This window comes from Solanum verrucosum, unplaced genomic scaffold (assembly GCF_900185275.1).
Source record: "Solanum verrucosum unplaced genomic scaffold, falcon-dt-bn FXZP01000009.1, whole genome shotgun sequence".
In the NCBI taxonomy this organism is placed as follows: Eukaryota; Viridiplantae; Streptophyta; class Magnoliopsida; order Solanales; family Solanaceae; genus Solanum; species Solanum verrucosum.
Genome location: NW_026020231.1, coordinates 2,294,246 through 2,415,707, shown reverse-complemented (window position 1 = coordinate 2,415,707; position 121,462 = coordinate 2,294,246). Strand labels below are relative to the sequence as shown.

At 33.1% G+C, this 121,462-nt stretch overlaps 19 protein-coding genes and 1 non-coding gene across 23 annotated transcripts; 6 read left to right on the top strand and 14 right to left on the bottom strand.

Annotated features, from left to right (window-relative positions):
- The first annotated feature begins 7,091 nt into the window (after window positions 1-7,091).
- LOC125832301 (glyoxylase I 4-like) lies at window positions 7,092-8,390 on the top strand. The gene is made up of 3 exons (XM_049511441.1): window positions 7,092-7,363; window positions 7,515-7,620; window positions 7,913-8,390. The coding sequence occupies exons 1-3, from the start codon at window positions 7,209-7,211 to the stop codon at window positions 8,186-8,188; spliced, it is 537 nt and encodes a 178-aa protein (XP_049367398.1). The 5' UTR covers window positions 7,092-7,208; the 3' UTR covers window positions 8,189-8,390.
- Window positions 8,391-13,670: 5,280 nt separating this feature from the next.
- Window positions 13,671-13,940, bottom strand: LOC125832557 (uncharacterized). The gene has a single exon (XM_049511738.1). The coding sequence runs from the start codon at window positions 13,938-13,940 to the stop codon at window positions 13,671-13,673; it is 270 nt and encodes an 89-aa protein (XP_049367695.1).
- Window positions 13,941-20,195: 6,255 nt separating this feature from the next.
- On the bottom strand, window positions 20,196-20,683 carry LOC125832416 (pathogen-associated molecular patterns-induced protein A70-like). The gene has a single exon (XM_049511564.1). It carries the CDS (start codon window positions 20,629-20,631, stop codon window positions 20,350-20,352), a length of 282 nt encoding a protein of 93 aa, XP_049367521.1. The 5' UTR covers window positions 20,632-20,683; the 3' UTR covers window positions 20,196-20,349.
- Window positions 20,684-23,072: 2,389 nt separating this feature from the next.
- LOC125832546 (probable polygalacturonase At1g80170) lies at window positions 23,073-27,252 on the bottom strand. The gene is made up of 9 exons (XM_049511720.1): window positions 26,937-27,252; window positions 25,925-26,056; window positions 25,669-25,839; window positions 25,566-25,586; window positions 25,229-25,436; window positions 24,633-24,714; window positions 24,453-24,561; window positions 24,178-24,294; window positions 23,073-23,548 (listed from the first exon to the last, which is right to left on the bottom strand). The coding sequence occupies exons 1-9, from the start codon at window positions 27,162-27,164 to the stop codon at window positions 23,270-23,272; spliced, it is 1,347 nt and encodes a 448-aa protein (XP_049367677.1). The 5' UTR covers window positions 27,165-27,252; the 3' UTR covers window positions 23,073-23,269.
- Window positions 27,253-33,154: 5,902 nt separating this feature from the next.
- LOC125832560 (MAPK kinase substrate protein At1g80180) lies at window positions 33,155-34,088 on the bottom strand. The gene has a single exon (XM_049511741.1). The coding sequence runs from the start codon at window positions 33,846-33,848 to the stop codon at window positions 33,474-33,476; it is 375 nt and encodes a 124-aa protein (XP_049367698.1). The 5' UTR covers window positions 33,849-34,088; the 3' UTR covers window positions 33,155-33,473.
- Window positions 34,089-41,133: 7,045 nt separating this feature from the next.
- LOC125832683 (F-box protein At5g49610-like) lies at window positions 41,134-42,665 on the bottom strand. The gene has a single exon (XM_049511886.1). It carries the CDS (start codon window positions 42,553-42,555, stop codon window positions 41,560-41,562), a length of 996 nt encoding a protein of 331 aa, XP_049367843.1. The 5' UTR covers window positions 42,556-42,665; the 3' UTR covers window positions 41,134-41,559.
- Window positions 42,666-45,855: 3,190 nt separating this feature from the next.
- LOC125832332 (uncharacterized) lies at window positions 45,856-47,875 on the top strand. Its single transcript, XM_049511472.1, has 3 exons — window positions 45,856-46,036; window positions 46,286-46,517; window positions 46,615-47,875. The coding sequence occupies exons 1-3, from the start codon at window positions 45,942-45,944 to the stop codon at window positions 46,900-46,902; spliced, it is 615 nt and encodes a 204-aa protein (XP_049367429.1). The 5' UTR covers window positions 45,856-45,941; the 3' UTR covers window positions 46,903-47,875.
- Window positions 47,610-51,019, top strand: LOC125832330 (uncharacterized). Of its 2 annotated transcripts, none has more exons than XM_049511471.1 (3): window positions 47,610-48,057; window positions 48,166-48,908; window positions 50,372-51,019. In XM_049511471.1, the coding sequence occupies exons 2-3, from the start codon at window positions 48,201-48,203 to the stop codon at window positions 50,651-50,653; spliced, it is 990 nt and encodes a 329-aa protein (XP_049367428.1). In that variant the 5' UTR covers window positions 47,610-48,057; window positions 48,166-48,200; the 3' UTR covers window positions 50,654-51,019. The 2 variants fall into 2 exon arrangements, with proteins under 2 accessions (XP_049367428.1, XP_049367427.1); XM_049511470.1 differs by having other exon boundaries at window positions 47,727-48,057; window positions 48,152-48,908.
- Window positions 51,020-52,558: 1,539 nt separating this feature from the next.
- LOC125832443 (PHD finger protein At2g01810-like) lies at window positions 52,559-55,145 on the bottom strand. Its single transcript, XM_049511595.1, has 3 exons — window positions 54,777-55,145; window positions 54,420-54,663; window positions 52,559-54,224 (listed from the first exon to the last, which is right to left on the bottom strand). The coding sequence occupies exons 1-3, from the start codon at window positions 55,072-55,074 to the stop codon at window positions 52,559-52,561; spliced, it is 2,208 nt and encodes a 735-aa protein (XP_049367552.1). The 5' UTR covers window positions 55,075-55,145.
- A 1,528-nt stretch (window positions 55,146-56,673) lies between these two features.
- LOC125832254 (zinc finger CCCH domain-containing protein 39-like) lies at window positions 56,674-58,136 on the bottom strand. Its single transcript, XM_049511399.1, has 3 exons — window positions 57,731-58,136; window positions 56,802-57,007; window positions 56,674-56,697 (listed from the first exon to the last, which is right to left on the bottom strand). Exons 1-3 carry the CDS (start codon window positions 58,134-58,136, stop codon window positions 56,674-56,676), a joined length of 636 nt encoding a protein of 211 aa, XP_049367356.1.
- Window positions 58,137-64,856: 6,720 nt separating this feature from the next.
- Window positions 64,857-70,809, bottom strand: LOC125832250 (zinc finger CCCH domain-containing protein 28-like). Its single transcript, XM_049511396.1, has 3 exons — window positions 70,795-70,809; window positions 66,515-66,989; window positions 64,857-65,079 (listed from the first exon to the last, which is right to left on the bottom strand). The coding sequence occupies exons 1-3, from the start codon at window positions 70,807-70,809 to the stop codon at window positions 64,904-64,906; spliced, it is 666 nt and encodes a 221-aa protein (XP_049367353.1). The 3' UTR covers window positions 64,857-64,903.
- A 412-nt stretch (window positions 70,810-71,221) lies between these two features.
- Window positions 71,222-71,970, bottom strand: LOC125832463 (uncharacterized). The gene is made up of 3 exons (XM_049511613.1): window positions 71,886-71,970; window positions 71,597-71,671; window positions 71,222-71,533 (listed from the first exon to the last, which is right to left on the bottom strand). The coding sequence occupies exons 1-3, from the start codon at window positions 71,943-71,945 to the stop codon at window positions 71,255-71,257; spliced, it is 414 nt and encodes a 137-aa protein (XP_049367570.1). The 5' UTR covers window positions 71,946-71,970; the 3' UTR covers window positions 71,222-71,254.
- A 608-nt stretch (window positions 71,971-72,578) lies between these two features.
- LOC125832412 (late embryogenesis abundant protein 2-like) lies at window positions 72,579-73,463 on the top strand. Its single transcript, XM_049511558.1, has 2 exons — window positions 72,579-72,746; window positions 72,831-73,463. Exons 1-2 carry the CDS (start codon window positions 72,696-72,698, stop codon window positions 73,293-73,295), a joined length of 516 nt encoding a protein of 171 aa, XP_049367515.1. The 5' UTR covers window positions 72,579-72,695; the 3' UTR covers window positions 73,296-73,463.
- A 584-nt stretch (window positions 73,464-74,047) lies between these two features.
- LOC125832539 (uncharacterized) lies at window positions 74,048-81,893 on the bottom strand. Of its 2 annotated transcripts, none has more exons than XM_049511711.1 (12): window positions 81,660-81,893; window positions 78,776-78,874; window positions 78,401-78,513; window positions 78,082-78,236; window positions 77,917-78,005; window positions 77,294-77,831; window positions 76,764-76,874; window positions 75,395-75,633; window positions 75,224-75,306; window positions 74,816-74,927; window positions 74,652-74,726; window positions 74,048-74,557 (listed from the first exon to the last, which is right to left on the bottom strand). In XM_049511711.1, the coding sequence occupies exons 1-12, from the start codon at window positions 81,747-81,749 to the stop codon at window positions 74,375-74,377; spliced, it is 1,887 nt and encodes a 628-aa protein (XP_049367668.1). In that variant the 5' UTR covers window positions 81,750-81,893; the 3' UTR covers window positions 74,048-74,374. The 2 variants fall into 2 exon arrangements, with proteins under 2 accessions (XP_049367668.1, XP_049367669.1); XM_049511712.1 differs by having other exon boundaries at window positions 78,401-78,508; window positions 81,660-81,872.
- Window positions 81,894-84,188: 2,295 nt separating this feature from the next.
- Window positions 84,189-88,762, top strand: LOC125832351 (microtubule-associated protein RP/EB family member 1B). Its single transcript, XM_049511496.1, has 8 exons — window positions 84,189-84,336; window positions 85,768-85,836; window positions 85,924-86,010; window positions 86,560-86,666; window positions 86,769-86,905; window positions 86,978-87,054; window positions 87,662-87,775; window positions 88,388-88,762. Exons 1-8 carry the CDS (start codon window positions 84,232-84,234, stop codon window positions 88,493-88,495), a joined length of 804 nt encoding a protein of 267 aa, XP_049367453.1. The 5' UTR covers window positions 84,189-84,231; the 3' UTR covers window positions 88,496-88,762.
- Window positions 88,763-89,563: 801 nt separating this feature from the next.
- On the bottom strand, window positions 89,564-100,090 carry LOC125832349 (PH, RCC1 and FYVE domains-containing protein 1-like). 2 transcript variants are annotated; one of them, XM_049511494.1, is made up of 10 exons: window positions 100,044-100,090; window positions 99,278-99,421; window positions 97,995-98,081; window positions 97,394-97,483; window positions 97,222-97,302; window positions 95,978-96,172; window positions 93,790-95,904; window positions 91,758-91,904; window positions 90,771-90,940; window positions 89,564-90,019 (listed from the first exon to the last, which is right to left on the bottom strand). In XM_049511494.1, exons 2-9 carry the CDS (start codon window positions 99,323-99,325, stop codon window positions 90,863-90,865), a joined length of 2,841 nt encoding a protein of 946 aa, XP_049367451.1. In that variant the 5' UTR covers window positions 99,326-99,421; window positions 100,044-100,090; the 3' UTR covers window positions 89,564-90,019; window positions 90,771-90,862. The 2 variants fall into 2 exon arrangements, with proteins under 2 accessions (XP_049367451.1, XP_049367452.1); XM_049511495.1 differs by having other exon boundaries at window positions 99,278-99,418; window positions 100,044-100,076.
- Window positions 100,091-101,669: 1,579 nt separating this feature from the next.
- TRNAP-AGG (transfer RNA proline (anticodon AGG)) lies at window positions 101,670-101,741 on the top strand. The gene has a single exon. It is a non-coding gene; the product is annotated as a tRNA-Pro (tRNA).
- Window positions 101,742-102,322: 581 nt separating this feature from the next.
- LOC125832558 (HVA22-like protein a) lies at window positions 102,323-104,967 on the bottom strand. Its single transcript, XM_049511739.1, has 5 exons — window positions 104,716-104,967; window positions 104,537-104,563; window positions 104,315-104,437; window positions 102,728-102,971; window positions 102,323-102,596 (listed from the first exon to the last, which is right to left on the bottom strand). Exons 1-5 carry the CDS (start codon window positions 104,784-104,786, stop codon window positions 102,531-102,533), a joined length of 531 nt encoding a protein of 176 aa, XP_049367696.1. The 5' UTR covers window positions 104,787-104,967; the 3' UTR covers window positions 102,323-102,530.
- A 2,944-nt stretch (window positions 104,968-107,911) lies between these two features.
- LOC125832568 (transcription factor bHLH47) lies at window positions 107,912-111,664 on the bottom strand. The gene is made up of 5 exons (XM_049511748.1): window positions 111,392-111,664; window positions 110,692-110,811; window positions 109,188-109,306; window positions 108,929-109,056; window positions 107,912-108,507 (listed from the first exon to the last, which is right to left on the bottom strand). The coding sequence occupies exons 2-5, from the start codon at window positions 110,757-110,759 to the stop codon at window positions 108,097-108,099; spliced, it is 726 nt and encodes a 241-aa protein (XP_049367705.1). The 5' UTR covers window positions 110,760-110,811; window positions 111,392-111,664; the 3' UTR covers window positions 107,912-108,096.
- Window positions 111,665-112,355: 691 nt separating this feature from the next.
- LOC125832466 (uncharacterized) lies at window positions 112,356-118,083 on the bottom strand. The gene is made up of 10 exons (XM_049511617.1): window positions 117,699-118,083; window positions 116,465-116,631; window positions 116,314-116,378; window positions 116,045-116,085; window positions 115,853-115,941; window positions 115,640-115,753; window positions 114,638-114,715; window positions 114,259-114,324; window positions 113,519-113,596; window positions 112,356-112,674 (listed from the first exon to the last, which is right to left on the bottom strand). Exons 1-10 carry the CDS (start codon window positions 117,808-117,810, stop codon window positions 112,567-112,569), a joined length of 918 nt encoding a protein of 305 aa, XP_049367574.1. The 5' UTR covers window positions 117,811-118,083; the 3' UTR covers window positions 112,356-112,566.
- Window positions 118,084-121,462: the final 3,379 nt, after the last annotated feature.

The following is a 121,462-nucleotide window of genomic DNA, read 5'->3' as shown; positions in this document are numbered from 1 at the left end:
AATAATTATTTTCTTAATAGGTATGTCAATTAAAAAATGGAAAGGAATTAGGGATAGAGAGAGTACTGATTATTTGCTCACCTCCCTCCTATATTTCAAACTATAGAAGAATTAGTAAATAAAATAGAAATATTTGTATAATTAAGTAGTTTTTTTCTAAAACAAAGTGTTTATAAACAATTTTAAAATTAGTCAAACATTCTAAAACTACTTAAAAGTTGTTTTGGCCTTACCTAGCTTAAAATAAGTCAATTCAAACATGCTCTTAACCTTTTCCTCCCTTCATTTCAAATTAATTGAATTGTCGAGACATTTTTTCATTTTTTCAAATCAACTTAATTGTTCAATTTTCAAAACTACTTTTAAAATATTCTTCCAATTTTACTCTTCATTAGTTACTGTTGAAATTAGTTATTATAATTAATGTTTAGTTATTTTAACCATAAATTTGACAATAGTTAATAAAGGTAAAAATAGAAAGGTATACATAATTTATATCTTCATTTTCTTTTTTTTTAAATATGTGAAACACCTCAACAATTCGATTAATTTGAAATGAAAGAAGTATCATTTTTCTAAAATCATTTAATGGTAATCAATATTTGGTAATTTCATATAAAAAGCGGATTTCGCTACTGCTGCGGCTGCTTCACTCATCTAGAATTTGAGCTTATCATATATTCCTCTATTTCAATTTATGTGACACTTTTAATTTTTTGAGGGTTAAATAATTTAAGATTGATCTGAAATTTGTGCATGAAATCTTTGATTTTTTTAAATGAAATTTATATATTTTCAACTACGTAAAAAGTACTATAAGCTACAATAATTGATAATTCAAAATGTTTTAAAAATGTATAAAAACTTACGATCAAAACTTGTTTGAATCTCAAAATCGGAAAAGTCTCATATAAAATGAGAGGGAGGGAGTATTTTCTATTCATCGATAGATTCCATCCATCCCACGGCAGTCATACAACAATGACATTCTCAGCAACAGTGACGTGTTAATTTTTTTTCACGCAAGTATAAGAAGTTGATTTCAAACCTAGAAAATCAAATTAATCTCAATGGAATTTTGAGCTTGATCCCAAAACTTCAAATTTTGAATTCGTTCCTGGCGATTCCTTTCAGCCTTCTAATCCAAACGTATCCGTCGACCGTCATCACATGAAAATCAAGACCAGATCAGCTCGCTGCTAATAATGACTATTTCATAAAATTAAAATGATTATCTGTTTTGACATATGCTTGAGATTTCACTAATTATAATATTTGGCATTAGAGCTGATAAAAAGGGCCGGCTCAGCCCCATCCGGCCCAAGCCTCGGGGGTTAAGGAATTTAAAGGGTTAGGGCGGGTCGGCCCTTCATTGCTGAAAATGCATAACCCAACCCAACCCAACTCTAGAAGGGCCGAGGGATAAGGCGGTCTAGCCCTTCAGTTTTTCATTTTTTCCTTTTCAAACTTATAATTCTATAACATCAAGAAAATGAGAAGATTTTCAAATCAAATATGGCTAACAATGGTGTTGTTTCAATAACACTAGCAAAAAAATCTAGTGTAATTAGCATGTATCTCGCTTACCATATACAAGAGTGAGATAAGAGAGTGAAAAGCAAGATGGGAGGGAGGCGAGGGCGCGAGATTTGTCTATGTATCCTAGATACATGCGAATCTACTTAGATAGAGTGTATCTAGAACAAATTAACCTAATTTTGAGTCCATATATTCTGAGATACATGTATCTGGACGTACCAAAATCTGGTAAGATTCATAATATTACAACTTAACGTGTATTTAAGTAATTAGATGATATACTAGTGAGATTATTGTAAGTTACCCTTAAGTAAAAAGTTTTGGCCCATGGGCCGACTCCGACCCGTCCCCGATTAAGCCTCAAGGTCAAAGGCTTATATGGGCTGGACTTATAAGCTCTAGTTTTAAATGGGCTTAAAAAATCTTATCTCAATCCTACCTTAATAACGGATTGAATTGAGTCGGCCTCATGGGATAAGCCCGTTTTGACGACTCTATTTGTCACCATAAGATCCCGTTAAGTAAGCTTAACGTGTATAGATCTAAAATACCATACTTAGTTACATAATGCGCATGCAAAAGAAAATGTATTTGGTATTTATAGATTGGGACGTGTATAGATCTAAAATACCAAATAAATGGGACAAAACATGAGTAAAATATTCATTGTGTCATTAAATATTTATCAAATAAGAAAATGTATAATTCTTTTTCGCACAAATTAAAAAAGATATAACTAAATTGGGATAGAAGCAATAGGAGATATCAGTTATAAAAATATACTTTCTCCATTCATATTAACTGAATTTTAGGTTTTTCTTATATTGTTCAAAATAATTGACTAGTTCAAAGTTTAAGATAAATATTTGAATTTATATTTTATTTGACTTTTCTTTTAATAAATTTAAAATTTTCTAAAAGATAAATTATACTAATTACAAAATTATATTTATGATTTGACAGTTGTTTCATAAATTCAATTAATATAGAATACATCGAGTAGAATATAAAGGGACATAGGACATGAAAAGTTAGCTGGATTGCATTATAACTTTTGAGTTGTGAATTGTGATACATACACATGACATGAATCAACTGAGCAAATTTGTCACTTCCAACATTTTCATGATGCAGATAGTCTGTAAAAATTAACTTATAGTGCAAAGTCGACAAGGACAAAACCTGAGAAAGCACTCACATAATTTATCCTACCTACTTTCTAAATTAACACATTCTGTTCGAGAAGTTCTCACTTATGGAGTACTAGATATAAGTGCCCGTGCTAGTACGAGTTCAATATGTTATTTGTTTTATCTCATTTTATGTGATATGGATAAAATTTAAAGAGTGAATTAAATTTTGATATGATTTTAAAATATTTTAAGTTGTTAATTATTGTAATTTTTACGTGATTTTTAAATAATATAAATTACTTTCATTGTCCCAATATATGTAGCACAAATAGAATTTCAAGAGTCAATATGTTGTTAATTATTGAGATTTACAATATTTTTTACATAGTTTTCAAATTAAATAATACATGTTACTTCTCTTGTCCCATTTTATGTGACACAAATATATTAATTTTAGTTGTCAATTATCATGATTTATAATATTTTTTATGCAAATTTTAAATATATAAAAAAAATTTAAAAAAAACAAACAAATTAAAACGGAGAAAAAGTAGACAAATATATATGTAAGTGTGGAACCACACATGTGAAGCAGTCAGACCGCCACATGTGTGGTTATCCACGCTTATATATAAGCAGTAGATTTTTTTGTCTCACTTTATGTGGCATGAATAAAATTTAGAGAGTCAATTAAATTTTGATATAATTTATAAATATTTTAAGTTGTTAATTATTGTAATTTTAAAATAATATATGTTATCTTCCTTGTGCCAATAAATATAGCACAAGTAGAATTTCAAGAGTCAATATGTTGTTAATTATTGAGATTTACAATACTTTTTACGTAGTTTTCAAATTAAATAATACATGTTACTTCTTTTGTCCCATTTTATGTGACACAGATATATTAATTTTAGTTGTCAATTATCATGATTTATAGTATTTTTTATGCGATTTTTAAATATATTAAAAATTAAAAAAATAAAACAAACAAATTAAAACGGAGGAAAAAATAGACAAATATATATGTAAGTGTGGAACCACACAGGTGAAGCAGGCATGTTGATCTCCACCTGTGTGGTTATCCACACTTATATATAAGTAGTAGATATGAATTACGACCCGTTTGGCCGTAAAAATATTTGGGAAAAATTTAGGGGGAAATTTGAGAAGTGGTGTTTGGTCATATTATATCTTGACAAATATAGTTGCCAAGTATCCCAAGTTCCCAAATACTAGAAAAAAAATAATATTTGGGTCAAGTTATAATATTTGAGAATTTTAAAAAATTCAAAAATTACTCCAAACTTTTATATTTTATAAAAAATATTCATTATTTATTAAATCCAATTAATATTTGTTATTACCTCCTCCGGAAAAGTTTGAGTTGTAATTTGAGTGATAAAATTGAGAAAAAAGAACAATTTGTTAATGTATTGATTGCCTATATTGTTATTTTGTTATTGTTGATTGTTATCAATTATATTATAAGGTTATTTTTTAATAAAACATATTCATTATAAAATGATAATATAAATTTATGGGTATTTTAAATATTTTTTAGAACTTATGGGTATAAATCATATTTTTTGGAATAGATAAATATTTTTGAGAAAATTTGAGGCCAAACACTTGGTAAAACTTCACTCAAAGGTCAAACACTAGCTTAATTTGAGCTAGCTATCAAAGCAAATTTTGATGGATTAAAATAAGCTGAGTTATGGACAAGTCAATAATGAGCCTAAACTTAGAAAGATTAAACGAATTATGATTTCACGAATCAATATAATTTTATCATCATGTTACTCAACTCATAAGTTAAAAGAACCACCTTTTTCAAAGCTAATTTCGAAATTATTGAGCATGTGAATAAATAATTAATCAAGAATATGAATGGCTCATTTTTAAAGGTTACCATCAGTTCCAGATCTTTAAATATATGGAATATAATGTTAAACTCAAAATAAAGACAAGAAAGCTCATGTATTTGTCCGTGAATGCGCTATAAAACAATCTTAACCTATTTTCTACTTTAAACAACCCAATCTTTCTTAGTCAGAATTGTCTTATAATACTTACATTTGTTTGGTGAGTTTTTTTAGTTATTGAAGTGGGCAATCTACGTTTCCATGACGTTGACATCAAACTTTTCTAGTACATGTTACTTCTACTATTTTGCTTTCTCAACTAATTGAATATAAATGCTTTTGTATATATATATTTTTAAAAATATTTTAATCTATGAGAAGATAATTATAAATATTTTGGATATTTTCATGCTGTAAAAAAACTATTTATTACACTTATAATGAATTAAATTTTAATTCATTATACTAGGATATGTGATTCAAAATACAAAATTGAATGATCTTTTCGGTTATCAACTAATAACTTGCGGACATATTAGTCTCTCCCAAAGTACCTCCGATGATATTGATATATGTAAATTAAAGTTTGATTATAGTTATCGAGGGGTTGAATTTGAAAAAAACACGTGAAATTTATGATGACCAAGAACAAAAAGTTTGGGAAATTAGGGGGGGAAGCTGCCATCCTGTTCCACTAACTAGAGAAGGGTAACAGTTAACCCCCTTTCATATGATAATGTCATAAATATCTAAAATTAGGAAAAATTAAAAAGTTAACTAGAAACTTAACGTTACACGTTAATCATGGTAAATGGGAAAGGAAGATCTAGATTCTTCATTTATTTTTTAAAATTACAAAATAAATTTGGGATAGGAAAAAAAAGAGCATGATAAATTAATATACTCTTTAATTCAATTGGTATGTATATTCTTCGATTTTGTTTGTGCACAAATAGATAGTTAAATTTGTATAAAATTAAATAATTATACACAAGCATTCTACGTGGTATAATACACCTAGGACGCCATTTAAGACATAGAATTGTTATGTAGGACGTCATATAAGACAAATATGTCTATTTATCAGTTTTATACAAATTGAAGTGTATATTTGTTCATAAAAATTGAAAGACATAGATGACAGTTAAAACTAAATTGAAGGACATATTTATGTATCATGCCAAAAGAAAATTAGGGTGCAAGATTATATGGTGAAAAATAAAAAATTGCTCATGTAAATAATAAAAGTTTAAATAGTCAAAAAATATTAAAAAGAAAATACATCGTGGACTAAACAAATAAAAGTATAATGTTAAGTATTATAAATTTCAATTTTTGCATATCAATATTATGAAAAAATACATTGTATAATGTTAGTCAAAATTATTATTGTTTGACTCTATAAAGGGAAATTATGACAATCAGAAGTGGACCCTAAAAAATGTTAGTCAAACTGACTCTAAAATTTTTTGTTCTTTATTGATTTGTCAAAATAGACAAATAAAAAAGGAAAATTAGACAAGTAATATTTTCTCAGTCCACTTTTAATTGTCATAATTTTCTTTTTAGAGTCAAACTATAAAAATTTTGACCAATATTTAAGATGTATTTTTTTATCATATCGATATGAAAAAAATTGCAATTCATAGTACTATTCGTATAGTTTTTGAATATTTAAATTTTTTTGTTTAAAACATCGAATTAATGTAATCTAATTAAACTTTGAAAATCAGTCAAATTGACTTTTGAAAAGCACAACATGACAATTAAAAGTGGACAGAGACAATATCTATTATACCCTCAATTAATTACTTTGAAAAATGTAAAATTTCTTCAAAATCTTAAATTTTTAATTCATCTACTTTATAATTAATAGGGGTAAAATAGTAAACTACTATGTCAATCATTATTTTCTTTATAGGTGTGTCAATTCAAAAGTAAAAAAGTAATTAGCACATATTAATAAAGTTTAAATAAATATAATTTATGCATATATTATTTGTATCTTTATTTTTGTGGACTAAAAAGGTCATTCCATCGCCACATCATTTCCTCTTTGTTAACTATATTAGAAGAAAAACTCAACTAGGAACAAATATGAAATTGTACTTCAATTTCTTCGTTCTCTCGTATATCCAAATCGAAATAATTTTTCTATATTTATCGCCTGTTCGGTGGACACTACATGAATATGCAGCGCCACGGTTGAGTATATCTCTAATTATAATTATCCTTTAATAACTTAAAAATTACTCTTAAAGACTTTTTAAGAAAAAGAAATTTACTTTTCAAAGATGAGAAAATAGTGAGAATTGCCGGGTCAAATATACAGAAATCGTCCGTATTACTATATTTACGTAAATGAATGGAGCAAGAAAACGAAACAGCTTACGTGTAAGAAGCCAAATAAAGTAACTTCATAAAGTCGTCCACGTCAGCAACTTGTACCTACGTGTCAATCAGATCCATAGTGGGCCAGAGGTATCACAGCTGTCAAACTAAAACAGAGCGAGCCTTTTCTATAAATAAGCCTCCTTAGTTCATCTTTTTTTCATCATTACCATTACAAATTTCCGTGACCTAACCTACTCCTAGTTTCTCCTTTAATCCTCTTTCAGGTCTCTAATCCATTTGCTAATTCTTCGATTTGAGAAGAAAAAAACGAAAGATGAAGGGGAATACTGGAAATCCACTTGCTTTGACATCCCTGAATCATATCTCCCTTGTTTGCAGATCAGTTGAAAAATCCATTGAATTTTACAAGAATGTTCTTGGTTTTGTGCCTGTAAGGAGGCCTGGATCATTCAATTTCAATGGCGCTTGGTAATTTCATGTTTACTTTTTCATCTGTTATTAATAAATTACGAAGAAAAGGATGCATAATCCAAAATTTTACTATTGATTAACATCCTTTCTGAATCTTTAGTTTATCAGATTTTTGTATTGAGATTCCATGTATTTCTTGCTGTTTCAGGCTGTTTAGCTACGGAATTGGGATTCATCTTCTTCAATCGGAAGATCCTGAGGAAATGCAAAAGAAAACTGAAATCAATCCCAAAGACAACCATATCTCTTTCCAGGTAATTTGTTCTGTTTCCCAAACAAAGGCCGATTTTAGCGTATCTGCAATGGATTTAACTAAATTCAGTACTTTTGACATGAAGCCATGGATATATAAGTATGAAATTTAGTAAGTACGGTCAGAGGCGAAGATTTTGAATGCCTTTATATGAGCATAAGCTAGAGTTTAGGTTAGAGTAGAATGGAATCGAATACATCTTGTAGAATTGAACACTCTGCCAAATTTCAATGTGTGCAACAACTTATTTTGAAAATTAGTTTTAATTGAATTTTTTGTTGGTTGATGAGCAGTGTGAGAGCATAGATGCAGTGGAGAAGAAGCTGACAGAAATGGGGATAAAATACGCGAGGCATCTGGTTGAAGAAGGAGGAATATATGTTGATCAATTGTTTTTCCATGATCCAGATGGATTCATGGTTGAGATTTGTAACTGCGACAACTTGCCAGTGATTCCCCTGGCTGGCGAAATGGCTCGATCATGCTCAAGGGCTAATATTCAATTGCTTCAACCTCAGCAAACACAGAAACAATCCGCTGTAGTACAAGTCCCAGTGATCAAGCCTTAAAAAGGAGTGTAATGCATGTTTCAGTGTTCAAATACTTTGTTATCTTGTTCATGTTTAGGAGAATCAAGAATGATTGATTGATTACCTGAAAGATGTTTGTTACTAGTACTATTTGTTATTTAGTGAGTGTTCTATGTATTTGGGTCTCTTCTTTTCTTAGGTTGTTGGTAATAAGACAAATTGCCAATTGTCCAGATTTGAAGTTGTGTATGAGCTTGTTTGAATCCTTAAATGGTCATCCTTTCTTCTGAGATTCAAAGTCTTTACTGAGTTATCTTCTTCTTTAGTGTTTTGAATTATTGGGATGGAACTTAATGGATTATAAAAGACTTTGATATAATATATAAACATTTTCTTTAGCTTGTGCTCGACTTGGCTCAAATGATATTTATGATTTTTTAAAACTTTTTTTGGTTTCGCACTTGGTGTCTGTACCTACATTATTTCTACTAAATTTGAATTCGTGTAGGGAAGTCTGTTCCAACAATTTGGATTTGTTTCAATTAAATTTGGATTCGTGTGGGGGAGTCTCATATCGAGGGTAAAACGCTTCTTAACAAAAGCTACTCCATTGCCAATGGGGTGCAAATTTGAAACTTGTCTAGTTAAGGATGAAGAACCTCTCTAATTAAGGATGATGGAGTACTTACAGCCTGTTTGGATTGGCCTGAAAGTTGGTCAAACTTACTAAGTCATTTTTAGCTTTTAGAAGTGTTTGACAGTGCTAAAAATAATTTAAATAACTTACAAAAAGTTAAAAACCAAAAGTAAGACCTCTCTATTTTTTATTTTTTGACTTAAAAGTCATTTTAGTTTAACTTTTATTTTTTTACTTAAGAGTTATTCCCTCCGTCTAATTTTATGTGAAGTAGTTTGACTCGACACAGAGTTTAAGAAAGAAATAAAAACTTTTAAAACTTGTGGTTCAAAATGAATGATAAAATTTTGTGTGACTGTAAATTATTGCATTAAGGGTAAAATAGACATTTTAAAGTTAAATTGTTACTTCTTTTTTTGACTGATTAAAAAGGAAAGTAAGTCGCATAAATTGGGACAGAGGGAGTACTAAACCAATTCTTATAGGGAAAATTGTATGAAATAACAAACTATTAATTCAAATTAAATGCTATAACCATAGTTTCTTTTATTTGTAATTCGCAGCAAACATTCCATGTTTTTTGCCATTCCATTTGTATACCGAAATATACAAATGCAGGATCCATTTGTATACCGAAATATACAAATGCAAGACTCATTTGTATACCGAAATATACAAATAGACCGAAATATACAAATGCAAGACTCATTTGTATATCGAAATATACAAATGTAGGGCCCATTTGTATATCGAAATATACAAATAGACCCAAATACATACTTTTTATGTATATGTATACCGAAATATACAGATTAATAGTGATAGCAAACATAAAGTTTGTTATGAAGCGCAATTATACAAACTATAGCTATAACATACAAATATGATTTTTATGTTTGCTGAACCTAAAATTTAATGACTTTTTTAAAAATAAAAAAAACTTTGGAGTGTGTACGATTTCAACTTTGGTTGTGGTAAATTTAAACTGCAAATAGATATAGCAAATTTGTATCCATGTAATGCCGTATGTGTATTATGGGGTATCAACTAGATATGGAATGAAAGCTTGTTTTATTATTAAAATAAAAGGAAAAAGAATTAAGTTAAAAAATTTAAATAGAATGACTAAAAAGGACAACGTTTCAGATTGAAAGAATGGAGTGTCAAATAAAGAATTGGTTACTACTCATATGAAACTGAATCTTTGGTGTCAACTGTCAACAAATGTACGACAACAGCGCCAAAACCTAATCAGAGACAAAAGAACTTTGAGCATATAAAAAAATGAAGAGAAATACTGGCTGTCATGTTCAAGTTTAAGTAGATATGTGAGGACGGCAATCTCATGTTGCATACTACTAATTAGTAATTTGATTAATCAAATAAGACCAAACAAGCAGGTTAATCATGTACCCTTTATCACCATGTCTAGTCATCACTTGAAAAAAGACAAATCATCAATACCAACTAATTACTGATTATTTAGATTTAAACACTTCTTGCTTACCTAATTATGCAAACAATAAACCAGAGCCACAAAGATACTTTTAATTTATAATGAGTGTCTGATTAGTTTGAGTATTAATTGTCTTGAGTTTCTTATCATAAATAGGTTTTCCTTTTAGGAAAAAGTTTAGGATTAACTAGTCATTCTCTCGTAGGAAAAAATTTAGAACTCTATAAATAGAAGCTTGTTTCTTCTAACTTAATTAACATTCACAATGTAGTCCTAGGGACTTTAAGAGTTATGGTTAGGGGGAGAATTTGTGGGACAGTACAAGTGATACGTTATCACTTGTGTGAACCTCCTTGTATTCCGAGTGAATTGGTTGGAGTTATTTCTCTCAATATTTTGTATTTTCATATTTATATAGCAGTAAATTGTTCATCTCCTTTGTGGATGTAGATCGGTTGACTGAACCACATTAAATCTTTGTGTCTTTTGGTATATTTCTCGTTTGTTTTCTTACTCATAATCTTTCGAGATTTGCTTTGTTAGCTCCGCATGACACCTAATTTTTTCAAACCTAACAATTAGAGTAGGTCCATTTTCCTAATTCTGTAAGAGTTCAAATAATTTGTAGTAGTACGTATCAGTTCATATTAGGTAAAAAGTGAGGTGGAAAATACAAAGTTTTTGTTGATTCGGCCAACTGTTGAATCACATGATAAAATTGGATGCGTAGGTACGAATATGCGTATCAAAATTCACATTAAGATCAATATCTTTGTAAAATAATTGACGGATCCACTCAATTTAACCACGCTTGAGGATATATGCAAATGGATTATTCGTATAAATGTCTCTTTTTTGGGGTGATCTTTAATTCATGTCCTTAAATATCAGTGTTTGCAAAGGCTTTTCAGGATGGGTGTACCAAAAACACTCTGGAGGGCGTAGATCTATGGGATGTACATCTTTGTCATCTCACATTAACTACCAAATACTTTTTCTCTAAAACGGATAAAGAATATATGCCTCAAAAAACATAACTCTACATTTCGAACACTACAACAAAATTTGAAATATACTACACAATTTATGATGCATAACTTAATCTCTATAAAATTATATTGAGCGAGACAATTGTTCAATTTCAAATGATAAAGAAATTCTTAGATCGAATTATGTCAAGAATAAATAAAGATATTTTAGTAGGGGTATGCAAAAACTGAACCGATCAATAAACCAAATCGAAAAAATGTTATTGGATTATTGGGTTTTTAATGGGTTTATAAAAAAAAGTTATTGGGTTATTGGTTCGGTTTCGATTTTTATTACCCAATAACCCAATAAGACGGTAATAATTTACTACTTTACCCTTGCTAAATATTAAATATTAATAATTTAATATATAACTAGACACTATAACTATATCAAATTATTAGTACTCTACCCACTTCACACCAGACCGCGTTACTAGTCTTTATTGTTTAGTCAAAACCTAAAGACTAAAGTAAGGGTTCACAATTGTAACTATTTGATTTTAGTTTTAGTTTTAGTTTTGATGGATTATTTGATTTTACTTTTCGTTTGTAATTGTAGGTTGTAGCTTTTGCAAGTTTGTAAAGGTCTGTAATTTGATTAACATTAGAAATTTCATACTATGTTTTGGCAATGACATGTAATTATAGCCTTTGTACTATATTTTCTCTTATTGATGCAATTTCTCGTTATTTTCTTGTTTCACTATTTCAAAGCATTTAGAGAAGTGAGAAGTCATATAATATTTTATGGACATTTTCTTATTGGGTAAACCGAAAACCAAACCGATAATGATAAAAAATCGATAAAAAAATATCTTATTGGTTTGTTATTGGGTTAGTATATTTAAAAACTGAAAACCAATAAACTGAACCGATAATATATAAAATCGAACCGAACTGATGCACACCCCTATATTTTGGCTCACAAATTTTCATTAAATGAGGAGAGGCAAAATTAAGTACCTGAAATATGAGAAGTAAAAATTAAACACCAATCCATTTGAGGTGTAATGCAAGCAAGAACTTGTTTTGAAATGTGTCACACTTAAATGGATTAAATTTTGATTTTTAAGCCCAATCCAAAAAACTTTGAATAAATTGAGTGAATCAATTGTTTATGGGCTCATCTTCAACTCAATTTATCATCACTACAACAAGGCCCTTCAGCGAGATTCAAAGTCCAAAGAGATCCCACTTCTTTATAGCCTCACATGCGAGTTTGATTTTTTTTCAACAAGTTCCTCACATGCGATTTTGATTTTTTTTTATGAGTCAAGGACGTGAAAATGACTTCAACCTGCTTTGAATAATTGGTATTCCCTCCGATCCGTCCCAAATTTGCTACCAAGGCTGCCTGGCCGAAAGCCAGAACTTGGAAATGATTAGTAGTTGCTACGGTATCCTTTTTAAGAACATCTTCTGGGACAATTTAACACCTTTCCAAAAAGCTTTTAAGAAATTTGTTTACAAATTACAACTTAAACAAACACCAATTAGGGTACTGGCTAGCTTTTGATACAACCTCAAAAAGTTTGTTCAAAGTTACAGAATAACCTCTTTTATTCCTTGATTTCCAATATCATATTTTCAAAAAGGACTAGACAAGATAAAGATACCCTGCTCTCCTTTAATATGAATAAAAGGGATCATCTTTTTTGGCCAACAAGATCATTAAAGAAAGATATATCCTATATTTTCTCCTTTCGTGATACTCGTATTGAAGTCCGACTAAATCTGAATTCATATAAAAAAATAATCTCAAATTGGGGTTAAAGTAACAAATGTGACTCCATATCCCAGGCGTAAACCCGAAATGCCTCGTTAACAATAAAGAAATACTTACCACTTAACCGCAATTCTAACTTTGAAGAATACATATAAGAAATACTTTTTGTATACATATAAATTCTCCTTCATTTGTTTCAATTTATATGATGTAATTTAACTGGAAATAAAATTTAAGAAATAAGACTTGATATGATTCAAAATTATACTTACAAACAAAGTAAGTGAATTATTAAATCAGAGAGTACACCTTATGGACTTTTGAAATGTGTTCTTTCTAGGATTCCAGAAAGAAAAATGTGTCGCATAAATTATTGAAAGAACTAAGGAGTACCTCTTTTAGAAAGACCTTTCACTTTTAGTACCAAACTACCAATGCTAGTGAATTATGGTGAAAAATATGCATGTCTGAAGCAGTACTACAAAAATTAAACATGCATTAAAGCACAGCAACAAGAAGGCAAATTTCAAAAATCCCAATAATAGTTTTCCATTTATTTATAATTATGACTTACTGATTGACATAGATGACATGAGACACCTATAGCAATACAATGAAACAATTCATATACATAACACACGCGAAAAATTTAGGAAAAAAAAACAGAGCCCTTATGTTCCCCTCTTAAGCATTTGCTCATAGTTCTCCATGGACTCAAGCCTCTGGAGAAGCAACTGTTGCTTAAACTTCTTTATGAAATTCTCCGCACTTTCATTGATATCTTCCGATGGCTTCTTTGGTGCTGCTGCTGGCTTCCACATATTCGTAGAATTAGGCCTCTGTATCTCTCTGGTGAAATACTCCATCTGCCTTTCTGTTTTTTTCTCAATTTCTTCCACTTTGGTTGTGCGGTAGTAAAGGGAATTCAAGGAACTACTCATTTTTTAGCTTAATTTCTCCTCTGTTCTAAAAAAAAAACACTTAAGTTGATAATGCTCTACTCCTATCGGCATTTTGGATAGCCATATTTATAGGTAGACGCCAATATAAGAGATCCAACTTTTCCTGTTCTATGATTCGTAATTAATAATTATGATTGTGTAAGTGGGGAATATGATTCCCATCTACTTAATTTTTAAGGAAAAAATCATAGTTAAATTAGGATCGTCTGTTGCATGTGAAAGTTATGCGAATATGCGTAATATATAAATTAGTGATGAGAAAATTTATGATTTATTCTGTCATTTTGTGTATGAATTAGTTATGTAGAAGTTATTTTATCTCCTTTTTTTGGTATAAAATAGTACATAAAATTTTTCTCATAATTTATACGTATATTAGTTATGTCGATTCTTATTTATAAATCAAACATAATATTATTTTATACTTGAATAACTAATCTTCTGACCAGTTACCAATCATAATATTACTTAGGCAGTAGGCACAATATAATATTTTCATAACTCAAACTCTGAGCCAGATACCAAGTGACCCTGAGTATTTTAGGGGAACAAAAACGTGTCATGAAATTAGGTAAGCTCTATAATTACGCGTTTGATTATCATTTATCACGTGATAGGAACAAACCAAAAAAATAAGGTAATTATAATTAAAGGGGTCCTTTCTGCCCACTTTGTTAACAGTAGATGATAAAATGTCCAACTAGATGTATAGTGTCAAATTGTCACTAATGATATGTTTGATCTTATCAATCTATATAGGACAAAATGAATTTTTAATCAGGTAATGACGTGGGAAAAATAATTATCAGTTCTTTAAAAAGATAAAGAACATACTATGCCTCAAAAAATTTAATTCCAATTTCTAAATATTACGATAAATTTTAAAAAAATACTATACAACTTATGTTGTATAACTTAATTCTTATAGTACTTACATCGAGCGATGTAAAAATTTAGTTTCAAAAAAATTTAAAAAAATTTAAACTTGTGCCGAACAAATTAGGTCCGGATAGATAATAGTATCCATTCGAGGGGTAATCCGTATAAAAACTTAGTTTAGAATGTATCATGCGTATAAAAACTTAGTTTAGAATGTATCATGCTTAATGAAATGAAATTTAGCTTTTATTAAAGTTTAGCCCAATTCCTCCATTAAAATGGGAAAATTTTTAAAATGTCAATATTTTTGTTTGTTATGTATCTTATTTATGTATTCTTTTATTTGTTTGATTTAAAGAATACAATTATTTAATAACAAAAAAGAGAAAAAAATTATTATGTTTTCTTCGTGATTGCATACCAATAATTTTTACATTTTATGTACTTACTTTACCATTCAAATTAAAATTAGTATATTACTTTCATAATGAAAACTAAAATTGTATTCCAGTGAAATTGTATTACATGATTGTATCCCAATATAATCCAATCATTACATATGAATATGATTTACGAAAGGATACAAGATTCTGGAAAAAAATAGCATACATGGTGAAAATCATACAATCTGTTGAGGAAGGATACCGTATTTTTTTAAAAAAAAAACGCAAATTAACTATGAAAGAAATAGGGATACAAGATTCTGGTAAAAAAAATAGCATACATTGCGAAAATAATACAATCTGTTGAGGAAGGATACAATATTCTAAAAAAATAAATACAAATTAACTATGAAATAAATAGGATACATGCTTAAGAAATACAAATCCATTTGGCATACCTATTAGAATGACTACAAACTTAAAAAGAAATACAATGTTCTTAATACAAATACAAATCTAAGTAAAAGAAAAATAATTGACAAACAAATTAAAATTAATATGAATACAATTTTTGCAACCTTCTTCTCTGACTCTCTCTTTCTTCTTCTTCTTCTTCGTCTGTCATGTTCCTTTTTTTTTTATTTTTTGTTCACCAAATTCAAATCTAAAAATCCGTATTCACTTGTGCATAAATAACCCTATAAGCAAAATTCGAAATTATTAAATATGAATGTATAAAATATTAAACAATATATGATGTATGAAATGCCAATGTAGATTTCTACAATCTACAAAATCTCAAATATGAAAATAAAATTACAAAAAAATCGAACAATATTGCTTAAAAGACGAAAAATCTTAAATACATAAAAGAGGAAAATCTCACAAAATACTTGGTGAATATTAAAACAAACTCACAAAAAAATCAAACAATACGGATTAAAAGACGAAAAATTTGAAATACAAAATACTTGGTGAATATGAAAACAAAATCACAAGAAACTTCACAAAATACTTGTTGACTTCGAATTTACTTTATCAATGGGTGAAATATCTTTGAATTAAGCGTGAGATTTTTTAAACAAAGTGTAAGAAATTCGAAGAATTGATTTTTTTAACAGAGAAAGAAGATAATAATGGTGAAAAAGAGGAGAGAGAAAAGAGTGATTTGGGGTAAAACCTAGAAAAATGGGTAAGAGTGATGATTTTTTATTTTTTTTACAGGATAGTGAAATAAATAATGGCTAATTTGAGAAATAAAAGGAAAGAAGATTAATTATATTAGGATTCAATTTATTTTCTAAAATATTGGCATATTGACATTTTTAATAATTATTTGGCGAAATGGTCTGGTGGACCCTTATACTTGTATCAGTTTGTATTTTGAACCCTTCTACTTACACATTTGTCATCTGGGCCCTTAAACTCAATAAAACACAATTTAACAAACCCCTCTGAACGTTGACCAGGCTTATGTGGCAGTAAGATGTCTGAGTTGGCAAAAGTGTGTAACTACACGCCTATTAAGGCGAGTGAGGAGCATTTTTACTTAAAAAATATTTAAAATTATAAAAAAATAATTTTTTTAAACCATTAATTAAAAAACTCCTTCTTCTTCACCCATTACACCTCATTTTCAGCCATATTCAGCCCTTGCCCAACCCTTTTTTTCTTTTTTTCCAAAATCTATTTTTCGACTAGATCTGGTGTGTTGGATGTTGGTTTTGTGAGGTTGGAGAATGAAAGGAAAATGGTCGTAATGTGTGGCGGAGATGAAGGCAGGTAAAGGAAGGAATATGAGTGGTTTCGCCGGCAACAATGACGACGGCGGCGATGGTTTGGACCATGAAACAATGGAAAGGGGAGAAACTATAATGGGTAGATTTCGACGAGTTTCACGCCATAGGTTGGTGTGAAATTGTATTTGTAAGCAATTTGAGGTGTGAGGATTACGAAAAGCTTGGCCAGATCTGGTTGTGCGGTGGCCAGATCTGATTTTGCGGTGGTTTAAGTTGTTGTTACTGTGGAGGTTGGAGGAGGAAAGAAAAGTAGTGATGGTGTGCGGCGGAGATTAAGATGGGTGAGGGAGAAAGTATATGTGATTTCGCCGGCAAAAATGGCGACGACGCCGGCGATGTTTGGTCGTGAAATAGGGAGAATTAGAAATGCCAATAATAAATTAAAATGTTATTATTTTACATTTTATTAAATAATTTTGGTTAATAATTTTAAAAAATAGTTATGAAATAATTATGATGTGGCATTAATATATTTGACGTGAATATGACATGTCAATTATATAAAGGAGAGTGAGCTACACATATGGTTGGAGGGGCTTAAAAGTCTCATTTTAATTGAGTTTAAGGGTTCAGATGACAAAGGTGTAAGTAGAAGGGTTTAGAATACAAACTGATACAAATATAAGGGTTCACCAGACCATTTCGCCTAATTATTTTAAAGTATAGATGTTTTTAATAATTATGTTAAAGATTGTGACTAGTTTGCTAATTTTTTCTAAAATATAAATGGATTAGACGAATCATTTTAATTTTTTTGGGCTCATTTTGACAGCCTAGTTTCAACTCAATACATCATCACTGCAACAGGCCCTCCCGGAAGGTTTGAGTCCAAACTCCAAAGAGATTTTATTATTGTGTTCTTATATGATACTCTCCTCTTTGTCTACCTTAAGGGTGTGTTTGGTATGAAGGAAAACATTTTTGTTTTTCAATTTTCTCATGTTTGGTTGGGCTAAATATTTTCCAAATCAACTTATTTTCCTCAAATTTAAGGAAAATGACTTCCCTTCTAAACTTAAGGAAAACATTTTCCAAAACTCTCTTCCAACTTCAAATTACAATTATTTTTTTGTTGAAAAAATCAATTTATTTTGTCCCTACCCTCAAACCACCTCCAACCAACCCCCCCCCCCCCTCCCCCCCCACCCCCCAAAAAAAATAAAAATAAATTTAAAGCTTGTTTTTAAATTCAATTTTTTTACCCCACCCCCTCCCAAAAAAAATATTAAAAATTGTTTTTAAAAGATATTTCTGATTTCAATTTTTTATTTTTTTACCCCCCACCCACTACCCTTGCCCCCCATCAACCCCCTATCAGCCCCCAACCCCCTTAAAAAAGAAAAAAATTAAGTTTGTTTTTAAAAAATATTTTCAACTTCAAATTTTTATTTTTTCATCCCGATCCTCGATCACCCACCCCAAAAAAAAAATTGAGTTTGTTTTTAAAAAATATTTACAAATTCAAAATTTCATTTTTTTCACCCTATCCTCGACCCCCGACCCACCTCCTACCCAGCCCCCACCCACCCACTCCTAACCCCCCTCCCCCCCCCCAAAAAAAAATAATTTAAGTTTGTTTTTAAAAAATATTCTCAACTTCAAAATTTCATTTTTTCATCCTACCCTTGATCCCTCCCGCCCACCTCCTACCCAGCCCCCCCCCCCCCCCACCCTCAAAAAATAATTTTAAGTTTGTTTTTCAAAAATATTTTCAACTTCAAAATTTCAATTTTTCACCCCTACCCTCGACCCCCCCTTCACCCATCCTCTACCACCCCCCACTCCCCAAAAAAAATTTAAGTTTGTTTTTAAAAACTATTTTCAATTTCAAAAATTATTTTCTACTCTAGTAAAAATAAAAGATATTTCTCAAAATTATTTTTCATTCATAAATCAAACACTAAATTTTTTTTCCGAAAAATATTTTCTACTCACCAACCAAACATGAGAAAATAAGTCAAAAATCAACTTATTTTCCAAGAAAACATGTTCTAGGAAAACATTTTCCTTCATACCAAACACACCCTAAATGGGAGGCTGAGCAATCTCCGTAAAAGCCCAATGGGGTCTATGCCATCATCAAGATCTTCTATCATAAGTAAACGTTAGGAATGTATAGATAAAAGTAGATTTTTTTTATTTAATTATATCTTCAACAAGTCTCTCACATACGATATTTTTTAAGTTATATAAATAAAAGTAATTTTTTTTTATTTAATTATATCTTCAACAAGTCTCTCACATACGATATTTTTTAATGAGTCAAGCACATGAAAATGTGCTCGACCTGCTTTAAATATCTTTTTTTTATTTTTTATTGCTACTCCATCCGTCCCAAATTTGCTACCAAGGCTGCCTAGCCGAAAGCCAAAATTGGAAATGGTTAGTAGCTAGTACAGACAGTACCCTTCATAAATAAAATCTTGTGGGACAATTTAACATCTTTCCAAAAAGCTTTTAAAGAATTTTGTTAACAATTTACAACTTAAACAAACACCAATTAGGGTACTGGCTAGCTTTCGATACGACCTTCAAAAGTTGTTCAAAGTTACAGAATAACCTCTTTTATTCCTTTGATTTCCAACTCCACATTTTCAAAAAGGACAAGACAAGATAAAGATACCCTAGTCTCCTTTAATATACATAAAAGGGATCATCTTATTTGCACAACAGGATCATTCAAGAAAGACATATCCTATATTTTTTGCTTTTAAGTTCGACTAAATCTGAATTTGCAAAAAAAAAAATAATCCCAAATTGGGGTTAAAGTAACAAATGTTACTCCATATCGTGTGCTTAAACTCAGATCTCTCATTAACAAAATAGAAATACATACCGCTCAAACCCGATCCTGTTCTCTTGAGAAGAAGGATATATCTATCATATGCATATAATTTGATTGGATACGAAGTTTAAGAATTCATGATTACCTTTTTAAAATAAATAAATTTTCAAAAAGAAGAATACACTTTTTGAAATGAGTCTTTTTATGTATGAATAAATCCAACAAATGCACCGAGGGGATACCTCTTTTAGAAAGATCTTTCACTTTTAGTACCAAGAAAACTAGCAATGCAAGTAAATTATGTTGAAAAATATGCATCTCTGAAGCAGCACAACAAAAATTAAAGACGCAGTAAAGCACGGCAGCAAGAAGGCAAATCTCAACATACCCAGTAATAATAATTTTTTTTATATATTACTACAAGTTATTTATAATTCTGACTTACTAATTGACCGCACACACAATACACATATAGCAATACAATGAAACAATTCATACATAACACGCGAAAAATTGAGAAAATAATTTTGAAAGAGAGGTCGTTATGTTCCCCTCTTAAGCATTTGCTCGTAGTTCTCTATGGACTCAAGCCTCTGCAGAAGCAGCTGTTGTTTAAACTTGTTTATGAAATTCTCCGCACTTTCATTGATATCTTCCGATGGCTTGCTCTCCAGCTTCTTTGGCGCTGCCGCCGGCTTCCTCATATTCGTAGAATTAGGCCTCTGTATCTCTCTGGTGAAGTACTCCATCGGCCTTTCTGTTTTTTTCTCAATTTCTTCCACTTTGGCTGTGCGGTAGTAACGGGGATTCAAGGAACTACTCATTTTTTAGCTTAATTTTTGCTCTGCTCTGAAAGAAAAACACTTGAGTTGATAATGTTCTGCTTCTATAGGCTATTACCCATATTTATAGGTAGACGCCAATATAGGAGATACGACTTTTCCTCTTCTATGATTCGTAATTAATAATTATGTGATAAAGTGGGGAATATGATTCCCATCTACTTTTTTGGCCCTTTATCCACGCCGGAAAGCTGCCTAATTATTTTTGTTTTGCAGGAAAAAATCATAGTTAAATCAAGGTGTTTGTAATCTGTATAAATTAGTTATGTAGGATTAAGTTATTGATATATTAGTATAAAGTTAAAGTAGATTGAATTGTCTCATGATTTATGTATTTAATATTTAAACTATAAACCAAATATAATATTAATTTATATATTAATAACGCACCTACTAACCAACTATCATAGTATTACACTATTACTATTACTATTACTTGTGTAGAATTTAGTATTTACATAAGTCACCACTAAACCAGATACTAAATGACCCCTTGGTGTTTTAGGAAAAAGAAAATGTGTCATGGAATTAGGTAAGCTCTGTAATTATGCGCTTGATAATCATTTATCACGTGACAGAAACAAGCCAAAAAAATAAGGTAATTATAATTGAAGGGATCCTTTTTCTTCCCCCACTTGGTTAACAGTAGATGATAAAATGTCCAACTAGATGTATAGTGTCAAATTGTCACTAATGATATGTTTAATGTTATCAAACTACTTAATATGACAAAATGAAATTTTAATCAGATAACTACGTGAGAAAAATAGTAATAATAATAAAAGTAGGCAAGATATAACAGATAGACATAAAATTGGTAAATACTTAGATGGAGCCTGAAGGAGAGCCGCCTATTAAAATGGTTGTAACTTGTAAGTAGTTGAAATTCCCCACACGAATGCGTTTCTTAAGCCGCGAAGTTTGAAAAAATTGCGGCATAAGCGATGGACTAAAACCGAAAGGTCCCATGTTTGGTCGCCATTTCTGGCGATTCAAGGTTGTCACTTTCATGTGCGATGCTAATTATTCTGATTTTTATTCTATTTCGAATTCATATATTATCATTAAAAATGCAATTAAATAATGAAAGTGTGTTCTCTCTAATAATTTAAGCTTTTAAATAACATGATTATACACTTCAATGAAGTATCATAATTTCCACGTGCTGTTGTGACCATTAACAGATTTGAAGGAATCTAAGAAGAAAGAAAGGGGGATAGAGTGTATTGAATATCGGCATGGCATCTTTTTAGTTTATTACTATACCTAAATAAATGCCTGACTGTTGCTTTGTAGGTAGCAAATTATTACTCAAATCATGTGGCATGGGCAAGTTTCTAGCAAGTAGCGTGTCAGCACATGTGATTTTGACTTTGATATTCAATAGAGCCTGCATGGGCAGGCTCTATGCCGGTGCCCCTCTCATTTTTCAACTTTCAACTTAAATCTGCCTAATTTTGGGATTCCATTTTATCACTTGCGGTGTTCTACCAATTTTCTTTCAGCAACCTTCATGTTTTTCAAACTCTAAAAAGGGTAGGTTTGGCCATATTCCAAATGAAGTTTCTAGAGCCCAATTTGAGATTCAATTTTTTTTCTCCAGAAAGTCGTGATTCTAATATTTTGTGGTAATTCTTACACAATGATATTTAGCATTACTGAAAGGAACGCATAGTAACAGAGCCAAGATTTTTGGTATAGCGATTCAAAATATAAAGAAGTGAACACATAAAGAAACACGAGATTCATAGAGTATACTACATTGTAATATAGTTTTCCAGCGGAGATGTTTAAGAAAAAAACCCGAAACAAGAATCTACAAACGGATGTAATTTTTCTGCAGGCAGGCTATAGCTATACTTCATAAGTCTCACAGCGTTTATCGTTTCAAGGACATTACTAATAACATCACTTATCTGATCTAGCAATATCAGTAAATCGAGATGCAATAGAAGATTCAACTTCACAGTTTCCTTCTGAACCTCAGTACAGAAGATTGCATCGATGGCAGGTGTTGCTATCCTTTTATTCATTTAAAATTGAATATATTAAAGGCAGTGACAATTTTCTTGCAGATTTTTTTTTTGAGAAAGATTAAAAAAAATTTGAGAAAGTAATTTTCTTGCAGATTTTATCTGCAGAAACGTCCAATATGGACAATCGGACGCAAATTTTTACTCTTTTCTTGTTACATTCATAACTTTTATGTCCTTCTATTTACATTTTTCTGTTGGTTTTGTTTTCTTGAAATTGTTTTTCTTTTTATAATACCTTCTTTTAGGTATATAATTTTGTTTAGAAACATTTTTTGCATTTCTTGTTTCGTCATCCGATTTGTTAGATATCATACTCTCTTTTTTCATGAAGATTCATGAAAAGGAATAAGCACTTTATTTACAGATGAATGAAGTAATAAAGATCCATTAATCAACATTCAAATTTTCTTCAATAAACATCACTACTTGGACAAGCTACTCATCAGTATGTTGTGGACCAAACTGTTCCACTTGCTTGATAAGTTAACTAGCTTTGCTCAGGATAACGAATATCAATGACAATTAATTTAGCAGTTTTCAACTGATATATGGTCCAGGCATTTGTACAATTAGAATAGAAGACATCAAATCGATTGACTCCAGTTAGATAAAAATTTTGGCTGAAGAATGCCGTCATTACAGGGAAAGCAAGGAGGGGGATAATTTAAACCTGAGGTTGTGCCATATGCCTGCCAGCAAAAAAATGTTGTAGGATCCCCAGAAGATGAAGTAAGTTGAATATCTTCCAAGTACAACTTTCTGCAGGGGAAGCTATCGCTGCAGGCAAGTGTTACTGCCCTTTCTGTAGCTGAAGTTCCTTTAATACCCATAAAGGATATGCTGTCAATGCGAATATTTGAAGTCTGCGCAAGTCCACAGTTACACTTAGTTTTAGCCCACACATTCACACACAAACATGGAATACTGTTGATGGTCTATTTCTTCTACCTAGATGCTGAGCAGTGAATTACTAATTTCATTTAGTCCAGAAGTAACAAGTAATTATCAAAGAAGAGTTTAATACAGAGCTAATCAGATCCATTCCAATTTCTTTGTTTGGTTTTTACTTGGTACATAGTTTAAGAAAACAAATAGGACTTTTGAAACTTCTCGTCTTCAAACTTAAGATATGTAGAATGTACCAACATGTTCTTTAATCTGGTGGTCCATGTCATGCAGAAAGTTCAATTTAAAACAGACAAATTGAAACGGAGGGGTATTAAATATTCACTTAGTTCTCAAGCAATAACTCCATCATGGATGTAGCTACCTTCACTAATTCACTAGTAGGCCAACAATTTACTATGTCAACAGACCTTTGTCATAAGCTCAATACAGAAATGGCCTTGGCTAAGAAAGGCTCACCTAAATACCTAGCTAAAATGCAGAACGGACATGCAAGAGAGAACTCTTTTTCTACGCAACCAATTTATAGAACAGACAAAGAAGCTGAATTTGAACTGAGAATCAAGAAATGGAGTAGAAAACATACCTTGTTTGAACAGGGTTTCGTAGAATCACAATAATATTGGTCGATTATGATAGGATTTGAGACATTTTCCATCCAAACATTCTCGAAAGAAACCTTTTTGACAAACCCAGAACCACCCTGAAGAAGCATTAAGGGGAAACCAACAACACGATTAGGATATGCAACCGTAGGTCAGCAAATTTATATTCTAGAGATGAAACATAGTGCAGAATGATCACCAAAAATGGTGTCGAGGTTTTGAAGATTCATCTCATGCGCATATGGAAACAAATTACCTGCCAAGTCTTTATTCTAACCCCGTTCTCAGTGTTGGAAATAGATGCTCCGTTAACATGAACATTGTAAACCTGAGAAAATGAATTTGACTTTCCCAAGCTTCCAATGCTAAAAGAACAGGGAACTAATTAGAAACTTCATCTTATACATAACTTCAACAAAATAGAAAAGTGTTCTACCTTATACCATGGCCTGGCCCACACACAATGTTTTTGACTTTGATCCGTGATGAATTGCCGACAATAGATATGCAGTCATCTCCTGTATTCAGTTTCTTCGTTAGTCAAAAGATAATGAAATATACGATAGAGGATCGAATGTGAATACGATATCCTTGATCATACAAAATCAATGCATTGTTGATGATGAAATTGCCTCAACTGGAGTATCCGGCAATAGAGAGAAAAACTTAAAACGAAGAAACTGAGTATCAATCGATCTGGCGTAAAGAAGAGTTGGCTTTATATATTTTACCTGCTTATTGTATCCAAAGACTTCACATTTTACTAACAATAATTGAACTACAACTACTGGTCCACTATTGCAGATCCCCTAGACAATGCCTTATATTTGACCTCCGCAAACACATAGCTATGTCCCATAAAATGCATTATTCGAACCATAAATCCGAATTTTATCATCCAAAACATTCATTGTATTCGTTAGATTGTAATCCAAGCCATGTCGAGCAAAGTTACAACTAGAAACAACGATAATGCCAAATAGTGATCAGATGATCTGTCTCTCCAATTGCAATGACTAAAGATCAACTAACCTGTGCCAATAGTGCAATCCTTGACATTGACCTGTGTAGATGAACTTATGTGGATTGCATCGGTGTTGGGGCTATCACCTGGGGCTTTGACTACGAGTTGTGATACTGTAACATGTTTGCAACCAGTAAATGCTAAATGCATTTGTTGACTATTAAAGATCTTTATGTTCTTGACTTTCAGGTTGTTGCATTTGTGGAAAGTTAAAGCCTGCACTCCCATTAATTAATGAACCACAACGAAAATAAGCATCAGATAAAATTCTTTTTCCTAAAAGAAAGTCGATATCTAATGTATAAGTCAAAATTAAAATCACATAGAGGGAAAGGCAGAACTGACCGTTGGAGCATGATGACAAGGCTAGCAAAATAAAAGAAACATCAAATTCATTATGTGAAAGAGAACCATAAAGCACGATGTAAACAATGGCGAAGAGAATTACATTTGTTCTGTTGACCTTGCATGACCGAGCCCACCACTCCTGGCCCATACCATTTATAATTCCTCCTCCTTCTACTGTCAGGTGTTTTACTCTAAAGAAATAGAGCCATTTTCGTGGATTCAAGTCATCCCAGACTTCAGGATCCTTTGGTGCTAAAATAGTACCTGCAATCTTGTGTATATCGAAAAAGACACCTGAATACCATTTAGTGAAATAAAGAGTTAGACAAGATGTAATATCTCAATTAGGCACTCACCCGTATAGACACCTTTGACCGGCAAGGACCAGCAAAATTAATATGTCGAACTAAGAAAGAATAACCAGCAGGGATGACAATCTTTGCATGTGATGGTGAAGAGCAGGCCATATCCCAAACATCTTTAAAAGACTGAAAGCACAAAATGAACTTCTTAACTGAAGCTAAGTATTTCTCATTCTGGTGATCCATCTTCATAAAAAAGTCTCAAAAACTTTTAGCTCACCAAACAATAAGGACCTAAAATTTTCAATACCTCCACGAGGTAATGGTAAAGTCTGCGTACACTCTACCCTTCCCACCCTTCCCAGACCCCACTTAGTGGGATTTCACTGGTTATGTTGTTGTTGTACTAAGACAAGCAAATCAAGCAGTTTTTTGCTTAGTTTTCTCATTACAATAAAAAAAATATATATGCTCTATTCTTCTTCAAAACCTTTTCTAATTTTTTTAATTTAATGTATCAATCTTAATACAGTACAAAAGGAATGAGTAAATCATCCTTTCAATAAAAACCTTATTGTTACATTTGTGGGCCTAATTGCAGGGGTTGCACATCCTTAACATTCTAAGATTAGTTTTTTCACCAACCTATATATATATAAAAAAGGATTTATTGGTGTATCATCTTTCATTGAGAAATAATAAGAGTTGGTGATTGGCCATTGGTTCTCTTCCCTTTGAAGATTTCACATGAAAAATAGTGTGTTGCTTTCATTAGTCATTGTCTTGTAACACCTAATATCCATGAAAAATACAACTATTTTGACCAATTAATGATCCACAATGAACAACAACACCAACAACATACCCAGCATAATCCAACAAGTGCGGTATAGGGAGGGTAATGTATATGTAGAGGGTTTATTTCTGATATACTCTCGGCTCGAGAATGATCCACAATGAACAAATAAGAGAATAAAATATTTTTCACCGGCTCTTAAATGAAGCACATAATCATAGTGAATGCAGATAAAATTAAGGGACCTTTAGCTGAATGAAGGGGATTTACATTAGTGTCATCGGTAATCCCATCTCCGGCAGCTCCAAAATCGTTGACTTGAAAAAGAGATTCCGATTTGCTCCTCAAAGAAGCAGATGCTGGAAGGAGCTGTAAGAGTGACTCAAATCCACTCACATTTGCAGAAATCAAGAGGAAATAAAGACTGTAGAGTGATGCAAACAGAGCAACAGATTTGGAATAGGAAGAGAAATTAAAGGAAGATGCCATCTTCCCCATTTTCCATTAATGGGAAGCACTTCGTAACTAAACAGCGTAGTACTTGACACTTGACAGGGTCAAAATCGCTGTCGGCACGATTTTTTCCCAAAAAAATGGCCTTACAAGTCACAAGCCTCTTTAATGTGAGAAAATTAATAGATACATGTGTGAATGGACTTTTTGGCTTCAAGTTTCAGCTCAAAATTAAATGTTCACACTTTTTCTTAAATTTATTTATTGACTTTTGACTTTTGACTTTTAAGTTTTAGCTTAAAATTATATATTTACACATTTTTGGGTTTATATAAATATTTAAAAATACTTAAAATAAGCTTATGCAAACACAAGAATATTTTCGAAAAGCATATAATCAGATGTCATTTTTTTCACATGGGAGTCAATATAAAATTATACAGTATTTAATTTTTGATTGGCCCTTAGGTATTAGTAATAACTTTTTATTTTGATCCCTATAATATAAGATTGAGCGCATTAAATTTTTAAAGGTGGTTAGATAATTAGTTAGAATTATGTAAATATTAGTAATATATGCATTATTTATGAGAATTTATGTATTGTTTTTATTCAAGGATATTGATATATACTCTAGAAAGCAGAATATAGATTATTTTATGCGGAATTATTCTATCATGATTTATGCATAAAATACTATATGAATTTCCTCAAAACTTATACTATTATGTTGATTTTTTCAATTATGAATCAAAACTAGTATTAATATTTATGCATTAGTAACTGAACTTCTAATCAATTACCAAATATGATATTACTTGTGCAAAATTTAATATATGCATAATTCAACTCTAAATCAGCTACAAAACAACCCCTTAATCAATCAAATTTTGCATTTTTAATCTCTCCGGTATCCATAAATTTACCATATTTAGAAATTATTTCACTATTTAATTATTCATTTGATATGTTAAAATCTGCCTTGTTAATTCATATTTGATGATAATATAATTCGATAAAAAATAAAATACAATATATTTTTCTAGCTAAAGGAATAGAAAAATTTATAATTTGATTTATTAAAAAATGAAATATGCTGAGTCATGTATTAAAAGGACCAAAAAGAAGTTACTTAATACTTTAGGGATCAGAGGTATATAATCCCTTTAATTATAATTAAGCCGTTTCGCATTATTGGCAAATGGACCAAAAAAAATGATCATTATATCGGGGCCATCTCATAATTAATCAGTCCCCGTGAACTTGCTTAAGATAGAATCAGCTCTAACTTGTCCTAGCTCTTCGTGATTTTTGAAGCTAATATTTTTCTTAATTGGAAGGGAGGGTTAACCTAATTAGTAAAGTTACTATCACATGACGATGTGACAATTTTATTTATATATAGAGAGAAATATGCTTTCTTATTTGATTCCATATGTTTAGATTCAATTTTACTGAACGCTGAATTTTTATGTTAATTGAATATCATTTTTAACAATATCGTGTATGATTAGGAAGCTTGATGTCTTACACCCCCATGGATCTACAATACAAGGATTTTATTCACGAAGTCGCTAGCTTTAAGATAATTGAGATTCATTAATTTGTACAACCTTACTTTTATGATTGCGATTCCTCATTACTACTGGTACTAGAAAGTCAAAATGTTGCATCTCCAATCTCCTTGACCTCGGATAAAATTAATCTCACCCATACAGAAAATATTTCTGTTGTAAATTGAAAAAAGTGACCACTGCGCTATGTTTTCATCAAGTCAATGTGTTAATTTTAATCATTTGATCACAGCTTAGTTAAATTCTTATATTATGTCCCAGTTTCTAACATAATGGATTTCTCTATGTATTTGGATGTTGTGCAATTCATGCATGTGTTGTTCGGAATTCAGAGACACGCCCTAGCCTTCTAGCCGCACTTAAATCTCAGCTGATTGAAGACCAACTGAAAACATTCAAATTCAAATGCAACAATGGTGATTAATTAAGATGACCAAGTTAACTGGTGAATATGCAAACCAGATTTGGATGTCAAACAAATGAAGGACAGTGAATAACGATGGATCGATATGATGAGATCAGGTAAGGTCTTCAATGGGGGAACATACTGCATGATCTGGAAATGTCTTTAGGGCCCCAATATATATATATATGCATGTCAGCCATCAGTCCTACATGTTAGATCTTGGAGGAATATGTGAAGTTGAGATATTCACAGCACTTTCATGTTCACGAATTGTCAATGAATGACAAGAGCTCCACTCCAAGTTTGTATGTTTTTATACAGAAGGTACACATAAGGCAAAAAAAGTATTAAAGAGGTACGCATTCCCATGCTTGTGATTGAAACATGCTATCTACTTAGAAAACAGGATGTTTCTTTGCTATGAAATGTTCTCAGCACCCAATGGTTCTTCTAAGAACATAGATAATAAATATATAGGAAACGAGAGGGCTGCGTGCAATTTTGTTTGTGTAGCATGTGATGACACAGATTGGGTACAGGAATTTAATGTTTCATACTTGCAGCACTCTTTGGTCTCCCCTGTCTTTTACAAACAAATGTGGGTCATAAAATTCTCTCTTTACCCCACACACCACAGGTACATACCTAGTGTTATCACATAAATGGAGTCTAGGGTTGGTTAGTAAGTATCCAGACTCACCCTTAATTACTTTTGTAAGGTAGAGAGGTTTGTTTTGAATTCTGATACACTCTCGACTCAAAAAAAGAAATCAAAGCAGGGCTGAGAGAATAATAGAGCAGTGATTGTATGCTATATATTGATGAAGTCTTCCTTTCTTACTGATCTTGACTTTTTTTTTTCTTATGCTAACTTCACTTCTTGAGATTAATCCTGGCAACTGCCAGCCTCGAGAGGAATGTACTTATAGGTTTGGTGAAATATAATTCACCTAAGGATACACCCAAAAAGTATTCTTTCTAGTGTCTAAATTTGGTCTCAACTTGTTGTAGTCACACATTCATGATTCAAAGGTCCTTGGTCACCTTATATGGTTTAGAGCAATCTTTCCCTCATAAGGTAGCTTTTGAAGTTTAGTTAGACACAATATTCACTTTATTATCATGGTATCACAAGTCAGGCCCACCCAATTTTTTATTGTTTTTTATTTTGGGGCCCATCTTATATTGCTCAAGTTCTAGATGTCTGATCCAGGGCGTGCGGTGTTGGGGTTCCATCAATGGATTCAAAGGTTCTTGGTCTACTTATATGGTATTTGACAATTCTTCTCTCACGAGCTAACTAATTCAATTTTCAACAAGTCACTTTAATGAAAATCAAACCAAAAATGTGCCCACGAAATGGAAAAGTGTGCAAATTGGGTTGGGGGAAACAAATTAAACATAACATATATAATAAGATAAAGCAAAAATATTCTAAAATTCAGATTCGATCTTCGCACATTGAAAATTGATTCTAAGCAGCTCAAAAAGATCTTTTCTTTAAAAAAATAAATTAATATAGTTCGTACATAAGGATTACCCAGCGTCCAAGAAAAGCAAGAGACCTAAATAAACTATCCCCTCTAGAACCGAAGGAACAAAATCTGACAGAACAAAGCAAAGCAAATATAATACATTTTGTCTTGTCAAAAAAATTCTTACACCTCTCTGAGCCTATGGATCAAAAAGATGCTTATTAGCTTATTGCTTAAGTTGGTTGACATTGCTAAACAAGAATTATATGAAATTCATACTTTACACTTTTGTTGAATGCTTATTGTATTTGGCATGATTTTCTTTCTGTTGCAGAATGACGTCCTACTTGACTATTCATCTTTTCACCAATTTATTGACCACAGAAATTAAAAGAATTGTTAATTATTCTTCATTAAAATTGTTATATCCAATTAATTAGTATCCGTCAATGGAATTTTCCTAGTAGTTGTAACAAAAATTGCATGCCAAACAGATGGAAAATAAATTATGATGAGACCAGGAGTAGGACTTCAACTGCAGGACCAATAGGTCCACTAAAAAACAATAATGTGTGGGTCAAATTCATGAATGTTAGCCATCTATTTTGTGGCTGCTATATTTAAAATCCCAATGATGAGGATGTTTTGAGACTTTCTCTGCAGTTTCATGTTCGTGAATTGGTCAGGTCCGTCCACCTCCATTCCGAGTTATCGGCTGAAGGAAATGTTTCTCTCAAGGCATATATATGCAATGATGATTTATTAATTAAATACTTCCTCTGTCCCTAATTATTTGTTCACTTTTTTTTTATAGTTGTTTCTAATTACTTATCCATTCTGACAAATTAAGAAAGGACAAAATTTTTTTTCCTATTATACCCTCGATTAAATGACTAATTACTTTTAAAAATGTAGAACTTTTCATCCACTTCATAATTAATAGGGGTAAAATGGTAAACTCACTATATCATTAATTGTTTTCTTAATATATGTGTCAATTCAAAAGTAGATAAGTAATTAGGGACAGAGGGAGTAGAGATAAAGTGTCCCATGCGTGAGTTCGACACATGCTCCTGTTTTTTTTTATCAAGCAAGGATATGATAGATACTCTTTAAAGAAAAAAGGAAAAAAGAGTTCTAAAATTATTACTAGTATTTTTTAATAAAATTATTCTCCTATGTTCATTCGTATATCTCTTTATTTATTACTCCTTCTCTCCTATTTTATAGGCATTGTTTGACTTAACACAAATTTTAAGAAAAAATTTTGTTTTGAAATATGCGGTCTAACATAATATTTAGATATTTGTGTGTTTGTCATTTCATTAAGAGTAAAAGTAAAATTTTAAAATTAATTATTTCTAATTATTATAAGATAATATTTTTTATGAGACGGATCAAAAGAAAAAGAAAAAGAAAGTCATATATAATGAGACGGAGGAAGAACTTGTTGGAGGTAGGAATTGTTCTAATCATTATTCACGGTTCTGTTGGAACACTCTGTCGGGCCAAGTGTCCTACGCAACATGTGAGAAATGTTGAGCTTAACATAGGAGGACGTAATAATAGATTGATTAGTGAATCATACATTAACACGACGAGGTTAACGAGAGGATAGCATAGAGTTGTACTTAATTTCTCAAATCCGTAACGTGTATCAAATCATGCTAATTAGCAATAATTAAGTTATAAATTGATGTAAACATACAAATTAAATTAAAATATACTATGATTAAGAAAGTATAAACCTATATAACAGACACACATTGGTGTACTGTTTTCATGCAATCAAGTGTTTTTTTTTTGGTTCTTTTTTAGTTGGTGTAGCATCAGCATGTGGCATGTGATTTTGCCGCAAAGGGGTAGGAAAACGTCTTTCACAATTGCGGCATCTTCGGGAAAAAGCTCTAGTGTTTTTATGACAGTAAAATTCTAGTTAGCTTGAACATATTTTAATTAACTGTATAGGATAATTGCTACCTAACCATCAACTTCAATACAGAGGAAGAAATTATTTAGTTTTTTCTTTGCCTCTGAAAAAAATTAAATTGAAGACCTCGTGATTTTCAATTTCCGTTACTAACCTTGAACGGGTTGTGGTTCTGTTACCTTTCTTCTCCCCAATATAGGTGCACTAACAACTAGTCAACAACAATAATATATTCAGTGTAATAGTAATCGATCAACAAAGGCAGAGTAGAGTAGTGATTGTATGCTAGTAATGGCAAGTTCCTCTTTAATTTCTTACCAGTTTTCGACTATTTTCTTCACCTCACGGAATTGATCATATTAGGAATGTGTATTGATTTGGTAAAATTTGGTCTACCTAATGAGGAGTTCAAACTGAATATCATCTAAATTCGGTGTCAAATCTTCAAAAACAAATACAGTAATTTTTTTATTCAACTTTCAGCAAGACAGAATCAACAAGCTCCCAAAAATGAAAATCAGAACTCAATGAAGGGAGGAGTAACGTATACATAGTATAATATATGGGGAGAGAGAAATAGTGTATACAATAAGCATACTTGTATACAGAAGATAAAACATGAGATATACTCAATTCACATAACCAGAAGATAAAGCAAGAGATGGCCCCAATTTCAGATTCAACTTTGTACAACGAGAAATGATTCATTGCGGCTTAACGAAAAAGGAAAAAGCTAAAGCTTATGCACATCGATTATCCAGGCAATAAGAAAAAGTAAGACACTGGAAGAAATTGTCCCCTGCGAACCTAAAGAAGAACAAATCTGGCAGAGAAAAAGCCAAAAATGCATAAAACAAGTAGTACAGTTGTCATCTAGCACCAAAATTATCACACCTCATCCTTATCGAGATGAACGTTACTTGCGCCATCCAATTCTGACCTAATCCCTTTTTCACCGGAATAATAATATTACATCTTACGCTTGCCGGATTTAGGTCGACGGTTAGATTTATCATTCTTTGCAAAAGCGCTACAGAATCCACATGCAGATACTTTAGGAGACGGCGGTTCAATTGCCGGCGACACCTTACCAGTTCGGAAACCGCGATTAGATCGGCTCCTCTCCATGGATCCAGCCGTTTTTGATGAAGCCTTATCAGGCACCGACACTTCCAATTTAGGCTTTTCTTCTCCTTCTCTATCAGTTTTAATAGTAGTTTCTCCTCGTGGATTTCCAAGCTGAATCAATTCACCTGATGCTGTCACTAATTTGTCATCCCATACTAATCCTGATGAGCCTTGTCGCCGGAACGACGTCGCAGATCTCTGTAATCCAGCCATCATATACAGAAAATGATCAAAATTGAAGAGGTACCAGAATTTTGCTTGTTGTTTTATAGTGGTGCAGTGTAGATCTTTCTTGGGATGAGGAGTGTGAGAACAAGTATGGAGGCTCTGGCTATTGTGGATGGACTTTTCCTCACATGTTTGTGTACCAGTGCCGTATTTATAGAATGGACGAGATGGGAATGGGACCAGTGTTATTAAAGTAGTAAATGGTTAGCTAATTAAGATTTTTTCATTCACTATAATTTGGTTTATGGAATATCAGATAAGATAAGAATAAATTTATACATTCCATCACAAATAAAGTATAAATATATTTTTGGAATAACTTAAATCGCTAATCAAATCATTTCTATAGATAAGTTAAGTACACAATTAGTATAGATATATTTATTTTTAATAAAATAATTTATAGTTATACAAATATTTATTATCACAAATTTCAAAAGTCTTTATTATTTTTCTTAAATTTCATGTCAAATTAAATTATCTCACATAAATTGAAATTTGAAACGAATGAAGTATAAGATTAGTGTACTTTTTTCTTAATCAAATAATCTTTAAGTTTTATTTGTTTCAGACTCGCGATAAGGTAACCTTATTTACAAGATTCATAAATACTTCTAGGTGATATAATATAATACTAATTTTTTATATAGATATTGGAATTTATGTATAGTCCTAGGCGAAGTCAATATTAGAATTTTGGAGGTTCTAAATTTCCTTCTCCTTCCTTAACATTGAGTTGTCAATCAATTTTGTTAGGGGTTCACAAGTTATTACTTAAGTTTCTAGTAAAAATATAGGATCTACGAAAAAATTACTGGATTCGTTTGAACCCACGAACTCACCTAGCTCCGCCCTTGTGTATAGCTAGAATTTTTTATACTAGTCATCCATCGTAACAATATTTTACAATAATGGCCAAGTTATCTTTGAAATAATTTGCATAATATGTTATATTATAAATAATAAAAGTTTTCCATGATAACAAAAATGTATCTAAATAATTGTCTTTACCATTAGAATTAATATATTTTTATTTGTTGTTACTCACTTTATTTATTTTTTTTGTTTTTTATCCATACTTACTAGTATAAGATAATTTTTTTAAGTGATTTACCAAGTGTAATTTTTTTTTTATTTCTTTTTTCAGATGTAAATTATTTATTCATGTTTCAAAATTAAACTTTATGATTAGCTCACGGGCGGTTGAAGGTAGTCGGCCGTTCGGCAACTCCCCGCGTAATGAATTTATTAGATGTAATTTTTTATTTAGCATTATTTCTTTTACCTAATTAATGATACTTAATAAGGCATGTTGATCAATTTTTTTATTTTTTTTTACATTAAATTATGAATTCAAGCTTTGTTTAATACTTCAATTTACAATTTTTTTTTTCTGACTCACTGGTTTCGTTTTGACCGTAACACTGTGACTATTTGTTATCAATAAATTATTAAATGAAAATAAAAGTCTGTGATTATAGGAATCTGAAAAATAATATACCTCTGCGCTTCTGCTAAATTGTCTGTTTCTTCGTTTGTTTAATGATTTTTTTTTGTTGTCCTTATTTATTTTTCTTCATGGCCTAAATGATTTTGGTCAAATTGTAGAAATTTGCAAAATACGGCTACGTTTGGGTAAAAGTGTAATAATTCCTTCGATTGTTTCCATTATCGACATGGTTGTTGTTTTCTATTGGTTACATTTGTGGCTAATAATTTGTAAAATCAGCCTATTCTTAAATGTACTCAAGAAATAAATTTCAATCTATTTGATTATATTCCAAATATGTTTTATGGGTGTGCTGAAAATAATCTTTCAACTTTTATAATATAGGAATAAGATTGTGTATTTACCATCATTTTCTATCCTAATAAGAACCTATTTGTGGGAAGGTATTTATTATTGTTGTTGTTGATTATAATCCGGAGTTATTATCGAAAAGATCTAATCTTTAGCAATTCAATTATAGTGTCATTTATTTATTACTCATTTTTCAATTCGGTCAATATTTATCTGAAATAGTTTAATTATTTTAAGAAAAAATTGAGGGTTAGAGGAAAAAATTACTAAATGAAAAATCAAACTGACAGTTAAAATGAAAGTTTAAATGATCTACAACAAAGAGGAAAAAATATTGGGAAAGTCAACACACTTAATTGTACTTAAAACAGAATGACTATGAGACCATAGGCCATAGGGTTTGGTAAATTAGCTATGTAAGGCACAGCATATTAATTTCCCGTCTATCCAATTTATGGGTTCTAGCCACTTCACCATTTAATAGTGTTATTGAAACAAAATTCTTAGAATCCCAACTTTATTAATTGGCAAAATATACAAAAATGTGTCATTTAATTTGGTTTCGATTGACATTATGTCCTTTAATTTTCTATGTATATAAATAGATACTTAAACTTATATAAAATGGAATAAATAGACACGCACATCCTGTTTGATTGCTAAATGTTAATTAAGCAGAAAACTATGTTAATTTGGTTTCAATTTAACAAGATAATGATTCTATCTTTTGTATTTTTAATCCTTTCCGATTATTCACATGTCCACATCACCAGATTTTAAAAAAATGCCAATTAAGAGGTGGCCTACAACATTTGTTGGGAGGAGTATTCAAATGCATGTGGACTTTTTCATTAATCAAAAGTCACTAAAGCCATAGCCAATTGGGCCTCGTCACCATCAACGTTACGTAGAAATTTGCGTGTTCCTTTCAATCATGGCAACTTAATTTATTTTCATCTTTCTAATGTTTATTTATGTCAAAGTATAGAAGAAGTCAATTGGTGAAAAATTCAAGCCTACCATCCCACTCAGCTCAATTATTACTTCTTCCGTCTCAAATATTTGTTACAATTGTCATGTTTCGCGTCATATGATAAGTATTTGAAAATGGAAAAAAAAGTAAACTAAGCAAGCTTTATTTTTCTCATTTGTTAATTGATGTATGATTAGGATTTTGAATTCGGTGAGAGAGATTCAAAGTCTATAAACACTCATAGCACCCCACACCACGCATCAATGTCAAAGCATTTAATCATCACATCATCAACATTCATTATCATTAGCCATTTGTTGTGAAGATTCAAGTTGCTTTTTTGGCTTCTTGCCTTATTTAATTGATGGCCAAAAATTGTTGTCTTCTCCTTATGAAGTGCCTAGTAAATGCCAAACCCCTAAAAGATACCCATGGCAAGGAAGTAGGAATTCAATTTGGATTGAAGTACTGAAACTGATTCTCCCTCCGCCCTAATTACTTGTCCACTTTTCCTTTTTAGTTGTCACTAATCACTTGTCCATTTTGACAAATCAAGAAATGACAAATTCTTTTTACCTATTATACCCTCAATTAATCGCTTTGAAAAAGGTAGAATTTCTTGAAACTCTTAGGGGTCGTTTGGTGTGAGAGTTAAAAATAAATAGTGATGGGATAAGAAAATAATGATGAGATAAAATTTGTGTATCTTGTTTGGTTGCCATGTTTGGGATAACTTATCCCACAATTTGTATCATAGTGACGGGATAAGTTATCCCATATACATGGCGGGATAAGTTATCACAAGATAGCTAACCCCAAGATACTAATTCATCCACTTCATAATTAATAGGGATAAATGATAAACTCACTATGTCAATTATTGTTTTCTTAATAGATGCGTCAATTCAAAAGTGACCAAATAATTAGGGACAGAGGGGGTAATAAAAGATTGATATGTTTAGTATAAAATATTGATAAGTTATTTCTATCAAAATTTCTTATATATTGTTAAAGCTATTTACAAAATAATATATGCATATTAGGAGAATAACGTGTTAGGATCGAAATAATTAGGTGCATGTGGAAGCTAACAACGCAAACCACAAAAGACCATGAGTAAGAAGACAAACGAGAGGGGTTACCAACCAACCTAACGAATGATGAAAATGAAATAAACATGGAGTTATCATAATCATGAGGGTTACCAACTTGTGCTATTTATAACTTATACATCACCCGGTTCTTAAAATATTTGTTATGCTTAATTTTGAGAATCAATTTGATTAATTTTAAAATTATATTGAATTAGATTAATTTAATATTTTAAAATTAAAATTTAGATATTGAAAACTGTATAAAAAAATATAAGATACATTTTTTTTCATATTAATATGGTGAAAAAAATATAAATTTTTGATTAAAAACTTATCTAATTTGACTCAAAAAGAAAAAAATTGTGACAAATAATTTGAGGTAATTTGCATGTTTACCAAATATATAAATATTATATATAATTTCTAAGTGCTTATAAATTAATTCCCCTAACTTAGCCAAACATCCCTTACGTCAACTAGTGGGATTAAATCAACAATTATCATTATTTTTAAACGTTATTCCCCTCTCAATTTGCTAGAAAACCCACGCTCTATTCCCTTTATAACATGGCTAGTAAGGATGGTAAGCACCTCACTTCCAACTCGAAGATTGTGAATTTAAGTCAGAGTGCAAAAAATAAAAAAAAAGTAAGGTTTTGGTATTCCCATGTATCATTATTAGCCTTTCACCTTCTTCTATAGAAAAATACCATTTACTAATCACTTTTCAACCAAATCTAAAAAAAACGTCAAGATCAAATTTGAGGGGAGAAATCCTGGGACATTAGTTGGATGAATAACAGATAGTGGGTTATTCCTGAGTGGGCCTTTGGGGTAAGGCCTGGTGCGCTTTCTTTACAAGGTGGTCAATGGTCATTAGAAGAAGGAAACATTTGGTTAAATTACGTAATTACACTATTTAAGATAACAAATTTTTTTAAAATTCTTATCATTTGAATTTAATTACAAAAATCTTCTTTTTACTTCTCTCTCTTAACATTACAGATATATCACTCTACTTCTATCAGATACATACATAACTCATATATTGTCTGTTGTGTATTGGGCGAAGGAGCAATGTATCCACGAATTCTAACAAATCTGAGATTATTATAATTTGAGAAATTTTCGAATAAAATATAATTAACACCAATTATTGGAATTTTTATACTTTATACGGTAAATATCTTTAGTATAACTACTCAATCACATGATAGTAAAATTTCCTCTTAAAAGAACTAGGTTTTGCCTGTCTTATCTTTTTCTTTTGCCTTTTTGTTTTAACTTTTAAAGATAAATCGTTATAAATACAATCAGCTAACGCAAAGATGTTAAATTATACGAGTGATATACAATGATGAAAAGTAATTTAATTAAATTTAATAAAACGAGAAACAGAAGGTGCAATTTAAGATGCTCGCAACAAAACATCTATATTTTACATCTTTGGTTATTCTAGGAAGAATAAAATAAGATCGAGGATATTAAATATTTGACCATGCGATATGGTATCATGATATGAAATCATGAGATGAAATTGAAGGTTTGTTTGGACATGATTTATGGAATTTTTGTGTTGTATATTTTCTCATAAATATAAAAATCTCATAAGTTGTAGAACTATTAAAATAACCCCAATTATTTATTCAATCTTATCAAATAAACAAAAAATTATAAAATCGCATAATAAATTATTACAAAGTTATTTGTTCTCCACTTAAGTAATTGTTTCATCTAACATTAATTTAATTAAAAAAAGGAACATAAATTGTAGTGTACTAGTATTTAATATAATCCTCCCACATAGTACGGACAATTTCCTCACGTTGAACTTGCATTTCTTGATCATGTGACCGAGAAGACGAACCAACATTGTTACTTTGAGCCATTGTTGGTCAATATCCTCCGCAACTATATCTTCATGTTCATAGACCATAAATATTTCATCACTACTTTGGTATTCTCGCAAATAATTATGTAACACTGCACAAGCTATGACAATTTTCACTTGTGTATCAATATCATAGTGGTTCATGCCTTGTTTTAGTATTCTAAATCTATTTTTCCAAGCTCCAAAAGTCCGTTCAATCACATTACACAGAGATAAATGTCTATAATTAAATAGTTCTTTGGCATTTTGAGGCTCTCTTTCACTTCCTCGGTAATCTTGCAAATGATAGCGTAGTCCTTTGTATGGAGCTAAAAATCCTTTTGTGTTTCGAAAACCAGCATCAACAACATAATATTTATCTACCAAAAAACATTTTATAAAGAATTACTAAAAGCATATGTGACGTAAATGAGACAGCTTTGTGTAAATAAATAATATTTATTCTAAGGATGTAGTTTAAAGTTATCATGTGGCGGAAATGGAAATGGTGAAGTTGGTTCAACAGGTACATTCTCAAGTACTGTACTATCATGTGCAGTACCTTCCCAACCAGCATCAACAAATGTAAATCGCATATTAAAATCACAAACACATAAGACATTTTGTGATGTTCTTCCTTTGCGATTATGATATGCTTGTTGCACCACTTTAGGAACCTCCCCTTCTATATATGTTCCATCAATCGCACCAACACAATCCTACCAAATAAAAAATACATCAATATTAGTTTAGTGAACATAAAATAAATTGGAAGCATTATAGAATGCACTTCATAAAAATAATGTTTGTAAGAGTAATAAAAATAGTGCTTCCAAGACAATGCAAAGTCATAAAATAAATATTATCTCTTTAAACAAAGTTGATAGAAAATATGTAACTAAATACTAATAACTTACACATAAAATATAAATGTTCACTTATTAAGGCCATAAAATAAATTTATTAATGTAATCGAAATTTTACCTTAAACCAAGGCCAAAATCGAGTATTATGTCGAATTTTGGAATGTACACCAGTCATATTTTTTTGTTGTGTAAATGTTGGTGCCATCTTGCTAATTGCCTCGGCAACTATTTTAACATGCCGGTTAATTGTTTCAAGTGAATGTTGAAAAGTTTCACAATCGTGAGGTGTGAGTTAAAGTGACTATATGTTGGTGAGAATAATAAATTTTATGTCGGTGAGAATAATAAATTTTAAAAAGTAATGATGTGATTATAAATTTTATTTACATATGAAACAAATGGTTAGTAGATATAAATATGGGGTTGTTTTAACAAAATATAAACTCATGGATCAATTATTGTATTAAAATATCTCAAATCATAATATGAAATCACCATATAATTCCATATCATGGTTTTTGGAGAATATGGTATCACCTCTCATGATATGGAATCATGAGATGAAATCAGCGTAAAATCGCATATCCAAACGCTGATTCCATCTCGCGATACCATATCGTGATATGATATCACATGGCCAAACGCCTATTTAGTATAAGATTAAATCAGTAAAATGTCCAAGCATCAAATGCAAGACATTTAAGAAATTCCATTTAGTATATATTGGAGTAAATATTTATTTCCATTTAGTATTTACGCCAAGTTAACAAATTAATGTTATAAAACACTAGCTGAAAAGTCGGTATTTTTCTTTTTACATAGGTAAACAACCTCTCTATCAGTATGAAATAATGATAAAATTTGCGTACAATCTATCCTCTCAAATGACCAGATATCACTTAATGGGATTTCATTGTTGTTGGTGTAGTATATAGAGTATGTTTTTGGAACTGGGAAGAGAAAAGAATTTGGAGCTCATTCATTCAGCAAGAAGTTGGAGGATGCAAGATAGGGATGTAGCAACAGTCCTTTAATGGGGAAATTCTGCAAGTGCACCCCTTTAATTGTACCACACCCTTCAATCCAATGCCATTCCTATTTAGTACCATTTTCTGCACATTCTCTCCATACCAACATTCCTGATCCAAGATCTCTGTACAAGCACATTGTCCCACCAATGCACACACATCTGGTGTTAATACTACCCCATCTTCCTTTACCTCCAAACAATTTTGCCCACAATTCTTGTGGCACCTTCTCAATCATTCTCCAATTATTTGATTCCTCAAGCTGCCATATACATGCCCCTGTATCACTAGTTCCACCAACAAGACATAATTTCCCATTTCTTTCTACCAGTGCTGCAAATTCAAGCCTGTCAGCCATCGGCACTCCTAATTCTCTCCAATTTTTGTTCCTAATTTCGAATCCCATTACAGTATAAGCCCGGGCTGAGGTGATCCAATACAGGATGCCGTTGCAGTAAACACTCTCGTTTGGGGTCCAAACTGTTAGCCTTACTGCAAATTCCATCGGCATTGATCCGATTGTTTTCCAGTTTTCGTGAACAGAGTCATACACTTCTAAGCTGGGCTCGTACGAAGCACCTCCTCCGACGCTGCTTGCCTCTGACATTCCTCCGGCAACATAGACCTGGAAGTTTGCTGAATCCAGTGATATTACCCCAACAGCTGGATTAGTCCTCGTGACATTTAGCTTTGGGAGGTGCCTGAACTGGCGAGTGAAAGGGTTGCATATGGCTAATTGAAGGCTAGTAGTTGTAGTTTCTCTCAGTAGTATTAGGCCATTAACTGCAGCAATTGGGCGAATTGGGTTGGGAATGAAGTCAAGAGGCAATAGATGCCAAGAATCATTAATTGGGTTGCGAGCACAAATAAAATGCCCATGGTTGCGTGTGGGCAATGCTAGAAACCACGGCGGATATTGCCGCCATGGCAGCGTTGCCCATGAAGGTGAATTGTTAGCACATGTGTGCCAACTCTTGCAGGCGGATTTAGCCCTGGCTAATGAATCAGGAGAAAGATAAGAGAAAATGTTGGCTAGGAGTTCAAAAGGAAGGTTGCTCCACATATCGTCAGACGTCCTAAATGCTTTTGCTACATGGAGATATGGAAGACTATATATGTGGCACAAACTGCAAGTGATTGTGGCTCAGCAATGATTGAAGGAGAAATAAATTATTCCCTCCGTTTCAATTTATTTGTTTTGCTTTTCTTTTGTATCTGTTCCGACTTTACACAAATCCCAAGATTAAAACTATACTTTTCAAAAAAATAATTTATTTTTATAAACTTCATATCAAGTTAAAATCAGATAAATAAATTGAAACAAAAGGAGTAGTAGAAGGCTTTTGATTTAGCATAGAGATGCGTGACCATCATGTGAATGTCAAAGGTCTGTTATTTTTTTGGTACTGTTTTTGTTGTTTTCTGGATATTTTAATGCTTAGACGTAGTTCTTGGAAGTGCCCAAGAGCCATCAAAGTTCAAATAGAAAGATGGAGTAGAAAAAAGAAGTGCAATTTGTAGCCATCCTTTTAATTCTGGATAATGAAAGTAGCAGATGCTAAAGTGATCTCATCATAACGTATCCAAAAAGATATGAGCAGCCACTCTGCCCTCAGCCCTTGCAGCAGTACGGGCAGCCATCAACTTGACATTAGTTACTGTCCTAATATATAAACGTATTTTTTAATCTATCCTCAAATATATAAATAAATATATATTCAAAAAATTTAAAATATATATATCAGCTAAGGTTAAATTAAATATATATTAATATATTATGCCTCACCTATATGACCAAACTTATTGATTGATGATGATTATCTACCTCATATGTTTGACATAATCAGGGGCGGCTCAACGTAATCGGAGGCCTAAAGCGAAATCTTAATTAGAGGCCTAAAATCTAAATAAATTTCACATGCATTTATTTTTCTTACATTTTTAAATGCAAAGTATTACTTAATATTTTTTTTTATATATAAATGATTTATTTGATTTCTTTTTCAATTATTAGTTTTAAATAAGATTTTATTAATTTAACGTTGAAAAATAGTATCTTACTCGGGCAATCATTATATGAATTGTTAACATAGTTCTACAAGTAATAAGTTGACAAATTTCAAATAAATATAAGAGTTAGAACCATAGCTTTGATGAAGTTGATAATTTGGTTACCCCACATTTTACTATGGTTGTTGTAATGCTTGAAAATCTAAGAAGAAATGGAAAAAGAATTTACAATTGAATTTGTTCAATACTTTTCGACTATTAATTGACATTTTTGACAGAATATTACTCTAACTTATCAACAATTTAAAGAAGAGAGTGTAAAAGGAGTTAAAAAGAAAATAATGTGAGTATTAGTAGAGAGAGTGTAAGAAAATAAAATAATATTTTCTTGATTTCTTCTATTTGAATGGGGTTGAAGAGAATAAAATAATAATTTTAAATATATACTTTTTTATGATAAATAATCAATATTTTTTCTATAAAAAATTAACACATAATTTATTTTTGGTAAAAAATTAAGGCCCCCTAAAATTGGGGGCCTAAGGCCAATGCCTTATTAAAGTATACATAGAGCCGGCCCTGGACACAATCATACATGAGTGAGTTTCCCGTCTTTGACTTATTAAATTATAATGATAATGACCCCAATCCCTTTCGCATTTTCAGGGACATTTTATTATAAATTATTAACTTACAAGTTGATAATACGGAGAAGTTTTAGAACACTTATTTACCATATGGTCACTCAACTAATAATTATTATTTTATAAAGTTAATTGAAGAAAAATTGAAATTCAATAAAAATGTGATTTTTTTAGATGATATTAGATTGATTGAGTCATCATCTTAAAAATCAACCTATAATTTAAGATATTAATTAAGTATTGAATATTTCGAACTATGATTATTTTTTAGAGATAATCTTTAAGTTTTAAGACTTATCCTTTTGTAAGAAATTAAGAAAACGTCTTAGTCCCTTGTAATTTACGTAATTTGCTAGAAAAAAATTTCCGTGCACACCTAGTTCTTCTGAGAATTTGGTTGTCATTATAACCTTAAATTCCTCTTTCCCAGTTAAATCATAGTATTATTATTGGTTTAATATACCGTAAATCCAAATTAAACTTGAAATGGTACTGCAACTGGACTCTAAATTAATCCGTATAAAATGTACTATTTATAGGATTTTCTATGTAAACCCCTTTACTATGATATTGTGAAAAGAGGGCCAACAGGAGGTATAATTACGTTTAGGGGTATGACATAAAAAAAATTAGTTTGGTAATTTTGATTTTCAAATATTATCTTATTATCGGATCAAATCGGTATGGTTCGGATCGTCATTTATGGTACATTAATTTTGTAATCATAATTTGATCTTTAATTTACAAATACTTATATGATTTCAAATTTTCAAGAAACGTTTTAACTATATCATTCTAACACCTTACACACGTATACATATTCAAAATAAAGTACAAATAATTTCCTTTGTTAATCAATTACCAAAAATAATATTTCAATCAAGATAGAGTAGTCAAAGATCAAGCGTCTAAATAATTAATTTTGTACTAATATTATCTTATATATTTGCTAGTATTTATAATATATATATATAAATTTTATATAAAGTAAATGCTCAAATATGCCATTGAATTTTGAGATAAGGCTCATCTATGTCATTCATTAAAAATTTGCTCATCTATGCCATTTTCGTTTGAGAAAAGGTTCATCCATGCCATTATTTGTTAACTAAAAATATTTTTGAATTTGCAAAATCATTTTTTATACGTGGTAAATTATGATTCGGTCACGTCATTGATTATATCATCTTTTAAATGAAAAAATATTCAAATATGCCATCAAAACTTTGAGAAAATGCTCATCTATGTCATCCGTTAAACGTTTAACTCATTTATGTCATTTCAGTTAACAAATAATGGCATGAATGAGCATTTTCTCAAACAAAAATAGAATAATATGAGCCAAACTTTTGTGAATGACATAGATGAGCATTTTTCAAAGTTCGATGACATATTTAAGTTTTTTCCATTTTACATATATAGTTACTATAATATATGAAATCAAAATTTAAAAAACGCATACCAAATATCATGTGTGATATCAAAATATTTAGTTTTGATATGATATTCAATATCAACCGTAATTAAGATTTTTTTCCTTTTTGAAAAGTAAACTTCCTTTTGGATGTCGATTTCTATGCTTTTTTTCCAAGGCTACAATGACAAAATAAAATTTGTATACATTTGTGTCATTTTTGCCAAATAAAAAAAAAACCCGGAAAATGATGGAAGCAAGTGATGGGTACCGTTCAGGGTCTCCGTGGCCCAATAAAAAAGCGGTCTGTATTTTCTTTCCTTATTTGAAAAAGGGTTTATGGCCCTTTTCAGCAACACTTAGTAGCTTTTGACAATTGGCATGGCGTCTACATCAAAGAAATGGGCACGGGACCTCTATTTCGTCTCGTCCAGGCTATACTTTCTTCTAATACTTTTCCAACTCCCACTTTTCAGGTTCTAATTTACTTCTCAATCAATTCTCCATTCCAACAAATGTTAGGTTTTTGTTAATGGAATATTGAACGCCCTTACAAAATTGACCTTGATTGGGAATACTTATTAATACTCGCAATGCAATGCAGTGTATTCACATTGATTGGTTATTGGTTTAATTAATGTTGTTAATGGCACGAATCAAGCTAGTAGACTATCATTGTGCCTTTTGCATTTTTGAAAATTCAGAGTTTAAGGCTTTGATTGCAGATTCCCTTGTAGAATTGGTACATGTACCACACCAATTGAAGTGTCACTGTCTCTATTGTACGCAAATGGAGTTGTTCCAGGGGGTATGGTAAAAGCCCTGATTTACCCAGGAGCAGTAGCAAAAGCCATTTATAAGAACAACGCCATCCCAAGCTATGGGAAGCTTCTAGAAGCCTACAAATTCACCAACATGAAGGAATCTTATATAACTCATGATCTCCAGAACTTAGAGGTTAATTATCAATTTATAATTCTGCTTGAATTTGGGGGTTCTTCTTTTTCAGTACCTGTGTTTAATTTTATAATTTTTTTGGTTTTGGGTGACACAGGTTATAGTAGGAAGTTACTTGTCGGTGGCAGGAGCACTATTGGGTCTAATGAAATCAGGGAGACTTAGTCTTATTGGGATTCTTCTCATCACATGGGGTCTTGACAAGCAAGTACTTTTTAGGAATTCCGCAAGTGTAGTCATATACCCAACTATGCTAATTGCTTTGCTTTCTGCCTTCTTTTCTATCAGAGCAGATGTCACAAAGATGATACGTTTCTCCAAACAACAGGCCTCTATTAGAAATGAACAAAAGCAAAAGATAACTAGAGTTAGATATGCTAGCTAATTGATTGCCACTTTTTTTTTTTTTTTTTTTGTCATACATTTAGGTTGCAATACTTTCTTATCAATATTTCTTCATAAAGTGATTACTATATTGCAGTAATTTTGATGCTGACAAGTACCAAGCACTGAGTCACAGTGGCAAACAGCCATTGGGGCATTTATTTTCATACCTCAATCATGGTGACAAAATATTATGTTTCCTATAGAAGTCTTTTCTTTGTTGTGGTGTCATTAGTCATTACTTATAGAGAAAATGAAGTAAATATAGTAGGTCCCATCGTGTTTGTGCAATTAGAAGTTGGTTTTCTTTAAAAATTATTAACACCTGCAATTTATATACAGAAGAAAGATTGATATCAATAAAGATTGTGGTTGAGTGATCATTACTCCTTTTATATTTTAACAAGATGTAACTTGATCGAATTCATGGTATAAAGTACAGCAGATGATATGTTAGAAACCAAAGACCCAAAAAGCAGATGATTTTTTCATTTTCCAATAGAGAATCTAATGTGGGCCTAGCCCTCACTGATGATGAATCATATGGTGGGACCCAGCAGCAGCAAGACAAAGCACCATCCTACACTAGGTAACAAGGATTTCTGTCTTTTTGTTTTTTGGTTCAATGGGTTAATTATTTGTTTAGCAAATAGGAAAATGTGATGGAGAAAGATAAAACATAAAAGAGATTCCTTCTATAATGAGCAGTAGAAATCGGTGGAGTAACTGATTGGAGAATAATGGAGCTGTCCCACTGCAATTAACAATAAGATCTCCTTCCTACTAGGGATTCTTCTCAATTACAAAGAAAAATATTTGAGTTTTCACTTCATACAAGGTTTTGCTTTTCTCAAATTCTTTTTGGGTAAAGCTTGTTGGTGACTTGGAAAAGTTACTACCTTTAGCTTCAGATTCTTTTCTAGTACAAAGAATCTTGTACTGAGAGTTCAGTGACCCCCAACTAGAGAGTCGGCTGCATCATGGAAGCTGAGAATATTCTCAGAATCATAAGAAAATTTGCACTTGCAGAGGTGTTTTTATGCTTCTAATGGCTAGCTGCTGTTGGAGGGTTTTCACATTTGCTGCAAATTTCTTGCTATTCCTCTGTTTTCCTTCTCTAGGATAAAGCAAGAGAAGTTCAAGAATTCTGTTTCAGGTAAAAATGGGTACTGTTTTTTATTGAATCAGATCTAAGAGGACTACCCCTGCTGCACTTTTGTAATTTTGACATCTTTTTTACCCAATAAGAGATTCTTTCTCTCAGGTTTAGAAAAGTTGGCCTGAACTTTGTAGAGAAGAATGATGATGTCTTACAGTTCATTGAACTATTCAACATGTACATTAGCTCGTATGAACAGCCACCATAGCCATAACAGAACAAGAAAAAGTTCAGCTTTTGCGACACCTCCTTCATCCATCATCTCACAAACTGAAGAAAGCAGAAATCTAGCCAACTCAATGGAGAATTCTCCTTTAGATGCGGCTTCAAAGCGCCCAGATTCTTCTGTTTTGCTCACCCATAAAAATGCAATAGGGATCATTGGGGGGTTATCCATTGGAACCACTCTTAATTTTGTGAGCAAGCTTGTCACATGGAGTTCCAAAAATGGTGGAAATGACATTCCCTTTGTTCTTTGTTCCGATCCTGTTCTTAACAAAGAGCTTTCATTCCATGAAAGAGGTTCTAGTTCTTACCTCACTGGTAAAAATAAAAACTTACTAAAAGATCATGCTCCAGTTGTTGAAAATCTTAGGCACAAAAGGATCTTTCTTGAGAAATCTGGAGCTAGATGCATTGTCATGCCTTGTTACATATCACATTCTTGGCATGATGAGGTTGCACTAGGGTCTTCAGTTCCTGTCCTTCATATGGGAGAGTGTGTGGCCAAGGAGCTCAAAGACGCGAATTTGCGACCACTAGAAGCTGGGAGTACTCTGCGCATTGGAGTTCTGGCTTCGGATGCAACTTTGTCTGCTGGATTTTATCAGGAGAAACTTCAAAATGAGGTATCCACAGTTGTTCTTGTAACTTTTTATGCCATACCTTTATGTGATTGTTTCAACCATCTATTTATGTGTATCAGTTTCAGTATATGACTAGTTCAAGAAACAACCATCTTTCCTTTATTTATCCTGTTCTAACAACCTTGTAACTTGTGAATTCATAATGGTTCAAGAACTTATATTGGATAATATTGATCATGGGAGGATGGTATGCTAATAGGATAAGCTGTATGTCCAGTCTTGTGCTTTGAGTGCCACGAGATAGGAAATATCTAAATAGCACTTATATATCTGGCTGTTCAATGATATAGTAATCCCACTTGTAAGATGATCTTCATGTGATCATTCCCTCTGAGAAGAAAAAACAGTTTATAATGAAACTAGTCAGTTACCGTTCTGACATGGGTCTTAGGCTCCTCTTCATGCGATAATTTGTTGGAAACTAACTGCTCAGCAGTCTTTTAATTTATTTCATTCAGTGCTATATTGAGCATTGATTTTGCAACTTTATACGATGCATATACTGATAATTTTCAAGTCCCACAGTTTGTATTCTCATAGGTTGCAAATCTTGTAGATTGCCGGCCCTGCATGATTCCAAGTATGTTTATTGCCACTCAGAAAGGAGAATTGTGTAAAGTTAGTTTTCAATGATCAGCCGGCTCCCTCTTTTCCCCCTTGAAGTAATTGCAGCAAAAAAACTGCCCATTTTTCTCATATTCTTTCTTTATGCCACAACACCTTTGCCTTTATACTTTTGAACCTCTCCGAGCTGTTGCATAGAAGGACCTAGCCAGTTTGCAGTTTAGACGTACCAAAGTAACTTGAAATTTTTTCTTCAGAAGCAACTTAAGAACAAACAGAGCAGGGATATTTCATCTTTGCCCAGCAAAGCTTCGATATGATGGTGAAGGGAAGACATGTTTTTCTTCAGCCGGATTTGATATGCATTGTCAGGCAATTCAATTAGAAGTAGCAATAAATAGGGAGTTGAGCATTAAAGTCGTGGAAACCTTCAATGGTAAAGATCTGTCTTATGTAGACATGTAGGTTAATCAATTTTGAATATTGTGACTATTCACGGAATGCTATCAAAGGCATATCCAGAGAAAAACAAGATAGCCCCCTGTTCTAAGCGTCACAGTGATAGATGCTGTAGGTATTTGGACGACAGTGCTTCAATCTTCTTATCATTTCCATTTCTTAAAAAAAGTTCTTATCATTTCCCTAATTAGGGATGCCTGTCAATTTTCTTGTCTCAAAGGAAGCTATATATATATATATTCTTTGTGTGAAAGTCTCTGTGTGTGTAAGCCTCTAAGTACTACTACCAACTAGCAGGCATGTGAAACATCAAGTTTTGGATATGTTCAATGGCACAGTAATACTATAGTTAGGTGATTTATTCATCAACAGTTGAAGTTATCACTGATGGTCATTTTTTATTCGGCTTTTACTGAGTATAGGGTTTTGAAGTTGTGCTGCCAGATAAGGCAACTATGGAACACACAGTAATCCCTTCGCTAGAAGCCTTGAACAGGAAGGACATTGAAGGGGCACAAAATTTGTTCAGAATCGCGCTACAAGTTCTTGTGGTAAGGGCAGTTAACACTATCATAATTGCCTCAGATGACATGCGTGATCTGTTACCTCCAGACGATCCTCTTCTGAAGAAATGTGTCGACCCAATGGATGCGTTGGCCAGGTCAACTGTGAAATTTCTTCAATCAGTTGAAGGGAATGCATAAATACACCCACAAAGAGGCGGAGCTACAGGTCTGTTTACGAGTTCAGTAGAACCCAATCCCAAACCGCGTATTTCTGTTTAAAAGTTCCTTTAGTTTGAATTAATAATTTATTCAGTAGAGTCAGAACCCAATAAGCTGCCTTTTCTAAATCCAGAACCCATAAATTCAAAATCGTGCCTCCGCACCCACAAATATATATATACATATTATATTTTGTCGAATCTTGATAGCGTTTGTAATTCTTTATAAGTCATTGATTTTTATCGTGAAAGAATATGGGCTCTATCGCCCTCAAATATGTAATATACCAAAGGGAGGTGTATCTTTATGGAATGTTGAATGAAAAAGAATTGATTAATCATGCAAGTGAAATTGTGAACTGGCTTCTTTTATAATGAATCATGTTCTTTTAAGATTACTTTCGGATTCCAAAATGGCTATGAATACCAGTAGAAAGTGTGAAAAAAAAGCCTCTATTTCAGTAGAAAGTGCAAACCCAGCAGCACTCCTCGTCTCTCCACTTAAATCACGTAAATTATAACTTACACCATCCTGTGCCGACCTCTGTCTAAACATGAATCACCTGAAGTATTGAACCCTTGTAAGAAAAACATGATAAAGTCAGTAACTTTTTACATTCTTGCATGAAAATAACCATATCCCCTCCAACTATTTAATACTTTATTCACTCCATCAAAATAACCAATATCCAAACGAAGAAGCTAACCATCTCTCTGCTTCACTAATCCAACTTTGCAAGTTCTTTGCTACAAATGCATTTCTAAGGTACTTGATTTTACATAATGCAGCTAATTATTCGGTTGATCTCATTTTTGCTACTTTTACAAGTAGAAATAGTTGGAGGGTTTCAAGAAAATATCACTAATGGCTCGTCCAAATCTTCTTCATTATGGCCTAAAAGAGTGGTGAAGAATCCACGAGCCATTGGGTGCGGGAATAGGCCCTGGATTTGCGATGAAGGGGACTTTCCTCCAAGAATAAAGAAGCGTTGTTGCAGGAATCGCTGTATTGATGTCACATCTGATGTGAATAACTGTGGATTTTGTGAAATAAAATGTCCGTTCACATGGCAATGCTGCCGAGGAATTTGCATCAATACTAACATGAGCCCTTTTCATTGCGGAAGCTGTGTGCATAGATGCCAGCCTCCAAGCCTTTGTTTTAATGGAATGTGTGGCTATGCTCAACCAATGCCTCCCTGGCCGTTCCCGCCTCGGCCACCATATCCGTTCCCACCAAAGCAGCCTTTGCCACCATATCCGTTCCCACCCAAACCGCCCTTTCCTTGGCCACCACATCCGTACCCGCCAAGGATGCCTCGGCCACCGTGCTCACCCCCTCCGTGGCTTTAATGTTGACAATGAAGCCTTTTCTATAAATGGAAAACATCAGTTGAACTCTCAAACGTCATCGCCATTTCTTAAGTTCATTCTTGACTTCTTTCTCCAGAGTTTGATTCTTTGTTCTATTGTTCGTAGAAGAAGATTACACTATGGTATCTCTGTGAATTCTTCATCTAAATGTATAACTTTCCTCGATCATTGTAATTGTGATTTCATTTTCAAGTTTTTCGATCGTTTGGCAATCAGAATTAACTTCTATGATGTATGGAACTATGAAAATTATACTACAACTTGAAGGATAAATTAAAGTAGTTAACACTATGGACACTGCTGAATAACAAAGACACCCACATTGAACTGTTGTGAGAGAGTACTTATAACTTGCATCTCATCAAATACAAGCCTTTTATGATTAGTGAAGCTATACATTCATTCCAGTCAGCATAAATCATGAATATGCAGAGCAATTTATATTCTTGATAAATCTATACTACAACTAGATTTGATAAATTCAGATTGTACTACTTAATATCTTATCAAATTAAAAATTTCTGCAGCTCTCACACAAGAAAATTTCTGGTATCACCTCCTCCTCATGATCATCAATGCCAGTGCACATTGTGTGGAACCACACTTGGCAAGCATCACAATTTACCATTCTCTCCCCATCATCATCCCTGGCCCCACAAATACAATTGACCTTTAACTTTATGGGCCCACCTTCATACCTCAGTTCAGTATCCAAGTCCAGCCCACAACCTCTCACCCAAACGTGTGCATCTCTGCCCACTGCGCATGATAGCAGCCTCTCATCCTCTATTCCCCTCAAACCACCAATTTGTGTTACTACAAAGTTTTGCATTATGCAATAAGTGTCTCTTAGTGCAAACTGTGTCACTCCTTTAAGCTCACCTATTGTAATCCAAGGAGGAACAAACACAACCACACCAGGTGACAATGGACGAGTCAATTCACTCTCTAACTCGTCGAAACTCGGCAAGACTTTACATGTTAATGCCATTATTTGATGTTCTTGATCCTTAAGCTTCCACTCTTTAACAAATCTCTTGCTGTCCAAGACAACCCCAGTAGCCAAACTCACTGAGTCTGACCCTGGGTAACTTAAAAGCACTGTTTCATACAAGTACACAAGATCTTGATCTATATTCATGTGTAACTCAATGTTCTCAACTCTGTTTGCATCAACAACATCTTCAAAGGCAAATTCAATCCTTTTAGTAGAGGGGTTCTTCGATCGAAAAATGATCTTGTTTCCCATTATGGATTTGTTAATGGATTTCAGTACATAATCAATCAGGCCGGTGTCGCGGATGGTTGTCCTAGCCTTGTCACGTAGCTCCTGCCTAGACATGGCACCATCCCCATTATGTGCTCTCAAGATTTTCACAATGAACTCAGCAGCTTCTTTCACTGTTCTCTCAGTCCAGCTGCAATCAGAATCCATGTCCAAAAATGGAAACCTTATTGATTCTTCTTCCTTAGCAAATTCATGAATAGTGAATTCCAATAACTTAGTAGTTGGGTTGATGGATCGACGAACAATTTGGCTTCCCAATGCAAAACATCTGATAGATTTCAGCACAAAATCAATCAAACCAGTGTCACCAATGAATTTTCTTGCCTCATTTCTCAAGTCCTGCCTGGTCATCCTACAATTTCTGCCTACATTTGCTTGATTTTCTTTCAGAAAATTCACAATAACTATTACCACAAATTCTAGCCGCCTAGCAGGCCATCTACAATCACTGTTAGCCATCATATTCACAAATGTCTCCATACTAATTGGCCTGTTTTTCTCTTCTATATCAGGATCACACCAATAATCATCACCATTTGCAAGTTTCATCTTGCTATGAAACGGAGCTTTAAACTTAAAAGCAAGCATGAATTGCAATAACTCGCTAATTGTGATCAATGGAACTTCACTCAATTCCCTGTAGGTACCAATAATCTGCTTGATTTTCCGTCTTTCCGTAAAATCTTTCCTGAAATCATTCAAAATTTTGTCAAGCCCCAATGAGCTTAGAAATTGAACAGCAATTTCATATTTCTTCTCTGTCGCTCCATAGCTTCCACGGCAAAATCTGTAACCCCATTTCCCAAACCAAGATTGTCCATATGCAACACCATGAAGCAACCTCAAATGCACACCTCCCTTCTTCGACACATCATTCAATGAAATTTTCCTGGCCAAATAACAATAATAAGATAAATAATTCTTCAATTGCAGCTTAAAAATTCCATACAACAATACTACTTCGTTTATTTACCTAATCAAACAATAATACTACTTACTCAGATCACGAAACTTTAGAATAACTTTTACTGAGTTAGGATGACAATTTTTCACACAAAAACGTAATCACTATGATCTTCAGTACCTGGTTTTGAAAATTGTACAAAGACGATCCCAGAGATCCATGAAATCACTTCCAGAGAGCAAATTTGAATCCTCATTAACGCCATTAATGGACAGCAAATGACCATAACCATTGCAATGAATCAAACCATGCAAAACATGAGTACCAATTTCAAGAGAATCGCTTCCCAATGGCTTTTCCCAGTTCTCATTGGCCGGTATTAGCAAATGATACCTTCGTTTCGACACATAATGATGACCCCATCCTTCAACAACACAAAAATAACACTCCATAACAATAAACAAACAAAATTACCCACGAAAATTCATAACTAATTTGCAGAAGAAAAGAAAAAATTGAGTGTTCATTTTATTTTACCAGATAATTTACAGTGATCGCAGAAAGGATGAAGAGAAAGTTGAGTGGTTTCTTCAATGGTGTAGAGTGGGAAAACGGAACCGGTAGAGTTGGAAATCAACCAAGTAGACCAAATTGGAAAACCACAGAGCGTATAATCTTCAATGGTAGCAAATTCTTGAAGAAACATTCGAATGTTGTCTCTAAAGGGTCCTGAAAAACCGTCAATGGAGTCTCCAATTGCGAATGTTTCGAAGATAAATGGCTTTCGGTTTCTCTTTCTACTGTTACAGGCTTCAATAATGGTGGAAGAAGCCATGGCAAAAACTACACTGAATCGTTTTTTTTTCTGGCCAAATTGTTGAGAAAATCAGTTTGAATTTTCGTGAGTGTTTCAGACTATGGTTATGTTTTCTTTTACGTTTTGGCGCTCTATAATGATGGTGACACTTGCTGATTTTACATATTTAGCCCTGTGTAAATGCAGAATGAATGAATTTTGAATGTGGATTTTTGAAGTTTTTAACAAGGGTATTCTGGTAAATGATGTTCTACAAGTTTAAAGTTTCTGATTTGGTTTTAACTTTTTGGTTCACGTGGTTCAAGGAGCAATGCTTGTTGAGTTGTTTTGTTAGGATCTTCCCACCAAAGAAGGGGGTGGGGTGGAGTGGGTGTGGGGTGCGTGGGGGTGGGGATGCAAAGGTGAAATTGTAAAAATGCCCAAGTTTTTTGAATTGAAAAAAAGAAGAGTAGTAATTTGAAATTGAATTGAAAACAAGTTGGTGGTCGATTATATTTGAAATGGGATAAATTTGTTTACATAATTTACAACAATAATATATTCAACACAATTCTACAAGTGCGGGAATGGGGTGATGGTACGCAATATTATTTTTGCCTTGAAAAAATTAAAAAATTATTTACGATAGACAATTAGCTCAAATAAAGCATCACAAAAATTAAATATATAAAGCAAAGTTCAATACTCCTAATAAAGAATCCTTGGGTTAAAATTGTGAAATTTAATGATATAAAATATCGAATTCTCACCGAAAATTAAAATTTATATAACCAACGAATTTAGCTACTAAATTTACCACAATAAACACTTGTAATCCAAATAAATAAAACAGTCATGCAGGTGAAATTGTGAAATTTGAAAGGATACATTCCCCAATCTATCTGAGGGTCTATTAAGTATGTATTAACTCCTTTGAATGCCAATTGAAATAGCTTTGTAATTGCAATCTTGGACAGCTCTTTACAGAGGAAAAAGAAAGAAATTAGAGGTACGTTCCGTAGTAGGGAGGAAAACATTTTTCTTTTAAATATTTCAATATTCGATTGGTCAATTTTTTGAATTTTTTTTTTCTGAAAAAAAACAAGTATCTTATAAATTGGAATTATTTTTTTTCCGCTGAAAATGGAAAAAGCAAGTTTCAGTGGTATTTCATATTAAATGTGTCTTGGGACCCAATGCACCTCAACTTTACCCCCACCCAGTAGCTCCATCCCCCACCTCACACTTCTAACTTCTACCTTCGTCTTCCATAATATTTGCCTAGATTATATACAAATGTACGAAACATTAAACAAAAAACATATCTTTCAAAGAAAACATTTTTCCATCATACCACCGGACACACCCATAGTCTTACCACCAACTGTATAGCTTTCAAAATCCAAAAAAAGACCAATAGGATTGGAGAAATTGGAAAACATAGAAGGATAAAAACAGAGAGCTCCATAGACATGGCAAAATAACAAAAAGTCTTCTTCTATAAGATGTGTATAAATGGTGAAACTAGTGTTGTATAGACTGTAGTTTTTACTTGCATCATCAGATATGAAACTATTCTAATTTGTAAAACTATGTAGTATGTGTAGTCACTTCACAATAACAAGGCAGCATTTTAAACTACAGAGCTACCATAATATCTCCCTGCATATGTAAAAAATCACCCAATTAACCACTTCAAAAATTGATCAAAAAGCCAATGCGATAAAGTTCAGGCTCTTCAGTTCTCCTTAGTGTTCTGGTGATACCGGTGAAGGCTGCAGCGATTCAATCCAGTCAGCATAGATCCGGCTGTTCCTTTTTATGTCATTCAACTTGGATCTACACACAGCTTGAGCAATGGTTCGTATTTCATTGGATTCTACATTCGTGGCGGGTACATTCCTGGCTAGAGAAGAAATGTCAACACTGCTCCGCGATTCCGGTGGATTGGAGGAATCAAGACTCCTCATTTCTGTCATTATTGAGAAGTATAACAAATCAGAAATGGTATTGAATCTTACCCTTAATAAGAAATCAAGTATCAGCAGCTGAGGCCAAAATTATAGACAACTTAATGTGGTGATCTTTTCAGATCAATAGATAGCAGCGCCAAATCATATAAGACAGGACTGTCCATGGCCTGTATGAATAGATTTGTTATGTATTTCCATCTTTATAGTTGAAATCCAATTGAAAAGTATATTTATCCAAGTTAGAAAACAGGAAATTGCACATTAACCATGTTTGTTAAGCTTCTTGTTATCAACAAAGTCTTGAACAATAATCTTCATACGAGTTCAAGATGTGCAACAGGCCACATGACACTCAATCAACTAATGCACATTGACTACGAGGATGGTCTCCCTGGCTCAATGAAAAGACAACTCCATTCTACATTTCCTCAAGACGAAAATCATGATTAGTCTCCAAATATCAAAGACTCACATAATATGCTTTAAACATCTCATTTTGTACAGTGCCAAATGGTTCAAACAAAAAAATCCAACACATTATTATTATTATTATCTAATAGACATGATAAAGAAGTATCACAGGTTTGCGCATATAAAAATATTTTCACAATGAGCTTATGAAAGAAGACAAAAACTATAAAGTAATTCAAAATGAAAATCAACTCAACAAATTAATCAAGAATTGAACAATATAACTGAAGTAATAATGGTTGTGGAAATACCTGCTTCCCCATGAGCAAATTTACAGTTTGCACCATAAAAACATGTATTCTTCCTTTCCCACTGGTAGCAAAACTTGGTCTTCAGCTTTGTACAATCGACAGGCGTCTTGGGTTGCCCAATGCCCTGCGAATCATTCACAATTATTGTTGCAGAGCTCTCCCTGGGTTCACCTTCGTCTCTAGAATGAAGGTGACAACACTTTTCACCATAAGGGCAGGTACCCCACCTTTTGAATTGTCCGCATATGTCTGGACGATCACGAATCGTAGGCACAATTGGAATGTTACCTTCTTGGGCGATTCTTGAATTTTCCTCCATGGGTTTCTTCAAAGATTCACATTCAGCTTTGGCAGAATACTCATTACGTTTACCAGAAATTTCAAGATTATTATCAGGCCTACTCATTTTCCGACTGTTTGGGGTTTTGTAAAAATCAGTTAAAAATAACTGCACATATCATATGCAAGAAACTTCATCAATGACTGTTAAAGTGGACGAACTAAGGAAATTCGGTTTTAGAAATCAAAGAGTATTTGCAAGAAAATCAAGAAAGTAAGTTGACTCAGTCACTCAACAGGGGATGATTTTCTTTTCTTATTAAATGACAAAACGACGTTGAAGAGGGATGGGTAATCATTATTTTAGAATAAATTCTTGGAATTTAAAAATAAAATTATATCATGTGTGCGCAATTGTGATTTTTAAATATGTTTTTGTATAGTTGGTTGTTTTAATTTTATTTTCTTTTTCTTAAAATCAAAATGAAATGAAATTTTATCGGTTTAAAAATCAAATCAAAATTTAACGGTCTTTTAAAATTAAAAACTAATCAAACCAAACCGAAATCAAGAACTTATCTAGCCCATGCTCCAGTCTTTTATTGTTCTTTTATGCTCCTCATGCATGAATTATTGACTAAAGTCATCTTTCTATCAAGATTAAAGAGTTTGAGCATTTCAACGTTAGGATTGGATATTTAAATCGAATTAAAGTTTACATTTTCAAAGGTGTCGATTTTTCTCTACTGTGGTTCAGTTTGGTTTTTTAATTCTATTTTTTTTTATAAAAATTCTTAATTGGCAGGATAAAAGAAAGTATAAAACGCAACACACAATATAGAATTGTATTAGATTGTGCATTTTTAAATTTAGAGCTAAATGTTGACGATTATATTTGAAAAGGGGGATACATTTGTTTACCTAATTTACTATAATATAGCGGTGTAATTCTACTAGGGGTATAGGGAAGATAATATGTAGACAATTCATGTGTTGAGAAAGTAGAGGTTGTTTTTGATAAACCTCAGTTTAAGTGAGTATCACAAAAATCAAATATATAAAGCAAACACAATAGTGAAAAATCGTGAAATTCAATGATATAGTATTGATCGAAAAAGAATTTGATTAATCAGACAGGTGAAATACGATCACCGCTGGCTTCTTTTGGGATTGAAATAGCTTGTGATTGCTATCTTGGGCAACTCTATCAAGAGGAAAAGGAAAGAATTTAGGGGTCTCAATTTTTTTGAAAAATATTTTATTTTAAAAAATAAGTGTATTAAAAATGAGAGAAATTATTTCAAATAAATTCTACAAGTGACATTACTTATTATTTATTTTTGGTGCTCCCTAACAAAGGTGAGTCCATACCTAAGAGGACTCAAACCCAAGATCTCTGATTAAGAATGTAAGAGACTTACCACTTCAGCACAACCCTAATTGAAAGTTACATTACATATTTGATTGTGTCTTCCTACCCTCCAACACACCTCATCTTTACCCCACCTCAGTAGCCGCCATCCCCACTACCCAAGACTTCTATCCCCCCAACCCCCCACCTCCTATATATTGGTCTATATTATATACAAATGCATTTAAGTTAATGGAAAAAATTTACTCACCTTCCAAATCCAAGAAAATAAGTAAAAGATCAACTTCATTTCCCAGAAAACATTTTCTTCATTCCGAACACACCCTAGGAGTATTACAACAAACTGTTTAGCTTTCGGAATCCGAAGAGAAGCAGTAGGACTTTGAAAATTTTGGAAAGCATAGTAGGATAAAAACAGAGAGCTCCATGGACATTGTTGTGCCGTAATTTAACTATTTCTAGAAAAATTACTTTTTGAAATGTTCTAAGTATAAAACAATTTGAGAAAAATACTTAGAAAAGAGTTGCCACTTAATTTTTAAAGAAATTAAGAAAACTTATAATTTTCAAAGATTTAAACAGAAAAAATCATTTGAAAATACCAAAGAAGGTTCGGGGTTCAATTTACACTTCGATAAGGGTTTAAGCATTCGAAGTGCCCGCTAACATGCGGTTGACCTGCGACTTGACTAAAATATATTTTTTGACTATTTTTAGGAAAATGGTTTAACATAAAAGAAAATATGATAATTTACAATATTCATTTAACTCTGAAGAATAGTTAGATAACGAACATTTTATTTCATTTTTTTTTACTTTTTAGAGAATGAGATCCAAAATGAAATATTTGACTTAAAATATAAGCGATTAGAATAGTGATAAAACTAGATTAATTAGAATTTATTTAATTCATTTTAAACCAATTTAATAAATTAAAACATGAAAATCATTTCTTATTAATTGACTAACCTTTTTTGAGAAAACGACTTAAGTATACACTTTTTATTTTTTTATTTTTTATTATTATTATTATTAATCAATGAAAAAGGTTATGACTAACATTTTTTAAAGTTTATTAAGAAAAAGAAAAAGAATTTTTTTTTTTTTTTAACTTAGAACAATTTTGCAATGAGTAAAAAAATGATTTAAATGAAGAAGATCCTTAAAGAACGCGTCTTTAAAAATTTACGAAAATGATTTAACCTAAACAATATATAATATTTTACGATATTCTATTAACTTTGATAAAAATAGTTCAATAAAGAATAATTTTTAATTTTTTAGAAAATAGGATCTTAATTGAAACAACTTGGTCAATTAGGATTTTAACAAAATTAGATTAATTAAGATTATTTACGTCATTTTTTTATTTATTTTTTTTGGAAATAATAATTCGAATCAACTTGGTAGATAAACCAAGAAATTATTTTAATCTAAATAAAGATATGTGAAAGTTTTGACTAAAATAAATAAATAAAATATTTGAATAAGTATAAGAGTTGATAAAATGAATTATTTTAAAGAAACTAACATAAAGAATATGGTTCATCTTTTGGGGAATTCAACTAAGTTAATTAAAAATTCTAAAGTTAGAGTTAAACAACAAATAATAAGTAATCGCAATTAAATAATTAAAGCGTAAGGGAGAAATTGAATTTGGGCCTTTCTTGGGCCAAATTCGCTACTGTTTTTGGGAATTTTACTCAATCCCGTTTTTGTATACACTTGATGTATATCAGTGTATATCGGCATGTATATCAGCCCTTTTCGTGTATTTCTTGCTTCCAAACACCTGTATTTCACTCCAACCCTGTGTCCTCGTGTTTTCGACCTGTATATCAGTGCATACAGCTGTATACAACCTCTTTTTGGGCTTTTTGAGATCTGTTTCAGCTCCTTTTATAACATAGATTTCCTCTTCGAATTCCATATGCTCCCAATGACGAAGTTGACTCGATAAGAGGGAGTTTTAGGCCTCCGAGGCCCATTTGAAATGCGAGGTGTAGACATGAATACATAGGACTCACTCGGACATACATAAAGTGGACAAATAAATACAAATTAGCAAATGGAATAAGAAGATTGATTGATGTACCATTTTAAACTAAAGGAAACTTTGGCATTTTCATTGCAAATTCAATTGCAGCTAACCTTACACACCAAGAATGGGAAGAGACCACATGTGAGCATTATTAATTTCCAATCACATTGCATTATCATCTAGGGAAATCAATCACAGCACATGGTATTATTCCAAAACACATTGAACACTTCTAAATTTTTGAGCTTATTTGAAGATTATGTACTAGCTATGTGATGAACAAATGGGAGAAGTTGAAACCTTGGCAAATCAAGCATGACGGATTCATCTACATCCAAACATCAAACTATGCCAACTAAGAAGACATAACACAACCGAATATGCTTAAGTTAACAAGAAAATGTAAAACAAATGCACTTAGTTTAAAATCAACTCATTTAACAAGATGACATTTCCCAAATGCTAAAAAGAAACCAAACTTCCTGGGATAAACCACACTTGTTCGTTCCGCTCGGAAATATTACGTTGGTATTAATAATCAACCAAATGGGGGGCAACACTATGATCTTGCATGCTTGAATATGGTTAAATATATTAAATTCCTAGATCACACAATCACAATAACAATCAAAGGAGGCATTCTTGACAATAGCCACTGAAATAAAACATGCAATTATTATTAGCTTTTAATCAATGAATGACTATGTATGTTGACAATAGATTGCTTGCAATAAAATCTTCACTTTTAGGACAAAAAGATAGTAAAATTTGATAACACAATGTGGCACAGAGGCTCTTATAAACTCTTTTTTTTTTTTTTTTTTTTTACACGTTATTGGAAAACAAATGAGGCATAATCTGATCTTTTCCTTTGCTTTAAAAAAAAAGAGGCCATAAACATGACATAACAGAGCTACAGGGATTAACATGGGGGCTTAAATAATTAGCAAGCCATATAATGAGCGATTAATACTAAAAAAATTCATGCTTCCAAATAATTTCAAGGATGAAACTTTAACAAATTAAAACCCAAGAAATAATAAGAAACTCTATTCTATACTAACTTTATGGCAAACAACTATTCACTTATACAAAATTACTAAGTAAAGGAGGTAAAGATTTGAGCAAATCTTAGGCATCAATGCAACGGAACTCGAACAATAATGGAGAAAGGAGGAAGAGGACGACTAAACATTAATTGAATTCAAGCTAACTTAGCTACAAACAATGCAATTTCGTTTTAGCTCATTTTAAGGGTGTAGAAAATAAGGACATGTATGTAAAATTAACATGGTAAAACACTTTACATGGAGGATTTAATAGAAGAACATATGCTCCAACAGAGTGTAAACGACCAGTTTATTGATTCACTTTTACTCGGCCTTAGTTAGTAAGAAAGTCGAAATACATCAACTCGCAAATGCAAAATAACATAGCCTACGCAACAAACGTTTATTAGAACAGAGATTCTATAAATACAACGGCTAATATTAATCCCTAAAGAACAAATGCCATGAAGAAAGAATAAAATAAAAAAAATAAAAAAAATAAGACAGTGAGCACTCAATTTATATTATTTACATTAACGGAAGTAATAAGTAAGTTACGAACATCATATATCAGATTAGAGATGAACTATCTATGGAAGATGGTTTCGAACTAGAAAAAAAAAATCTGAATTGCTAATCACAGCTAACAAGACAAGCTAATAGTAACAAAACAGAACGCACATCGTCTGAAAGGAAAGGACGAGAATATTACCTTTTCCGGAGCAGCGATACTAGGACGACGAGCTGAAACAAGCGATATTAACACCACAAGTGAGATTTCGATAAACTCCGACAAAGTTTCCGATGAATTTCAGTTAAGCGGCGAACGAAAATAAATAGAAACCTATACTTCTATATTCAGTCCGTAATCCCCTCCTCCATAATGAAGGCAGTGGGGGTTTATATATAGGGGAATTTGGGGTCGATTTAGAGGGGAAATCGGGTTGAAAAGATGGATCCGAATCCAATTTGAAAAATCAAAATCTCGAAGAGATCAGAAATAAATTTTCCATTGTACCAATTTTCAACGGAAAAGAGGGGAGAGGGGAAGTAGAGGACGCGATTTGCTGTGGGATTTCCGGTCTGAGCGACTGTCGATGTTGACGTTTACTAGCCTTCTGGGTTTCGTTTGGAAGAAGAAAACGAGCATGGGCAGTGGGGTCGGGGTGTTGTTGGAATCGCTGATTTGCAGCGAGGAAGATAAATTTGGGCGGTGGGATACTGTGTATATACGTATGGGATGATGTATTGTATGGTGGATGTTTGGAAAAAGTCACAGTAATGTTCATCTGCTGGGTCTCTTTGTTGATGACAAAGAGTTGGGCCGGGTCGGAGCTAAGGGTGTGGGCTGGAGGGATTAGTTTAGGAAATGGAATTAGGCCCATTTCTTGGCTGAAAATAGGGTCAAAATGTGGATAGGTTTTGCAAATTAGGAAATAGTCACAAGAATTGCAATTATGGCCTATGAAAATTGACAAGTTAGCCAAATTGAGTTTAATTGGTGATTCGACTAAAAAGCCAAATAAGACGAATTAATATAAATTAATTAATGAGTTTCTTAATCTCAACAAAATAAAAATAAGAACTTAATTATAAACTAATTAATTCTATTACAAAACTAATTAACTCGAAAATATAGCTATAACTTAAAGCAAATTAATAAGATATTTAACTAAAATGTAAAATCTTTTGTGATAATTTTCAAATATTTATAAAATAGCGTGATTGCAAAAATATACATACTTATAATTAAAAAGTGATAAAATTATTTTTAAAAAAAATAACTTGAAAGTATTTTGAATTTCATAAAATTTATTAAATCAAAACTATAACCATTCCTAATATTTAAAATATAATAATTATTATTATTTATTTTTTTTTTGACGATTTTCGAATAATCATAAAATATACTAATTATATACATAATTATGTAAAACATGTACATCATCTAAAATTTATGAAAAGTGACAAAACTATTACAAAAAATCTTGCAAACTATATTATTATTTTTTGGAAACTTTATAAAACTAATTATTTTAAATCGTTTGAAATTGGAGAAGCTCGAAATGATTAATTTATATTGTGGAGGGTCAAAAGTGGGTGTCAACAGACATGTCTAAATAACAAGACACCCAACATTAAACAAAAAGTTTTCTTCCATAAGATGTGTTTAAATGCTGAAACTGTAGTTTTTACTTGCATCATCAGATATAAACCTATCTGATTTGTAAAACTATGTAATCACTTCACAAAATCATGACAAGGCAGTTTTTGTCAAACTAAATCCGAAATGATATAACTAAGCAAGCAGCATTTTAAACTTAAACTACAGAGAACCAAAATAACCACTTCAAAAGTTGACCAAAGAGCCAATGCAACAAAGTACAGGCTCTTTAGTTCTCCACAGTGCCTGATGATTATGGGGAAGGCAGCTACTCAATCCAGTCACCATAGACCTGGCTGATCTTGCGTACATCATTCCACTTGAACCTACGCTCAGCTGGAGCACTGGACCTTATTTCATTGGGTGCAACATTCTTGGTAGGAGCAGAAATGCCAGCATTGCTCGACGATACCAGAGGATTGGAGGAACCATAACCCTGCAGTTCTGTCAATATTGAGAATATCATAAATTAGAAATGGTATAAGGAAAAACACAAGTATATATAGAAGAAAAAATCAAATGTTGCATAGCTCTACAATAGCATCTTCGAGAAATCTGAGATATAGGTTTTTTTACCAAGGTCTAAACACAGGGCCTTGCATAATCAACTAACATAAAAACTAGTATCACAAACACCATTCTGATTCTCTACACTGAAGACTAAAATTTAAGACTCCCACCTCCAAATCATACATAGCAATTTACAATGTCAGCGACCCCGTAAATTTAGACAGGAAAAGTCGCCATTTTCTTATAGAAACATCCAAGAAAAAACTTCAACCATGAGTTAATAACTAAGATCATGAAAAAGAGAAGATTCACTAGCCATTAAATGCAATAATTGAATCTTACCCTCTATAAGAAATCAAGTAGCAGCAGAATGTCACAGCTGAGGCCAAAAACTATAGATAACACTTGATGATCTTTTCAGATCAATCAATAGCAGGGCGAAACCATAAATGACAGGACTGTCCATGACATGTATGAAAAAGATTTGTAATATATTTCCATCTTTATTCTTGAAATCCAATAGAAAGTATATCTACCAACATATAGACTTGCAGGTACTTTGGTAATAACATTGATGCCTGGCACAAAAACATGCCTAACACAAACGGGAAGGGGAAAATGGTCCGGAAGAAACAGAGAATTACCAGCTAAGAGCAGAAAATATGTAAAACTTTGTATGATCAGATCAATAGATAGCAGGTAAAGTGATTATGAGTAATATAGACAGGAGTGTCCATGACCTGTTTGGACATTGATTCGTAAAACATTCCCATCCTATAGTTGACATACAATGAAAAGTACATCTACTAAGATATAAACAGGTAGATACTTGGGTAGTAGCATGTTTGTCGATAAAATGACAAAAACCAACCTAACAGAAAGAACAACAGATAAAAGAGTGGTTGAAATCAGAGAATAGAAGTTGAGAACAGGAACTTGCACATAAACCATGTTCACTAAGCTTCTTGTTTTCAACTAGGCGTGCAACAAGCCACCGCGGCGTTCATTCAAACAATGGACATTAACTTCAATTTGGATTATCTTGCTAACTCAATGAAAAGACAACCCCATTTTTTACATTTCATCGTGATGAAAATCATGTCATTCTATTCCTCCAAATATCAAGACTCAGACAAATATGCTTTATGCATGTTTGCCCGTGCCAAAAAAGGTTCAAACAAAAAAAACCAACACCGTATCTAATACAAGTAGACATAATTAAAAACCGTCACAAGTTGAACATAATTAACAATATTTCACAATCAGCTTATGAAAGAAAACAAAAGATTTCAAGTTATCAACATGAACAATATAACAGGGGAGTAACGTAACGATTCAATATTGAACTAACCAATGAAGGCGAAAATACCTGCTCTCCCATGAGCAAATTGACATCTTGCACCAAAAAAACAGCTCCCGTCCCTTTCCCAGCGGTTGCAAAGCCTGGTCTTCATCCTTGTACGAAAATCCACAAACCTCTTGGGTTCCACATTATCAGAATAACTCTTATTTCTCACTTCATCCCCACCAGTCACAATGGTTATCGCAGCACTCTCTCTGTATTCACTTTTCCCTTCCTCAACATAACTTTGGTCATACCCACCCCCCTGCAAAGGGGGATATGCAGACCCACCAGTAGTATGAACGTAACGACACCTTTCACCATAAGTGCAGTAACCCCACTTTTGGAATCGTGTGCATATTGACCTGTTACCTTCCTGGGCCATTCTTGAATTCGTCTCTGTGGGTTTCTTCAATACACATTCAACATTAAAATTAGACCCACATTTTTTATCACTATACTCATCACATTTACTAGAAATTTCACTATTATTATCATCTTCCTACTGTTTGGGGTTTCAAGGGTTTTGTAAAAATCACTAAAAAAAATTCTGTATTTTTTGAAGAAAACTCAGATGATCATCATGTGTTAAACAACTCTACTGCTAAATTCTATCTGAATTATTTTTGGAGAATGTTCATAATATCTTTTCAAGTGGAATCTCAAAGATTTAAAAACCACAAAAGATTAAAAAGTTTCAATTTTTCAAAATGAGGCGATTCAGTTTTTAGAAATCAAAAGAGTGTAGTGAAGAATCATTTGCCAGTAACTCAGAATTCAGAAACCAAATGACTGAACAAGTAATTTTCTCTTTCTTTAGATGATTAAAACGACGTCGAATTGGTTAATCATTATTGGAACAAGTAAAACAATTAATCAACACTAATATAATAAATTGGAATTCTTTTGAAATAAAATAAACCTATTTTTGAGTAATGTTTTACAAGGTATTTAACTAAAAAAATCTAACAAGCAAAAGTTAATGTATGATGGTAAGATATTTCCTGGTTTGATTTGGTATCAATTTTCTTTCAATATTTAATCAAATCAACTAAATAAATTTTTTAAATGTTGAACCTAATTAAATTGTTTTTTTTCGATTTTATTAACTTAAAAAAATGAAAAAATGATTTAATTACATCAATCACTCGATAACATTATATGTTTTGTCCAAAAAATTATCCATTTCCAAAGAACACAATGAAATTTCTTACCATTAATATTTTTAGTGAAAAAAAGAGAGCAAGATCTAGTAATAATAGATCAAGATATCTTGATGATAATTGAATTAAACAATAACGAGTGATTGAGTACCCAGAAAAACAAATTATTTTGAACATAAAATAAATTCATGACATTTTAAAAATAAAACTTACAAATCAAATCAAACAAGAAAATAAAGGCAAAAAATTACATGTGCAGTGTATGTGCAATTATTATTTTTAAATAGGTATATATATATAGTCGATTTGGTTCAACTTTTTAAGGTTTTTTTCCCCTTAAAATAAAATCAAATCCAATTTATCAATTTTTTAAATTTAAAAACAAAACAAAATCAAAGTATTTCTTGTTTCAAAATTGAAAACAAACCAAAAAAAATGTTGATTTATTTATTAGGTTCGATTTGATTTTTTAATTTTTTATGAACATCTTAGATGGCCGGATAAATGAAAAAAACTAATAATAGATATCAATAGTTGTCCAATCTGACCGAAACAAGTAGAGTGAAGTCCATCCAAGAACAAATATTTCGAGTCGATAAATACATCTACCGATTAATCAAATTTCTAAAGGTTGGAGTAGATCCTAAAGAGCCAACGCTTTCTCATAAATTAATCTTGAATTGAGATCTTTCGATGTTTTCTAGAATGACGCTTTTGATAAAATAAAATCGGCATACAATCATGATTAAAATGACAGTAATGATAAAAGAAAAAATGATATAAAGAGCAAAACAAGAATTGCTTCAACTAGATCTTTAATGTACTTCATAAGTTATCATAACTAAATCTCAGCTTCAATTGGAAAAAAATAATAAAAGGAATTAATTTCCCATCACATACCTGATTTTGCCAAGAAAAAAGAACTGTTGCTCTCTACTTTTCTGCTAAGTTACACTAGTTCTGCCCTTATATATATAGTGCAAGAGCATAGATTATCATAATACTTGTTAATGAAAAAATTGTGTGGTGTCCGGGTCAAATATTTGTTCACAAATTTATTTTTTAAGCGATGCTAATAAATATTATTAAATGAAATTTCATTAAGTGTTAAGTAAGTACGTGATTAAATAATTTTAATTTTTTCTCTAAAATAAATTATAATATATATTTATGTGGTACTAGTTTTGACGCACGTGCGTTGCACGTGAAATCAAACCATGTACCACACTATTTTAAAAAATAATATGAATATTGCTAAATAAAAAAGGCATAATACATAAATGTACCATTTAACTTGGTTTTATTTCACATTTATGCCCTCAAACTTTGGGTATGCACAAGTTAGGGGGTATTATAGTAATTTAACATTCAAGTTAGGGAGTTCATGCTTTTAAGGTAGTATAGTCAGATATAGATTATTTTTATTTTTTTCTCGCAAATCTAACGTGAAGAGTCTCATTGGGATGTTCATAATTAAACTATTTTTTTTCATCAACCGTTGATTTTTACTCAAAATAGTTACAAAATTTACATAAATACTACCGATATTCAAAGTAATAAAATTATAACTAAAGGATATGAATTAAAAAATAAAGGGCATAGCTAAAATGAGTCCCATAATTTTGAAAAAAAATGTACATTAATTAAATTAAAGCAAAACAAAAAAAAATTAAAAAATCCAAAATACTCTTGCTTAAGCAGAACGTCGACGGAGAGAGGCCTACTTCAATCTCAAACTCTCTCTTATATAATAAGAGAATTTCAAAATACCTCTGCTGAAGCAAACACGTCAATGGAGAGGTGTCTATTACAGCCTCAAACTCTCTTTTATATAATAAGAGAAAATACATTATTATAAAATAATTATCAAGAAACTAAATGGACGAAATTCAGATCATATTGACCATGAATATATCACTTAAAAATCAATGTTCTATTATATTATATTATATTTTATTTATTTATAGTACATTGTAAAGTAATATCTAACACGTTTGATTTCATTATAACTATTAAATCGAGTTAAAGTAATTTATAGATGATTGAAGAGATAATTTATGAATTAGTTGACAAGAGGAAGTTGCTCGGATAGTAAGCAGTAGCACCCCTCACTTCCAATTCGAAGGTTGTGAGTTCGAGTCACCAAGAGAGCAAAAGGGTGGGAGAGGGTTAAGAAAAATAAATAAATAATTTATGAATTAGTTGAAAGAACATGAACCTCTCATGCGTGTTTAGTTGATTAACTTTTCAAATCTTTAATTTTACTTGAAAATGAAACTCAAAAAAGACAAAATAAACAAGAAAAGGGGAATGGAGATTGGTATTCACAGTATTAATTAGGATATTTGTTATCGTGCTTATTATTCTTTTCAACTACTAAATGTAAATTGAAATTTTATAGTCACTCTTATGTTAAATGTTTTGATTAAGAGATCAACCTTTTAGATGTCACATTATTTAATATCATAATTATTATACTTGTAATTTAATTATGACTCGGTATTTTATTGATAATTGAGGAAGGAGGTGCTAACAATGAGAGTATTTTAAAAGTGTTGTATAATAGTGGGTAAATAAAATCTTTTTGTATAATATAAAAGAATAAATTTGACCTCTTTCCCCGTGGTATAATAGAATTTCAATTTGCTCTGGAAGAAAAAAAAATTTTTGACCACATTATCATTAGGATTAGTGAAGATTGAAGTAAAACCTAACTTTCTTTACTCATCTTTATTTTTGTTGAAATTTTTAATTTTTATAATTAATACAAGAGATCTTTAGACACGTTATCTAGGAATATAAATTCATCAAAAATAAAATCGAACACAAAATTGAAATGATCTATTTTTGTTGCTATTATTTTCTGAAATGGTTTTCCTCAACTAACTATGATTTAGTAGTAATAGCAGTTGATGTTGTTTGTAATTGTGTTCGATCAAAGTCCCTCCATCACTGAGTAATACATACTTCAATAGAAAGAATTTCTCCAATCATCAAAGATTTTGAGTTAGTGCTATATGAACAAAAAAAAATTATGGTATAAAGTTAGATTAGTTCGTCAGTAAATTTTGAACAAAAGATAATTTGAAAAAAGGATCAAATATATCTTCCAAACTATTCAAAATTTGTATAGGTCCCATTTACTTTAAGCTTCGACATGTTTTTGGTTCAAAAATGCCTTTAAAATATCAAAAATACCCTTCTTACCAATTATTACTCAAATTTTTTACCTTTAAACTATTCGTAATTGATAATTAAATATTCTTAATAATGTTTAGGGCGGAGGATCCAATTAAGTTTAATGAGTCAGAGCAAAACAACCTTTTAAAAAATTTCACCATCAAGGTATATATATAATGAGAACAAAATACTGTTAATGCATAATCTAAGCACAAAATGAATTAAACAAAATCCGCAGATGAATCAACATCATGTATCAATAAACTCGGTCCATCTATTGAACCTTATTTTATAGCAGGGAAAGAAGGGAGATGACACCTCCTCTACAAATTCCCCAACCAAAAAAACAACAAATTACAAAATATGGATTATGGATTATGAAACGAATGAATAAAAAATATGGTATGAATTCTGGAAACAGAATTTAAATGCCGGTATTAGGATTGTGTGGGTTGATTGGATAATTTGTATTGCCTGGGAGGGTTGTGGTACTGGTTGGGAAGTCATCATCGAAGTTGATAGTGCCTGGCTGGTTAAGATAGTTGTCACTAGAAGTGTTGTGTGGAGGATTCATTCCGAGAGTATTTTTGACCGCATCAGCTGCGCCTTGTGCCATGTTTGCTGCACCAGTTGCTGCTCCTCGAGCTATGTTCACTGCACTTCCTGCTGCTCCTTGAGCCATGTTCTTCACTTGTGTCCCCGTCTGAAAACAATAATAAAATTCACAATGTATTCGATTTTTCAATTTAATTGAAATGGTGGTTACCTCTTGAAGCAAGTTTGTTGCTTGGCTTTGGTTATGGATGTCAGATGGTTGGTTCAATAAATCTTCCCTTCTCATCTACAATTGATTAGAAACATGAAATAAATAAAAAAAATGAGAATTCGGACGAATTAGCTCAAATGAACTCAACTTTTATATGACCGAGGTTGACACGGGGTGGAACTAATTATTAAATCAACAAGTATTAAATGAGTTAGATAAATTGTATTTTTATGGTTGAATTTTGACATCCCCAAAGTAGTATCAAGAAGAAAGAAGAGTGTAATGAAACCTGAGCTTGGCCGGGCACTTGGATACTGCTATGAAAGTTGTCGCTTCCTCGATTTGCCATGTTAATTGGTTTTTGTTGCTTCGTTTTGTTTATTATGTGTTTAAATCTATTGTAGATCAAAATGCAAAATATGGAATCGATTTTGAAATTATTGGATTAGTGAATTTATAAGCACAATTTGTGATCTCAATTCATGCATATTCTAACACATGGCACAGTGCTGGCGGATGATTTTGATCGGACAACAACTTCTCTAAGGAAATTTCACATCCGTTTATTTTGAGCAAAATTATTAGTAATTTAATAGTAGTAAGAAATATTTACTGGCCAATGTCTAATTCTCGTAATTAGGAACTGATTAGCCAATAATTTCTCATAAGCTTACTTTTAACTTGTCCTTTCTCTAATTCTCTGATCATTTATGTTTTATTGGGTAACTCTTATGTACAGTTAAAATAAAAAAAAAGTCAGTGCTGAGTCGCAGAGAAGTAACAATAATTAATCTCTAGTATATGGTAGCAGCAGGAAGTTTATTGATCCTTGCGAAATGTGGCAAAGATAAGTTTGACTTCAGAACGGAAGGTAACAACAGCACGGCACGTGTCCTATACACGCGTCAGATAACAGAATACGTGTCAACAATGTATCGCACTACCAACTCTTTATAAACCATGCACAACCTCTTTGCTTCTCATCACTACTACAATCTGCTTATAACAATCTTCCCATATATACTTATACTATTGCTCTTCTGCTTTTTGCTTAATTTTGTGCACATCTATTTCAGTTTGTTACTTCAACACTGCAACAATGTCCCACGAGCAGAGCTACAGAGCTGGTGAAACCAAGGGCCAAACCCAGGTACATCTACTTTTTTTTTTTTTTTGTTGTCTTAATTTATGTGTATTTTTTTGTTTTAATTTATGTGACATCGTTTGAGTATAGGCGAAGGTTGGTCAAACACTGGAAAGCATGAAAGACAAGGCCCAAGCAGCCAAGGACAAAACTTCGGAGACGGCTCATTCTGCTAAAGGAACGGCACATGATAAGACAAGTGGAGCAGCTCAGGCAACCCATGATAAGACGAGCGGAGCAGCTCAAGCTACTAAGGATAAGGCAGCTGGAGCGGCTCAGGCAACCAAAGATAAGACAAGTGGAACAGCTCAGGCTACGAAGGAGAAGGCTAGTGGAGCAGCTCAGGCTACTAAAGAGAAGGCTTCAGAAATGATGGAATCGGCTAAAGAAACGGCTCAAGCTGGTGAAGAGAAAGCTGGGGGAATCCTCCAGCAGACTGGACAACAAGTGAAGAGCATGGCTCAAGGTGCTGCTGATGCTGTGAAGCACACTTTTGGTATGGCTGATACTGAAGAAGATCCTGATGTTACAAAAGACAAAACTTTGAATCACTAAACTAGCCTAGTCTAGTGGTTTTTTTAAAACTTGGATCTCTTTAATTTCTTTCTTGATGGATTCAAGTAGTCAAGTATCTTGTGTGTTTAGCAGCGGCTTGTTTGTTTCTTTGAAGTTTCCCCCCTTTTGAGGGGGATATAATAAAACATTTGCACTTCTTTGTACGTAGGCTGAACCTTCAATATCAAGCGGGGTTTTGATTTTTAAAGAATGCTTGGGATAGCAGTACTGTTTAAACGGGATTTTGATTTTTAAAGCCAATTGGAGGGGTAAGCAAATGAAATTCTATTCAAAATTTCAACCCTTTTGTAACTAAAAATTTCATTCAACTATCTTCTTAAAATCTACCTATTCATGACTTAGCTGTAATAGTTTAATTCTCTTGCAACCTCGATTATTTTACGTTTTTTTGTTAATCAACTCAACTTTGTAAAGAGTTGCTTATCTAAAAGGTCTTAGATCTCATAATCCCAACTAATACTTAGCTTAACGTCACTTGGGCTCCAACCAGCGAAACTTGGGCTCTCAGTTGAACTGAGAATGCAATAAAACATGATCGAATCTTAGTACAAGCTCGACACAGAAGTTAGATTGTAGCAAAACCCCATCTCAAATTAGATATTTTAGCAGTTTAATACTCGAACTCATCTCTTTCCGATATTGCAAGCTTTAATCGGAACTTTAACTCAACTCGAATCATTTCATTTGTGCCTTGAAACAAAATTTTGTAGCTGTTGCCCATCTCTAAAAGAATAAAATACAAAAGTAGCTTACAGAAGGAAACAAAAAATTTGCGACTCTAACTTTATCTTTGATGCACACTCATGACAATACATGGTAGGCAGATAAATAATTTTAGCCCTCTGGAGACTCAAAAAATCAGATGATATTTTGATTCTTCTTAAAACAAAGTCATCACGTCACAAAGCTTTCTTCCGTTTGTATCTTCTATCGAGTCGGTATGTGTTGATATCTGAGTCATGACGTCTATTTGGATCCGTTGGCCATTTCCAAGATAGTGCATTTGTCCGACATATGTATTGCATTCCCACAAAACTGGCTGAATTCTTGTTTGGAACTCACTCGCTCATGCCATCACTTCCTTCGTGATCACTAATGTCGCTGAAAGCCTCGGGTTCCTCAATATCTGGGATGCTTTCTGTTTCCATAGTAACTTCAGAACCCTCCTCGTCACTGTCATCGTTATCTTCATATATGATGGGCTGTATGGCACCATCTTCATCATCACCATCATCAATAGTCTGCGAAAACATAAATGAATTTGTCAAGATTCAGTCCAGGAGAGAGTGAGAGGGGGGACGTAATTGAGAGATTCACATTCCGCATTGTCCTTACCCCTGCATAAAGCAATTCTAAGGAGCTTGATAACTGAAGAGCTTGGGGGAGAGTTGAAAGTCTCGCATCAATAAGCTGCACAAAGACCAACAAAGTAGCTTTAAATACATTCTACCAGTTGCTATAGGTACTCTATCAACATACTTAAGAGTTACTACCCTAACCTGATATAAAGAGTTGAGTGCAAGTAAAGAGGATTCTTGAGACATTATTCCACTGGCGTGTTGGAGAAGCAAACTTCGCAGCCAAGGAAGCGCACAAGCCAATACAGCACCCCTGTCAAGAAAAAGTACCATAATTAACATTAACTCGACCAATCTATGACAACAGGAACTTGCGAGAAGGCAACTGCACGTTGCAGATGTGGATGGCAGAAAGGTTTTCACTATATTGATAGCATTGGACAATATATTAAACAGCAAATGACAGTTTGAGCCACGTAATGAGTCTCATAGTTAGTATTCACCCCTTAGGTGCAATGTAACTTGATATTCTTAAGGTGGTCAAATGAAATTTAGACAAAATACCATAAAAGGAACATCCAGGTTAGGAAATCCACAAATCTCCTTTACCTTGACTGGATAATTGACAAGAGTGACTGTAAAAGCTTGAGAACGTCTGAAGGATTTAAAAGAGAGACTGAATTTTCAATGACCTGGAGAGTCAAGATACATCCCACTGATTAGGAAATAAAACATCAATCAGATGCTAGAACCCTGAAAATAATTCAGTTGAAATATAACCTTCTCATCTTGTCTGTATAAGCAATCTATCAAAAGTGCTCGATCATCAGCATGAAGTGCTTGCTTCAGCAATACATGAACTGAATCAGCACTTGGAGGCTTCGTTTGAAGAGCAGATTCTAGATTCTTGTTGCTTTTATCTTCATTATTGTCTTCCAAATGGAGCATTGTGAGTTTCTCGCCCATGGTTGGCTCGCTAAAATCATCAATCTGAACTCCGTCAATAGGTTCACCATTACCTACACATCATCAGACAAAAAGGTTATTCTCTATAAGGTAGTGAATGCTTTTCAAGTCTCTAATATCAAATGACCCCTTGTCGTAATGCTCAATACACAGAAACATCATAAAGATGACACATAAAGGTCCACATAACCTACCTCCCAGACCAAGGGAAGAAGGTATCAGATCGCTTTTGAGAGCCCTTTTGTGAAACCAGTTCCTCTACTCTTTTTGAATGAATTACAGTCAGTAAAGTAATCTGGTGGAAGGGGTCCATAGAAAAAAAATGGCTTCTTTTTCTTTTTTCTTTTTTCTATTTCTCGTTTTAGAATAGAGAAAGAGTTGAAACTAAGGGTACGCTCTCTAGAAGATTTGCTCGGAGCTTTTTGGTCGCCTGCTATCTTGAAACCTCTTTGCTTGCGGGGGCAGGAGTGGAAAGAGCGCTTCGCGAAAGAATCGTGTGGCGCGGTGAAAGGTTTCCCGTTGAGGTTTCCGACCCTCCAAGTCTCCACCTACTTGTGGAATAGGGGGGGTTCCTTGATATTAAGGTGTCAAGGCGGTCGAAGAAGGCCACAGGTGGAAGCAACCGATGACCCACTAAAGGACAAAAATAAATGACCCCTTCCGAAGGAGATGAACAGGTTGTCTACTGAATACCAACTGACCAACAGACTGATCAGGTACCAAACAACTCCTGAGGTCTATTCTACTGGAAGCAGTCTGCTTGTAAATAATAGCCCTCATAACACAATGTCCATCTAGGAAGCCCTAAAATGTCAAGACATCCATGATAATAATTATATCCAATTGCAAGAGGGAGTATGCTATTCCCAGACTTAAACTCTCCCTTTTACTACTTAACACTAGGCTTGACGATTAAGTTTTTTGTAAAGGGATATCGGTAAATGGACCGGTACAGATTCTCTATATACTGAATTTTACTTTATTCTTAGTAGTTCTCCAATACATAAAGATAAGTCTTTTTTTTTTTGATGAAGAATACATAAAGATAAGTCATCTGTGGTGGAGAACTGGAGATCACTAAAAAGCAAATTGCCTTGAAGAGCAATAGGTCTGGGGAGCCACCTAAAATACATATGTTGGAACTCAATATGAGCAATGCAAAATATCATGCGACATATCATACCATTATCCGTAATAGTCGCTTCACCAGTGACATCCAGATCAGATGCTGGTCGTTTGTTTGTCACTTTGCTTCTCTGGATTAAGTTAGCACCTTCAACTTCCATAGCTCCACCTGAAACAGAGGGAGGGAGGAGGAGTCAGAAAGATTACAAGGACAACTCTATTCTTGAAACTGTTCACATCATAAATTAAAAAATGTCAATTTATCATTCACATGATGTATCAGTGCGCATGATACATGAGATACTCAAAAATCTTTTTTTGATAAAAATTCTCAAAAACCTTTGTTAAAACTAATAGAGTGATGGCCTCATTTGCAAAGAAGTTGGCAACTTAACAAATGCTTTAAATATCTCTCAGTGACTATTAGACCATCTAAAACATCAAGACAAGAATTTAAGTTTAAGAAAATGTAGCTCAGCGCTGTTTGGCCAGTCAGGGGTAGAGGGGTGACAGTGACACAGACTTCTGTAAAGGTGTTTTGATTTTCCCACAAGGAAACAGCAACACATAAACTGCTATTAAAAACACCTTTTTTGGCATGGCCGTTTTCTTGAACTGAAGCAACCACTTTCTCGGTCTGGTCTCCTGCTGCTATGACGATATCCTCCCCTGGACTTGAAATGTCTACTGATGTAAACTCTGGGGTATCAACAGAGCCATAAGCAATCAAGGCTCTCAAATGTGCATCTCTATCTAAAGCATGCAATCTTGCAGCGATTACGGGCACAAGATTCCTTCTAGCTCTTCCAGCTCTCTCATCTGTTTCCCCTTTGCTGGATTTTACTGTGATCTTAATTGGCTTTGCAGCTTCATCAGTGGCGGACTCAAAGTTCCAAACATAACAAACACCCTTCTCTGATGTTGCAAGGATAACCATACAATCTTCTCCCTTGCAATTATTCCTGCATTCAACCATTACAGGAGGATGTTTCATGGAAACAACATGCCCATAATCTGCAGCCCTTTTCCCAAAATCAAGTTTCCACACTTGAAGTTGTTTCTCGCCAAACCCCGCGGTAACAGCAAATTGGGCATCATCAGATAGCCAAATATGTTGTGCAGCAGCCTGTTATAGCAGCTTTTTATATTTATGGATCTTTGTAGACTTCAAATAACATTACATAATGAAGACAAAACTTGAGACAGCTTACTGAATCAGGAGAAAACTTCAGCAACTCTTTCCCGCTTTCTGGACTTAGAAATCGCAACTTATCACTGGCCACAGCTATAATTTTCTCGTCTTCACAGTGAGAATAAGGAAGTCAGATAAGTACTTAAAGTAAAAAAGCAATTTAAGACATAAGTTGGATACAAACCAGTTGAATGAGCTACTGAAGAAATGGGCTTCTTTGACACTTTGAACTCTTTGTTGACTTCTCCAGTTTCGGAGTTCATCTCAAGTACTAAACCATTCGCAGCAACAGCATTAATCCTACGACCTTTGCCCACAAAAAACAGGCCAGTAGCTCCGCTGCATTCAAAAGCAAGATATTTCTTATTTACACTTTATGTTTTTGGTGAGAACAAAGGCATCCATCATTCAAGGGGTGTTCATTACTGTCTACGTGTTTCTTGGCAAGTACTTCTCCATCCAACATAAGAGCAAAAGTACCTTCTGTCAAAAAAATAACATACCTAGGAAGGGCTCCATCTTTTCTCCACCTTACCAATTTAGCGGAAATGTCAACTGCTAAAACACTTCCGTCATCTGACCCAAGAGCTACTAATAGACATTGTTCTTTTCTGCGCTAAAAATTCAAAACAAAAAGATACCACATAGTCGTGAGATTAAAAATAGCCTAACGACGTTGACACTATTATCAAAAGTACAGTGAAACAATTAGTGCATTGACTAAATATTCAAATTCACACATAGAGGTGGAGAGATCAGATCTTGTACAAAAAACGTAAGCTGGTCTTTTTTTTTTATCAAGAAAAAATTTGGCTGATTTTTTACCACTACATCATTACAACAATCAAAGCTGTTTTTTTCAATATTCTCTGTCATACCTTCTTTCCAATAATACAGCACGCCATGTAAGAGAAACTGTCTCCAGAATTCTCCGGTCTCCATTGACCAAATAAGCTTCCACTACTTGTGTTCCAAACCTGAATCATGCAACAATTAGTCACCAAGTATGTAATAAGTAAAGCAGAAGAATACAAACACAATGTAATAGCAATGCAGAGTGGTAACAATTATGGGAAACACAATTGCTGGCATAGCAGCAAGCAACTAACCAGTAATTCTTCTCACTAACTTGACTCCAATCCATAACTCTTGAATAGGAGTATGACATAAATGGAAACCAAAAAGCATACAGAAAATTGAATAATGGGATCACACGTGCACCTGATCTAATCTTGATAATGGTTGAACTTCTTTACTTTTTTTTGTACAAGGATGGTTGAACTTCTTTACTTCATACTTTTCAAAGCTAATTTACACTTTTAAGACCATTTCACTTCAAGAAGAACTTGCAATACATAGTAGGCTTTCAAATATAAAAGTCAGGTTTTGAGAACTCCAATGATAGGATACGGTATTTTTTTTTTAAAAATGGAAATAGCTTTCTTCTGAATTTCTTTTCTTTACATATGATGGGAGAAAACAGTGTTGGTGTGGCAGAAGAAGCTGATTTTGACCTGCTGACACGATATCTGATACTCTCTCTCTCTGTTCCAGAATGACCTCTTCCCTGAGTTTGGAAACAATTTAACTAAAACATTCCAATTACCTCTAACCAGTGTTTTGGACGGAAAAAGGAGGCAAGGGCCTGCCTCGCCTCGTGGCGAGGCGCTCGCCTTTTTGAATTGAGGCGCCAATTAACACCAAAAATTTTAAATTTTAATTGCATATATAAATATCCAAAATCTTAATAGTAATAACATATATTAGCAAAAATTTCAATTCAAAAACTAATAGTAGATACTAAAAGTCTAGAACTTGAATGCCTCAATAATTCATAAGACAATTGACAAGCAATACTAGAACTCTAAAAGTCCATTGAATTCCCTATTTATAGACAAATAAATACTACAGTAATTAGTATAAAACTAAATTAAGTAGGGAATAAATAAATATAGAAGGATTAATTTATTATTTTTTTAAAAAAAAAATATATATATATATGCAGTGAGCACTGTTCAATGTTCAGTACTTCAGAGTTCAGTAGCTCCAAGCCTCCAACATAAAATGAAAAACAGAGCACTCACTACCACTGAAAACAGAGCTCTCAGCCACTCACTACAACTGAAAAACAGAGTAAAGAAGAAGAAGAGAAGAATTGAAGAAGAAGAACAAAGGTCTCGTCCTCACTCTCGAAGGGGTCGCAACTCGCAAGGAAGAGGAGAAGAGTAGCGATTCGCCAACGTTTGCAAAAATACCCCAAAAAAAACCCTAATTTTGGCTTTTAATTATTAAATGAGACCTTTTAAAATAAATAAATTAAAAAGGCGCCGCCTTTCGCTTCGCCATGTCGCCTTTCAATCGCCATAGCACGCCATTCTGAATTGCCTTGCCTTGCCGGAAATAGGCGATGCTGCCTCTCCTTTCGTCTTTGGCGAGAAGGCAAGCACATTTCAAAACACTGCCTCTAACGAGAAGTTTTTATAGCACACAAATATTATGACATGTTTAAGACCACAAGGTTCGAAAATCTTATAACCTTGTATCAATGACATGTTTAGTACCACAAATTTAAAAAATATTTCTTTCTTTCTTAAACTTTGATCCCAATCAAATAGGTTCACATAAATAAAAATGGGCGAAGTACATGGAATGCTTTACAAACATACTATATTTGTAGAGATTTTCCTACTTCGTATTCTTGTCTATCTATGTATTAACAGAGAGCATGCAATGCCCTGCGTAAGTGGTGTTTTGAGTTAATAACTATTTACATGAAGACTAAAACACTTCAGTCACTTAAATGTCTAGGGAGAATTGTATTATCTTGTCGTGTACTTGCATAATAACCTACGTAGAGATTTTGGAGCACTGGCTTGCAACTAACATTTGGAAAATGGCCATTTCTTCACTGTTAATTATCTTTCCTGCATCCTAGTTTCTTATTACATTCTGCTGAGTATAGTACTTTTTGCATCAGATAAAGAATGAGTAGATGCTAGATGTGAGCCATCAGCTCTCGACATCCTTTGTCCATTGTTTGTCTTTGACAATATGAAATGTTCAAATATGTATGTTCAAGTCATGCAAAATATCTGCCTATTGCGTTCTACATAACTTAGTCAACCAATCATAAGAAAGTCATTCACACTACAATTTCCAGCCAAGAAAGCAAATATTCTTCTTGTGTTAATAAAATCTCCTCAGATAGTATGCCAATTGAGGTCGGGTACAACTAGATATTATAATATTTTTTGGTGATAAATAGTGAAGACATTTAAGTTGCAAAAAAGAGGACTGATACTAAGCAACTGCTGCTAGAAACAATATGACAGAATTGCTATAATGTCATCAAATGATGTGAATAAGTATGAAGCTGTTACTGAGCAACAAATTCATATACTGGAATTTTGTAAATATGGTCACATAGGTGTCTAGAGGGAACCCCTCCATAATGTGGTACTATTACTCTGAAATATTCAACTAATCAGCTTCTTAAATCTATAAGAATAATCCACCTCTCCCACCCAAAGATGTTCTAAAAACACAAATATCAACATAGTAAAGCAAAAAGTCACTACTAAAAAACTTCCATTTTTCACTCAAGCATCTTAATTTTCAAGCCAATCAAGTCAATATGCAAAAACAATAAAAAAGCGCCGTAACTAAATGGAAACGAGGGGAAGTAAACATTATTGGTATAATATTTCCCGCAAGTAGAACAAACTCAACTGACTCGTTCAAATGCAAAGTAAGAGAACTTACTCTAACAGTTCCATCGGGAGACAATACGGCGAGATATTCACCGCCGGTAGTGAATGATGTAACTAGGGATTTTAGCTTCTCCCTCGCCATGACAAAAATGGCCGCGCAAAGTTAACAACAGAATCTGAGTAAAAGTTAACGAAGTGGCGAGTCTGTGTTAACGGAGAGAGAAGAAGCACGCAGAGAAATAGAGAGACAAATTGAATTTGTCGGAGAAGGAAACGCTGCAGAAAGAAGAGAAAGGGAGGAGAAAACTCGGCAGAGAGGGTTTTGGCAAGATTTAACGCGATAAAAGTGATTTATAATTGGGCTCCAAATTTTGTTTCACATTTGGGCCGTTACAACGAATATGGGCTTGGACCGGCCAAGTGCAAGGATAACCCTCTTTTCGCTGATTTATGCAAATGTTTCATTTTTAGGCCATTACCCTCTTTTTAAATTATAGTCATAAAAAACTTACCTTTTGAATAATATTAGGTTTATTAAGTAAAACATCTACTCAAATTTGCTCAATTTTATAGATTAAAAATATTAGAATATCTCTAATGTTTGTAGTAACTTACAAGTTTTAATAGTACATGGATTAAAAGGGTCATTTACGAAATAAGAGTACTTCTCTATAATAGTAAAAGATGGTAAAAACTCAAAACTGTAATTTGAGATTTTAATCAACATATGTTCATATGAACACACCTTAGAAAGATGAACATCACGAAAACTTTGGATTATAACACTAATATAATATATATATATATATATTAGTTAAAAACACGAACTCAACAATTTGATTGTTAACTAGCCAAAATCATCAGTAGAAATAAATTACATCATCACAAATTGGCTCACACCAAACATCAAGAGTAGATTAAGCAATTCATGTAGACCAACATCACAAATACTTTGTGCTAATTAACCCTCAATGATTAAAGAAAAGAAATATTAACATGTTTATAGATTATATGAACTCTCTCATCCAACAGACTAACAAGATCGTTGATCTTCGAACAAGGCAAATATCAATTATGTGTCATTTATTCATTATTGATTAAAAAAAAGGGAAAGTTACACATTTAACCGCTCAACCAAAAATATTTACCTAGAAAATATACATGTATTATACATTGATTATATACCTATTTTGAATTGACTCTCTCACCTAATGGATTACCTTTTTGATTTGGGCTCTCATATTCAGTGTACAAACAACAACTTCTGTTTTATTTTTTATATTATATATATATACGGAGAGATAAAAGTAGATATATTTCATATTAATTCTCACCTAACTGAATTTATTTAGGTTTGTCAACTAGACAAGGCCCTTGAGCTTCATATATGTTTTTTCACTAGAAAATGAAATCTTAACATTATAGTGAGCATGCAAAAGTTAGTAGCTAGTAGCTAGTAGCTAGTGTTGTTTCCAATAATAGAAGATGATGGTGACAAAGTCAATTGGGACCCCAAACTTAAGAAGATGGACAATTGGCAACCGCTCAAAACCAAACACGAAAGTGACAAAAAGCTTACTTCTTGCAGTCCGCTCTCACGCTCTTCCTATAAAATAACTAGTATTAAAAAAAAAAAAGCAAACGATTCTTTTCCCCCAAAACCATTATACAAGCAAGAACCCTCCTTTTCTTTTACACCTTCTTTGGATGGTTGTTACTTCTTACTTCCTCCGTCCATCGTATATTAATTGTTCATTTTTTCTTTTATATACTCTTTAAGAAATTATAAATAAGATTTTTTTAGAACTAATTTAACCCTTAAAATTTATTTTTGGAACTTACAATTTCTTTTACACATTCAAAAAAGAATTACTGTACGAGTAAAATGGAAAAAAATAATCAATTGATTTTGTAAATTGACAAGTAATTCGGGACAACTACTTTTAGTAAGATGGACAACTAATATGGAACGGATGAAGTATTTGTCACTTTATAATTTATTGCACAATATTGTATTGTTTTTTTGTGAATATATAGTTAGAATAGATTATATAATTTTACATCAGAAATTTGAAGGATAGACCTATAAAAAAAGTATGATACAAGTTTATTTTATTTTATTTTTTAAGAATAAATGATAAAATAAGATTATTTAAATAATAAATAAAAGGCAAATAAGGTAAAAAAAGAAGAAGAATATTGTTTCGATGAAAAAAACCTATGATTAACTTTTCGAGAAATTCCTAAACGATAAATAATGCGGTCATACCAAATGGATCATTGCCTTATGAGATTAGAGTTGAATTCAACGCTTGCTTGCATCTTAATTTCATGAAGATTTAATGGAATAAAATAATTAATTAGGCACTTACCACTATGGGCTATGGGTTAGGCTAACAAAAACCAAATAAATAAAACGGAACGGCTATATTAAAAACTGTGTAATTTGAAATACGAAATCCCTTTCTTTACGCACTCTCTCTCTTCAATGTTATACTATATAAATATTAGTATCATCTCTCTTCTTCTCATTCCATATATGTGAGTTTTTTTTCTTCTTTTTTTCTATATAAAGTCATTCCATCTGCTTTCGTAGAATTGAAAAAAAAAAAAAAAAAAAAAAAATGGCGAATATAGGGATAATGGATAGTGCCTATTTTGTTGGAAGGAATGAGCTATTGACATGGATCAATGCCAGGTTACAGCTTAATCTTACCCGCATTGAAGAGGTATCATACCCCCATTTTCTTGATTTTCTTTATCTTGTTTTGCGTTTTCTTGAATGGTTTTGTTTTTCTATATCTCTTGAGTTTTTTATTTTTGGTGGTGAATTTCAAGGGGTTTTGGTATGTAATTTCTTAATCTGTTCCGGCATGTGAGTTGTTTAATTTTTCAAATAGTTTTTCTGTCGGTTTATGGGTAATGTAATAAATGCTTCAATTATCATGTTCACATCTCAAGAAATTGTGCCCTCCTTTTGTTTTTTCTCCTTGTTATTGTGTTATTAGATTATTGATATTCATACAGCGAATTAAGCTAGTTTGGTTGAGGCATTGTTGTTGTTGTTGTTTCTTTGCGAAATTTTCCTCAATTATTTTTCAGAGTTCGGATCCTCTACATTTTGTATAGCTGTGCCTGTGAGTTCATTGAGATTAGATTCATTGATTTGGGATTTTGGTACCCGAGTTGGACGTGGCAGTAGAATTCTGTGTGCTGGCTGTGGTTGATTTGATAATTCAATATTTATATCTGGAAGATGTCTCTATAAGTCTTCACGCTGGTCTATGACAATGATACTAAATTCTGAAGCCTTTGTGGTTATTTCTATAGATTTTTTGTAACCTAGCTATCTTAGTTCTCAATGTAGCATATCTTCAAGATAAATGCCTGTTAACATTACTGGTATAAAAGTTATAACCCTGGACACCTGGTGATGCAAATGATCTCCCAAGTATTACATTTATGTTCAACCTAAATTGGTTTAATTTTCCATTTGATCGTTGTAAAGATCAAGTTCTTGAGGAAAGGAACAAAAATAACTTGCTGATGAAATGGGTAGAATTGTATTACAAGTATGATTAATAAACAGTTGAATACAGAATGTGACCATATTATATTGCTGCTGTTTTATCATGTAAAACAATTATTTATTTTTCGTTTCTGGTGTGGAGATTAGCTTTTGGTATGTTCATATGAAATCATGGAGTGTCCAATCAAAATGAGATGGACAAGGAAATTTCAATGAGAAGCCAGACATTGAGCAATGTATGACCGACGAGGTCCAGTCATACAAAAGATAGATCGAAATTTTCTAGTAGGAAGATATAGATCTTAAAACAGATTAAATTTGGTGGTCACATTCTCCTTTCAAATTTATGTTACTAGATAAGCAAATGCCTATGTGATTTATCTATGAAGTAGGGTTGGGCTCATATCACAGTTTGCTTTAAAGGTTCTAGTTGCATCTTTTTTGTAATGAGTGGAAAAGACTAGCCAACATTTTAGCAACCTTAATATGTTCAGTTATTTAACTTAGTAAGTATTACATGTTATACAGTATAGTAGTAAGCATAGATGATAATTACATTTTGAAATGTTGATGATTTTATTTCTCTTCTAATGTTTTATAACATATTTGATTTACAAATTTATTATGTTAGGTTGCATCTGGGGCTGTGCAGTGTCAGATGATGGACATGACCTATCCAGGAGCTGTTCCAATGCACAAGGTGATTACTGCATGTGATGTTCTGGTGGTCCTATCGTAACTTGTTTGATTTGTTGTGGCATCTTTTATTGATCATATTTGGTTACAGGTTAACTTTGATGCAAAGACTGAATATGACATGATCCAAAACTACAAAGTGCTGCAAGATGTGTTTAGCAAGCTAAAAATTGACAAGGTAAATTCTTACGAAACACATTTCAAGTTTTATGTAGATCTTTTTACTGAGAAAGTTTGGCTCCCTTCTTTCTTCCAAATGCTACCCTCTCAGGCATGTCAGATGAAGTGGGGCTCAAATCTTTCAACATACTTGTCTTGCCTAGTTTTTACTTTTCTGTATTTAGCACTTTGGATCTGTGATGGTGCTTATCTTACATTATAAATAATAATAACAATAAACGTAAAACAAAGATTTTTTTTTGTTGGTGGGTTATAGCAAGTACCCGGTGGAATAGTCGAGGTGCAAGCAAGTTGGTCTGGACACCACCGTTATGAAAAACAAATAGTAGATTCTTCTTAGAAGATATTCAAACATACTAATTCAATGCTGATTTTAAGGAATGGTTCCTTTGAGATTTTCCCTTCAGTATTACTGGCACAACTACCTTTTTAACAAAGTTTTCAGCCATCAATGTTTACCCTTGATGAAACAAAATAACCTTCTGTGGAGAGGAACTAGATGATTCTTTTTGATAAAATTTACAGTTGGTTTCCATTCTGCTTGCAGCATATTGAAGTTAACAGGCTTGTTAAGGGCCGTCCTTTGGATAATTTGGAGTTTCTGCAATGGCTGAAGCGTTATTGTGAGTCTGTAAATGGTGGTATTATGAATGAGTATGTGCTTCTTCTAACATACTTGAGTGTTTTGTTTCTCTTCTAAAATTTGGATGCCAGATACTACTCACTAGTTGTCTCTCCTTTGTTGTAATTGTGCAGGAACTATAATCCTCTGGAACGTAGAAGTAAGGTTGGGAGGGAACGAAATGTGAAGGGTTCTCAGAGATCTGCAAAGTCACTTCTAACTAACAACAGTCATAACCCTGGATTAGGGGAAGGCATGACTAAGATTAAAGGTGAGCGTCAGTGATATATTCCTTATCTATTCTCAGTTAGTATTACTTTTCTTAAACTATGTTTTTGACTAGGAATAAAACAAGGAAGGTCAAGTCCAGTAATGGGTGGGGTTAATTCTTCAACGGAGATTCAGGCTTTGTCAAAGGAGGTAACAGTCTTATATTTGTGTGAAGTTGGATCTTTCAAAACCTATTGCTTAGCTTTTAGCAGATTGATTGAGAATGAATAATTGTCTCTTCTAATTTTCAAGCACTATTAAGCTCAATTTAAGCTGGCTTAGTCAATCACAGTACTTGTTTCTGTATGGTCAAAAGATACTCCTATTCTGACATGATCTTGCAGAACTTTTTTGGACCGCCAAACCACACCAAAATGTAGAACATTCGAGGCTTAAGATATGGTTCGCTTAGCATTAATGGATCACATCTGCTGCTGTTGGTTCTATTTTTTTTCATTCTTTTCGACATTAGGTTCGGATTTTGACAGGAGCCTTAAGTTCAGTTATAGATGTTATGACAGCATAAGGATATGTCAAGATTTGATTCATCCTAACAGATGAATTGTTGAGTAGTGGAGTGAAAAAGACGGAAATGGATATTCCGGATTCTCATAACAGATCCCCCAACTAACAGGGATTGTGGTATAGTTGTTATGGAGTTTTATTGTTTTTCTTTCCTTTCGTGATAAGTATCCCCTGTTTTGGTTGCCTAGTAGTACTTCGAATGCTTATTGGCACTCATATCTTAACCATCCAGGTTACAGATCTCAAGCTCTCTGTTGACCACTTGGAGAAAGAAAGAGATTTTTATTTTGCAAAGTTACGAGATATTGAGATTCTCTGTCAGACTCCAGACTTAGAAGATGTCCCGGTAAGTTCTTCTCTCCCATCTCTACCAAAAGGGAATTGATTGTGATGTAGTTGCCTAGCTACAAAAAGCTCCTCTATAGTGATTTTCTTGTGCATGTCTAACTGTGATAACAAACAAACATCTCTGAGAAGGATCAGCATATAAGTGATTGTACTTTGTGCGCTTATTGGGATAAAGGAACTTTGTGCCTCCCTTCTATTACATAACCACTGATAGTTTCAAACCCCTAAACCCAGCCCCTCTGTAGCTTACAAATACTACACCAGTTGCTTGTGTCATGGATTTCCTTCATTAATGTTTTCTAATTGTCACATGTATAACATGGTAATGAGAGTATCTATATGGATTATGCTGGCTATGAGAAATTATTTGACCTTCTTTCTGCAATTTTTTCCCATTATTTAAACATTTACATTGGCATCATGTATGATACTTTAGAGATTTCCACTTAAGTGATTGTGCGTTGATTGGCAATTGTGTATAAGCATAATACTGAACACACTGCTCCTTCTGTATCTCACAGTTAGAGTAAAGTTTCTTCATTATATCATTAATGTGTGTTACGAGTCATCTAAATCAATGGTGTTGTGGTATTATTGTTGCATTCCACAGATGTCTATGGCAGTTAAAAAGATATTATATGCTGCTGATGCAAGAGAATCAGCTTTGGCCGAAGCTCAAGAAGTTCTAAGTCACTCCGTGGATGGAAGTAAAAGCTGAACTGGAATTGGAATATGATAAGTAAGAATTGTGTGCAGTAGTTTCTTAATTGTAGAGGTTACTGTTTCATCTTTGGTGAAATGTTGCTAAGCTTCTGCTGTGTACATCCATGTGTTCTTTTTTTGGCTTTGAAAAAAGTCTTTCTCTAATTTGTACTTGATGGAGATATCTCCAGTGAAGCGGAATTTGTATTTCGAATTTCGATGCTTATTAGTCAACTTTAATTGAAAGAGTACCATGAAGGTACATATCTTCCACAAATTGAAAGCTTTTTTCCCTCTTGTTATATTTCTAATTTTCTCTTCCCTTTTTCTTTGTTACTTTTAAATTTCAAGAACGAGTCTTTTCTATCCAGAGATAGATTACACCATCTTCGGACCTTTACACCAAAACTGTAAGTATTGCTAGTTGAATTGTTACATCTTCAGCATGAAAATGAATTTTCAATGTAAAGAACTTGGGAGTGGGCATAAAGCTGAAAACAAAAGGCACTCATTGCCATTACACTGATGCGTGTTATCATGTGTTTCCACATGAAATTCTGACAGCCCCGTATGCACGATACAAAGTGGAAAAGTAGACATATTAGCAAAATTAATAAAATATTACTAATTGAACAAGACTCTCCTCATCATTATGCTAATGTTTATTGAAAAGATCTAATGTTTTGGCACAAAGGTACAAACATCTTTGCTTGATGTACCAGAGACCGATGCATTATGAATATGTATATTTATTATCGTCGTCCATGGCCGGGCCCGATTAAGGAACAAGTTTAAAAGGCGCAGGTAGTGATTTGAAAGAAGCAAATGAGTGGATGCATTTGGAAAGTGAGTTTTGAAAGAGAATGCAGGTAATAAAATAGAAAAAAGACTAATGTGAATCGAATTCACTTCTTTTGCATATATAACACAACTTAAGTATGCCGTCTACATATATTCCTAGTTGATTCAAGTACACCTAAGTACTTAAGGGTCGTTTGATAGAGTGTATAAGAATAATGCTAAACAATAACACTTGCATTAATTACACATAGATTAAGGTGCTATTTGTATTTGTATACTCGTAGTGTTAAAACATTTATTCTACAGTTTCATTATCAAAATTGACAAGATATGGATCCTCGGATCAATGTCAAACAAACAAAAAGAAGTCCTCATGCTTCTTTACACAGTTAGGAGAAAGAGAACCGCATGAAGTGGGTAAACATAGGTACTTCAACAGCTCAATGAATTCAAACGAGGAAGAACATATCACAGCCTGTTGATTATTATCATGAATTTCATTTCCTTTCACCTACGCATCATAGAAACAGCAGCCTTCAGTTCATCCTAATGTGTACTACGGATATTAGCTCCACTCTATATGCAAAATTGAATGTACACTTTCCGATTGAGAGACAGCTTCATTAGTATCAAACCTTTGTACAGGTAATAAGACTTTTTCCCTTGAACCAGTTGGCGTGCATCTCATCGTTCTCATATTTTCACGAGTGATTAACTTTCAGACATCGATGACACCCAACTGCACATGCACAGAGATGCAGATAACTTCCATTAAAATGTATTTGGAATAACAAAATTTTCATCAAATAGTTACCCACTACTTGTGGTTTCACATGATGCAATTGAGTACCATGTGATCCTTTTATTTATGATGGGAACATTAAAAAAAAAAACTTAGGGTCACGTCTGCATCGTAGCAAGCCGGAGGAGAATCCTCATATTGATGCAATAGGGCATAGGCCCTTCATCCACTTCAAAATGCAGAAAACTTAGATTGATTTAGACAACAGATGACTGGAACTATGAATAATAGCAATATTCGTGAACAGACAAATAAACAAGCTGTGCTACAAATTAGATGTGGGCCAGTGGAAAGATGATTATTTGGGATGGACATAATTAACTGAAGTAAATATACTGAGTTAAGAATATGTAGAGTCAGATTATGGTCTAATATCGTGAGTGAGTGTCAACCAAATAGCAGCATGGACATGTATCAACCATATGATAGGATCACTACGTCACTTGGTGTACAGTTCTAACAAGAGATTTATCAAAAATAGCTTCTCTCGGAAACTTCATGCACCGGGAGGGTTTATCTTTAACAGATTTTTCATTCTTGATTAGAGAAGATGGTGAGAGTTTGCTTTTTGTCAAAGAAGTTATTTGTTAGAGAAGATTGTAACTGGCAAATTTTTTTTCCCAAAGCATAATTAACCACTCACTGAAAAAAAAGTTAAATGGAATAAATGAGTAATCTCGAAACCTACCATAAATCTTCAGTGATCAGCAGAAAAGTGCAAAAGGAATAGGAGTATGATGAAATCCTAGCTGGATGGTTTACTCTTTCTTGAAACAAGGATCAAGGCACTGTCATCGTCGAATGGATCAGATTTTCTGCAGAACCATCCTGAGGTGCTCTTGCAGTGTTGCCCTTTACCTAGGTAAAAATCCAGAACACAAGAATAAGAACACTTCAATGAAAAGTAGTTACAGCCGGGAATAAGGATAGAGTTCTATAAGGGGATGAAAGTTGTCCCAAGTGCAAACTAAGTCCTATCTGGATTGAATAACAGCAGAAGCTAAGAACTGCTCCTGAATTCTGGAAAGAATAATTCCAGACGCAGGGCTTAAGAGGGTGTCTTCCAAAGTCAACGAGCACTCAAGCATGTTACACATACATGCTAGTATATCTTATGTTCCTCTATCATATCTCTAATTATCTACAATTTGTAATCACAACCTATTTTGTTGAAGTACCTTGACATAAAACAATTATGGGGCAAAGCTACAGCTATTGTATTTCTATTCTCCACTCAGAGAAAATAATATTATAAAAAAGAAAAAATTAGCTTCGACAGAGTAACTGAACTGGATATAATCTAGTACCCCTTGTTACTAGTTCTAATAGTTGTGATTATTATTTCTGTTAGGCACTCTTTTTCACATTTATTGGTTCCACATTCTCTTACATAGATCTTTTTGTTTCTCATTTCTTCTTTCTCCATGCTAAGTCGAATGCTAAAATTATTTATCAGGTACTTAATTTGACTTAATTTCTATCAAAGATTTTGGGCTAGACCTGGACAAGTAAAAGAAGCAGCTGGATGTAACGATAAACAATTAACCACTGAATTATGATTTATTTGTAAACAAGGGAATTTCCAAATCTCATTTATAATTAGTATACACATATTTTCAATTATCTGCAGAATATATTTAAGGATGTGATGAATATATTAGGAAAAAGGGTCTACCTGCGTCATTAGAGATTTGATGACTTCCTTAGCAGCATTATTTTTGTCTGTTTCTATTCTAGCTTCTTCAGTCTTCTCTTGTAGTTGAGTTGATTTTTTCTCAAGCTCAGCCTCTAAGAATAGGGATCTCTGGGTAAGAATCTCTACCTGCATGGGGTATATCTCAGGTGCAATAGAGCACATACAAATCAACTTATACCACAAATTTGTTTGTTTGAAAGGATAAGTAAAACTGCATACAAATAAATTAGTTTACTGTGATTTTTAACCTGGCTGCAATTTCTAATTAGTTAGTTCTTGGACTATTTCAAGAAAACCTTTGCAAGACAGGTACCAGTATTTAGTGCAATAAGTAGCTATGCTATATTAGAATACAATCTTTCTCCATGGACAGTAAGATATTGTGCATGAAAAAACTATTTTGGACCAATCAGGATAAACTAAAACAAAGTTTTTTCTTGATATTGTTATCATCCGTTAACCTGTTGTTCCATCCACTGTAAATATGTTTTCCACGAATAGAAGGATTCTATGAAAAAAGAGGTCATTTATCCGAATAGCTATTGACATCTCTAAGGAATAAATGATGTATACCTGCAGTGTGAGAATTGAAGTACAAGAACAGTTGGATTATAGTTAAGTGGTGTAGAACTTTTAAGAGTAACTACTTGATTTCAATTAGTGGAATTCAAAAATAATTTCAACTAAATTGGAATAAAGGATTAAGTTGCTGATCTAATTAGTGACTTCTATCTAATGTGACTCTTTTGAAGCAATTTAAGAACAGCCCAAATTATGAAATTATGGGTGAAAACAGTACCAGCTAAAGAAAAATGTCTAATACAAAAGACGTCTTAAAATAAGATGGGATAGCAGAGCAGTAATTGGAGAAAGAATGTTAACAGAAGGACAGGTCTCTTAAATAATAGATGCAATATAGAGGAGACAGGAAAAGTTGGTGCAGGATAAATGTTCTAAAAATCTCGCGTCTTTTGGTTATACTAACAATATAAGACGTCTAGTGAAGGAGAATAATAAAATAAGAACATCAATATGAACTGAATCCAAGTATTAATTGGAAATTGAACTGTCTAGCAGCATAGTATTCAGAAGTCGTAACCATATGTGCAAGGAGATATTATCTAAAAGGGAAACTGTATCCACGACAAGTTGGTCTTATGAGGAAGTTGATATTTAAGCCAAATGGTACTTCAGAAAAACAAATCTAAATGTAATTACAATCAATACTTTTGAATGATATACAATTAGTTAACAAGTAACAGCAACTTTGTGAACCAAACCAGGATATCCTAAGTGTGAATAACTTACTGTCAACCACATGCAGCCCGACCATTATATATACTTCTTTTATTCTTTTTTCCTTCATTGGGCTAGTGAGTGATGGTTCCACCAATTTATATAACAAGTTCAAAGTCATTCCATATGTTCCCAAATGTGATTTTAATTCTCAAATATAGAAAAATAAAAAGTTATAAGTAATTCTGATATTTTAACATTAAACATGTGTCTTCTACTTCAATGATTCTTCTAGGTATGACAGAATGCAGCAACAGTGGCCCTGAAAGATTCGGGCACCATTCTGGTGTGTTTTTGGGGTACAGTGAGTGGTGCCAAAGGATGTTAGAAGCTTAATGTCAAGCTGACAGGGACACAGGAATAGCAGCAAACCGAAACAGATTTGGAAAACCATCCCACTGCCCACTGGGCATTATGTGGCTTATATGCCTACAGATAAATAAGAGATGCTTTGAGTAGAATATACAACATCTATCTTTTGTAAAATACAAATGCATTCAGAGCTTATATGTCTGATGCAAGGAATACAGATTAGAAGATCTTTTTGTGAGTTTTTGGACTGAAGCAAACTTTGTAATGAAGTCTTTGTAATACTTCTTTGTACTTTTTTTGCAGTACCTTCTTGGTACTAGCTTTAATAAAATTACCCTTACTTTATCCAGGAAAATAAATGCAGCAACAAAGAGGGTTGGCAAAAAATCTTGGCAATTTTTACCTGCTCCTTCAATATGGAAATTTCCTTTTTCAGACTTTCACTTGTTTGCTTTGAATCATCAAGATCCACTTCGTGATTTGCTTGTGCAGCAAAAGCAGATCTCAGTAACACAGAATTAGATGAACTTGATTCAAAAGAAGCAGGAGAACCAGCTTGAGAACGACTTGTTGATCCAACAAAAGAAACAGACAATTTCTCAGGGCAACTAGAAAAAGACAACAATCGGCTTGATGTTTGAGATACTTCACTCTGAGTATTGCCATTAGGAATTGGAGAGACATTGTCAGAGTTTGAATCTTGCTTCTGGTTCTTTCTAAAACGTTGATCGTCAGACCTGAATGAATTGAATGAGGACAGCCTAGAGAGAAGGCCTTTTTGTATGGAAGGCGAGGTCTCTTTGCTCCTCTCTCCAGTATTCTTCTGTAAGCTTCCAATAGTGGCCTTCGGTGGTAGACAAGTCAATCCAATATCCAAGCCCCTGTTCAATTTAGTAAAACAATCTTCACACACACGATAAGGTTTGTTCATTTTTGGAGCCAAAGAAGCTCTTACAGATCTTCTACTGGTGCATACTGTGCAAAAGACAAGCCCACAGTTGTAGCAGTTATGACGTTTTCGTCTGAGATTAAATGGACTCTGGCATCCAGCACAAATGGAATTATCAGCAACAGACACTTCTCTGTGTAGACAAATGGCTGCAGTAAAATTATTTCCACAGACCACATCCTTTACTTTTTTTGCTTTCAGCGCTTCAACTAGTGTAGGAGTTTTCCTATCATGATTGTCCCCATGTCCTAGTTGTCCATTTCCTCCCTTTCCCCATGTGTAAAGCTCAGAGTTTGAGCTCAGGGACACTACATGGAAAGAGCCACAAGCTATTTCTTCAATGAAAGAATCTGTAATTTTTCCTTGAACACGAGAAGGAAACTTCCCAGTACTTCCAGGAATTCCTAGTTGCCCATAATCAGCTTTCCCCATTGTATATACTTGCCCTAATGTTGTCAGAGCAACTGTAATACTATGGCCACAGGCTACTCTACTGAAGTTAATGCCATCTAACTGTACAACTTTGCATGGAGTGAGTCTAGAAGCATTATCTTCGTGTCCAAGTTGTCCGTCATCCCCATTTCCCCAGGTGAAAAGCTTCCAAGGTGGGGAATTACAAGAACTGGAATCGTCAAAAGAGAGCTCTACCACAGCTGCAGTGTGCCAATGCCCACATGCCACTCTAACTGTTCTTAGTCCTTGTAGAGTTTCAACTTCCCTAGGAATACCAATGCTACAACGATCCCCATGACCTAGAGCACCAAATGTTCCATCACCAAAAGTAAAAAGCTGGCCAACAGATGTTATAACAGCTGAATGCCAAGGACCACAAGAGACATATGAGACATGCTTACCAACTAAAGGACCCCTTACTTTTTTGGGGATCCAGTGACTGATTCCAGTATCATGCCCAAGGAGGCCAAAGTTAAAGGTACCCTCACCCCATGTATAGAGATCTCCACTGATTGTTGTGGCACAAGTATGATAATCTCCACATGCTGCTGATGTAACATTCAACCCACAGAGAGTGTCAATAAGTTTTGGGCTAGAAACGTCAGATTCTACTCCATGCCCTAGTCTGCCATTTAAGCCCTCTCCCCAACTAAAAATATCTCCTTGCTTTGTGATTAGTACGGCATGTCTGCTCCCACAAGCAACATATTGAGCATCAAGTAGTAACGCTGATTCCAAGGTCCTTGGTAAAGGTGCATCTCTTCTTGCAGTTTCAAATTTTCCAAGTCCACACATCCCACCACCAAGCAGGCCATCACCAATTCCTTCTCCCCATATTAAAATGTCGCAGAGGGTATCAGTATTTGCGAAAGATCCCTGGCTAGATGAACTAATGGCACTGGAGAAACTAGATCGGATAGTATCTGAAGAGCTCTGCCCAATTTCCTCGTCTAAGTTTCCATATGATCTTGAGTTGAGGGAACTAGCAGCAAACTCTCTATGGGAAGAACATTTTGCCGCTGAATTATAAAGTAAATAGTCAGAGAACGCTCTTTCTAATCTCTTTTTTGGAGGACTCTGAGATGGAACTGAACCCAATAGATTTTTCTTTGGGTCCTGTCATGAGAACAAAAAGGGAGTCAAGACCATAAATCAATCAACTTAATGATAAATTCATCATTGTAAGTACCTCATAGGGTGTACTGCTGCTTCCACTACTACTTGACAAAGCAGAGTGAGAACTTCGTTGTGTCACAGAAGGTGAACCATCAGAATATGCTATATCATGTCTTATATCGCTTGTCCACTTTTGACAGTCAACCCGAGATGTCAAGGCCCTGAGAGCAACAAACCAGACTTCTGCCTCTTCCTTATCTTTGCAGATCTGCCAAAGGGTTCAGTTTGTTGATTCTATAATCTAAAGATATAAAATTCTTCTAGAATTCTCCATTTTTCTATTAATAGCAATGGTCTACTACAGTCACCGTACTCTGGATCATCCAATTATCTTAACTCTGACAGTTCTAGTCCATATACTTTGTAAATACATAACACATGCTATAATGATGATCTTTGTGGCAACCATATCTAACCAGTAACGAAAATTAACTTTTTGCGAGGACAGAGGTTCATATTATCCTGCTTCATTAACCCATTTAATCTCTGGAATTTAAAGAATGGGAATTCTCACTCAATAGGAAGGACACAAGCATTTGCATCTCTATAATATCAGTGAAGTGATGACATGCAAGTACAAAGATATACACTTTCTTAAATGTTGTATTTTTACCAACGAAATGAGCAGTTACTAAAAATCTACAATATATTATTCCTGAAGCAAGCATATGACTCAAAGTGCATATATCATGAAAATACAGATGAACTGTGTTCATGATCGACATAGTAATAGCAAAGATACCCATTCCTTTGAAGCATGAAGACTGGCTAATGTTGACAAATACAGAAAGTGTCTCCCATCTGCAATTAAGCATAAAGATACAATTTCCAATGTTCTGCCATCTCCTCATACTACTTGCATAAGTTATTTCATAGATTTACATTTTACTAAAACAAAAAGGCAACTAAGGTATGAAATAAAAATGCATCGCTAGAATTTTTAACCTCAAAAGAGAGTCAATCTATTAACTGTGGAAGGCATTCAAAGAGCTATCTGTTAATGAATCAATTAACAGCGGTTCAAACCTCAGGTCCATATCTATCATCCCAATAATAAAAAATTTCTCTTAAGAAAAAAAAAGATTGGGGGTTATTTAAATCTCACACTTCCCCATACATAGGTAATTAGTCATATCTAACTGTTTGATGATTATTTCTACTCAAAAAGAAATATATGAATGAAGGAATTCCATTTTATGCAAGTACCGAAACTTAGAAGGGAATGTGACGTGCTCTAAAACGGTAAGTATTACTTACCAAATCCAAGGAACTTTTGCCATATAGAAGTGAAAATGACTGATATTCCTTCTCAGGTCTAGGAAACCGCTGAAAATTTGCCTACAATTTCATTTGAGACAAAAATATCAGTCGCACAATACCACTTAGGATGAAGTTTGGTGCGCATAATATTGATAACATAAGATCTTACAGTTCGTTGACCGGGAATAATCCTTGAAACCTGACTCAATTGAAGCTGTTTCTCTTCCTTTTCAACATACCATATCAGTCTTGTTTCATCCTGAAATTAGTCCATCAGAAGCAGTTGATGGATGATAATTTCAGAATGGGTTACAAAACCTCAGAGGAATACCCCTTATTTGAAGCAGAGAAATAGGACTCTTGTGTGTAAAAGAGTCTGTGTGTGGGGGGTGGGGGGGGTGAGGCGTGACTCGTGAGAGAGAGGGAGGGAGGGGAGAAGCAGCAGAACAAAGAAAGAAGCATAGAGCTGGCCTGGTGCCTAGGATGCTCTACACATTCTTCTTACCAAGTTCTAACACTTTAACTTCAACTCAATCCTCTCTTTTGGCAAGAGAAAGATATCACAGTATAGGAAAAGCAATTACACCAAGAAACCATGTAGCTTGAACAAAAGAAATATCAAATTGAAAGTGTTGAGCTTTCCCTATCCTACACTTTAAGGATTGGAAACCCAACCACATTTATTTCACCCCATCAGTTTAATATAAGTTGATGAAAAAAATATGCAAAATGATTGGGAAATAATGAACAATCTAATGCAAAGTTCATACAGTAGAAAGACGAAAAGGGCAGAACTTTGGCTTTCCTTTGCGTCCATACTTCAGTAGGTATGATCCTCTTTTTAAGGCTGTAATGGCCTGCAAGTTGCAAAAACAAGGATCTGTAGGTTGAAGATAACAAGCAAATCATATATAAAAATTTAACCGTATCAGCAACAGATACTCCCTTATTCCTCAAATTAATAATCTTGATTTGTAAGGTTATTACGAGACTATAAATTTTCCACTATTTAACAAGGGAAACTTAAAGGTCCAAATCTTAGTTTCTAGAGTTCTAAAGTGAAACAGGGAAAGAAGTCTGTTCAAAAGAGTGAACATGGAATCCATGTAACTATTTGTGGAGTATAATATAACTGACAATTTTCTGCTAAAATAAATTTGGAATTGAACTGAAAAGGAAAGTTCTATATACAGCATGAAACAAAGGGATTATTATTTTGCTAATGCGGGAGTGGAAGACAGACTACAACAAAAATAGTGCAAATTTATAAGCTCTTTTTATCTGACATTCCACACCAAGAAAATATGTGCTAAAATATGGCACTCAAAATGGATCTAATTGTGACAGCAATGCTAGCTTTTATCTCCTTTTTAACAGAGAATAACTTTTTTAGATATCTATAGAAGATAATCACATTACATGTTCTCCTGAAAAAAAAGAAGCAAACTGGTCGTTTTATAAGTAAATCAATTAATAACATGCAGTAAAGTAAATAGGTATCGGTGGTGGAGCCACCAGAAAAAGAAATAGCTAAGGATCCTTTATGTTATCTAAAGTTTGACTTCTAATTTTAAATTTATGGTCATAATGGATATACTGCTGCTTATTGCAGGTATTGGGAGCAGTTGTTAATATATGAATTTGCAAGGAACCTTCTCTCTTTTTGCATCATCCGTCTTGATAAACAAATATAATGTAAAGGTCTGAAAGCAAAAACATAGGTGTTGATGTAATTATTGTCATGGTTCTATTCATTGCATGATTAGGTGAGCCAGAAGGATTACTGTACTTCTATTACCTGCAGTTTGTATTCTTTTCCTTTATTGACTAAATGATACAAACATTTATAGTGTTATTTCGCAATAAGAAGCCAACTTTCTCATAATGGTGTGAGAGTTTTTTTGTTCTCAAAAAAGACCTATTCCTGGGGGAAAAGGAGTTTTAGGAAAGCACAATGTGGGGCTGTTACAGTGAAACTAATTGTTTGCCCTTCTTCAATATCTGCTCTATTCTAAAGCAGCAATAAACAGAAAAATTTAGCAATAAACATCACCTGTTCCACACTCCTCTCTCCAAGACTGTTCCTCTGTACGTTGTTCATTAAGCTGTTATATGAACTCTAGCACTTTGATCATGACAATACCAAACATCTGGTAGCTGGCAAAAGAGCCCCCATAGTTCCTCCATAGGATGACTTCTACGTACAAGAGAGTAAGGATACTAATATCATACAAACTATTTCAGAAGAACCAAAAAACATGAGTAAGCATAAAATAAGGAAAATGGTTTTTGGAAGCATCTCAACACGAACTATTAAGAAATGGCATTTTTTTCCGAAAAAAAATGATTTAGATTACTTTCCACTAGTAGTATCACCTTATCAAACAAATTAGTTGCATCAACTACATTTAAACAAAATATCCTAGCATGTAGCAATTACATCTAAAATCTAAGCAAAACCTCCTTGAATATCCCGAACTACTACTGTTCATGACAACATCCGCGTCCTATTTAATAGTACTCAACAACACAACTCCCTAAACTATAATCGCGAATACATATCAATATCACGTAAAAACATTATACCAAAAAAAAACATACACCTATATTTTCCGTTCAAAATTCAGCAGAAAAACAGCATCAGAACCAACAAGGAGCAAGGGTTTATGTCAATGCGAACCAATTTACACACGTTTGAACAGTATATTTAACAGAAACACAGCGTTAATTTAGTAAACAAAATTCAAGGAAAATGATAACGAAACTCATAGTTTGTGCTTCCACTAAGATCAATACAGGTAATTAAAGAGCACACTCACTGTCAACCGAGGTCGATTCTGGAAAAATTCATAAGAATTAGAGGAACGAACAGAGGAAATACGAACGGAACTCAGAAGCGTAGATTTTCGATTTGATAGCAAAAGCGAAGCCTCAGTAGATTTCTCTATAAGCAAAATTTGTCGGATCGGAAGGTGCGGAAGAGAAATGAGAATTTGGCAGAGAGTTTTGTGAGGAAATTAGTGTGGTTTTTACTCTCTCTCTCTCTCCTTTAACTGTGAGCAGTACGAAAGTTATTGCGTGTGATCGAAATGAAATATATACGTAGCAGGGAATTCTTTTCTTATTTGGTGGTTCAATGGTGAAATTGTACCTTTGTTGATGCCACGTAGTCAACGAAATATGAATCTGTTGCGGCAAGATAGTGGGGCACTACTGTTACCTTTTCTGTTTTTCTCAGTTATTTCTCCAATCAACTAACTTCCCGCCTATTTATTCCCACTTGGGTTTGTTATCTCTACCTTCCTATTATACATTACTTTTTCTGGCATATTTCTAACATTTAAACAACTCCATCTTTTACTGTAATTTTTTTTATATATATATCTTTTAAATATTTTGAATTATAATATTTTTTACGCTATTTTCAAATATGTAATTTCATTTCAAAAAACTAAATTTTTCCATGCCCGAATTTACGATCAAATTTGAATTATTTGACACATAAATTGATATAGTAAAAGTATATTACCTTTCAAAAATGATTTATGACATAAATATTTGTAGTCATAGAAATATTATTACTGTACGTACATGTTTTAAGATCTCAAATCCATTTTTTTTTCTTTATAAATTTTAGGTCGACTGAAATTGTATTTCATAAATTAAAATAAGGGAAATAGTAGTTGCGGAGTCACATTATTTTTCAATCGATTTTAACATTGTTTTCTTCTCTTCTCTTAGCATTTATTTATCAAGCTAAAGGATTATTACCTCTTTAACAATTTATTACGCTAAAGGATCTTTTGTGAAAAGAAATAGAATGTTCTCCTCTCTTTTGCTTATAGAGAGAGGCGGGCCTTTAGATCCTTCTTTTGTGTAATAATTTCCACAGTGTAATAGTACTAACATATTTCATACTAAATTCCAAAGTTGGAATAATTAGATGTAGAATTTGTAAAAAGATGTTGTATAACAACTATTCCTTTCACTCCATAATGATGTATGATTGTATTTAGCCAAACATAGAGTCAAACATATATATATTTTATTGACTAGTATAATATAGTGATGAATTTATGATAATGGAATTAGATATAAAGCAATGATTGAAAAGTTTGTTTGATAGAGAAAATATTGTATCAATTAATATTTAGAATTTGAAGATTTTAATGGATTTAAATTATTTAATTTGTACAAAATTAAAAATTGTCAATTTTGGGACACCCCACATCGAATGGTTTGTTGTATGACATCATACAAGGTATTAAGGTAATGCATGTTTAATGAGTGGTTCTCTTTTACAAAAATAAAAATGAACTATCAAGACAAATTTAAAAACATTGGGTAAACTGAACTTCAATATCAAACCAATTGGGATTTACTGTATATCTTCTTTCAACGCTTTACAATAATCAAATTATTTATTTAAAACAATCTAACAAGATGGGCATTTGGTCTAGTGGTATGATTCTCGCTTAGGGTGCGAGAGGTCCCGAGTTCAATTCTCGGAATGCCCCCATAATTTTTCTTTTTTCTTTTTGTCTTTTTCTACCACTATGTTTAAACTTTAAACCAACTTCTTATTTTATTTTTTTGATTCACTTGGTATTTAATTTGCAAGATATTCTATTTTGTTGATACTTAATTTGCAAGATATTCTAAATTTTTTGTGTTTTTCTACCACTATGTTTAAACCAACTTCAACGTCTACCAAAAAGTTAATAAACTTATCTGACCAAAGGTCCCAATACCTCTCTAGATTGACAAACAAAAGGATCACCGAGTAACAAAGAAAAGTTGAAGACCATTATTGAAAAGTTCAAGTGCCTAATACACTTTCAGGCTGCTCCAGTTTCCTGTGTCAAGCGGGAGTACAACGCAGCACTCGCTTGCGTATTTTAAAAGTTGCGTTAAGTCAGGCAAACAATCAACTCCACTCAGACTTCGCTAGTGATCAGAGTAATAGAAAGCCAAAGTTTTGAATGTGATGAAATCTCCTAATCCAGCTGAAAGATAAATAGAGCGACGATTCTCATTATCACTAACAAACTGCTTGAAATTAACAATTACAGACAGTATCTAGTCTAGGAGAAAAGACTCGGTGACAAGGATGAGTAGTATTAGTTTATAACATACATAGGTTAGAGGATTGTGAAAAACTCTATAAAACCAAAGATAGTAGTCCACACGGAGAAAGACCAAACATCAGTTTCAGGGAACCTCTTTACAACATCAGATAGATCTCTGCCTTCCCTCAAGTAGTGGAGCAGCAGAAACCAAACAAAAAGAACTGTAGTGATCAAGGCTCAGTATCTGTAGTCGTCATCATAAAACACGTAATTGCTGGTATGGGTCTTTCTTTCTCCATCAGCCTGCAGGGAAATAAACTGAAATGAGCCACTTCTTGAAACCATGAATTTTGCAATTTCAGAATAGTCACTTGGTTTCTATCAGTCTGACATTTCCTCAAAATATAAATAACACAGCGAACTGATTAGCATACCTTGTGAATCATCTCCTCAAATGCTTGGGTTCCATGTTCTTTTATGTATTTCTCTGCAGCAGTCAGGATGTCATCTGGCTTACTAAAGACATCCTTCTTTCGTGGCACATACCAGATGTTAACTGCTTTTCGTTGGACAATATAAGTCCTAATATAATGCTCATACACATACGCAGCACCATTGAAGTAAGGTATGACCAACCAGCAGGTCGCTATCAGTTTTGCATATGACCAGAAAGGAAGCCTGACATAGAAAGTGAATAAAATATATAATGAAAAAAATCCAGATCTGGCATTCGGAAAAGATTTAGTGATCATCTAAACTCACTAGAAGCAAACTGATATAAAAGAGATTCATGTACTATGCCAAACAAATGTGTTTCCATCAATCTGTTTTACTCACTTTTTCCCTTCAGTGTTCAATGGGCTTCTTCAGAAAATATGATGAGTTCGAAAGAAAGGGACAAATATGATGAGAAACATGACCCATAGTTAAAAGGAAGAGCGGGTGAGGGGGAGAAAGTGTTCCTAACCTTAGCTCAATATGAAAGTACCTTGTGCTCCAACATATCATTTCAACCAAGGTAAGGTCAACTACACCATCACCAGCTCATTTTTGCGTTTATCTTGACTATCCAGTTTCTTATACAACCATATTCACAAGAAATTGTCAAGCAGATAGTTATTAAGATCACTGCTCTTGCTTCAAATACACTAGTGAAGACTCCACTATATGAGTACTAACCCACTTGGAAATCATTCAAAACTTTTGTCAATCATGACAGCTGCTCCAAGATGTCACTGTATATGATTTCAAAAGAACATTTACTTAACCATCAGAATCATTTTCACCTGGCCTAACAATGTTTCAAGCATAATTACTTTGTGACCCCATTTTTTCTATGACTATAATTTGTAGAAGGACTGTTGACTTACTTTTCCTACTCCTAATAGCAAACTGCAATCAGGAGATGATCTTTCTCTTTCTTAGGTAGTGTGTCATCACTCATCACTTGTTCGACAATCTACAACACCAAACTTTTTTTGTTTTCTAATAACCATTGTGTCAGAGCCAACTAGTGCGCACCTTGACTAATTCCACGGATACCTACTACCTCTCACCTCACCAACACTTGTACCAAGTAACTGTGTCCATCAAGGCTTGAATAGATGGGAAAAAATCACCTAGTGTTAAGTCTCTATCTACCAAGTTAGTAAAACTTAAAATCGTCGTCACATCATCACATAAAAGTGTATAGTAATTCAAAGTCTTATTCTTCTATGACAAATAATTAGAGACTAGGATGGAACCAAATTAGATTTGGAAATGAAATGCTCAAAGGCTTCATGATTACGAAAAGTCACAAAAGGTTATTCACAACTATCATCTGTTTTTCCATCTCATCCCGACCTAAGGAAAGCCAAATTTAATAATTGAAATAACCATGGAGAACATAAATCCCCAAAAGGAGAATAATCGTAGTGCTCCATCTACAAGCGATAAACAGACAATTACTTCTCCTTCTCACGGAATTTGAAAAAGACCAACCGAAAAGAATACACAAGTCTCAACCGAGCAAAAATTACCATTCAATAAGCTTGGCAAACGTCAGCTCAAAAAGTGTAATCATAGAATACAAAATCCAGTATGTAAGCCATTGCTGATCATCCACGGGGGATTTGGTCTCAATAGCCCTAATTGAAGCATACCTGTCAAATAACCCAAAACCCAGTACCAAAACATCACATATGAAGCCATAAGGCAAAAAAAAAAAAAAAGAGTAAATCAGCAAGTGTGAACCCACTTACAGAGGATACACCAAACTAACCACCGGCCTGCAATTTCAAACGCACAAGAGAAAACAAAAATTAGCTTCACAAGAATAAATTACTCCTAAATTGGTCCATCATCTATGAATTAACTAGGGAAAAAAACACAAATACTAAGAAAAAGGAGTAGGTATCGAAGATTGAGGAAGAAGAGATACCCAGCAAGAACATCAAAGTTGCTGATTATGACCTTGAGTAAGCTTACTATACCTCCTCCAGATCCTCCCATTTTGCTGAACTAAAAAATTACTAAAATTATGAGTTGTAAGTCTGAGATTTGCAGTGGTAGTTGCAGCAGCAGGAGATGGGTGTAGATTTGGGAGATGAGAATGAGAGTTAGTGCTTTGTGTGTTCAGAGAAGAGTAAAGTTACAGAGACTTCTCGCCTGTCGTTTATATTCCAAAAGAAACAAAATAATGCAGCTAGTGTGTTTCTATTTTTCTATTATAACTACTTCCTTATACTTGTGTGCGCCCATTAATTTCTAGATAAATTTTGAATTCATTATATTGTGTTAATTTTATTTACTTTATTAAATAGAAATTAATCAAACAAATTAAATATTATTCCTTAAATTTAGATTTTTAATATTATATTATTACTTCTTTCATTTCAATTTATGTGACATCATTTAATTATTTACGAAATATAAGAAAAATAGATAGACTTTTGAAACTTGTGAAATAAGTTTTAACTATTTATATGATCGTAAATTATTTCATTAAGAATAAATGAGTTATTTTAAAATATAAAAATATGACTTTTTTTTTTTGGTAGACTAAATTCATTATAGTGAATCTGCTTTACTAATTATCATTTTCAGTTAAAGCCATGATTGGTACATTATAATGTCCATATCCGGAGAAAAATTATTTCCACTAGCAAAAGAGAAGGAAGAAATTAAGAAGGGAAAAAACTATTTCCACAATAACATAAAGTTGAAAGCTAAAAAGTATGAATATAATTTTGGCTCCATCTGTTGTGCAATTATTTTGCCTTATACTTGCTTCTCACGTTTCCCTTCTCACTTTTGATCTCTTATTGTAAATTAAAAACTTCCCCACGAAAAAAAATTAAGGTCAAATTAACAACATCATAATATTATGAAAAAGGAAAAGAAGAGAAAAGGTAACTAGAGTCTATAATTAAATTCACTGTATGTGGGGGGTAACAAAAAAAGCGAACTTCGTTAGAACTTAGGTAGTCTAGTTTGATTGTTATTTTTTAATCTTCAGTTTCACAAGAATTATTTTTCAAACAATTACCATGATTTTTTTCTGCAAAAATATAAAAAGAAATGTTTCTTGCAGTAAACACCTCAGGTTCGAGTGGAGAAACATCATGTTGGGAGCGTCATTTTTAAATAGACCATGTATGCGATTCAAATTTAATTGAAGCTCCAATACGAACTTCGAACACCAAAGCGGAAAAAACACTTTCACGTTAAAAGATGAGTTGGCTGAATAAAAAATTGATAATATACGTGCGACCATCCAACAACTCAACCAAACTTTGCGGGACTTGTATATTTGTCCCTTCCTACCCATTCTTATTTTACACAAAAGACCATTTTTGGTAGGTTCTAGTGAAATCCCAACTTAAAACAAGTGAGTGCAACTGTGCAAGATCTCAAATGAGAAAACCTACTTCTTATTTTGGGATAGGTTTATTAAAATAGTCCTTTAAATATATTTTTTTAAAATTTAAAACATTTTTTTTATCTTCAAAACACGAAGCAACTTTGTATATACTTTAACCTTTCCAAACATCACTTTTATAATTATAGTGTGTTTTGTTATTTTTAATAGTTTATACTATCAAAAGTGAGCATATTTTAACTTATCAAAATTGTCAACATTGTAAAACAACTGTTGTTTCCCCTCAATTTCTATTTAATTTAATAGAAAACATCTGTTAAATATTTGACGAAAACTGAAATCGCGTTTTATAAATTTAATGGAAGGACAAAAATACTGTAAAAAAATATATCCAAGTGACTATTTCAAACTAACTCCCAAACACGAGACCAATTCTGTCATTTTCTTAAGATTTCTACAATAATAATGATACTTGGGGTCGTTTGGTACAAAAGATCAATAATGCAGGGATTAGTAATGCAGAAATTGGTAATGCATGGATTAGTAATGCATAGATTATTTTTATCAAGAGATTGATTCATTGTTTCTTACCTAGTTTTGTGTGTGGTTTAAAACTCTACAAAAAAAATTCTTTCCAATTATACCCTTGAGTTATTATGGGATTTTCTATTTCATGTAATTGGGTCAAGGTAGATAATTGACAGATAATATTTATTTTTATAGCATTTTAACTAGCTAGGAGAATAAAATTTTTATTGTCATGTTCACTATTTTCTCACTTAAATTATTTGAGAGTAAATAATTGTCATCTTAAATAAATTGGAGTTAATATCTCAAAAGGTCACACAACTATAATAATTTATAGAGAAAATTTATTGAAATTTGTTTTGTATCAATAAATTAAAAAAAAAACTCTTTATCATAAAATAAAATAAATATAGCAAAATAAATTAAACTATTTTTATACTCGAGATGTTTTATATATATATATATGTGTGTGTGTGTGTGCGCGCTCTTGTTTTAGACTACTTGTGTAATGTTTAATGGACTTACGTTAAGAGGCAATATTTGACTTATGAATTGTTCTTAAATTCACACATCAACATTAGCATATTAGTCAAATTATAATATTTTATATAAATAATAAATAGATTAAATAACTCGTATTTTAGAAACAAAAAAATATATCTAAATAATAAAATTTGTAAGCTAATTTATTTAAATAAATTTAAAATATAAAACATAAAATCAAGAAAATAAACAAAATGATTAAAAGGATTTGAGGGGGTATTTTTGTCTTTACCTAGATTAGTCCCATGGTATTAGAAGTTTAGAACTAATACCACCAAATGAAAGGTATTAGTTGTACACCCTATAATACCATGTAGGGTGTATAACTAATCCATGGATTGATTATACATAGACCCAAAATTTCTACCAAACATAGTACTAAATAATACCACACATAATACTTGGACTATTTCTCCTAATACTCCCTACCAAACGACCTCTTAAAGTCAATTCTCTGTCTCCTACCTTTGTCAAAATAGAAGGGACTAGGACTAATTTTGGCCACCTTAGAGAAACCCAGAGCTTGAAAATGACCTCAACAGTAAGAACATTGTTAGAGTTCAACATCAAAATCCATAGATGTCACGTCAAGCGCCTACTTACAGGTTTTGTTTACCAACATATTTCTGTATATCTAACACTGTTATGGTATGGTTGATCTCAACTGATACTACCTCGATACTTGACAGACAAACTAGGTTATTGCTGATCAAAATACAACAAAAAGGTTATATACAATGGAGAGCTGCAAGTCCAAAGTATTGCTGAATCTGCTGCTGCTGCTGCTTATCGTCTAAATCTACATTACCTAACTAATTATACATGCCATTCCCTATGAACGAATGTCTCGTTTCTACTAGACTACTATTATTATGCACCATCTTGAACCTCCTGTCGCAACAACTGAGGCCTCTTTTCAAGGATTTGGGATGGCCATACATCATTTGGAGTGGGGTATCTGGGCTGTGGTTTCTTCACAGTAGATGTGGGCATAGCCATGGAATCTGCAGCATCAGGCGCTGGATAAGCCTGGGGATTAGAACTCAAGGGAAAGACGAACACAGGGTTCATCATCTGTGACTGCTGAAATGCGTGCTCTGAAGCAGGCAATCTCATATAGTTAGTTTGTGAGGCAAACTCTGTGTGATGAATTTCAGGAGGAGCTAGATTTAGGTCAAGACTAGTCTCAGCTTCCCTTGCTTTGACCTCAGTCTGCAGTTTGCTAATTTCAGCCTCTAGAGCTGTATTTTCATCCTCAAGCTCCTTTTTCTCCACGCTAAGCTGTCAATAAGACAGGTTTAGTGACTGCAGAACTAGAAAAGAATAACAGCAGAATATGTGTGAAGCTGTAATGTATAGATTGCAACTGAGTGGATCAGACATCCTGAATGAGGAATGAAGGGAAAAATCAATCATTCATAAAAAAATGAATCCCACCGTCTTATTATTACATCATTTTTTGGTATCTTCCTTGAGTTACTGGAGAGCTCAGATTAGATAATTAGAATGCCGGCTCATTTCAAGGGGGTGCAACTCTTCTCAGTTTGGACCTCATATTTATCCTATTTAGTGTATATACCATGTCCGTATAGTGGCACAATGTTCTATGTGAATCCAGGTTCGAACTTCAAAGGACATTAAAAAGAGAAAAAATGGGCAGCATCTCCAAGCTGGCAAAACTCCCAGAAATTAGGACACTTACATATTGAGATTCAGACAGCAAAGTTGTATTTTCTGTCCTCATATGCTTGATCTGAGAAAGCATGTCCTTTACAAATCGAGCAGCTTCACTCAATACAGAGGCTTTTCCATTCATCTGCTCAGATAGTTCTGCACCAATAAGGCACACCCATGTCTAATAAATTAGCCAATCTATTTACTGAAAATGTACACTAGAGGAACCACTTCCGGGGATTTGTCAGAGGTGGACATGGGAAAGTTATAAGCAATCAAGAAATTACCAAGAGCATCAGCCAAACCAAGAAAAAGCTCATTCAGATGCTCTCTCTTCATTTTCTCTCTCTCAGCTTTGTGAATTCTTTTTGGAACTTTCTTCTGAATCTTCTTCCCTAGATGAGAGCTGTAACAAGAGAACTTTACAATCAGTACTCGTATAGATATGCCACTGATAATGATGCAGAGAGCAGTCAAAATAAATACATGAACTGAGTACACAAATTATTACTGTATTTATCCTGAGATTTGGGAACTTTTATGAGGATTCAAAGATATGAGAATAGAGTTATGAAGAGGCAGAAATACATTCTCTAAATTTTGTGAGGAACTTTTGCAAGTTAGTCAATGAGACAATGTCTACAAACGAACAAGGTATGGTTCTGGGCTTTTTATAATGTGTTAAACTTGTGGAAAAAAATTGTTGCTGCCTAGCTGGTATCATCAATCACAAAAAGATCCCTACCGAGCTGACCAGTATGCCAGCTAACTCACATGAGATTTCTCTAGTATCAAAAGAAAAAAGGATCCCAGCAATACAGAATAATTTTTTCTCCGTCCATGGAGGCATAAATCTGTTTCTCTATCTACATAAGGGGTCAATGCCCTTGCAAATTTAACAAAATCAGAAGCTAAGCTTTGAATAAGAAGCAATTTTGGCATCAAACTTGCATGAAAAATCACATCCCCAGGAAGTTGACAAGCTCAAATGGGGATACCAAAAAGAAGGAATTTATACAATCAAGGCAGAGTACCAACAATTATGCTCTAGAAACCCCATGATAGACAACTGGTCTTGGAAACTCATTTGGAGGACCAAGCTGCCAACTAAGGTTGTTTGTTTTACTTGGAGTCTTGGACAGCTCTATATGAGGCATCTTAGCCAAGACAATCTAAAGAAAAGGAAAATACAGTTCCCAAACAGATGCTATAGGTGCAAAAAAGAGGCTGAAACCACCCGACATCTTCTTCATTGTGAGGTGGCCTCAAAAATATGGAACATGTTTTTTGTCTCTTTGGTCTTAATTGGTCACACCCCTCTCAGTTAAGGATGCTTATGAGAACTGCCTATGGAGAGCTGACAAAGTCATCAAGAAGATCTAGATTTTGATACTTGCTTGCATTTTTTTGGTGTATTTGGTTAGAGAGGAATGAGATGTTTTGATGGGTAGTCAACTTCGTATCTTCAAGGCAAGGTGTATTGCCAATTTGTATAGGTCCAATTTGTAACGTGTTGTTAATGCACAACTTCAGGACTTTATTAACTCATTAGTTCTTGGCTTAGATGGTTTGTATAGTCACCTAGAGATTTTTTGTAAGCTCAAATGTCACATCTTGTAATTCTCGCATCTTCTTGATGCCTTTTATTAATACCACTTACTTTATCAAAAAAATCACATTATAAGTTTAAAAACAAAGAGACCACAGGTTTATTGTAGATTCCCATACTTAAGAGAGAAAAAATGATACGACATTCAGGCTACAAAAAGTGGAAGATCTAAAAGAACTGACCTATCTAATGATGTCTCGGCATCTGTGGTATCCTTTTCAACTATTGGAGCAGGATTTTCTGTATCCATCTCTTATTCGAGTCCACCGTGTAAGCTTTGGTGAGAAGCTCTATTGGTTGTCCTGAGAAAAGGAGACAAAAGGTAAGTTGCTATTGTTCAAAATTAGATACCAGTTGGTCAAATGATGAACAAGCAACCTGATCAAAGTGTTACAATCAAGCTAAATTCATTTGAAGTAACAAATTTTCAGCGTTAACGCGGTATACTTCATTTAATTAGTCGATTTGCTGATCATTACTTCACCATCTATTTCCTATGCTTTGCTATTAAACAGCGGAACACAAGACACACCCTTAAATTGAGGTAAGTAAAACTCACGCGAAGCAGAAACCTAAAAAAAAAAATACTCTTTAATCCCCATTTTCTATAATTAATTTTTATTGATAAGAAAACATTTAGTTCCCAATTCCTCACCAAAGCAAGAACATTTTTTTTTGTAAAAGAAGCCCTGTGACTTCTGCGCCTCTGCCTCTCTCGACGTAAAAAAAACTAATAAAATTTTGTAAAACCGAAACCCCAAAGAATTAGCATCCTAAACGAAGTAAATCATTTCAAACACACCACAAATAGGGCTTAAAGATAAGAATGATTAAAACTATAGAGCAATCTGAAATTGAAAGAGGTAGAAAGAAAAATTATACCTGGATGGAATGGTGAGAGGAGAGTCGGAAAATGAAATTAGGGGAAGAAGGAATTAGGATTGGATGTTTTTTAATATACTGTGGTGGGGAGGGGCGTGTGGCGAGCAGCTGGTGGTGGGAAGAATCAAGTGGGGAACGCATGAGATGCGTGCCACGCGAGCTTTGTTTTTTTGTCAAATAGCAAACCCGTACACGTTTATGCTTGCAATTTCCACTCGCTTCGCTTTTTCGCCCATGTCATGTCATCTTTATTTACCTTCCACACACGCCTCTCCTCTCACTTGCTCTCTCTCTTTATCCTCCAATTTTTATTTATTTTTAATTTACCCTTCATTTTATTTAGGACAAAAGGTCCAAATTTTACCCATGAACTTTACAAAGAGGGTTATTTTTGGTTAATTTTGTCATTTATTGATTAACGATATAAATTTTTCAACAATTTTTATAAGGAAAAAGAGAAGATTTAATTCCATACTTTCTCATTGTCTTCAACACTCATAAACCTCAATGACTAGGTTTCTATTCCTTAATCTCAAAAGTAAATACCCTCAATAGTGATGTCAGAGCTTCACCTAAACCTTCTAATGCTAAACCCATACATATACATAATATTCAATTCCTAAATCATTTACAACACCTAACAATATTATGGCCATCGAGATAGGTTTAAGATGTCGACAGAGGAAAATGGTATTGATGAAGGCGTGAAAGAGATCATCTGATTTGGGGGAGATTTTTATGTCTTTTTTTGTGAGTGTGTGTGTGGGTGTCGTTGGTGGCGAATTTGTTGTGGAGTAACAATAGTCTTTAGGTGGCATCTCCGAGGGTAAAGAGCGACAAAGATCAACTTAAGAGGAAAGCATATGCCATTAGTCAATAAGATAAAATTCAAGCTCATTTTTTTATAACAATAAGGATAGATTTGACCCCAACTTAACTTCTACACCAAAGACTTGACACTTTTGAAAATGCTCACCACATACTTTTAACAAACTTATATTATAAATTTCAAGTATCATGCAGAAATGTTCAAATAGCAACAATACATTGTAATATCCAACTTCTAGCGCTCCTTTGTATATATAGTGGAAGTGAATATAGCTGTACATCAGAATTCGCATGATCCCCATAGATAGGTGAATGTCTTTGCCATACAGGAGCCAGTGGTGAAAGGTTCACACTTTCGAACAGCCAAGCTGGAACTTGCGGAGTTTCATTCTTCCATCCAACGCAAGCGCTAATATGTCATATTCCTCAACGTACCAAAGCTCACTGACAGTAGCCTGCAACATTTGAAATAAATGTAATGAAGATCAGAAAGACATTAACAAAGCAAGACTGCTTTTTAAAAAAATTGAGTAATACATTAGGGTCCAACTAGGCATTTTATAATGACATGGTATATCTTCCGATGAAAGATATAGCTTCTCAAGCTAGCGTGATAGCATGGGTAACCCTTCAAACATGAATGATTTCTGCTATAAAAAAGGAAACCTGACTTTACTAGCTAATTTCTATAACTTGGATGAGGTCCAAGTTTTAGCATCTTTCCCAAGCCCAGGAACAGTTCTATGGTATGAACGACCCACAACAAATTCCTATGCTCTAGAAGCTCTGTATACACACTATATGATTAGAGTAAATCCTATTTGCAGGATGTTTAGATCATATGTTTCACATTTACTTGCAATCAGCTACAATCCATGTTACAAGGTCATATAATCCCAAGCCACCGCTTCATCAAGGCTTACAAAGAATGTTCCAACTTGTTTTACACCCAAACTGTTCACCTCCATCACTTCCCCAAACATGCTCTAAGGAGCTGTGTTGTCTCTTTTGGAGGTTTTTTTTAGGTAAAATAACGGAGAGTAAAATTGGCTTCTCTATGAAAGTGGGGAGACAACAAGACCACACATACTCAAATTGGCATCCCATTTTGAGATTTAAGCTTCGAATTGTTTCCTTCTCTTAAAACACATGTTGAAGTGTATGGAAAGTGCCTCATAATCCTTCCAAACGCAGAATCATGAGTTCCAGACATGACCAACACGAGTACATCATACGGGGGAGGGGGTCAATGCATTCACTATAAGGCAATGAGGGTTAATTATAAAAACCAAAAATTACCTTAGTGCCACGGATTTTGTTGTTTAATCTACTCACGAGCTCATGGAGAAATTGGAGTTCTGAAACCTTATTTGCTTCCTGTGCAAAAGATAAAGGAAAGTTGAAAGAACAAGAAAAACATTCAATTAACCAAGTGACTATTTTTTGGGATGAAAATTAAGGGAAAACTCATGATAAACTTTTCAAGGGAAAAAAGAGCTCTGGTTGAAATGAAGTCTAGTCTTATTGTAGTTTATTTGGAGCCCAGACTGTGAGGGCGATTTTCCAACAAATTGTTACAGTCTCTTTAATTGAATCACCCTCAGTCATGTTTTAGACGAGCTTTTAAGATTTAAAATGAACTTCCTTTAAACAAGCATTATTTATTATTACCTTATTTAAAGTTCAAGTTGATAGTTTTGGTTTTCCTTCATCTTCCCGCGTTAAAAAGAACTGTTCTTCCCTCTCAATAGTAAGATGCCCAACACTAGGAAGCAAACTGGTAGTGTGGGACTGATCTCCATCAAGATTTTATTGTTTCCCCCCATCCCCTTATGTTTTAACTCTTCCTTGAACTATGACGAGGTGTTAAAACATCCTGACTTTTTGTAACTGCTAGTAGTTAATTCGTGTTATTTCCTTTTAGTACCAAAAACAATGTATCACAGGGGACTAAGCAGTGATTTCCAGATTAAACATCAATAAAACAATAGACGATTAAAAATGCAGGCAACAGATCAAAGATGCTAGTAATAAACTACCTCAGGCCAACTGCTAGGGTGTCCAAGAAGTCTGGCAAATGAGGTATGAAGCATTACAGCATCATACTGCAGCACCAAGGAAGTGTGGTCAGCAAATGTTAGAAATATTGATGTATTATTTTAACAGCACTATCTTGAGAAGACAAGAGTTTAAACCAAAGAAAATAGTCCTAAAACCTAAAGGGGGTGGACCATGAGTGGAAGAATCATGCAATAGCAATGGCTGATTTATCATTAAAGTTCATAATGGTTTTACTACCAACACTATATTTACAGCTTTCTGAATATATGTGAGTTAATTAGCACCAAGTGGTTGAAGTGCAAAGACATAAGCATCTTCACTAAGATGTAAAGCAGAAAAGATTTGTATAGCTCTCACAAGTTGCTTCACAGGTGCATGTGGGAGAGCATTTCTCAATTTTTGTCTGATAGTTACTGGATCACTTCCAGAGTCCACCTACAAATGAAAACATAAAATGTAAGTGTAAAAAGGAAGAAAATACAATTTCACCAACTTATATCTCCATTATATTTTTTAACCTAATGATTGCAACATGTGATGACCATTGCAAAGTGGTGCACCACTTGTAGAGTAGTAATTTGAGTCAAATCATAAGCCATTCTTAGAGGAGAGAAACAACATCAATAAATTAAAAAGATAAACTCATTTCTATGGTCATTGAGATAGATGTTCATGATTCATGAACAAGGAAAAAGTCTTTGCCTCATTTATGTCACCAGATACACTCGAGGAATTCACATTCTTTATATTGAACATCGTTAAAGCGAGGCATGTCTTGCAAACGTAACCATGTATCTCTTGATAATGAAATAATAGGTACAATACTGCTTTTACATACAAGACTAAACAACCCGTTGGAAAAGTAGACCTGAAGTTCAGTAAATACATTGATATTCTGAAGTCCCTAATTATGTTAAATGGATGCATACATGGTGGACCAAAAAGGATGTGGATGATATCCGGGATGGGACCCCGCAAATTTCCATGCTAACTTTTAGCGTATTTTGAAAAATAAAGATAGCCATAGCCCGGGCATACCAACACAGATATTGATGCAGATGAACAATCAATGTAATGTAGGTTCCTAATCATCTATTTGCGAGCATAAGTAATATTATATACTGCCGCAAGATTATATCCAAAAGCAAAGAAGAGTTTCCCAAAACTTCCTAAGAAAGCTTGAAACATCAATGTGTCTAGAATGGCCTACATTCAGAATAAAAGAAAAAACAAAAACTGTAGAGTTGAGCTCTGGCAGTATTCTTATCTCAAACATTTACTTTTTAGAGACTTGCTAAAATACTCCAGAGAGATAGAGTAAGATGAAGAGTGGGGGGAGACTGAAGTTCATTAAAATACCTGCCAACAACCTACTAACACCCCAGTTGATGTCAGAACCACTCTGTCTAGGGTAATTTTTAGTGGGCAGATTGACTCAGAAACAGCTCTAACAGCATTTGCTTCAGCTTCAATCTGAGGAAACACAGAACACTCTCAGCATCATCAACTTAACAATTCAATGAGAAGAAAGGACGTAAACTAAGATACTTTTTCATCTAAAAGCGTTATTACCTCTGATTCAGAAGCAGGGACAGCAGTAATGTGATGGGAACCGTGGAACATGCTAAAGTGATATAAACTAGAGTTCTGAAACCAAATTGCTAAGCAACACGTGTATAAGCATCAAAATTAATAGAATGAGAGATGTTTAAAAAAGGGTTAACTCATCCCTCCAAATATTTATCAATAAGAAAGACACCATACCTTTATCAAAATGTGGCGAGAAAATAGATCTCACAGCATCCCTTTACAAAAAACAGGTGAGAACAAGTGTGAATATAGCAATTCCAAGTTCAATATGAAAAGTAGAATTCACATAACTGAACCACATTGTAAGAGTAGCCAATATTGTCCTTCAAAATAGGCAAATTTGGCATTCTTAATATTAACTAAACATAACTGCTTTTGCTTCAGTGCTAGACAGGAAATTTTGTGGCTGATTTTGTCCAGATAAATCAAAAAGTAAAACTTACGCAATAGAGACAGAATACTCTGGATTGAGATACAAAACATTCGCTCGCACAGGGGGATTTGCAGCCTATACGCAGAAGGAAATTAACCACCTTCAGTTTAGACACAACAAATAAGAATATGGATGAATGTTGATTAAAAAGTGAAATTAACCTTGAGGACAGGAGTGACTACTCCATCTTTGAGAATAAACAGATCTGACAGGGAAAGTGATTGAGTAGTTTCTCCCTGTTTGAGGAAAGCAGCTCCGTGATCCTCCAAGTCTTTCTCCATCTTTTCATACAATCTAGACCTCTGCTCCGCATTTGAGATAGACCACTCTGTTCCAACCATTTAATTACTAATCAATTCAAGTAACAGAATAGGATTTTTTTTGTGCGTGTTTAACACATAACAAGCTATGATATTCAAAATGGTTTCTCCATATATTAGTTCCCAAGATGTTTTATTGTGTTCTGGATTACATGCAAAGAAAGCCAGAATTCGATATTGCAAACATAATCGTTTTAAAAAGGGAGACAGAACCTTTTCTTCTGGAGTCCGATTCAGTAAAGGAGATTCCAAATGGCATTACATTTAAATGTAACATCACTGATATATGGAAAGGAATGCTCCTCCATCAGAACCACATATCAAAATTAACAACAATAAAGTAAACACGCCTAACGAGAAATTAAGAGAAACATCACAGCCTCAACTTTCTTCTAGATTAACAGTTTTATCAAGATTAAAGTCTCACCTATGTCGGATTTCCCCAAAAGTAGTGTATTTTTGGAAAATCCAACACGGCTGCGGCATCAAAAGTGAAGAGTCCGCGCAACTTAGGCCTCAACTTTCACATAAATTAACAGTTTAAACATAACTAGCAGAGTGATAAACTTAACACAAAGAGCAACTGAAAGAAAACCAAAAGCAAGCACAAAGCCTCCCAATTACTAGTCAGAATCTACCATTTTATTATTAAAAAAAAATTAAGAATAAAAAACCTTTCACAATTACCAAAATCCTGCATTTGAGATCTCGATGTATCAATATCTCTGTCTGGTTGTTTTTCGATTACAGCTATGTCTCACTCAGCTATCACAATATACTATATACAAATCTCTGAGTAGAATTTAGTGCATTTATACACACAAATTTTATGGAAAGTCAATCTGAGCTAATTCATTAAGGATAACAACAAGCTAAATTATCGGCGAAGCAGCATATAAAGAAATAAAGTAATACAAAAACACACTTAAGAATCAATTTAAATAATCTACAGAATTAATTACTTACTTCAACAATCATGAGTAAATCTGATTTCACAACAACCAAAGCAAATTATGTACAAAAAAAAAGAAGAAGAAGGAAACAACTAATATATATAAATCAACATTACTATTACCTGTAGAATTGCGATTAGCCATAAGGAATAGAAGATAAAAGGTAAGTGCAGAGATTAACCAGATCCAAATCGCCGGTTTCGAAATGGAACAATAATTCCTAACCCTAGCCATTACTTCAAAATTTCAGTCCAGAAGATCATATGTTCGTTCATTATTTCCTCAATATTTCTTCGTTTTCCACAGATCAGTTCATCAGCTTTCTATTTTCAGCACTTCGCCATAGCTTATTATAACTTTACTCCCTCCCTCACTGTTCATTCATTTCACCATAGTCTATGACTCTAGAACTGGAAAAGCCAACACAAGTCAACTTACCATAATTTGTAACTGTGGTAGCAAAAAAAGCATTTTAATATCACAATATTAAAGCGCATGACGGTGGACATAAAGGGAGAAAGTGGTTGTAAATTGTAATTATCACGTTACTAGTTCCCTGCATTATGTGTGACTACTAATTAACCTATTACATCTCAAATTATGAGTATTATCTTGATATTTTTTAGTATATAAAAAAAATCTGATAATTATATAGAGGATATTTTCGTGTATTGAGAAACTGAGAAGTGGATGAGGAGTTGTTACATGTTAGGGTTGTATATCGGTTTGAGTTATTGGTTATCGGTTTTGTAGAAATGTTAAACCATTATAAAACTATTAAGATATTAGCATATCGGTTATTGATTGTTAAAGATTTGATTAACTGTTTAACCGTTAAGATTTGACACACAAAAAAAACCCTTAAAAATCGCTTAGAAACAAAGTGACAAGCCAAATGAACCATGCACAAAAATTTGCAAATTGCATTTTGCTCAAAAGTAAACATTTTTACATTGTAGAATAACCAGGAGTTTGAGACAGTCATAAATAAAAGTAGGAAATAAACTCTAAATCAAAGACTTTATATACAAAATGATATAAATGAAATTATTTAATTTACTATCGGTCTATCGATTAACCTGTTAAGAAAAAAATTTCAAACCGTTAAGAGTCAATAACTCGATAACAAAAAAGAAATCAAAATCGTTATCAAAACCGTTAAATTAACAACTCAATAAACCAATAATATTTTTTCTGTTCGGATTATCGATTTCTATTCGTTTTTGAACAACCCTGGTTATTATACATTAAAAAAAATACTATAGATTATATTGTGTTTATATTTTGAGGTTAGGATAATGGAGAAAAAATTGAAATAAGAAGTCTACAACTTATTTTATATATAAAAAAAAAGAAGAGTTATTTTAGGTAGAAATAAAGATATTCTTATTAGTCTTGAAGCTTTGAGCTTTTTCTATTTTGAAGCTAAATAATTATGAACATTGCAATTAAAAGTTTTTAGTTTGCATGTGGGATCATAATATTTTTGGAAATGTTTTTTTTATTATTATTTTAATGACCCTTTGGGGGGGGGGGGGGGTCGAAGGCTGAGCAGCACCCCAGATCTTAACATTAATAACAAAAATAAATAAAGTTTAGTTTATTAATTGAGATAGGTGGTAGTTAATAGCTAGGATTGTTTAGTTTGAAGAAGCTAATCGTAGTCTTTATTGGATTACCAATAAAACAAAGTTTAGGTTAGTTAGCTACAAGATTTTCTTTCTTTTTTTTTGGTTTGTCTTCAATCTTCATGTAGGTCTATTTATTGGTTTTTGTCTTTATGTAGGACTTTCTGTTAAGTTTTCCTACCTCGGACCGGTACAGTTTAGGGCCTGTCCTTTCTATAACATAATTGGGCCTAAGCCCAGAAGTAAACGTAGCAGGCTAGCAGCGCACAAATGCCTCTATTTTGGGATGATTATTTAGTTTTTGTCTCTCATCACTTTAAATGAAACATAAATGGCTAAAAATATTCTTGACGTCAAAATTACAAATAATTTTCGTTCAACATAACTTTATATTATTGTATCATAATACAAAACAAGTTATGCCGCTTAATTCCATCGAATTTATATTGATAGAGACAAAAATTTAGTTCAGAAACCATAAATTATATTGTAAAAAGACACAACTTTAGTTCCTACCGAATTTATGCTGATGAAGACAAAATTTCAATTTCAGAACTCACAAGTTATTATAACAGGTGACGAGAGGGAGTTGCTCGGATGGTAAGCACCCCCCACTTCCAACTCGAAGATTGCGAGTTCGAGTCACCAAGGGAGCAAAAGGGGTTGGACCTCCTAGGGAAGGTAAAAAAATAAAAAAGTTATTATAACATGCATATCTTAATTCCTACCAAACTTATGCCGAGTAAGACACAAGTTTAGTGAATTTAGGTCACAGAAATACAAGACAAAAAATATCTAAATTTATGCCTAACAAAATTAAATCACAGATTAAGATACTTTAATTCACAAATTTTCATTAAATGAAAAATAAAGATAAAAATTAAATATTGATATCATATTTAAGAAAAAAAATTAAAAACTATCCGAAATAGGGGCAATGACTTCTAGCAACTTAGGCTCCATTTATTTTCATTAAGATTAAGACCTCTAAATCTGAATACACGTCTGAATATTAAGATTTGCATTAAGAGGTAGGTGTCTAGATCTAAATACACATCTGAATATTAAGATGTGGTCTCCAAATCTGAATACTAAATGATTATTGTTTATTTTCAATATCTCAATATGCATATGAAAGCAAATATTATATGAGCTCGATCAGCAAGTGCGGCCCATACGGAAGAAATCGCAAAACAGTATGTCGTAGACAAGGAATCCAACACAACAATTTGAAGGTCCAAACATAGTAATTAACCGCATAGGTGTGTTCGGTACGAATTAAAATATTTTCTATTTTTTTTTTATGTTGATTGATCAAATATTTTCTTTCGAAAAACAAACTCTTCAAAAATAAAAGATAATTTTTGTTTTAATGGAAATAAGAAAAAGAAGTTTTATTTTATTAGTAATATTCTACAAACACACCCATAGTGACTAGTGTAAACGAGTTGATAAGACTAAAAGAGTTATTTTTAGATTTCATATAACAAGGAACTATAGTGTGGTTTCATAAAACTTTTTCTTGTACACCGTCGAAGTTTCATATGCCAATATGATCGATCCTAGGAATGTCAAAAATGAATCCAATTATAGGTAACTCATTCATACTTTTAAGGGTTAGGTTTAAGATAATTTAAATTGGGTTCAATCTCAATCAATTCAAGCCTTAACTCATTTTAAGAGAATCTACAATTGAGCCCAATTTAATCTCCAATTTTGACCCGTTTTAAGATTCTTTATTTGCATCGATGTAATGTATGTTCTTATATTGAAGATATGAATTATTATCTATTTTATATCTTTAAGGATTTATTTATCCATTTGTAACTTCTTTTTTAATTTTTTTTTAGTTGAAATTCAAATTGAAGTTATAAAACTTAAATAACAATATATTAAAATTATTGAGATTAAGCGGATCAAATTGGGTGGGTCAAGACCCAACCCGTGTATAAACCCATTTGAACCCAACCTATTTGAGCTCAAAGTAAACTTGAACATGTCAAAACTCAACATAATTTCTATTTCACCATATTTCAATATCTCCAATTTCAACACAATTCGCCCAATTGATACCGTTAATTGATTCATATAAAATTTTGTTGTACGTCATTGCACTCTCGTGGATGAATATACAAAAAAGTAAGCTAGCTGTAAACTAACTTCCAAATCGTACGAGCAATTGAAAGGGAAATAAATGGGGTGAGTATCACCCTCTCTACACGTTTTGGAAGAAAAAGGCTCAAAGCCACAACTAATCA

Bases quoted from the DNA above. Each gene is read 5' to 3' on its own strand.
- LOC125832557 (XM_049511738.1), bottom strand. From the start codon at position 13,940: ATGAGTAGTTCCTTGAATTCCCTTTACTACCGCACAACCAAAGTGGAA.
- LOC125832250 (XM_049511396.1), bottom strand. The intron at 65,080-66,514 runs GTATTTTCGCCT...CAATATTGACAG, and splicing joins ATTTGCTCATGGGAGAGCAG to AACTGCAGGGTTATGGTTCC.
- LOC125832558 (XM_049511739.1), bottom strand. From the start codon at position 104,786: ATGGGAGGATCTGGAGGAGGTATAGTAAGCTTACTCAAGGTCATAATC. The intron at 102,972-104,314 runs GTAATTTTTGCT...TTTCTATGTCAG, and splicing joins TTTGCCAAGCTTATTGAATG to GCTTCCTTTCTGGTCATATG. The intron at 102,597-102,727 runs GTATGCTAATCA...ATTTCCCTGCAG, and splicing joins TTGAGGAGATGATTCACAAG to GCTGATGGAGAAAGAAAGAC.
- LOC125832683 (XM_049511886.1), bottom strand. From the start codon at position 42,555: ATGTGGAGCAACCTTCCTTTTGAACTCCTAGCCAACATTTTCTCTTAT.
- LOC125832351 (XM_049511496.1), top strand. From the start codon at position 84,232: ATGGCGAATATAGGGATAATGGATAGTGCCTATTTTGTTGGAAGGAAT. The intron at 86,011-86,559 runs GTAAATTCTTAC...TTCTGCTTGCAG, and splicing joins GCAAGCTAAAAATTGACAAG to CATATTGAAGTTAACAGGCT. The intron at 87,776-88,387 runs GTAAGTTCTTCT...TGCATTCCACAG, and splicing joins CAGACTTAGAAGATGTCCCG to ATGTCTATGGCAGTTAAAAA.
- LOC125832330 (XM_049511471.1), top strand. From the start codon at position 48,201: ATGATGATGTCTTACAGTTCATTGAACTATTCAACATGTACATTAGCT. The intron at 48,909-50,371 runs GTATCCACAGTT...TACTGAGTATAG, and splicing joins AGGAGAAACTTCAAAATGAG to GGTTTTGAAGTTGTGCTGCC.
- LOC125832416 (XM_049511564.1), bottom strand. From the start codon at position 20,631: ATGAGTAGTTCCTTGAATCCCCGTTACTACCGCACAGCCAAAGTGGAA.
- LOC125832332 (XM_049511472.1), top strand. From the start codon at position 45,942: ATGGCGTCTACATCAAAGAAATGGGCACGGGACCTCTATTTCGTCTCG. The intron at 46,037-46,285 runs GTTCTAATTTAC...CTTTGATTGCAG, and splicing joins TTCCAACTCCCACTTTTCAG to ATTCCCTTGTAGAATTGGTA. The intron at 46,518-46,614 runs GTTAATTATCAA...TGGGTGACACAG, and splicing joins ATGATCTCCAGAACTTAGAG to GTTATAGTAGGAAGTTACTT.
- LOC125832466 (XM_049511617.1), bottom strand. From the start codon at position 117,810: ATGGCTAGGGTTAGGAATTATTGTTCCATTTCGAAACCGGCGATTTGG. The intron at 116,379-116,464 runs GTTAATTTCACT...TTCTGCGTATAG, and splicing joins TAGTCACTCCTGTCCTCAAG to GCTGCAAATCCCCCTGTGCG. The intron at 115,942-116,044 runs GTATGGTGTCTT...CGTGTTGCTTAG, and splicing joins CTCGCCACATTTTGATAAAG to CAATTTGGTTTCAGAACTCT.
- LOC125832254 (XM_049511399.1), bottom strand. From the start codon at position 58,136: ATGAGTAGGCCTGATAATAATCTTGAAATTTCTGGTAAACGTAATGAG. The intron at 57,008-57,730 runs GTATTTCCACAA...CAATAATGACAG, and splicing joins ATTTGCTCATGGGGAAGCAG to AAATGAGGAGTCTTGATTCC. The intron at 56,698-56,801 runs GTATCACCAGAA...TTACATATGCAG, and splicing joins AATCGCTGCAGCCTTCACCG to GGAGATATTATGGTAGCTCT.
- LOC125832349 (XM_049511494.1), bottom strand. From the start codon at position 99,325: ATGAACAACGTACAGAGGAACAGTCTTGGAGAGAGGAGTGTGGAACAG. The intron at 97,484-97,994 runs GTATGAACTTTG...GACTAATTTCAG, and splicing joins GCCCTTTTCGTCTTTCTACT to GATGAAACAAGACTGATATG. The intron at 97,303-97,393 runs GTAAGATCTTAT...ATGAAATTGTAG, and splicing joins TTATTCCCGGTCAACGAACT to GCAAATTTTCAGCGGTTTCC.
- LOC125832301 (XM_049511441.1), top strand. From the start codon at position 7,209: ATGAAGGGGAATACTGGAAATCCACTTGCTTTGACATCCCTGAATCAT. The intron at 7,364-7,514 runs GTAATTTCATGT...TTGCTGTTTCAG, and splicing joins TTCAATTTCAATGGCGCTTG to GCTGTTTAGCTACGGAATTG. The intron at 7,621-7,912 runs GTAATTTGTTCT...GTTGATGAGCAG, and splicing joins ACAACCATATCTCTTTCCAG to TGTGAGAGCATAGATGCAGT.
- LOC125832568 (XM_049511748.1), bottom strand. From the start codon at position 110,759: ATGGATACAGAAAATCCTGCTCCAATAGTTGAAAAGGATACCACAGAT. The intron at 109,307-110,691 runs GTCAGTTCTTTT...CTCTTGTTACAG, and splicing joins GCCGAGACATCATTAGATAG to CTCTCATCTAGGGAAGAAGA. The intron at 108,508-108,928 runs GTAAGTGTCCTA...TCTTATTGACAG, and splicing joins TGCTGTCTGAATCTCAATAT to CTTAGCGTGGAGAAAAAGGA.
- LOC125832539 (XM_049511711.1), bottom strand. From the start codon at position 81,749: ATGGCGAGGGAGAAGCTAAAATCCCTAGTTACATCATTCACTACCGGC. The intron at 75,634-76,763 runs GTATGATATGTC...GATGATGTGTAG, and splicing joins AGCGACTATTACGGATAATG to GTAATGGTGAACCTATTGAC. The intron at 74,928-75,223 runs GTAAAGGAGATT...TTTTCTTGACAG, and splicing joins TTGTCAATTATCCAGTCAAG to GGGTGCTGTATTGGCTTGTG.
- LOC125832546 (XM_049511720.1), bottom strand. From the start codon at position 27,164: ATGGGGAAGATGGCATCTTCCTTTAATTTCTCTTCCTATTCCAAATCT. The intron at 25,437-25,565 runs GTCAGTTCTGCC...ATGGGAGTGCAG, and splicing joins CTTGTCATCATGCTCCAACG to GCTTTAACTTTCCACAAATG. The intron at 23,549-24,177 runs GTATGTTTTCTA...GGACTTGCGCAG, and splicing joins CGAAACCCTGTTCAAACAAG to ACTTCAAATATTCGCATTGA.
- LOC125832560 (XM_049511741.1), bottom strand. From the start codon at position 33,848: ATGATGGCTGGATTACAGAGATCTGCGACGTCGTTCCGGCGACAAGGC.
- LOC125832443 (XM_049511595.1), bottom strand. From the start codon at position 55,074: ATGGCTTCTTCCACCATTATTGAAGCCTGTAACAGTAGAAAGAGAAAC. The intron at 54,664-54,776 runs GTAAAATAAAAT...GTGTTGTTGAAG, and splicing joins CGATCACTGTAAATTATCTG to GATGGGGTCATCATTATGTG. The intron at 54,225-54,419 runs GTACTGAAGATC...TTATTTGGCCAG, and splicing joins TGTACAATTTTCAAAACCAG to GAAAATTTCATTGAATGATG.
- LOC125832463 (XM_049511613.1), bottom strand. From the start codon at position 71,945: ATGGCAAATCGAGGAAGCGACAACTTTCATAGCAGTATCCAAGTGCCC. The intron at 71,672-71,885 runs GTTTCATTACAC...AATCAATTGTAG, and splicing joins AAGTGCCCGGCCAAGCTCAG to ATGAGAAGGGAAGATTTATT. The intron at 71,534-71,596 runs GTAACCACCATT...TATTGTTTTCAG, and splicing joins CAACAAACTTGCTTCAAGAG to ACGGGGACACAAGTGAAGAA.
- LOC125832412 (XM_049511558.1), top strand. From the start codon at position 72,696: ATGTCCCACGAGCAGAGCTACAGAGCTGGTGAAACCAAGGGCCAAACC. The intron at 72,747-72,830 runs GTACATCTACTT...GTTTGAGTATAG, and splicing joins AAACCAAGGGCCAAACCCAG to GCGAAGGTTGGTCAAACACT.